Source organism: Thalia democratica, chromosome 1 (assembly GCF_965202585.1).
Source record: "Thalia democratica chromosome 1, ktThaDemo2.hap1.1, whole genome shotgun sequence".
Lineage (NCBI taxonomy): Eukaryota > Metazoa > Chordata > Thaliacea > Salpida > Salpidae > Thalia > Thalia democratica.
Window position 1 is genome coordinate 50,144,156 of NC_139165.1, and position 105,491 is coordinate 50,249,646.

General features: G+C 25.1%; 6 protein-coding genes across 6 annotated transcripts; 3 read left to right on the forward strand and 3 right to left on the reverse strand.

Annotated features, from left to right (window-relative positions):
- Positions 1-18,426: 18,426 nt before the first annotated feature.
- LOC145832544 (uncharacterized) lies at positions 18,427-35,165 on the forward strand. Its single transcript, XM_082939862.1, has 19 exons — positions 18,427-18,529; positions 19,682-19,769; positions 21,203-21,309; positions 21,375-21,456; positions 22,859-23,064; positions 23,535-23,691; positions 24,346-24,467; positions 25,137-25,274; positions 25,788-26,013; positions 26,855-27,003; positions 29,010-29,076; positions 29,199-29,333; positions 30,464-30,520; positions 30,799-30,902; positions 31,870-31,933; positions 32,744-32,840; positions 32,989-33,068; positions 33,430-33,605; positions 33,663-35,165. Exons 1-19 carry the CDS (start codon positions 18,462-18,464, stop codon positions 34,039-34,041), a joined length of 2,502 nt encoding a protein of 833 aa, XP_082795988.1. The 5' UTR covers positions 18,427-18,461; the 3' UTR covers positions 34,042-35,165.
- Positions 35,166-41,199: 6,034 nt separating this feature from the next.
- LOC145837173 (histone H2A-like) lies at positions 41,200-41,535 on the forward strand. Its single transcript, XM_082944943.1, has one exon. The coding sequence runs from the start codon at positions 41,200-41,202 to the stop codon at positions 41,533-41,535; it is 336 nt and encodes a 111-aa protein (XP_082801069.1).
- Positions 41,536-44,657: 3,122 nt separating this feature from the next.
- Positions 44,658-51,377, reverse strand: LOC145837183 (uncharacterized). The gene is made up of 7 exons (XM_082944954.1): positions 51,242-51,377; positions 50,857-50,971; positions 49,535-49,700; positions 47,629-47,728; positions 46,830-46,938; positions 45,211-45,362; positions 44,658-44,878 (listed from the first exon to the last, which is right to left on the reverse strand). The coding sequence occupies exons 1-7, from the start codon at positions 51,297-51,299 to the stop codon at positions 44,658-44,660; spliced, it is 921 nt and encodes a 306-aa protein (XP_082801080.1). The 5' UTR covers positions 51,300-51,377.
- A 4,967-nt stretch (positions 51,378-56,344) lies between these two features.
- Positions 56,345-58,179, forward strand: LOC145837193 (enteropeptidase-like). Its single transcript, XM_082944965.1, has 2 exons — positions 56,345-58,100; positions 58,172-58,179. Exons 1-2 carry the CDS (start codon positions 56,345-56,347, stop codon positions 58,177-58,179), a joined length of 1,764 nt encoding a protein of 587 aa, XP_082801091.1.
- A 7,355-nt stretch (positions 58,180-65,534) lies between these two features.
- On the reverse strand, positions 65,535-73,505 carry LOC145846191 (electron transfer flavoprotein subunit beta-like). Its single transcript, XM_082953126.1, has 7 exons — positions 73,436-73,505; positions 73,173-73,267; positions 72,147-72,210; positions 71,375-71,467; positions 68,357-68,485; positions 67,770-67,928; positions 65,535-66,305 (listed from the first exon to the last, which is right to left on the reverse strand). Exons 1-7 carry the CDS (start codon positions 73,484-73,486, stop codon positions 66,135-66,137), a joined length of 762 nt encoding a protein of 253 aa, XP_082809252.1. The 5' UTR covers positions 73,487-73,505; the 3' UTR covers positions 65,535-66,134.
- A 395-nt stretch (positions 73,506-73,900) lies between these two features.
- On the reverse strand, positions 73,901-75,654 carry LOC145837202 (cilium assembly protein DZIP1-like). The gene is made up of 3 exons (XM_082944977.1): positions 75,040-75,654; positions 74,650-74,835; positions 73,901-73,969 (listed from the first exon to the last, which is right to left on the reverse strand). Exons 1-3 carry the CDS (start codon positions 75,652-75,654, stop codon positions 73,901-73,903), a joined length of 870 nt encoding a protein of 289 aa, XP_082801103.1.
- Positions 75,655-105,491: the final 29,837 nt, after the last annotated feature.

The window sequence follows — 105,491 nt, forward strand, 5'->3', positions numbered from 1 at the left end:
ACAATAATAAAGTTTTTTTAATATTTAGTACACAAGTTCAACTAAATTACGTTTAAAATTTAAAATTCATAAACTTTCAACACTTTTTACATACTTGAAAAAATATTGTTAATTAAGTTTCCTGAAATTTAAAAAAGAAATTAAATTAGCTTAAATATAGAAATAGTTCTATTTAAAGTTTGATTTTCATAACTTTTAATTGATGACTTGTTTTTTTTTTTTTATTGTACTTCTCTAACAATTGTTGAAGTTTTAGATTAAAATATAGCTTGTTTTATTGATAGTCGCTAATATACTGGGCTATTAATTGTGTTTTTAACATGTTTTTTACAGTATAAATATACAGATTTAGTAACAACAAAATAAATTTTGGTAAAAAAATCATTGTTTGAGTTTTTTTATAAATAAAATTTTATTGTAGCACTTTTGTACTGTTATTGACTAAATTTTATTATATTATATATAAGTAGCATAACGCTTTAGTTAGTAAACATATTTTACACTTAAACTTTAAAATACTAAAACATATAACTAACACACTCAATACTAAGTTAGTGATAATTAAAAGGGATTTACACTGTAAATATAGTTTTGATCATTGTAAAACAGTGTAGTTGCTCATTAGGGAATGAAAAGATAATAAATAAATCTAGACGATTGATCGCTTGTCAACATCAGTAAAACATTGACATTGAAAATGTTATACACAATATTGCTTTTGCCTATTGCAGATGATCTAATTTTATAATACACTGTAAAGCTACTCTTCACAAAATTCGACTATAAACCTTTTAATCTAAAATGTACTTTGTTAAAAAGTTTTATTTACAATTAAAAATACCATATCACAAAGTTTTATAGAAGCTTCAGTATTTTTGTTTATTAAGTTATTAAATTATAAAAATAATTTTGAAATACTTTTAACAGTTATTTAGAGAATATATGGTTAGACACGCAATTTATAATTGTAAAGCTTTTAAACTTTAGCATTATGCAGTCCATCGTTTACTTCTAAAATAGCAAGAAGTATTTATAATCGTTTTTTTAGATTATTTTGTTAGCTAATAACGATAATGTTTAGCTGCTTAGGTCATAAAACAAAACTATTCTATAATTTAAAACACAGTTTATAATCTAGTACGCGACTTCAAAAATGTATACTGTATGCTAAAAACCGAAACAAATAAAAAGTTTTGTAAGAAAACTTTAACACAGAATACCGATTTCATACTTAAATCTATTTTTAAGACAAAACTAAATGCTAAAGTAGTTACAACACTAAAAAATAGATCTCTTATTTAACTCTAATTGAGTAAGATTTCTATGTTCATTAACACCAAATTTTTAATTTCCAAGTCTTCTTAATCTTTCTTTAAAAGCATTTTTGATAGTTACATTATCTATTATTTTAGTTAATGTATTTACTATCTTGATAATATATATAAGTAGTATAGTCTTAAAACATTGATAAAGAACGAAAATTTTATATGTGTATATCAGCCGTATATAAAATGTAGTTTAATGTAGAAATTTCTTTATTTAGTATAACGAGTATAAGTATAAAGTTTTAAAATTTTATTTTACATATGAGAAAATTTTATTTCACATAACAGCAAAGTTTCTATGTGTCAAACAAAATGGTACAATAAAAAGATTATACTGTTTTTTGTTAGAAAACGAGACCGCACGTCAACTTTTTTTGTGTTTGTTGCTCCAACGTGAAAAACTTCTCTATATGCGAAATCACTAAGCTCAGATACTATCTATAAAATATGCAATATTCTCTTTAACATATGTTGTTTGTTTCTGCTGTCAAAATTTTGCGTGGTTTTACGTCTTCATAATCTCATTAGGATTTTTTTTAATTTATAATTAAAAAATCATGTTCGAATTGCCTTTATTTCTAGTGTGACCTTGTTAAGTTTTTTTTTTATAAAACTTGCAAACTGTTTCTGTCTTATCTGGTGACCTAACCATAAAATAACTAAATTTACAAATATAAATAAACCAAAGGATTATTTCCTTTATAGTATCTCATGGTTAAAAAGAAACTTTTCTTTGTAGTACAAGTATAACAACTTTAATAAAATGTATTACATTAAGAGAAAGTTAAAAATATTGTAAATTGCCAAGTTACAGTGTTAATAGTATAGAAAAATACTAATACAAAATACTATGATCAAACGCAACTTTTTAGCGAACAATATCATTGTGTTTTTCGCTTTTTTTTGAAGTTTGAAAATGTAATAAAATTTTAACTTTTCAGTATTTTTGGAAAACTCGAAAAAAATTCAAAACATCAAAATTTATAAGTTTTTTTACAACTTTTGTATACACATTACAGTTTCTAATTTAATAAATGTTTAATTTGTGCACATTAATCTAAAATGAATTTTTAAGACTCATACAAAATTTACAAATCGTGTGGCTATCATCCTTTAACTCGGTTAAACCTTTTATAAACAACTTAAACTAACATGGAGTACTTTTTTATTTGAATGAACAAGAATAATAACTTATTATTAAACTTAGTAAGACACACGAAAACATACTCAACGAAAAGACTGACTTGTTTTACTTTAATAACTGCTGTTTTCATAAATAAATAAATTAATTATTATCATTTTACTGTAAATTTGTTTCCTTTTAAATTATTCACACTTTTAAAACTTATTATACTTCAGTTAGAATTAGTAATAACTTAACATCTGCATTAACTAAATTATCAATAAGTTTTAATAAATTTCAGCTACCATTAAATTGAATTACTTTTTCTAGTTAAATGTTGTAAAAAATAGTACTTTTAGCTTTTAACATTTTTTAAGTATTAAAAACTAATATTTAAATATAGTCCTTATTTTTTTTCTTACAAGATCTTTTTTTAAGTAATTTTTCTTTAGTTTTGTTTTTAATAAATGCATTATAAAACTTTTTGTAGTGTTCCTTAAGTTTCTAAATAAATATTTGCTCTCATATATTTGTAGTTAAGTATTTTTTAACAAGCTAAAACTATTATCACAATAATAAACCAGAGCAGAGTAGTAAAACACGACTGATGATTAGGTTTTTAAAGCAAATGAAAAAAGCTTACAAAATGTTATATCTGACTTCGAAAAAAAAACTTTAACAAAATATCTAGTTGCCAGATATCGTAATAAAGCAAAATAAACTTTTAATGATTAGAAATTTTTATTTTTTATTAATCTAAAGAAGACTATAACCCATTATTTAAGTAACATAAAAATTCAATTTCTTATTGAGAAACTATGAGGAAATGTGTCAGAAAATAACTTGAAGTTAAGAAAATGTACCAGAAGGTTCATTTAATGAAGACAATATTGATTAAATTAAATAAAAAATATTAATCAAGAGAGACATTCATAATTAATAAAAATATCCATATTTCAGTAAATTTTGAAAAATATTTTAGCTTAATCTCAAATAAATTACAAAATGTTTAGTTGTTTAAGATTATAAAAGTAACATAAAAGTCAGAGTAAAGAATTTTGAGAATGATAACTCTAGATAATAAAGACGTACCAGAGTATGAATGGTCGTTAATCCATAATTATGTAACTCTAACTATTTAGAACTTAGATATCAATATCTAAAAAAAAAATTTAACACTTAAGAATAATGTTGTACATAACTTTTAAAGTAATTGGCTATTCATTTGTAGAAATAATTTTTTGGTATGTTAATACTAGTTTTAAAATTATTTTAATATTTTAAATTCAAGTTATAAGCAAATGATTGTTATTGTTTTCTAAATTTTGTTATATCACAGTTTATCCTTTATTGAACGAAAACCTTTTTTTTAATTCATATAAATAAGTAAACATTTTAATTTGAAAACACAAGTAAATTTACATAGAAGTAAAGTATGGTTTTACCTAAGAATTACACATCACTTAATTTAAACTCTTAATTTAAATTTCTATATTAATCGAAAAAAAAGATTAAAACGGTCAACTAAAAAATATATAATCATAGTTAATATATATAAATTAAACTAGTTTAATGCTTTTAATTTAACATTAGGTTATTTATTTATTTAAAGAATAAAAGTTTGATTTATATATAATCATTTTCGAAATATTACAAAATATTAAATCCTTATCGCTGTGTTTAATATAAGTTTTAATTGAATATTTAGATATAAAACTAAACTTTTGCAAAAGTGTTTAACTTATGTCTTAAGCTGTATATATTTTGATTATGTTTATTGTTGTTTATAAAATAATGTTATTGGTTAGAAATAAAGCACTTCAAACTAAACCACTATTATTTTATCATTTTTAATTCATGTAAAAAATAAGGTGCTGTTGGTTGTATTTATTTCATTTATTTTTTTTTTAACTACAGTCTGTTTTAAAAGAGAATTGTACATATTTATAGTAATTAAGAACACAACAAGAAAAATAAATGCTTAAGATCAAACTAAGAGTTTAAAATGTTTAGTTAAAGCATTTTTATCGAAAAAAACTTTGTTGATGACTTAAAGTTTTGATTTAATTACATTTCAGTATAAGTACTAATAACTAAATTGCTATGTTTTATATACAATTACTGTGGGTTACTTTTGATTTGTATTACATAATTTTAGTGTATTTTGTAATATCATTTGATACGTTATATCTAACTTGAAAAAAAAAATATGTGATAGTGTTATTACAGACAACTTGTACAAATCTACTTATGGTTCAGCAAAGGCTTAACTAAAACAAACAGAAGTATTTTTTATTTGAGCAGTAAAATATTATCAAAGTATTTTTTTATTTGTTAAGAGTTTCTTTTATAAAGTTTATGAGATCCTAAAAAAGAGATATTTTAAAAGTAACAAAAATTATAATAAAGCTAAGTGATGTCTCACTTTTTATTGAAAGTAGACTACACTGCAAAAATAAATATTCAACCGGCCTGCCAAACCTACTCAAATGTAGCTTATGCTAAGTAATTGATCTTTAGAATATAATGACTTTACAAAAATGGTTGTAATTAATTTAACAGACAAAGTATCAAAATATCCAATGTATTTTTAAAATTTGATAAATAATCTAAAAAAATTAATTTAGTTAAAAAATCATGTCTTTATAAATTTGGTTGGTCAAAAGCGGGCCGCATTTTTTTTTTCTGAAAAAATATATTGAAACACGAACTGATCTTTTTTAGATGAAATAATTTTTTTTATACAATTTTTCCTTAATACTGTTGAATCATTGAAAATAAAGTTTCTAGTTTATTATTTTAGATTGAAGACTTAATAATGTTAAAAAATCTATGTTTTGTTATTTGAAAGTTATTTTTAATAAAAAAAATTATTATAACAAAATACCATTTTAAACAAGTAAATAGTTAATTTATACTGATTTTTTTTTGTTAAAAATATACTTTATTACATACTTTATTTATTAAAATATTTAAGTTTTACCTTCTAAGCATAACTGCCATATCTGTATGTATTATAAACTCTTTAACAAAATAAGTAACTCGACTTTTTTATTGTCTACCTTATGAATAAAGTAATCTTTGAACCTGTTTTGCTCAATGTTAATTAACTTTTAGTTTTTCATTTATTTTTTTAACATGGTAACTTACTGACAAATTTCTTACAGTCTATAACTTTAATAAGAATTCTTTTTTTTTCCTCATATAAATCACTTTTTTTTTTTGTGTTAATACTTTTGGTTTAGTTTCTTCGTAAAATAATTATACGTAATATATGTTACACCTTAAGAAATTTATTAATAGAATAATATTGAAATTTTATGTCATAAAAACAATCCCTGTAATCATTTCAATTAATTCTTCAGCTTTTAAAATATTCCGTGATCACTTGATATTTACTAGTTGAAGCACATAACTTCCTCCGAAAATATTTACTTTAAAAAAAACTATAACAAAATGTTTTTTACATTTTATAAATATCATTTTTATATGATTAAAATAAAATAAAATATTTTTTTTACCATGTTAGAATTTTTTAGTATAAGTTTATAATTAAATTAAAACTTAAATTTTATTACTGTTGAGTTGATTAAAAATGCATTGTTGTATATTAACCTTCGAATATTTTATCAAACTATTTTTGTACTTATTTACTTTTAAAGTTTCTAGTTTATAGATTTTTAACAAATTTGTAGTTAAAATATTGCAATAAAGAATTTGTCGTATAAAGTAAAGAAAAAGTTAAAACTTCTAGTTAGAAAGTAGAAATTATTAAAAAAATAGCTTAAACTTTTATTTATTTTATTTCCAAAAAATAATTATTTGTTGTTTGTATACATGAAAAACCTTTTTTAACGTTGTTGATTTACATTTTTGTAGGCAAATTGTTTTTACAGTTTTAAATAAACACATTGTTGGATGAAAATTAATATTCAATACTAAAAATAACTTAACTTGATTTAAATGCTTTTTTGTTAATAACATTAATGAGATAAATTGTAAATACGTTACAGGTTTAAATAAATTAACTTAAAATGGAGCTTCAGCAAATTTTCGACAGACTAAAAAGGTTTAATGTCAAACAAAAACAACAGACTGTATGTGATGAATGCCCTGAAAATTGCAACAACAAGTACTATTGGAAGGTTAGAAAACATTACGTTTTTTAATTAGGCAAAACTATTTCTGTTCATTCGTTGTTGCTAAATTTAATGTTATTTTTTAAATCAAACATAAGTTACAGCTTTATTAACTACTACCACAAGAAACTCTAATCGTTTTTTAGTACTATAGAAAAATACAACACACAACTTCAGTAAAACTAAATATATTTCGAGCAATTCTCATCAGTAGAGTACAAAGTTGTTAGCTTTGTACTCGACTAATTAGAATTGCTCGAAATATATTTAGTTTTACTGCAATTGTGTGTCTTGTATATCTTATTGTATAATTACTGGTCACTTATGTTCCAATTTTATAAAAATAATTTATAATGTACTAAGAAAAATTATAAAGTAGTAAAGGATTGCAGCTTAGAAGTTAAATTTTTTAAAATATCAAAGCCATTAAAAACATACAAAAACACACATTAAAAAATTTTAAAAGTGGATATATACGTTGTTTTTATCTAATTTGTTTGAAAGCTTTTATAGGTATTTGAATAGTTAAAAACTTCATAGTGCCTATTTTACGTTTTAAAAAGTTCGTAAAACTTTTCTTACTAAAAAATAAGAACCTATAAACTCTGATTGTCGTTTTAAGTCTTCTTTATATACATATAAAATCAACAGAGCCCACGTTTGTTTGTTCCAGATGAAACTCATATTTTTGAGGGAAAAAACAATTTGTATTTCTACGTTCCTAAAAGAGATTGGCGTGAAGTGAGAATTGTGTATTATCATTCCAAAGAACACTACAATGAACTGATCGGCATGTAAGTTTATAAGAAGTTAATCAGAAGTAAAAATTTTTTTCGTTTAATGATATTTATTTTATATACAGGTGTTTCTATTTATGCGATTATTGTTAAGATTTGCTGTTTAAGTAAAAAATAACTATTTTTATTTATATAGTATGTTTAAATTACATTGAAAAATACTTTTTATCAAAGCTATAATGAAAGCTTGACAATGAAGTGTTAGTTAAACAATCAATTTAAAATAATTTATAATGAAAATTTATAATATATTCATCATGAGTTTTACATCATTAAAAGCCTGTGAGAAAGTTCAAGTATTATCAATTTAAACTTTTTAATTTGAAGTTTCTTAAAAAAACGTATCACAACTACACGGTATTTTCTATTTATTTGATTCAAAAAACTTTTAAGTAGAAGAACTTTTTTCGTTTCACAAAAAGTTACTATACTAAACAGGCACTCTGAACCAGTTGACAAAATAGTCGTCGGAGGCCGACATGCAGTTGTGGTATCGAAATCAAAATTTTCTATGTATCAAATAGATCGTGCTCAGAAAATTTCTGTAACCATGTTGTCAGAGTTTTGCAACTTTCAACACTTGAAACCACGCATAATTTCTATAGGGCTAGCTGACAGTGGGTCATTGATAACAATGCCTCACGTGAACCAACTGAAAAACTGTTTCACAGTGTACAACATTGATACGAAAGAAGATGTTACGCAACTTAAGCCTTTTAAAAATGGCGTTGACTGCACCCAACTGAGCGGCGATGCTGATTTAGTGGCTACTGCTTCAGTAGATGGAATGCTGATTAAAGTTTTCAATGTATCAACCGGAATCGAAGTATACAAGTTGAGACGTGGTTATAAGTTTCTAAAGACAATTTCAATACACTTTAGCCCGAAAAGTAAATACGTCGTGGTTTTTAGCCGAGAAAAACGGATAAAAATTGGTAAAAAGGACAAAAACGAAATTGGTATGAAGTCACAAGTCGATATTGAACAGAAAGATGAAAATTTCAATGAGGCTTATGTTTTTTCTCTTAATCAAATACGGAAAAAACCGAGAAGAATGAGCATAATTGGAAAAAGAAATGCACTGGAAGAGGGTCGATTTAACGTTGTTAAAGAAAGACAAAAAGTCATAGATTTTAAAGCACCAAAAGCTTGGAAACAAGCTAAGTGTTTAGGTTTTTTGTCGGACAAGCCTGATTGTGTCTCTTTAATGATAACAGATGGTGAAAGCATTGGAAAAATAGTTCCCTTTTCTGAAATTTGTGATATTAGTACCACAAAGGTAATAGATATCCACTCAAGTGTAAAAGTTCCAAAAATGTGATATTTCAGTTTCTTATCATTTTTGTTTTCCAAATTAAACTTGTCATTATGTAGTTAGTAATATTTATTATTTAAAGATTTATGAGAGACTGATTAAGTTATTTATATTTAATTTAAAGTATTTAATAAAAGTTTAGTAATTATTTTTAGCTTACCCAGCTCGGACTTTCTCTAAGTTTGCAGAATCAACAAAAATTCTAGCTAGTAATTCTAAAGAACATTACCGTATAAAAAAACATAACCAACAGATTAAGAACCTTTTTAAATTTTTGATTTTTAAGTATGGCTAATTCAGAGAGATTAATCAAGATACACAACCAAAATTATTAAACGAAAATAATCAAATTCAAGTTCAATGCAATTGCGCTGGTGGCTGCAAATCTGAATTGAAAGGGGCAATTACCGTTCGTAGAACATCATTTACAAGGCAACAGCTGATTCTGACCTTTAAAAGAAGTTCTACATCGGCTTATGCTGCTCAACTCAGTTCAGAATCAGATATACTAACCATAAAAAAAGTTTAAAAGCTGGTGTGTAAGAAAACAAAATCAAAATTTCTAAATATTTTGCGACCTATAGGCTATAGCGCAAAAACATTGATTTTTGAATAACTTGGGAGGTAATGACCCTTTGTGTAAAAGATAATCAACTGCTGCTATGTATGCGTTGAAACAAGAGAAGCGAATTTATATCGTCTTGTTGATGTATGAAAAAGTTTCTCTTACAGCTTAATAGGGTTAAAAATTTTGTAGTCAACTATCTGTAGTGTTTGTAACTGAAGCTGTTTGTTTTGACAGAGTTGAACTTTTGCACTTTTATAGGTTTTGTACAAAATTTTATAATTACTTTTATGTATATTGTTTTTATGTGTAATTTATTTACCAATGTTATTCAATCCAAATATAAACAGCTGAAGATTATAGCATTAAGCTATATGAAACAATTGTAATGTTTATTTTTAAACCTACACTTTGTAATAAAGTGTTTAAGTATTTTAAGCGGGCTAAGTAAAAATTAACTTGGTTAATATAATTCCAATTGTTGATTTTTTTTGCTATATGTATATAAAAAAAAAGAGAGGCTCTCCACCAAAAATTGCAATTTAAAAATTAATAAATTAAAATATAATAAATATAGGTATTTTTAAAATAAAACTTTAGTGTTCTTTTAATACAATTGTTAACTAGATTGTTATAAAAGCTAGTTGATCAGTCAATTTATTAGTAGAAAAAAAAAATAAGCCAAAATACACATAATCCTAGATAAATTTATTACGTATTCTTACCTTATTAAATTTGTCACTTTGTAAGTAGACACGCTAGGTTTGTATAAAGGTTTATTGAACAACAAAAAAACGCCAAAAAAGTTTAGTCCAAGGAGGGCTGAATATTCTACACATGTGTCGCTGATTGGCTGATCTATTTTCATAGAGATAAAACTATCCAACCGTAAATTTTGATGCTACTTTTCATATTTTTGAGCCACAAGTTGTTACAAGTTAGCAAAAGACTTAGTTTAAAATTCAAAAGTCTCTTCTCAAATATTAAACCTTACTAATTTCAGAAATTTGTATACAATTTAACTGTAATACATCTGTAGGATGAGAAAAATTTATTAAACAATAATTTAACTTAAGATTATTTATTTTTACTGCTAATATAAGGTTATGAGTGGTGGGGTTTATTATTTTGGTTTAAAAATTCACAGTAATTACCTAGGATGAAGTTGCACCAATGTCAAGCTGAAATTATATTGAATTTAATGTCTTTCTAACCATTATTTTAGGCTAAAAATCAATGTTTTATTCTAACTATGTTTAGCCTGAAATATACTTTGTTTTAAACAAGATTTAAATACATAGTGAGAATTAAATTTATTTATGACAAACTAAAGTATTCAATTGATTATGTTTTACAATATCATAATCAATATAATAAATTGAAATGATTTAATTGCTTTATATTGATTAATAAAAGCGATTAAATATTTAAGTTTTATCAATTTATGATATATAACTCAATTTATGTACTTATAAACATAAATTTTTAGCCAAAAATTATAGTTAAGAATACATCAAATACAATGTAATTTCAGTTAGATATTGGTGCAACATTATACTAGATAATTATCAAATTCACATTGGCTTTTATGTAATAAAATCTATATAGGATTGCAACACACTAATGAGCTCAGAGAAATTTCAAAAAATAGAAAATCTCAGGGAAACTCACAAAATTTTTAATTTTTTTAAACTCTGGGAAACTCAAAGAAGTTTTAAGATTTTTAAAAAAACCTCAGGAAAATTTTTTAAATAGTTTATTAAAAGTATTTAAGGATTTGAAAAAAACTCCGGGAAGGTTAAGGTTACACACAGATTATTTTATGACTCAAAGAGTGACAAACAAGTATATATTAGGATTTAATTTATATTATTTCTTGAAGTATTAGCTTATAGTATTTACAGTTATAGTTAGTTTTAATTAAGTTCAGGTTAAATGTATAAAATAAAGTTCACTGGGTAACTTAGGCCTCTGATTGTTTTTATAACTTTGTTTTGGATCTAAAACATTGTTTGAACAACAGATATCTAATTTGCCACAAGAACTTTTTTTTTTAGGGTATAGGGGGTTAAAAGCTAATTACTTCCATGTTTTTGTTTATTTATATAACTATGACTCTTCCATTAAATGAGCAAAAGGAAATTACAGTTGAGGCCAGGGGGTTACATCCATGTAAGATACTCACTAAATTTTTAAAACATATATGTTTTATATTTAAAGGGTATCTTGTCCGCGTCCGTGTAAGGTACGCACAAATTTTTCAAAATATTTATCTATTACATTCAAAGAGTATCTTTAAGAAGTATGCATCCGTGTAAGGTAAGAAAGAATTTAGGGGCATAGGGATTAAAACACTTATTTTAGAAATAAATATTAATTAAAGATTAGTTAAAGGTCACTTATTCAATAAAAAAAAGTGTAACCCCCCTGTAAAAATAAATTTAGGGGCATAGGGGGGTTAAAACACTTTTTTCGCAATGTGATCTAGTTTTGTATAGTTTTTAATAAGCTACAAGTTGCTTTTTACAGACTTTAAAAATTCAAAATAACTTTTGAGATATAGCCGGTCAAATTCGGAGGCAACAATAGGTTCCATATGGGAGGCACAACTAAAACAGCAAATAACTAGAATTCACTAAAGATATATCTCCCAGCATTTTTAAAATTACTATCACAAATTTTTAGGAAATGTTCCTTGCAATATTTAAAAATACTGGTGCAAGGAATTATTAAAATTATTAAAAAAATATATACAAAAAATAAAACAATTTTTTTTTTTTTTTTTATATAATTTTTTTTTTTGCAAAAGACTTTTCTAACATTGCAAGGAACATTTCCAAAAAATTTGAGGTAGTTATCTCAAAAAACCTAGGAGAAGATATATTCTTAGTGATTTCTAGTTATTTGCTGTTTTAGTTGTGCCTCCCATAAAGAACCTATTGTTACCTCCGACTTTGACCGGCTATATCTCAAAGATTGTTTTGAGTTTTTAAAATCTGTAAATAGCATCTTGTAGCACAGTAAAAATTATATAAAATAAGATCACATTCTGAAAAAAGTGAATTAAACCTTCTATGCCCTTAAACTTATCCTTATCTTACACGTATGCGTACTTCTTAAAGATACTTTTTGAATGTAATAGATAAATAATAATTGGGTTTTTATTTATTTTTTTTAAATATATGTGATAATACATAATTATATAAATAAAAAAAATATGGAAGTGGTGGGCTTTGAACCCTAACACAGGTGTTTCTGAGCAAAAATACACTGCCGTAACCACTCGTCCATGTTGCCTGTGGTATAGCAGCACATTTTGCGTTTATTAATGTGAAAATTTTAACAATTTTTCAAAAGTTTTTGCATTGAAATTTATTCATAAATACTAATTCCATAAAAATATGATAACATAATTAATTATGTACCTATTTTGGTAACATAACATAACAACTAAATTAATATTTAAATTAATTTAATCATTATACTTGGTCAAGTATAATACTTGCTATTTAAAAAAATACAAAACAACAAAGCAAAAATTATACGTAATACACACAACAAGTTAATACATAAAACAAACAAGATAATTGACTTACTTAAACTAAATTAAAGTAATAGTTACTTTAATTTAAACTGTTATGCCTAAGTAAAAGCCTAATATTTTAACCTAAGATTAATAAACTTTTTTGAATCCTACGCCTACCCCTTAGACTCATTTTATTTCTAAACTATATTGATCTCATAAAATTTACTCATTTATTAAACTAACTCTTAATTATTTCTAGAGTTTTTTTTTTCAATAATTTTAAAACTTTTTCAACTATACTTTTATGTTTATTTTTGCCAAAAAATAAATATTTTGAGTTTATATTAAAAACTTGCTTAAATATTTTTTTACTATTGTTTGTTTATATGTGATAAAAATCTCGAATCAAGATGTTTCGTAAGCGTTTTGTGTTATTTTTTATTTAAAATTTTGTTTTCTCTGAGTTTTTTCAATGAAACAGCCTAAATACAAATGAAAAATATTGTTTTAAAGTACAAAGAATTAATAAAATTCATTACTAAACGGGTTATCAACCAATGAGAATTTAAAATAAAGTTTTTGATTGTTCGAACCTTGATTTAATTCCTTTGGTAAACCTATTTTGACCATATATTTAATATTCTGTCATTTATGTATCAAAGGGTTATAATTAGAATTCAAAATGTTTTTAAAGTGTATTCTCGTCTCTTAAAACGTGAAATTTTATTTATACTTAGTTTTTCTATAAACTTCTCATCAAACCATCTTTTAATATTATTTTGATATTTACATAAAAAAATTGATCTATATATGACGTTTAAACGACGTTTTTTTGTTTATTTTATATACAAAGTGTACTAAATACCATTGTTTTTATTAAAACTGATTAAGTTATAATGTTTTTAGGTTTTCTTATTTTTTTCTGAGTTTTAACATAAAAATTTAATCACTATTGATTATTTTATATTTTTTTACCCAAAAGTACGTTTCTTCTAATTGTTTATTTTAAAATTTACGCAAATTTGGTTTTTTATAGGTAACTATTAAAAAAATTATTAATACTTAGTGGCTTATAAAAACACTAATTTAATTATTAAAAACTAACTGTTTTATAACTTAAATTAGTTATTTTTAAAGTTAACTTAATACATCTAAATTTAAAACATTAGAGTTGTTTTAGATTTTTTATTAACAAAATGTTTGCATTTTTAATGTTATCTCATCATTTCGTCCCTGGTTTCGTAATAATTTAAAAAATTTCAAATTTTTTTATGCTCTTTAGCGCTACAAATTTTAAACAAATCAGCGACGCATTGGTGGAATATTCAGCAGGTCCAAGGACCTGGTGCACAAAGAACCTTTCGGTTATTGAGTCGCACACCACGGATACTTTTCAACGTCTTGTCGGAGACATGAAATTTAAATAACAGTTAGAAAAACTTTGACAATTACAAGTTTTTTTTATAATATTTAAAGCTAAGTTTTGGTTTAATTGTGAAATCTCTTAATTCTAATTATTACAAAGAGTACCAACTACCAATGTGTTGTAAGTTGTTTTTTTTTTTTCGTTATAAAATTTTGATGTTAGTATTGACGTCAACATTTTTACTATTTAAGTCGCAAATATATTCTACAAAGTAGACACACGGCATAAATGTTCATTTAATAACCAAAAAAAAAAACTTCAATTTATTCTTTTAGAAAATGTTGAGAAGATAATATTAATAACTGAAAGGGAAAAAATTCTTAAAAACTATTTATTATAATTTATAATTGAAAACTATTTGGTCAAAAAAGCATTGAGCAGTTTGTATATATATATATATATATGTATAAGTGAAAAAGTAATCTTAATCAATAAATTCAATAAAATTCATAAAACAAAGGCTTTGTATTTTTGTACATTTACAGTGTTTCAATATTAGTATTTTTATTTGTAAAATTTCTTGAGTTTAATTTCAAATCAATATCTTTAGTTTTTTTAATTACGAATCATCGAAAATATTGCATAAAACTTTCAGTTTATATTAGGTGTTCTTTAATATTTTTGATGGCGTTTTAAAAGCCTTAAAATCAGAATGATTTTTAAAATTACAAATTTTATTTTAAAAGATTATAAACTGTAAAGTTTACATTTTTGAATCATAAAATAAAAGTGTTTAAATGTTTTCATATACTACAATTATTGTTGTACAATAGTCATAAAAAGTCATATGCATATTAACATGCATAAGTATGTCCTGGACATGACGTTAAACTATTTTGGTGTGGGACTCGATAACCGAAAAGGTTTTATGAACACCAGGTTCTTGGACCAAAACTTTTTGAGCGTATTTTTTTGTCGTTCAATGAATAATGATAAATAATAAATCTAACAAACTTCTTTAAAATGACTCTATGAACCTACATAAAAAGAAAAAATAAAAGTTCATACTAAACATTTTATTCAACTTTAAAAAAAAAAAGTAGTTAATTGTATGTAAATGTTTTTAATGGTTTTAGTTATAGTATTTATTGTGTACTATAAATTTTGCAATTTTCCACAAACAATTGATGGCTAAAAAGCTGTTTAATGTTGTAAGATATCAGGGCGAAATGAATTTGAGTTTGTTTACTCTCATATATAGTGTTTAATTCAATAAAATAAGCTGCTTTTAAAAGTTTGTCTTTAAATTTTACATGTGTAAGTTTATATGGCAAAGAGTGAATCCCTATGTGTGGATAAAAGCTATTTGAAATAAAACATATTTTTATGAATTGTATAAGAATATGATAACTTTTTGTTTAATTCTTAAAGATAGTTATTTTTCCACACCACGTCCATTGACAAAAAATATAAAAGATGTAAAATTTTCTTTTTTCATCACTTACATTTTGTGCTAATTCATTTGCATGAAAAATCATTTTTTTTGAAATTCTGACAAGTTAAAAAAATGTTAACTTATTTCTTTTGTGTTTGCAAATAGAGTAGGCATCTAATTACTTTTCTCTTTCATAATATTAACCTTCTGCTCAAACGATGCTAACTTAACCAAGATAGGATTAAATACCTTCTTATTGTCTTCAGCCGCTCCACTTGGTTTTAAAATCTTCTAAATGAAACAACATCCTTTCTTTGAATGTGTGGGTCAACTACTTTCAAAGTGCTCATAACTAAGCTTTCTAAATTTTCATTGTTTACTACCTGTACCCCTTGAATTTCAACATTTGACCTTCTTAGAAAATTATCCAAATGGTTAACTTTCTGACACAGATCACCACCCTCCTCAAATTTGCAACAGTTTCTGATAATTTAATGTTATCAGCTTTCAATATTTCTATTTGATTTTTATAGTTTCATTTTTAACTTTTTCAAAATCACCACTAATAAATCTAACAGACTCTTCTAAAACATTGACTTTCTTTTTCTGAGGTGTAAGCTCCTCCTTCAGCTCCCTTATTTCATTAAAAAGATCCTTCTGACCTTTTCCATAGTCAGCCCTCAACTATTTCATTTCTCCATTCAATTACATCATCATTTTTTCCAAGCTCTTCAGAGTTGTTTTTAATTACTAGATATTTTAATTTATATTAAACACCTTATTCATATGTTTTATAAAAAAATAAATTAAGTTATATGTAATTCATAAACAATTTAAAACTTATATGCACTTACATGTAGAGTGGTTATTTTATCTGGAAAAAAATAAAACTTAAGTAAAAATAACAGAATTTGATACTATTTGAAAAAACCTGGAATTGCAAACAATTTCATAAATTAATGATATTTAGAATAATTTATAACTATTATCAGCGTTTCTACTTGTGAGGATAAGTTTTTTTTTTTTGTAAATACTGGCAAAATTTCATTTTTTGTAAGTTCAAGTTCTTAAATTCTAAAAAAAAAAATTAAGATTTTTTTTTAATAGTTAATATAATTGTTGATTTCTTTCTGAATAAACATTTGGTTTTTTATATACAGTAAGAAGAAATCTGTCTATTTTAAACTTTTCAATTGACTCACTTAGGAATTATTTTAAAGAGGTAAGTATATTTATCAGTCTATCATAAAATTGAGTGTATCAGAGTTGCTGAAGTTAAAACTGTTTAGAAAATTTGATATTGAGTGAGCTAACTGTGAAATCTTAAAGTCAATGTTAAATTCTTAGGAAGTCATTTTACCTGAAATTTAAAAATTTAGGGATAAACAAAGAACCTGGAGCTTGTTACTTTTAAAAAGACCTAAAAAGACTTATTTTAAACAAAAAATCATGGGAATACCTATAACTTTAAACAAATTTTGAATGTTAAATAATGAAATTTAGATTAGATAACAAGTAATATTTTTTTGTCTTATTCACAGTTTTATTTATTATATAATAAACTTAAATAAGTTGGAATAGCATTTATTGTTGAAGAGAGTTAGTGCTGATGTTTTATTAGGAGAGACAAGTACATATGTTTTTACACCTATGCTATTTTTGTAAGTACAGAGCTTCCTCACTTATCTTGTCAGTTTTAGTCAAGTAGTAGATTTGTTTAATTCATCTGAAATTAATGTTTTACTATTATATGTTTTGGTTTTAAGAAACCAAATAGATTTTTAAAACAAATGTAAATAGATTACAAATAATGTATTACTATAAATACATGTCTAATTTGATTTCATTAACTAAGCAAGCAGTTTATAGTAACGTCATAATTTGTCTAAAAATAAATTGGCTGGTTTTGATCATACAAGTATTACAGTTTGCAATGTTACAGTTACAACTCCTACACTACCAAGCCATATAACTTAAACCATAGTAAACAAGTTTTTTAAATTCAAGTCTTGTAAACACTATCGGTATAGTTTAACTTCAAGTCTCTATTTTGTTAAAGTTCTAGAAAAATATATTAACTATCAGTTGTAGTTTTACAAGTTTGAACTACTAAAGAATATGTACTTCTTAATAAGTTGGTAGCTAACTAAAGAACACTTGGTGAAATATATTAGGAACTCAATAGATTCTTTGTTAAATAAAATAACTAAATAAGCAACAGTTTTACCACACTTCAAGGATAACTCAGAATATTTAAAATTTTTTAAAAATCTCAGGATGAATCAGGACAACTCAGGATATTATGAATTAAGAAAACTCAGGATGACTAGGATAGTTTTGTTTATTTTTTATATAAAAACTCAGAATAGTTTTAAGATTTTTATTAATTTTATTTTTTTCCACCCATAAGGAACCTAGTGTACTCTTGTACTTTAACTGGCTATGTTTTAAAAAATATTTAATATTTTTAGATATTTAAAAAGCAACTTGTAGCTTAGATCAAGTTGTAAAAAAATATTTTCTCCTTAAAGATATGTACAAGTTTTACATTAATTTAACTTTAAGCCTTTAAATTAATTTTTTTTTTAACTTTAAGTTTTTCTATTTGCTTTTTCCCTTATACTTACTAAAGAAAAACTTATTAGTAACATATTTATTGTTTTTAGTTGAGATTTCAAATTTATTAAGAAAAAGTATATATATATAAAATAAAAATTCAAGTTTTATCCCTTAACTAATAATAAAACTTTTTTGTTGCTTAAAATTACAAATATATAAATTTAAATGTTTTTTTTTTTATATATTAACTAGTTCAATGATTTTTCTTTCAGAAACAAGCACAAGCCTACGTATGGTGCTTTAATTTTACTATGCTAAGTTGTTCTTTAAGTTCACAATTCCAAAAAAGTGCTCTAATAATGTTTAACCCATTTAGGAAGTAAGTGTGCTTGTATTCTTATGCTCCAAGAAGTTTATCACAAATTACTTAAGAAATTGATTACTTAAAATATTACGTTTTTATATAAGTTGAAATCTAACAAATGTTTTTTATATTTTTAATGTTATTTTAAACAATGTTGTTAAAATAAAGTATATATAAAACTATTTTGGTAAATAAAACATTTAAATCAGATTCTTTTCATATTTATAAAGTTTTTTGTTTTTTTTATTTATTTCTTTTGTTACTTGCTTATAACCTTAAAAAGCTTATATAAGATTTTTTTCTGAGTAAATACTAATATTTTTATTTATAATAATTTTTAACTACCCCTCTGTTACAATATGAAATTAAGTTGTTAAATTTTAATGTTTTATGTTACGTAAGAATATTTTTGTTCCGCATTAGTTAGCAAAGAGTTTACTGTAGACTAAGACTGTGCTTAGTTTGCATTTATAAAACTTATATAAATTCTTAAATTAATTTAAGTTTTTTGCTTGCTTTTAAATTTTTTTTATTACTTTTTCCTTAAATTCTTATGTTTTACAATTTTAATAAAAAGCTAATAAAGTTAGTATTCTTTTTGAGTAGTAAGTATTGTATTTTTTATAATTGACTAGTTTAGCTCTTCATCTTTTTCAATAAAAAAATAAGATAACATATTTTTTCGTATTAATCTACTATATTTAAAATCAAGATCTTTTTTCTGTATTATGCATTTACAAATAAGTACTTTAGTTTTTGAAATAAATTTGTAAAATCATTTTAAAAACTTATTTGACCTTTAAATCTTACATTTATTTAAATTTACTTTAGCTATTCAAATTTAATCTGTTGTATTGATGAAACTAGGTTTGTGTTATATAGTTATCGGAATTTTAAATTTATACAACATGTTCTTTTATGTATCAAATATATTCTTTTCTTTAAAAGAATCTTAATAAAATAATATGAAGAGAGTAATGACTATATTATTGTTTTGTTACTTTTATTTTTTATACTTAAAATAAATGATTAAGAAGTATATTATGTTAATCATTACATTCACTTAAAATTTTATTATAATTATTTAAACTACATAAAAGCTATAAGTTTTATTTTAAATTATATTATATTACTACTTCATTTTTAAAATTTTACTTAATTTTCTAGTATCACTGAAGCTCTAAATCATGAAAGCAGTCAAAAAGTTGTCATTGATAAAAAATACATTGACAAGTCTTCAAAACTTATGGATAAGGTAAGTGTTTTTGATGTCAAATAGTTGTGTATCAAATAACCTTAAAAGTTAATAACATATGTTAAAAACTTTAAAAAAAATTTCAACACTTTATAAATTAAATAATAATAAAGTTTTCAATATTTTTCTTTATACCATATATTTGAAAATTAAGCTACTTTCTATATGTAGGTGAAATAATTTTTCACATTTAACACTTCAGTTTATAACTTGATAAAAATACACTGAGCTAGAGGTTGGAAACTTCTCTACATTACTGGCCATATATAACAGTATTTTTACATAACAGGCATTTTTGATTTATTTGACATAAGTGTTCGCAGGTCGTAGAATTTTAGCATGTTTGTGCATTTTTTTTTGTCTTTTAAATCCTTGTGAAATAAGTACTACCTACATCCTACTAACAGTTAAATTTGAGATAATAAACTTTTAATAATATCTTTTTTTATATTTCTTATTTTCTTTTAGAGTTTTAGGCTGTATATTGACAACCTTTACAACACAAAAAATAAATTTTAACTACATACAGGGTTGCCACTTTACCTGGAAACCTTGAAAAACCTGGAATTTGAGAAATTTTGAAAAAACCTGGAATTTTGATCAAAAAACCTGGAATTAATAGTTTTAATATTTTCAATACTAAAATTTCAATTTGACACAAAAAATCTATCATATAAATAAGATTTTTTTGTCATCATCAAAAATTTTTTTTATTAAATATCACATTTAAAGTAACTTTACAGCATCTTTTCAATGCTTTTATTCTATTTAACACAGTTTTCTTTTATAGAAATTAACTTAAAACTAAAAATAGACCCAAAATGCTTGACTTTAAAAACCTGGAATAAATTTTAGAAAAAATGAGTGGCAACCCTGTACATAGTATATTTACAAAAATAGATGAGATTTTAAATGTTGTTGAAAAGACTTTATTGTTATTGTACTATATGACTATATAAAGTTTTTTATGCAAAATTTATTAAATGTAATTTGTATGAATTTCGTTCAAATATTTTTATAATGAGTTAAAGTTTATGAACTGAAAAAGAATCAAATTTTATGATAACCCACTTATTTTCCTAAAATTTAAATTTCCTTTGTATTCCCTGGTTTTCCATTAAAATTTCACTCTTAAATAAACTTGAAAATATTTTTTGTCAGTAATTTTGCAAAAATTTTGTAACTAGTTTTATTATATGTTTATATTACATTGATGTAAAATACTTAGAGGTGATTACTTGTGGTAGAATTTAAAATCTAAGCTGAAAATAAACTTGGTTGTGCACAAAATTTGAAGAATAAAAATAAAATATGCCTTAGGATAGTTAAAAAACAAAGATAAAGTATTTTAGATACTTTTTTTTTTTAATAGATTGACTGCTCCAGTGCACAGTTTTTGTACAAATTTTACATTTTACAATTTTTTATAACAGGTTGCCAAACTATGTCAGAACTCCAAAATGAATTTAAAAAATAGCCCTCCATACATACTAGATATTTTGCCAGATACATACAATCATTTACGAACTATAATAAGCAAGTTTGTGAAGAATTCTAATAAGTTTTTTAGTCTTTGAATGAAATTTTTTAAACTGTCTATTGCAGGTATGAAGACAACCTTCAATTTCTAAACAACTGTGATTATTTCCGAATTTTTCTTGACAACTTAATAAAAAAATGTAAAGAAGTATGTTTTTTTTTTTCATTTTAAGTAACAAAATAATTAGTCAAATATTGTAATATTTGTTAGATTTCAATATGCTTTACTTCAAAATGTCCCTTTTTATTGTTGGTTTTTACTTTTAGCGTTTTAAAAGTAGCATTAAATTATTCAGGTGTTCTTGTAGTGAAGATACATTTTACTTAAGCTTATGATATATGTATTTTTTGAAATAAAAGAAATCTTATACATTACATGACAGTATATTTCATGTTAGACAATTAGTGTTTTAAGGTTTTTTTATTTACTTCTGGTTTATTTTAATTGGTTTCTAAAATTTAATATCTTAATTTTGTACTTTTTTACAATATATTGAATCACCTGTAATTTTTAATTAATTAAATTTGTCAATAAAATGTACAGAATTTAGTGGTATTATTTTTTTCAATTAATTATTCACAAATTTGTTCTTGGTAACTACTGTTATTGTTTTTTTAGAATCTCCTTTACAAATTTTATTAAGCAATGAATATTAAGTTAATATAGTATAGTGAATTTTAAAACTAAGTAAATACTCTACATATAATTTTCTATTTATTAGTTTAACTAGATATGTTGAAATTTGATTTAAAAATTATTTATTGAAGATTATTTGAATTAATAATTGCTTACTAAGCCCACTAATTAATTGCTTTTTCTAAATAAAGAAATATATACATTAAGTCACATTATTAATAAAAAGTGATTGTTTTTTTGTACTATAGTAACTTTTTAGTTTTTTTTTTAGCGAGACGTGTTTGATTTTTAATCTTCAATTTTAATTTTTGCAGTTTTGAGTTATTGTTTTTTATATTTTCAAAATTTTTAAGTGAATTAAGTTAAAACATAAGTAAAGTATATGCTATTAACAGAAGTTATATTTGATTGTTTGTTGCTTTTGTAATATTTAATGTGAAATCATGATTTGTTATAACGGAAGTTGTTGGTTTGATGTATTTAAAGTTACAACACTTTTTTTTATTAAACTTTAAGTATTAGTAGTTAAGATAAAAATTTTCCAACACAAGTTTATTATCTTTAGAAATTTACAAAATATACCAAGTTGCACTTTAACTCAGAACATACTCCTTTAGATTAAGTAGAAAAAAATCTATTTTTATCTATTCAACAAAAATAGTATGTTATTTTTAGTTATAGTACAAGAATATTATTATAAGAATGCTATTTTCAAGAAAGTGTTGGTATTATAATTAGTATACATTGCTTATATTTGCAATGTCTATTTTTATTTTCTAAATCTAATTTGTAATTTTGATATTTTCAATCACTCGATACAAACAAAAACAAATTTAATAGATGTTAAAACTAACTTTAAATAAGTTTCGCAATTCGTATAAAAGTAAATAAATAATTTATAAAATTGTTTTAGGCAATAAAGCTTTTCAAGGATGGTAAAGAGCGGATATTCGATGAAAAGTCAACCCACAGAAGAAGTTTGACAAAATTGTCATTGGTCTTCAGTCACATGCTTGCCGAACTCAAGGCTGAATTTCCTAACGGTCACTTTATTGGTGAAAATTATCAAATAACTAAAAGCGATGCTGCAGCATTCTGGAATTCTACATTTGGAACGAAGTTAGTTTGTTTATTTTATTGAATATTTATGGTAAGGAAGTTTTTTTTTGTGAAAGTTGAAATATTATGTGTAGTAATTAAAAGTAAATCACAGACTTAAATATAAATAAAATACTATACTTATATTTTGTTTTTAAAAACTAGATTGGTTTTTCAATCAATCGATTACACAGGTTTAAGTATTTCATTTCGTTGTTAAGTTATAGTATTAATTTAATACTTAAAATACACTCTCTTAATTTTTTTGGCGCCAACTTAATTTAAAATTTTAATGTACATTTATTTTTTTATGGTTTTTAATGTTTCAAAAAAAAAAACTTAATACTGCTTGGATCACTTCAAACTTATTTGCTTAAGAGTAGTACATTTTATTTTAAAGTAAGCCAATGATAATTCTTTAATTTTGAAAAAAAAACCTTTGGATTATATCTACTCTACTTATTAATAATTAAAATTTCTTAACTAAACAGGACAATAGTGCATTGGAAAGTTTTCAGGCAGGAACTGCAAAAAGTTCACTCTTTATCACTTGGTATAGAAAGCATAGCTTTAAAGTCAACAATTGATCTCGTTTGTAATGACTACATCTCTAATTTTGAATTTGATGTTTTCACTCGCCTTTTTCAGGTTGGTGGTTTATAGACCTTTCAGTTTACATTTTAGCCAAAAACTTAATTTAAAGAGAAATAGTAACGATCTTAAGTTCGTGTTTAAAAGCAAAGTTTACTGAAGTTTATTCCTTTTGATTTATCAATTATTTTTATTTATCTTTCCTATAAATGTATACTTAAAGTAGTTAGTATTCAGTCTTATATGGTTGTACTTTATTGTACTATTTCTTTTGTGTTCTTTTTAAAATTAAGATAAAGAATTTATTTTTCTGTTTTTTTTACTTCAATTAATGTTATTAATTTAAAAAATATTCAAAATTACTAGCTAATAGTTTGTTAGTACAGATCCTAACGAAACAAGTTCGTTGGAATATACAATAATAAAAACAACTTGCACAGTATTTTTCCTTATTTAACTGACATACTGAGTAACATTTAACTTGCTCATTTTTTGAAACTTTTAGCAACTCCGTGGAACTGAGTTAATAGTTTAACACAGAAAATCATATGTCAGTTAAATAAAGAAAAGTACTGTGTAAACTGTTGTTATTATTGCTTTAAATTTATTATTCGTTTTATTTAGATAGAAGCTGTATTTAATAATTTTATTATAATTGTTCTGTATTTTAATCATTTTATGCAAACTTTGATTGAATTTTTAAAATGTTAGCCGTGGGCAACACTGTTAAGAAATTGGAACATGTTAGCTGTGACACATCCTGGTTATATGGCTTTTCTCACCTATGATGAAGTTAAAGCTAGGCTTCAAAAGTACATTAACAAACCTGGCAGGTAATTTCTTTCGTTAAAATTTTTATTTTTTAGTACCACTTTGTAAAGTATCAGAATATCAATTTCTTTAAACATTTAAGTATTAAGTATTGCTTAAAATGTTAAGTTTTAATAAGAATGACGAGTTTTGTTACCTAATGAGAGTGAGCAGTTTCATAAAGTTGTTTAGATGTCTCTCAATGTTTGATTGTTTGTCATAATAGATTTTGAAATACCATAAAGTTGTTAAATTTTTGTGACCTTTGCTCGTTTTAATTTTTTTAAATTTAATTTTTACTGCCTAATTGCCAGTATTAACATTTCAAAGTACATATCAAAAGTAATTTTGGTTGTTTTAAGTAGAGTAACAAAAGATATACATACACGAAAATTAGGCATCACCTAAAAGTTATAAATCTTCTAAAAATTTTAATTTTTCTTGAATAGAACTTATACTTGAAACTTAATTTATATAATTTAAACATAGTTAAGTCTTTTTGTTTAAGAAATGTTTAAAAATGTATATTAAAATTGTTAATCAAAGATTTGAGATTAAAAAGTGACTCTTAAACAACGCCCTACACTAAAGTTTTCCTAATAAATATATCGAACACTATTGTCGTGTTTAAATTTCATAACTAAATTTGTTCAACAAATTTATTATATAATTGCTACTATATGCTGTTTCAGTTTCATTTTTCGTCTGAGCTGTACTCGGTTGGGTCAATGGGCGGTCGGTTATGTGACTTTGGAACGGAATATATTGCAAACTATACCGCAAAATAAATCTCTTTGTCAGGCTCTAATTGACGGTTTCAAAGAACATTTGTTAGTTTTGCAAAATCTCGTAGTAAATTGTTTTTATACATTATCTGTTTTTACTTTACTAAAGTTTTACTTTGTTTTTAGTTTGTTTTCTGTGTTAGCTATAAACTTTTCCATCTCATATAAACTAAGTTAAAAGCTAGTTATAATATTAAAAACTTAAATACTAGTTTAAGCAGTGGCTTGGTTAATTTATGACTTTAGAAGTATTAAATAATTGATTTGTAGATTTCTAACAGTGCTATGATATTTAAAAAATGTTTATAGTCAGTCATGTTAAAACTTTTAAATCAATAATTCATTTTAATATTTAGTATTAGTTGAAAATAAGCTTTTTCACAATGAAGGTACAGTTATCAAGTTGTTATTAATTTCAATCATTTATTATAAAAAAATAAACTCATATAATTATCTCTAGTCCTAGACAGAATGTTAAGTTATTTTTATCTAAAGTTTATGTAGGATTTTTTCTACGTTAGTTTCTAGTAGTATATAATAGTTTTCAAACTGTAACAGTTACCTTTATCCCGACGGCAACTCGATCAACCCCGACTTGTCGTCGCTGCTCGAGTACAGTTCCGACGGTTGCAAGCGCATTGAGGTGTCCCAGGAGCAGTACGAGATATACTGCGAGATGGGCTCCACTTTCGAGCAGTGTAAAATTTGCAACACGCTCGACAAGAACATGAAGCTGGAGCCTTGCGGACATCTCATATGCAACGAGTGTCTTGAATCTTGGCAGGTACTCTATTGGCAGAAGTTGAATTTTTTATAAGAAAATAATGTTTTGAATACTATAAAAAACTGATTTTGAGTTAAACTTTTAATATTTTTTAAATTTAAAGTTAAGAAGCTTTGATAGTATTCAGCCTAATTTAATTCATAAAATTTCATGTGCTGTACAATTGGGGAGCAAAAAAAATTATCCATTTACCACAATACTTTGGCATATATTAGTTTTTATACAAAACAATTGTTTCAATTTGAAAAATAAATATAGTTATAATACTGTTGGTGGAGTATTTAAGATGAAAACATATCATAGGAAACTTTAAATATTTGTGAAAGCATATTTAAATATACGAACGTAAATATTTTTCACTTGTTTCTCATCAACTTTGTTTTGTTTTTCTTTTCAACTCTGAAGTAGTTTTTAATTTTTCTCTATACTTGAATAGTTTAAGCAACCTTTCAAAGGTTTTATATCGATTAAAGTTAACAAAAGATGACATAAATTAGTTAGCTAAAGGTATTTAAGTATATCATTTTATATTGTTGATTCGCTCTTTTTTTTACAAAATTAAAATATAGTATTGTTTAACAAACTAAGTGTTTCTTTGCTGTTAAATAATTGTATGGCTATAAACAGCTTAAATTTTCTAATGCTAACATAATAACAACGAAAATTAAATAATTTAAATGTTTTATTTAATTTTATTTAAACTAATTTACTTGTTTTGTTATCGATTTTTTGTGAAAACAACTTCGTATAAATTTTTCTTGTCTGTTTTATATTACTGCAAATATTTTAGCATAAATTTAAAAAACATTCCACTAATGTGTAACTCATGTAATCTCTAAAGGTGCAAGAGAACACATGTCCGTGGTGCAGAAGCGAGATTAAAGGAACGGAGCAAATTGTTATTGAACCGTACAATAAGCAGCCCGCTGATTCTAGCTCTTCGGAAAGTGGATCCGTTGATGATGTTTCCGAAAACACAAACAAACCCAGGTCAGAAGTTTGACCGTCACATATATTTTTGTCTATATTAAAATTTCTACTGAGTTTTAAATATTTTAAATAATTTTGTTTTTTTTTGTTTTACTTGTGGTAGCTTTTTATTTTCATCTCTTATTTTTCAAAGTGGATTACTGTTATTGGCTTCTATAAACAAAAATTAAGAATAATTTTCAATTTAAAATATTTAAGCTACACAGAAATGTGTATAGAGTATGTTTTAAGACAATAAATACTGCTTGTGTTTTTTACTATTAATAATTTTGTAAGAATTTTCCTGTTGCAGTGATTAATACGTTTTTTCTATAAATGCTTCTCACTGTAAAGATGTATATTGATTTTTATAGTTTTTCATCGTGATAAGAGTTGTATTTCTATTAAAAAAACATTAAATTTTTTATTTTATACTTTTTATTATAACATTTATAAGTATATACTTATCTATCAATACTCTACTCTTGACAAATAACTTACATTAAGTTATTTGTTAACTTTTTTCTTTGTTAAAAAGTTACTGCTATATCTTAATCACTAAAAACAAAAAACTCAAAAAAAATTGTGAAACATTTATTTTTAATTATATTTAATAAGAATCAACTGTGGTATAAATAATAAGTATAATGATCAAATAACAAGTTTTAGTAATAAAATTAATACTTTAGAATAAAAAAGTTAAATTGCTTCAATAAATTAACAAAAGCTTTTGAAACTAGCAAAAATGTACTTGTATAAAATTTTTTTTTTTTCACTTAAATAATTTTTATTAGAAATTAAATTATCAGTTGTATACTTTTAATTTAAACCTTGCATCATAGAGGTTATTTTAAATAGTGTTTTGTACTCTAACTAATCTTAGTATCTCTGTAAATACTTAAAAATAAGAAAAAGGGTTACCTAACATGTTTTCTGTTTAACAGATGAAACATAAAAAATAACTATTTGAAAACTTAAATTTTTTTTTTAAGATCAAGTTTTTTAAGGAAAAACTTTAAAGACTTTTTTTAATTATCGTAGTGCATCTATTTAAGTTTTTAAAAGGCAAACGTATGATACTTAAAAAAAATATTTAAAGTAGGGAAACAGTAAGGTATTAAGCTTGCATTTTAAATAAGTAGCTAACAATTTTTAGTTTATAAAATAGTTGAAAGCAAAAGTGGGTCATGTGTTTAAAAAAATGTAAAACTTTAACAAGCACTATGCATCATACTTCTACTTAACTTGAACTTATAAACTTAATAAGTTCATTTTTTTTAAAATATACTTTAACTAATTCTAAACAACGTTTTAAACTTCATAGTTGTTTAATACTAGTCTAATGTATTACTTTCTAAGAATTTTTATTATAACTATTTGTTTTTTATGTTGTAAAAATAACTCAATTATATTTCGAATAATTGCTATGATGTTTTACTTTACTTCTTATATCTAATTAACAGTATTAGTCTGTTTAATTATTTTTACTGTGAAGTTTTCATTGCTAAACACAAAACCATCAACCTTGTTGGGTTTTCTGTTATCAAAGAAAATATTTGATTTTCAATTGGAATTTTTTATCTGAAACTACTTTTTAAAATGTATACTGTATTAAGTTTTCTATAATAATTGTTTCTGAAAAATATTGAGTGTCAAATAATTTTAATTGAAATAACTTTACTTTTTTATGTGATACTTCCTTGTGTTACGTAGTTATGAGAAGGTATGTGATGATTAAGAAATATTTTAATATAGAACTTTTTCCGAAATTAAACTATCAATTGAAATATAAATTGATTAAGCATAGTCAAAACTACGATAACATTTGTTTACGGAATTTTGTTTGTTTTTTTTCACGGTTTTGTTTATTGATTTGAATTGGAACACTTTCTAAAAGCAAAAAAAAAACACGAAAGAATATTATAATTTTGCAGGCAATGTAAAAGAATTTTGGATAAATATCATTGCTCAACTCATAAAAGTTTGATTAGCTTTCTACAAACATACTTATTCAATTAATTTTGCAGTAAAAGTGAAACTTCCACAAGCAAGAAAGAAGACGATGCCGTTCAATTACCAACACAAACTTCCCACGTCAGTTGTTTGTAAAATATTAACAAGTATTCCATTTTGCTTTCCGCGTTTTTTTTTTCAAACAAAAGTCTTTTTAAATAACTTTTTGACGGTTTAAAAATCTGACTTTCAAATATTGACAGTCACCAGCCGACTTGTTAATGCCCGCAAAAGACCTGCCCACCCTGGTCTCCGCCAACAGCTCGCCCAAGCTGCCAGTCCGTAAAGTCCCACCTCCCCCCACCAGCCTACCACTAGTTCCGTCCACGTCAAAATCGGTAAATTATTATTTTTTAGCTTAGTGTGTATACTATTTCAGAGCAGATTAGTAAAAGTGTAAAATTTTTAAGTAAGATAATTGATTTAGTGTTTTAATTGATTAAAATGATTTTTTTAATTTAGTAAGTTAAACGTGTTTATTATACTGTATAGCAGAGCTTGTCATCAACAGTTTTTTTTTTATGAATATATTTATTGTATAATAAAAGTTTTATTTATGTGTATACTTTCATTGAATACATAAAAAGAGTTTAAGATCTTATATGAAAATATATTGACTTGTATATTATAAATTCTTACCTTTTTTTTAAATTAAGTTAAGAAAACTATTTCATTTAAAGTAATACAGGATTGCCACACACTTGGTAACTCAGGCTGGTTTATACTTTTGAAAATTTCAGGCCAACTCAGGCTTTAAAACTTTTATTTCTTGAAATTTGTGCTTTTTTTTTTGTTTTTTAAGGCATTTGAGCATATAGGTTTTTATCAGTTATTTGCTTGTAACTATTATATATTTTTGATTTTCTCATAAACTCAGGTTAGTTAACTCTGACTGACATTTATGCTTCAAAGAGTGGTAATCCTGGTATTAGGTTTTGGTTTATTTTCCAATGAAAAAATTAAGATAATATTTTAATAAATAAAACAAGTTGTACTTTTGACTAAAAAGTATTTTTTACTTTTTTAAATCCATTATTATTAAATTTAAAACGAAAGTGTTTTTTGTTTAAAACCAAAAAGTTGTTCGATAAACTTTTAATAACAATTAGATAAGTATAAACAGGTTTGCTAAGAAACTTGGAATCGTTGAAAAACCTGGAATTTGATCAAATGTAAAAAAACCTGGAACTCTAAACAATTTTTACTTGTAAAGTAACGAAATTTCGATTTGACACAAAAAATTTATTTATCATCAAAAAAATTATTAAAAACAAGTTTAAAGTAGCTTAAAAAGTATCTTTTCAACGTTGTTATACTACTTCAGAAAGTTTTTTACCTTTAAGCTTAATTTTATACTACAAAAAACCCAAAAACTTGTACTTTTGAAAACCTGGAAGAAATTTCTTAAAAACCTTTGGCAACCCTGTATATGATAAACAGTATTTCAATAATAAATTTTTTTGATCAGATATCAATAGTACCACCTGAACCCGTTGTTGAACCCGTTATTTGTCCTTCAAAATGTGTAAGTTTCAAGTTTCTATTCATCATCAATTATGTCTATGAAAAATAGTTTAATGAACAATTTTTTTTTCCTATTTATTCAAAGACTTAAAGATTTAATTTATAAACGATTTTTAGAGGCTGTTTTACTATAGATGTCAGCAAATTTAAAATGAATAGTTATATAGCTTACACTTAGCACTCAAAGATAGAAAATCTTTATCATTAAGTTTTTTGTTGAAATCGAATTATTAATTCAATTTTCTATATTTTCAGTTTCTAATTAGTCGTTAATTTTAGAATCCATTGAGATCAAGAAATGATGAAGAAACTCCCGAAATTCCACCGAGAATTCCCAATTCTTTAAGCTTCAACTCCAAGCATAATTCTCGACAAAGTTTTTGGTGAGATCTTTTAATTGGTTTTACATAATTGGTATTAGTTTATTATATATTTTTTTAATCTGAATTTATATCGTTATTTCATTCAACATATACCGTTGTATAACACATCGTACAAACAATTTATTATAGATATTAAGTAAAATCTAACAAAAAATAGTTTTTCAGTATGCCGATAGTTTTTATACTTAAAAATAATTTTAAGTTAACATTGCTTTTATATGCATTTTTATCTCAACTGAATGTTGTTATTATTTATCATTAAAAACTTCTATGGTGATTTTTACATTTTTATCTTATTGTTTATTATCAACACACACGACAAGACCGCATTCTTTTTTGATTATGACGTCATAATTTACTTTGCGTCGTCGCATTGACGTGCTCTTTCATCCATATCTTAAAAAACACTGTGAAACAATTAAACTATTTTTTCCTGTAAAAAAATACTTTTCAAAATCGCCCATTACTGTTCTTTTAAAACTTTTAAACTCAAACTTTCAAATAAAAACCAGTTGCGTATTTTTTTAGTGCAAAATTGTTTTAAAAGATATAAACTTTAATTTTTGCTATCCTTAGTTTAATTGATTTTATGATTTAAACCATGTATATAGACAAACTATTCCTATGTATGTTTTTAAGCTTTATAATAAAGTAGTTTTAGTTAAATGTCATTTCGTAAATATAGATGTAGTTTATTAAAAAAGATAGTGTACATACAGTTGTTTAATTAACCTTTTTTTAATATATTTTCTAAAATTTTTGATGAAAAATTTGAAGCATTGACGTTCTCAATTACAAACAACATAGCAATTTAGCTAAAGTTTGTTTGAGTCAAAGTTGAAGTGGTAAACTTACCATTACATCATGAAACAATATATTGTGTTCGCCTATTTTCCCACGGCTAGCGTTATTAGTTTACGAATTGTACTTCAGTTGTTTTAAGCAATTTGGTTTTATAACTTTGCAGGAGTTTTGATCCTCAGTTACAAGAATCATCGTCCAATTGGCAACAAAGACCTTTAACTAAATCGGTATGTTTGATTTTTTATACAATTTTTAAAATTACTGCAAATTTGGCTTTTTGCGCAGCGGTTTTTCCTATTTTAACCATTTATTCAGATTAGTTTTCCCACTTAGCTTATCTTAATTTCTTACACTTAAAATTTGTAATTGCACTTTTTCACTCCATCATCTTGTACAAAAGTATGTGTTTTGAATAGAAAATAAAAATTTGGTTTCAAGGGTTAAAACTAGAATGTTTTGTGCCTCGAGTTTTGATAAATTGTTTAAAACAATTATTAAGTGATGAGGTTAAGAATAAAAAATACCGGTAAAAATAAAATTTATTATATTGGCTTTGATAAAAGTTCTGAAATCTAACCAGATTAGTGAAATAATAACGTGCTACTTGAAAAATTGTAAGTCATTAGTAGTTTATTTTAGGCTGTATCTAAAACATGTGAAAAATAAGTTATAGTAAGTTAATTTAGTTGCTGTTTTTTAAGATTAATCCACTTTAAATAGACAATATTTTTATGTATTACTAAAATTAACGCGATTGAATTTTTAGAAATAAGAAAGCTTGTTTAAACTTAAAAAGACTGTTATAAAGCAATATTTTAGTTACTCATATTCTTTCTAGATTAATTTAGTTTATTATTATTTGCAGTGTTATTGATACTCTGTTAAACTACTCGGTTTTTATGAGAAGTTTACCTTTGCTTCTTTGCTATACATTTATAAATAATTAAGGTCTTTTTATATTGATCCCCGTTAGGAGATGAAATTTTACATTTTTAAAAGTTACTGGTTATTCTTAAACGCAGCATTAAATTTTTCAGCCGGAATTTTCTCAACAAGCGATAGGAAATTCTCCGAAACCACTCCCGAGGCATCACAGAAGACCACAGTCGAGCGTCTTGGAAAATAACAGCTCTTGTAAGTTAACATTTTGTTCGGCATATTATAAAATGTTAACAGTTGTAAGTTTTTTTTTCAATATTTTACTTGTACAACACATGTTTAAAGCTTATCAAAGTTGAGTTAGTATTATAATTGAGAAGTAAAATTGAAAACTGTTTTACAGACCTGAGAAACAAACTACCAAGCAATTTTAATTCAATGAATTTTTTCAATCCACCAGTTGCACCCAGGTCTGAGATAAATGTAAGTTTATAAACAGCTTTGCATTAACTTTATTACTTATTTTATGATAGTTTCTACTCATTTTTAAACTACTTATTAAAGTTTTTTTTATTTATAATGAAACTATTAAATACTTTTTTTCTAAACATGAAATTATTTAATAGATAGTTTAGAAAACCTTTAAAAAATTTATTTATTAACTAATATAAAAGCTTTATAAAATAGTTCTTTTTTTATATAATCAAAAACATTACTTGTACTAAGTTATTTACTATTGCTTTTGTTTGTAGTTGTAACGCTTTCTTAAAATTTTATTTCCAATACTTTTTGCTTTAGATCATAAGAAAATTAATAAAACAACTTTTACGAATTTTCATTTCAGGGCAACCAGGCGTCATCGTCAAGGCAAGCTCCCCCGCCGCCCCCCGCAAACTTGCTGGACAATAAGCAGCCGGGCGGTCTGTACTGCTTTGCAGCCGACGAAGCAGCAAACACTCCCAAGAGAAGAATTCCGGCCGAATACGACTGGATCGTTCCCAGCGCGGCAAACAAATCGAGGTTTCTACAATGTTTTGTTTTGATTTTTTCTTTAAATAACCTTTTTTTTGTAACCAGTGCGGAGTCATCCCAGCACGTTCTCCGCCCTCCGCCGACCGTTCCTCCGCGCAACAACGCGTCACGTGACCGCAAGTTCGGGGTTTCTTCCACCAAGGCGGCGCCCGGCGTTCCGCCCAGAAACTCCAAACCTTTCTCCGCCAACTTCCAGCAGCCGCCTCCGAGGCCTCCAAAAACCTCCTCCGCACCGCCCCCGGTTCCTTCACGCGACGCTAGCGTCGTCTCGCTTGGTAGTGTCGAGCAGGACGAAAAAATCGCCCGCCTGATGGCGCTAGGCTACTCGTTCGATCACGTGGGAAGGGCGCTGCAGGTGGCCAACAACAGCATGGAGAAGGCTATCAAGATACTCAACAATTTTGTCGTCAGCAACAAGCGATGACATTTCAACTGCTGCTGTTCCCGAAAGTTGTTGTGACTTCTGCTGCTACATGACACGAATCTTAAGATTTTTAAACTATTGCTAACAGTTGTTGTTCTTGAACTATTCTTTTAAGCGATATAAGCTTTGGGTTTTAATTTATTTACAATGTAATATGAAAACTTGTTTTAGAAAGGAGTTTGAAAATTTCTATTGGAGAGAAGGAACTTATTTCCAAAAAAATATATCATTTGTATTTTTTAATGATAACCACAGATCTTAATTACCCACCATTTATTGTCTAAAAATTAAAAATTTTAGGTAGCTCAAGTTGTTATTTTTAAATATTTGTAATAAGTTGTTCATACTTAAGGTTGTTTAAGTTAATTTTCTGATAATGATAAGTATTTAGACATTACTTTAATCTTAAGAATTTTATATATAGTCAATTAATTTAAAGTCTTTAGAAAAATAGTTCTCAAATACTTTAAACTATTTAAAAATATCAAAACTACAAAAACTTTCAAGATGTATCTCAATCCTAGATAGTAATAAGATATAGTTTTTATACTTATTTTGTGATACATTTAAATCCAACAAATTAAATTTTCATTTTTTTTGTTTGTTCACTATATTACATAAGGTTATAAAATAGTTTAGTTTCTTTATAAGTATTAGTTATTACAAACTAAAACTATTAATAAAGATTTAGCTAAAGTTTTTGTTCAAAAAGCTTTTACCAGACTTAACCTATCAAATTCTTCTATCAAGCAAATATAATCATGTTTAAACAAACAAAATAATGTACTAATTTTGATCACATCAGAACCAATTAGAGTTTAATTAAAAGTACAGTTAATTAGTGAACATAACAAAAGGAAAAATGTCTTTACATTCCCTTCTCTTACTGCCATTTGTTTTGTATGCTTCTGCATGACCAATTTGTTTAACTCCGGCCAAAAATAAATAAGTGTCTGTATATCTTCCTAAATTATTTGAAAAAAGATAAATTTTGTTGAATGCATATTGAAGGGAATTCTACCTTTTCTTTTCCGAAAATACTCCGAATTTTTAATGTGCTTTAAAATTTACGCTGTATTTTTATTGATCGCTCACTTTTTTCAGGTTTTGTGTATCTTAATAAAATATCCATATTTAACCAAGCTATGTTTGTCTTTTTATTTAATTTATTTTGTTTCAATATTTGTTCTAATATATATATATGTTTAGCAATAATATAAGCATTATTAAACATTTATTTTGTAATAAAACCTAAGCAGTCTATGGTAATATTTTAAATTTACAAGGTTTATAATTGATAACTCATAAGTATTATAATGAAACTTAACCGACTTAATTGTTTTGTAGCTAAAATACAGACTTAACTTTTTTAGTTGAAAAGATTGCAGATCTAAATTTTTTGAAAGTACTGTGTATAGTTTAAACTTTGTGTAAAGTATTTAGACCATATAACTAATTTTGCATTGTGTATGTTAACTAAACTTAAAAATGTCTTTAAAAAAATAGGTCTTTAAGAATTCTTAAACATATTAATGTAGTTGTAAGACAAATTATTATATTTAAAGTTTATCTTAGAATAAGTAAAATTGCACATCAAAACTAACATAATCCCTTTTTTTTTGCAACTAAATAAGATATTTTTATGTAATAACTGGTTAATATTCAAACTCGTAAAATAATATTTCAGTTATTAAAAAGCTAAGTTTAGTGTTAGTTATAAAGTGTATAATTAAGTACTTAGAAATTTAAACTTTTTGAAAGTATTGAAATAATTAATTATACAATTAACTTCTACTAAGCTTTCCACTACTTTAAATTAAAAAGTCCTTAAATGATTGGATGTTGTATTAGAATTTAACAAATATGTAACTTAGTAATTGCAACTGTATATAATTTTTGTTTATATTTATGCCTTCGATCTGTATTTGTAGGCTCTTTGATAATCAAATACTTGATTGACCAAAGATATAAGATTAAACTATTTGTTTTAATGTAAAAAAGTTAAAAGAACATAGCTTAGAGTCAAAGTAAAGGCTGACAACTCACGCGCGTATAAATGTAACATCAAACAGATACACATGTCCTAATCTGACAGAGAAAAATGTCAAATCAATAGTTTTTAACCAAATTTGATAGTGGAGAATTTTTAAAATACGACAAATTATAAAGTTTCGTGCGATAAAACTTATTATGTAGATATAGACAATGAACTTTTTTTCAGGCATCTGTCTTTGAGCTTTAAAGAGAAAAAAAAATCATTATATGCCATTAAACTTATTAAAAAAAAAACTTTAAGTTAAACTAATACTTTTATATCCTTCTAATTGAGGTAGTATTTGAGTTTAATTGCTGCACTTATGTTTAATATTTTTGTACGATAACTCCATATTGATTTATCTAGTTACTCTCAAATGTCTAGCAAGTTTTATATTTTAAGAAAAAACTCAAGAAAAGTTATTAATCAAAACATTAATACTAAGACACACTTAATACCTCAGATGGCTTGTAAAGATATAACAGATTAAATAAGATGTTTCATTAAAACTTTTTGTCAACTGTCTTTTTTTTAATTAATTTTTTAAATCTTTTTATTATTAAACAACCAATACAATAGTTAAATGCTAAAAGTTTTATCGTGAATGCTCAAAGTTTTTGCTCAACAAACATTAAGCAAACAATCTTAAACTTTGAAATGCAACAGAGTGAAAAGCTTTAAGTTTAATAAATTAAGTTTTTATAAAATTATAAATACTTTAGTATTTTTCAAAGCAAACCTTTTATATCAAGCATTAAATATTTTTTCAAAAAAGTTAGTTTTAAATATTTACTTTTTTCTATAATAAATATAGGATAATACCATTTTCTAAATCTACACAACTTACCAGCATCAAAACTAGTGATCTACCGAATCCTAAATTTCAAAATAAGATTCGGGTTCGGTAGACCACTTTGAACTTTTTGAATTTTACTCAATTGTTTGTCAAAAGTTAAATGGAGTGTAAAAATAATTGATGATTTCACGCTTGTGTTGATAAAGCAGTGTTTTTTCACACTTATAAAAACCGTTTCAATTTTGATTTAGAGTTTTGCACACAGTATAAAAACTATGATAAGTTATTTTTGTTAGACTCTCAAATAAAATTAAGTACATACTTAAGGCGTTTTATCTCAGCTTTTTAGATAACCGCTTTTTTTTATTCATCATGTGTTTAGTTTTTTATGTTAGCTCGTGAACTTATTTTAATTTTTTATAATATAGCTTTTCTCTTATGAGAATATTGAAAAAATACACTTGTACGTAATTTATTTTGTTTTATTAACGTTTTCCTCAGGTAAATTCAGTGAAATCTTATCTGCATAGCTCAGGCCTTACATGGATTTTTTTTCTAAACATCTTTACTAAGGTTATCTTGAAAACTTATGACATATATTTTATGGATGAATTAATGCATTTTACTAGGGAGGTCTAGTTTACAAAGACCACGTAATTATTTAAAGTACCTTTTGTTTGGTTGACAAAAATTTCAGTCTCCATTTAGATCTTAATGACTTTTTATTTAATTGAGTCATAAATGACTTGTGACAAGGATTGTTAGACTTCTATACTTTATTTTACTTTTTTACTAATATTTAAAAAAAAACATTTTATTAGATCTTTTTTGGATAGCCTGTTAGTTAAAATAAAAATCTTAGTTGTAGTAAGGTTGTTTTTTTATAGATTTTTCATGTAATAGTCAATTATTTATATAAAGAAAAATGTCTAAATTTAATATGTAACATTAAAGCAGATTCTTGCATACTTTTAGCTATATACTTTTATTTTAACATATTTTTACATATTTAATTGATTATTTTAATTTATGAAATGTATGTTATAACTTCAAACATTTCAATACTTTATTTTCAAAACAATGTTCTAAAGAAAAATAATCTGTTAATAATAAAATATTAACTAACTTTTAATAAATTTTTATTTTATTTAAGGTTTTTATTTTGGAGCGAAAGATTGTTATGAAAACAAAATCTTAAAACAATTGAAATTATATTATTCTCTTTAGCAATAACAGGAGAACCATGAACTGTTATTATTTTTCAGATTCATATATTTCTTTAAACGTGCATTTAGTTGAATAAAAATTTTGAGTTCAAACACCGTGTTTGGCATTGCCGGGAAATGGAGGGTGAGCACACTGGCCAAAACATTTGTAATTACAATCAGGATATGCTTCGTAATTTGAATATTACCTTGGATCATGTTCACGTATTTTTGAGACAATGCAAGAAAAATTTAAAAGCACAAACAAAACAAAAAGCCTTCCTTCTTGTTAAAGATGTGGATACAAGGTGGAACTCAACATATTTTATGCTAGAAATACTGAAAGCGTAAAGTCACTTGTCCGGTACTATGTGGCTAACTATAAAAACGATCAAGATTCGACTATCACAGCTAAAGAATGGCAATTGATTAATCACAATCTTCTACTGCTTGAACCTTTTTTTTGTAACAAAGGTGTGTAGTAAAAACAATGCATTGCACTCAAGCGTGATGTCGCATGCAAGATCACTGACGAGTTTACTAAAATTAATGAAAATTCAGAAAAACTATCAAATGCTTGTAAAACTTCAGCTAAAAATATAGGAGAGGCTTGCAAAAGAAAGTTCTATACTAGGGGTGGGCAACCTTTTTAATCTGGCCGGATACGAAAAATTTTTGTTTATGGCAGGCCTAGCATTATGAGTTAGTGATTTACCAGATCATCATCCGCAAAATGCTTTTTTTAATCCGGATCCGGCCGGTTCCTAGTTTTTAAAATATTATCCGGATCTGATTGGGTACTAATTTTAAATTCTGGTTGGATTCTAACTTAAATAAAAGTTTCGGACTTGGCCGGAATCTAATTGTATAGATACGGTTGATCACTTTTCTGAATCCTTCTAATTCAAAAAGTTTCTCAAACGTGACAACTTAAGATGTAGATTGAGACATGTCAGATGTTTATGTAATTTCTACAAATAGAATTTGCATGGTAGTTGACAAAGGTTGGTATGCAAATTATCAGATTTTAAAAAACAATTTGCTTTGGGTAACTTAACAAAAATATATTCTAACTAAGTTAGAACAACACAAAGTATTAGGACAAAATGGTTTTTTATCAGTAGCCATGAATTTGAAAAGCCATTTTTAAACATGTTTTTATGTCAAAATCTCACAGTTTTGTTTTGTATAAATATGATACAAAGTTTTATAAAATTTTTGAAATAATTAAATTTGCAAACCGGACGCTTCTATCGCACTGGTCATTTTCATCTGCGGGCCAAATTCCATTGTAATTCAAAAAACGGTCGGGGCCGATCATTTTAACTTCGCAGGCGGGGTTCGGCCCGCGGACCGTACATTGCCCACCCCTATTCTAAACCAATAACAACAACTTAAACATGAATGACAATAAATTACAACTAGTCAAAACACTTGCTAAGGTTAGTTTATATTTCTTTTTTTAATAATAAAACTGTAATCATAATTGGAATCTAAAAAATTTTTATTACAACTGTAATTCCTATTCTTTCTTTGGGATTTACTATGGTTGGTAATACTTTTCATTTTATTACGGACCCTTGTTGTTTTCAGTTTCACTTTGTTTTATAAATATGAACACTTGCAAAAGTATATGTTCTAGTTCGTTTATGGTCACAATAAAAACTAACTCTTAAGTTAAACTTAAAATGTTTTAACTTTGTTTGTGATTTGTTTTCTGCTTTGAGCGATGATTAAAGTTGATGATTTATTTATTTTGCATAAGAAAATACAAGTTTATTGTTTATGTTGCTAGCATGAACATCAAAATGTTTAATCTAATTTCTTGTGTATGTAGCTTGATTATTTTTTCAGCAAGACATTTTATTTTTTGTTTGCTTTCAAAATTAATTATTCTTAAATCGAAATGTGTTTATTTATTAACACGTTAAAAATATTGTTCAAACTTAATTTATTAAATAATTAATAGTATAACATATATTTATTGTTTATAAACTTGTATTGTATTTACATTAAAAGCAGCTTAAATCTTTAGGATTTAAATTATTAAAATAATCGGATTCGGCCGAATCCTAATTTAAAAATAAGACTCGGATTCGGCCAAATCCAAAACTTTTGGACTCGAAAGATCACTAATTAAAACAGTAAGTTAAATTTAAAGGTAGAAAAACACTGTTCTTTATTTTTTAAGTGTAAAATTAGTTATTATTTTTTAAACATAAATGATCGCTAAAATCTATACTGAAAAATATTTCACCTAGATTTTGTATATATACAACAAAAATATATAAAACTTAAGTTCTAAATATATCATCTAGGACAAATTAGAGGGGTTTGTACAAGTTATAAAGCAATCATTGTCTAAATATTTTTGTTTTTAAGAACAAGTTATTCAAAACTTTAAATAAATTTATTTCCGTTTACAACTGATTTATCGAGGATTTTTTCAATATTATACTAGCTTTTAAACATTTAATTTAGTTCAATGAAGTATTATTTCAAATAGTTTTATACTCCTTAAAAGACTAGTTAGTTCCTGATTAAAAATAAAAGTAGGAAGTTTAAGTTATGAATACCGTAATAGTTGTTTTTTCTCTAAGACAAGTGTCGGCAAACTGCTGCCCGCAAAGCAGAAATTTTTGGTTTACGACGTGCTTTTTGACTGCTAAAACAATCAATGCAGTAGTAAAAGCAAGTACAAGTTTTTTTATAATGAATGTTTACAGTATTCTTTTTTTACTCGTACTAATACTTATAAATTACACATCTGTTCTTATTTATAAACATATTGTTTTCCAAAGTACTGTTATTCAAAAGTTTTGTGAATCGCGAAGTACTTTTTATTTTCAATGTGTGCTATAAAGATTTTTTTTAAAAAACATGACCTGTTTCTCATAAAAGACTGGGACAGTTTCTAAAACTTATTTCAAATAATTTTCATAAACTTTTTATTATATAGAAAAAATTTGTGACGTAATTATTGTATATTTTTGTAATAGAAGCTAACCAGTTTAAAAAATAGAATAAAAAAATTTGTCTATTATAAAAAATTGTTTTGTCTTGTTTTGTTCGACTTTTTTTCAAATACATAAGTAGCAATTTTGCTTATTTTATTAAAAAAAATGGAAGAAGAGAACAGACCAGGACCTTCAAACGAAGTAAAATCAAGATCTTCCAGGGCTGGTCTTCAATTTTCGGTCGGTCGGATCCATCACATGCTGCAGAGAAGTACTAAAGCCGAAAAAATTAGCGCAGGAGCTCCAGTATATTTGGCATCTGTTCTGGAGTATCTTACTGCAGAAGTCATTGAGTTAGCAGGAAATGTTGCAAGAGATGTAAAGCGAAGTCGAATTGTTCCTAGACACGTGGTTTTAGCAATAAGAAACGACGAAGAGCTTTGTAAACTACTCCTCGATATTGCTTTAGAACAAGAAAGTCTTCTTCCTAACAGTTCATGAGCTATTATGGCTGGTTATAATGAGATGATTGACACATTGTTATACATGTAAATGTTTTGTCCCAAAATAAATTGTTCCAATAAAATCATGTAAGGCAATTTTGTGTTAAGTTATTTTGTGTTAAGTTAATATGTTTGAAAACCTTTAAATTTCTAAAAGTTTAAAACAAAATAGTATTTTCAAGCTAGTTTAACTTGTTATTGTTATAACTTGCTAACTTAAACTGGATGTGAATTACATTCTTTTGAAGATAATTCCAACCAAAACAGTTTTAATAAGTTTTTGAACGACAAAAAAAACAGCGCACAAAAAAAAATGATCCAAAGACCTGGAGTACGAAAAATCTTTCGCTTATCGAGTTCTTCACTACTTGGAAACAGTTCAATGTAGGACACAGTTTATTTTAAAATGTGCCTACAGGTTTTGTTGACGTTTAAATTAGAATATATTTCCAACAAAGTTGCAATTGAAAACTAAGACTGTATAATTCTAACTTATAGTTTTTTTTTGTAGACAAAGCTAGAATTTTTTTAATAAATAAAGAAAAATAATTAACTACCTCGTTACTTTTAATTTACTTTCAAAAACATTTTGCAAATCGAATAAGTTAGATAAAGTAGTATATGTTAAACCTGGTTAGTTGCTGTGATTCTTAAGTTCTAAAATGAAGCGTTTTTAACACAGTGAAAGTTTTTCAGAATTATTTTTCAAAATTTATTAAATTTTAAACACGTAGTTCATCTACTTCATAATTGATTTAGAAGTTTAGTATGAAGGTATTTATAATAAATGTATTGCTTATAAACTAAAATAAAAGTACAAAACTGAAATATATTTGTTTATAATTTTTAGCAAAATTTTTAAGTAAACAAAACCTAGTAATCATAATTTAAAAAAATTTTAAATAAGTTATGTCGGTGGGATGTAAAATAAGTATAAAAGAGTTTAGTTTGTTCTGTTGAAATAGATTTAATTAAAATAGAATATTGTTTTTTTTTAGTTACTGGTAGATCTGTGTTAGCTGACTTTTTACAAAAAATAAGTGGAGTAATTTTGTTTATGATCAGCGAATTTAACTCGTTTTGAAACAATAAGTTATTTTCGTACTTTTATTTAATAACAAGAGCTTTATTTAATAAAAATAGTGAGACTTTCATTGAATTTTTTAAGGTAAAAATATATGATTAATATTTTTTTAAATATTATTTTGGAAAACATTTTATAAAACTTAATAGTTTTCAAGTATAATTCAGCTTTAATCAAAAAACAAATAATACTATATAAAAAAGTTACATCAGTCAGTTATACAACTTAACAATGTTTTCTTTTCAGTAAGTTTACTTATACGCAGCACTAATTTTAACTGCAATCCCTTAATTAATACACTGTAATTAAGCATTTAAGAACTATACATTAAGAGTTTATTTTAATAAATAATTTGTACAATTTTAACCACTTATTTAAACATCAGAATAAGATCATAGTTACTTTATTTTAGTTTAAATGGTATATTATTTAATAATTTATTATAGTTGTAACTGACAAATTACCCAACTTTATTAATTAGTTACTATTTAGGTTGGAATATTTTTATATTCCAAATCAGTCTAAGTAATAAGTTTTAGAAAAAATCAATTTAAGCTGAATGAAAATTAATAATTAGTTTTTTATTAACTTAAGTCAGTAATAAGTTGCTCTAGAATTTCAACATCATATTTTTTCTCTTAAAAATTGTAAAATTTACTTTCACTTTAATACTTAACCTTTAAAATACTATATTTAAAATTTTCGATTTTATTCTAAAATTGAAGAAAGTCATTTTATAAAAAAAACTTGTTGAAATGTATAAATAATACCACTCTCTACTAACCTAATCAGCTAAAACTTTGTCTGTTTGACAGTTTAGAAAAAAAATTTTAATATTTTTTTACACTTAATTTTTTTCTATACAATGTTTAATTTTCATCTAAGAACATATTTTGTGTAACATACAATTTTAACCTAATTGAAATACAGTAGTGCATTTTGTATAAGATTCTAAAACTGACTTTAGGAATTTAAGGCTTTAAAAAACTTGCACTTTTAGGGTTTTTATTTAAAATTTTCGTTAAATAGATTTTTTAAGTTGTAATTTCTTTTTTGTGTTGAGTTAATGTTTAGTTAACACAGATATTTATGCTTCTACTTGTTAAAAATTCAGCAACGATATGTCCCTTAACAAATTCAACCGACTAGAATATAAGTTTTCATAAGCAACCTGTCGTTTTGTTATTTCAGTTTGTGTAAAATTTTGAAAACAGTAAAATATTCCTTTAGCTTTGTGCACAAAATATTATTCTTTAAATGAATTTTGAAGAAATAAAAACACTTTTTCATCATGAAAACTACAAATATGTTAATGTTATTAAATTTATTACAATATCACTACAAAAGTATATTTTAAGTTTCATATTTTTTTCTATAGCATTTAAAATTCTAACTTTAGTAATAAAACTAATGAGTTTAATTTCATACTTTTTGTATTGTATTTTTTTTTATCTCATTAAGTTTTACAAACTACAAACAATAAGAAAACGATTGAACAAATTTGTAAGCACAACATTTACTACTTATAGCAATAGTTTGTTTAGTCTTTTGTGATTTTTTTTAAACTTTTTGTATATTTCCAACATATTGTTAACTTCAATTCCCAATTTTCTGGCTTTTAGCTCAGTTTAAATATATAAACATGTATATAAACAATAGTTGTTTATTTCTTAATGATTAAAATAAAAAATAGATTCTATTTAAAACGATAACAAGTGTTACCCATGAAAGTAAAAACAAAATAGGAATAAAACTGTCGTTTTTGTACAAATTTAAGGCTAATCAAACTAAGATTACTACAAATACTGTAAAGTAACAAATATAAAACAGTGCATAACTAATTTGAGAAATAGACTAAAAACAATTATTACTCAAGTTCCTTATCAAAAACAAAAAGACGATCGACCTTGATAAATATAGCTGGAAAATTAAAATTGTTAGGTCAATGGTTCAAAAAACAAAATGTTCGCAGTTAGGAAATAGTTATAGTTTTTTTTGCTTAATAATAGAATACATTTTAAAGTAACAATATAAATTTAATTAATTGTTGTTTCTGTGCCCCCGCTAATACTTCCGTTTAGATAAATGTTTCCTGGACTGTCGTTTAAGTTTGTAGCCGTAGAATTGTTTGAAAACTTCTTGCTACTAGAAACTTCGTTTTCTTGTGCTTCTTTCGTGTGTTCCTTGACATGCTTGCTCAAATTATCACTTCTTTGAAAACGTTTGTTACATACTGGACAAGCAAAACGTTTTTCCCCTAAAACGGAAGAAAAATATGTTAAAAATTTTTAATTAATAATTTTTTTTTTTCCAGTTTACGTAATTGTCAGTCAATCGCTTTTTTTAACATATATACCAGAGTTTTAAAATGTACTAGTCTAGATTAAGTCAACTTGAAACGCTTAAGTTTGTCTTTTTTTTTATTCTTAGCAATATTTAAAGCAATACGAATTTTAATATATAGTTATGAAATTTATCATTATGTTTTTTATATCGTTTATATTCAAATTTCAATTCAAAAGTAGTTAACTAAATGCCTTTAAAAAGGATACTTTTTATTATTTTCAATCTAATTAAAAGTCAATTAACTTGTGTGCCAGCGCAAGTGCGCCTTCAAGTGAGATGTTTTAGTATAAACTTTTCCGCATCCGGGAATGTGACAGTTGTGTAGCTTCGGTTTAAAACTGGGTATACTCCCGAACATGAGTGCTTGCTGGCAGTTTGGACAGTTGCATGTAGATCTAAGTTTGTTCAAAGATAAGAGTCTGTATTTACTAACCGCCATAAAAATAAAATAAAACATTATTAGTTTTTTTGATAATTATGGAAAAGTTATTTGATCGATCATCATTATACAAAATCCTAGTTTTAAAAGTAAGTTTTTTTCTACTAAGTTGCTTAGTTAAACAATATTTAATACTTAAATACTTTTTTTTTGTATAATATTTGCCTATGCTTCAAAGATTCTATCAAATACATTATAAACGTTAAAAATACATTTAAAAATGTTTCATTGGAAAGAATTTTTGACTTTGAATAGTAAACTGCGTCATAATTTTTCATAACTTTGTATTAGACTATACAATTTTTAAAAATAACTTTAAAAAATAATTTTAATTTTATACAATAAATCAACTTATGTTCAGTATCAATTAGGGTGGCTCTAGAATTAGCGTAGTAGAAATTTTCTAACAATAAAAAATGTTACCAAAATATTATCACACACTAGAATGATGCCATGAAAATATTACTTTATCATTATAAAACCTTAAATAATCGGTCGTATATGAATGCTTTAGTCTTCAAGTCTTAACTTTAGAATTGTAGCAAAATGACTTTATGTAAAAATATATACTATAATATAACAAAAAACTCTATCGTTTTACTTTTTAGGTAATTAAAAAAAAAAAGTATTTATTGAAAAAAAATTGCTATGATTAAGACTTAGGTTAAGATCTTGTTAGGGATTTTTGTCATACTAAAAGTCATTAACTTAAAGGTTTGAATTTTGTTTAAAGTACATTTCTAAGTTTTTCTAAATTATAAATATTGATAGTCATCTAACAAATAGACTCTAAAGATTGTTGAAGTGCGGCTTACCTTTTACAAAAGTAATTTTAAACTTTATTCGAACTTTACTTCACCGATTTTCTATATATAAATAGAACACTCTTAAACTGAAGCTTTAGATCATAAAATTATGTTGTATCTGCAGCATTAAATACATACAGAATATAAACATTTAGTTTCAAAGTTATAAAAAAAAAATATATACACTAATGGTTACATGACAATTCAAATTCCGAATATTCTAAATCTTAAAGAAATATTTAAGAGATCATAAAAACATATATCTTGAAAATTAATGTATATTAGAATAAGTAAATAAAACCCATGTATAATTTATTGTTATCTACAGCCTTTTGTTTTGTAAAATTTTGAATATTTTTTGTTATAATATTTAGTATATTGTAAAGCTTATTTTAACCTTATGTCGAAAAGTATAAAAAAGTTTGCAAAAAAACATAGCTTGTAAATACTAATAAGACCTTCATACTTATATTTTATCATTTTGAAATCTAAATAATTTTTTGAGTTGTTGCCCTTTAAATATTTTGTTAAGAACTTTTACAATCGGAATTTGAATTGCTCGAATTTGAATAGTCGTGCACCAACACTAATAAACACTATAAGTAATTATTATTTACCTTCCTAAATATCTTTTTGTTGATTTAGAAGATGTTTTCATACCGGTGCTTGTTGTCGAATTTAAAGAATATGTAGTTGGAGACTTCATTAAGTTTGTTTGTAGATCATCTATATGTAACATACATTGTTTATGTAAAAAAGCTTCACATTTTTGTATAAAACCTTTTAAAAGCTTTCGTCCAACTTAGAGCAATAAAAGAAACTAAAACTATGTTTCGTTTTCTTTTAGTAATATAAAAAATTAAACATCCTTATTTAATTTTTTATATTATGAGCAAAAAGTTTATAAAATTTGTAACTGTTATTATTTATTTAAGTTACAAACTAAAAGAAGTTCCCTCAAAGTGTCGAGTTTTTCAAACATACAAACTTGTACACAAGTTATTCAAAACAAACTTTAGGCTATGCTTAAAGTTATCAAAAAATATCAATATGTACATACACAAAAATCGAAAACATAAAATATCGATATTTAGTCACAATTTTAGATTTGTAAAAAAAGTTTCATAACTTTTCAAACTGTCCGTGTTTTTAAAACTTTTTAGATAAACTATTAATTTGCTTTTTAAATTTTTAAGCTTGCATATATAAACTAGACAATCTGACGTCTGAAGATAGTTAATTTAGTCGAACAAAAATTGTAAGTTATTATCTAGTACATCGGTATATGATGAAATAAATTTTTAAAAAATTTCAAGTACGTCTATACATGTTGTTTAGAAGAAGTAAGTTGTTAAAAAAATATAAATTTCACTAAAGTTTAACATCGCCATTTTGTACAAAAAAGCTTAAACGTACACTGCGGTATAAAAACAGCTTCAGGCAGGTGCGAAAGTGATGAAGATGCTTGAATGGATGAAGAAGCTCCACTGTAGTCAATATGGTGTCCGTATGCTAACTGTTGTGAATGTAGTGAAATATTTTATACTTTTGATAAAATTAAATGTGATAAATGACAATGTTCGAATTTTTAAAATGTTGTTTTGTATTTAAAGCCCGTTAAATGGTATAAGTTAAAATAGCTAGATAATATTTAAAATCTACAGATTAAAAATGTTTGGCACTTTAAGTTTTATAACTAGAATAAAAACATTTCTGTAGAAGGTTTAAATAGTATGTGTAAACAGTTCTCAAATTTTATTAGCTTTTCATTAAGTAAAAAAGGTTTAAAGATTATATTAGATAAAAGTAACACAAATTAATTTGATACTTTACTACAATTGAAATATCAAAATAGCTTAAATTTTATTTTTTGTAAAAAATATAATCAAAAGTGCAATTTATTGTTCGTGTTTTGACACTTGATGTATTTACTTGGTTTAAACAAACTTATAAATCATTAAAAATAGGATTTTTTTAACTAGAAATTGTATAAAAATCATTTATATGCGTAAATATTTTAAAGAAAATAAACTTTCGAAGTTTCTATTTTTCATACATTACTTAATTGTTAGATGTAAACGACTTAAAATAAAAATAGATTTACTAAGTTTTATAAATATTTATTTATTTCTATAAAATATACACAGAGCATAAATAGTTGTTAATGAAATAAACCTAAACAAGCTTTTTATTTCATTAGTAAAATAATCCTTAATAGTTTCTTCACACAAAGTATATTTTGTTATAACATATTTAAAAAAGAATAGTTTATGATAACTGATTATGCCTACAAATGAATACCTTATTTTAATGTTTTAAATTTCTAATAATGTTTTTAATGTAAAGTGTTATAATTCTATCTAAAAGCTTTTTCTTAGTATGAAAACGAAAAAAGTGTATTTTTAAGAATATAAATCTTTAATTATTTTTACAATATAAAAGTTTTATATTTACATTGACATGACCAGTTATATCTGTTTTAATGTGTTTTCTAGGCAGTACATCTTTTTTAAACTTTATTATTAAACATATAGTTTATTTAATTAGCAATAAAAGTTTTTTTTTTTAGGTTTTATTCTATGCTTAACTTTTTAAATGAAGGCTAACTGTTTTAAAATAAAACTCATTAGTTCCCTTTAATTTTTTAGTTTAGACATTTTTTGTTTTACTTAATAATAGTTTTTTGCAGTTTAACAAAATACTTTACTTTATTTATTCTATTTTCTTAATCGTAACTATTAGTAAAAAAATCATTTTAAAAATCAAACGATCTGTAATTTATTAAAATCTTTATAATAAGATCTCAAATGTATATAGTTGTAAATAGTTTAAAAGCATAAAAATTTATATTATAAATATTATAACAAACTGAATAATAATTAGTTAACTAATTTTTATTTTCAAATCTGATAAAGTTATTTTCATTATAATATTTTGACAAGGCGAATCGAATAGATCGAAATTGGTTTTTGTAGTACATAGTTTGTGTTTGTTGTATGTTTAAAACTTGTTACTTAACTCTTATCGATACTCATAAATATCAAGAAAATATTTTGTACCTTATGTAAAATTTTAATTATATGAAAATATTTAGTATTTAATAAAAACTATAAAACAATATCAAAACACATCTCTAAGTTTTGTCCATTTTATTGTATGTAGGTTTAGTTTTTTTTTTTTTTTTTTACAATTTACTACACTTTGTTACAATAATTACTATAAAATATATTCAAAGCCTTTTTTAAAGAAATAAAATTCCCTTTTTTGTTTAAAATAGATTTTTGACTTCTTAAAGTTTCCTTACGATGTTTAACAATCTAACCGGTTGTCTCGGAAGCCAATTGGTAATATTGTTGTGACTGTAAGACCCGTACTGTGTTGTTGATGCTCCTACACTAACTTGCGGGTAACTAGATGATGTTGCTATTATTTCACTAGGATGTTCTTCGGAAAAAAGAAAATTTCCCCATTGACTTTCATTTTTCCAACTGTTTGAGTACTTATTTATATTTATCAATATTAACAATTTATTTTCATTACGAAAAATAAAAACAGTTAGTCTTCTGGATTTTAATATTTAAAACCACACTCTATAAGAAAGTTTAAGTAAAATTCTGGCTTTTATATAAGTTGCAGTCAAAGTTGAACATTCTAAAATCATTTTATTCGGATATATACGATTATGCTTAAAAATTTTAAATATTAAATAAAAACTATATCATATTTAAGTATTTATATATACTTAGTATTTGTTTTTAACTATTATTTAACTTTATGTTCTAATTGTTTTAGCATCTAGTAAGTAACTTAGTTTTCAAAGCTTTTTAAAGTGTTAAATTAAGTCTAAGTGGTTTCGCAAAAGTTTTCTAAAGAAATAATTGTTGCTTAATCTTTGATTTAATTTTTTAAATTTCGTATGAATAGTCTTTTATTTGGTAGACTTTAATTTAAAAGTTGTTTAAGACTTTCAAACAAGCTTTACTTCGTTCTTGAAAGTTACATACTTTTATTCAAATTTTACTTTTAATATTTATACAAGCTCCTTTTTGGTCTACAGTTTTACATTTTAAAATACTGAAACTATTCAAAATAAACAAGACTTTAAAACAGAATATTTATTTGTTATTGTTTCTAAACAGTTGGTTAATTGCATGATGAAAATAATTTGATTCAATTATTTTAAAACAGTATAAATTTTATTTTAAAAGTTGTTTATCGTTATAATTTATTTTTGAAGTTATCTCAATATTCTTGAGTTTTTTGATATTTTTCATATAAAAAAGAAAATAATTAATTCTTCTACAAATGGTTTAAATTATAGTAACAGAACAGCTATAATAAAACTAGTACATATTAATTTTTTAAGTTTAATATTTACCGTTAAGTTTTAAAAAAATATTAGAAAGTATAAATGTACGTGACATATTTTAATGCGTTGTTTTATTCGTAAAAAAGTGTGTTTTCATTGAATTATTAGTTAGTTAAAAGGTTGATGTTAGTTTTATTTTGTTATAAAAATGTTCATATTTTGATATAAAAAAGAAAACAAAATTAAATTGTTGTTATTCGCTAATATTTAGATGAAAAAAAACTAGTGACTTGTACAATTTTTTTATATAGTTTATATCAAAAACAAATGTTTACTTATTTGCTGAAATGTAAGGGTTGGTCTGTTGTTTCGGAAAACTAAAAGAAGAACTTGGTAGTTTCTCTAAAAGTTTTTCTTCGTACGAAGTTGTTAAGTATTTGTATTGCTCACCTGTATAATTAAACTTCAGAAACACGCAGTTACAATTTATTCATACGTACTAGAAAACTAGATTTATTTGATGATAACATTTGAAAAACTTTGAAGACTCGAATAAAAAAAATATTTGTACTTAAATTTAAGTAACATATTTTACTCAGTATCGAAAACAAAATAGTTAAAATCAATTAAACTCTTTTAAATTTGAACTTTTCATTTAAACTTTAACCAAAGCTTTTTCTACTTAAAGTTTATATAAAAATTAATAAACCCAAAACAAACTTGTAGGGAGGTTTCCATTATCCACAGGCTGTGCAAACTCAATTTTTGTAGGTAGCATAACTTCAAGTTTCACAATTAAACAAATCTAAGTACTAAATAAACACAAAATTGATAAAATTAAACGCACTGAACTAATGTCAAATTACGCCTGAAGCGATGCCAGATAAATGATCACTTGCGCTTAGCTGCAGGCTTTATATGTTACCCATGACCGCAGGCAAACACAATGCAAGAGGAGAAAGAGAGCTCAGACCAGGTCATGTGACACGAAAACGATTACCGAGGCCAATGGGTCGCCATGGCAGCAACCATCTTTGGATTGGCCTCTTTCCTGTGTAACTAAGCACAAATTGGTGTTATTACATTTCGTCGCCGCCGCGATTCGCTTCTTTCTCAATAACATCCGCTAAAGTGGTTACGTTTGCAAACATATATTTAAACACTTCCTATAGTCAAATTCACACCAATAATTTATTTTTCTGTTTAAACGTTGCTGAAGTTTCGTTGAACGAACTATTGCTTTTATTTTTGTTAGAAGCAAAAAAAATTGTTATACAAAAGTCTTCGAAACCAAAATTCATCTATACCACCTTAAACCGTAAAAAACAACAAAAGTACAGGGAAAAAAATATAGGTTTATAATAGTCTAATTTACTGTATATTTAGTTTTTAAGTAAATAAATTTATGCTAAAAGACTCTTTCCAGTTAGTTTAGTTGTTAAGTTTTTTATTCAACAATTTATTTATTTAAACGTAATGTTTTTGTACTACTTAATAATTGAAAATTATAACTTGTTTTTACTTTACTTTTATCTATTTGTTCTTGCTTATTCTTGTTAAATAAATAGAGAATAGTCAACTTAAGTTAGATCGTAAAAATATTAAATTAGTTTAATGTTAATAGAACTTTAGCAGTTATTATTGCTTTCAAACTTATTTTAAGCCTTATTTTGCTGTCTTAATTAAAATTAGTTTTATGTAGAATTGGTTTAAAATGATTAAACTTAAAGTGTTGTTTTTGTTTAGGAGTATATATAGTTCTTATTTTTTGTTCATTTAAATTAAAACAAATATTAGAACAATTTTCAACTACCTGTGAGAAAATAAATGACTAAAAAATTTTTTGGAAGATTTTTTAAAACTATAATACTAAAAAATGTTACGACCACATTTTTACTAAGTTTACAGTGAAATAATTTTTACTTTATGGTATATATTCTTAGTTTTAAAGAGAAAGTTAACAGTTTTTTTTTTATTTCCAGTTAAAAACAATTAAGTGACTACTTTTTATATTTAAAGAAGTAAAGTAGTTCAAAAAAGCTCATAAAAAATAATATGAAATTTAAGTATTATAAAGAAACCATAAAAAATCTAGATAGTTTTTAAACAACTAAAACATCTTTAAAATTTAGACAAAGTCCACTCATTTTCTATAGTGTTTCTAGCTAATTTTGTGTTTAATATGAAGTACATTAAACAGAGATTACTGAAGTTTATGAAACTTAAACCTAAACCGTGAACATTTCTCACGGACTTGAACACTCGAACGTTTTATTTCATATGTATTTCGATTTAAAAGGTAAATAGGTTAGATTTTCATGCTTAGATAATTTTAAAGTGTGCATGTAATAAAACTTTGTGCATGTAGAAAATGAATACTCAAGCTTTAATTAGTTTTACTGAAAACAAACTTTTAGTTATTTATTCAAAAAGAAAATTTTATTACTAAATCCATGTTTTGTGATTAATATTAAGATTTTTCAATAATTATTTAAAAAAGCCTTTACATCATTAAAAAGTAACTCTTAAATTATCTGTCCAACTTTTATTCTTTATAAACATAGAAATTGACTAATGTTGTAATTGGTTATTCTGAAAAAGAAACATAAATTTGTAAACTTTTTCAAGAATAAGTCACATATTCAATTGTTCACAATAATACTCCATCATGTAACATTAATATCTTTATGATGAACAAGTAGCAGTGTTAAAGTTTGTGGGCAACCTAATTATGATGTCACAATAATCATAAATGACAAGAATTACAGACAATCAATCATGTGTAACGCTAATGACTTCTAAAAATTGAATAACTGCCTAAAAATGTTAATTTTTGTCTAAAATGAATTACTTTAAATAAGAAATATTCCTAACTAAGAGTTAGTAATTTTTAAAAACTAAACTTTTTTTTTTTAATTACGACTAGTTATTCATAAAACTTGTAAATCTTATAATTACAAATGTAAATTGTTGAATTAAAGTGGTTTTTATTTAAAATAAATTTAAAAAAATAAATTTTTTATTAAAATCCATGAAAATAATTAACAAATAATTATCAAATAACTGTTTTTTACAAAAATGTTTTATAATGCTATTTTGAGTTAGTTTTTAAAACATTTAACTTTTTTACATGACTTTTTTTTTTTGAACACTAAAAATACGATTGTTAACAGATAAAAAGAGTTTTAACAGAAATGGAAATTTTTAAAAACGATGAATTAGAACGATATATATACTGCTTAACTTATTTTCGTTGTGAGTATAAAATACTAATTTTAAAACCAAATTATAATTTAAATAGAAACTTGGGACTATTTTTTGTTTTTAAACTTTATGACGTTTCTATATTTGCAAAGACATTTTTTATTTAACTTTTTGTGTCTAATCTAGGACACCTACTTTTTAAACTTCGTATCCTGAAAGCGAAAAGTTCAATGTCAAAGAGTCACAAAAATAAAGCCGCGCAGTGACCTCTGTAGCTCATGCGTGACGGTTTGGCTGACTTCGTGCTCTAAAAAAGTTTGTATTTCACTTAAGTGCCATGACAACTACATAAAGCTCAAAGAGACAATGAGTGCAGGAAATGCCCCTCGCTTCAATTATAAGCAAATTTATGTTTTTTTAATTTTATTTTACTTTTTCTGTTCCTTAACGTATCAGCGGCAAAAGTCTTCTTGCTTCCCGTGTCGAAATCGGCTATTATTGCATCACATGGCTGCATATTAGATATCAATTATACTTAATTCAGCCAAGTACTCTGTGCTCAATTTGTACCGCACACCTTGAAAGCAGTTAGTTTTAATATTGTAATGCTGAAGTTAAAACAAGTTCTTATGTAAAAATGCGTTATTGTTAACTTTGAAGTAAGCATCAAAAGTATGTAATATACAAATTTTGCCTTGCGGTTTATCCAATTTTTGGTTTTAAATGAATAAATTTTAAACTTAATATGATTATCGCATTTTATGAAAATATTTAAGCTAAAAGTATTTCAATAAAACAACGCGAGATAATTTGCAACAAAGACCTCTTTTTAAACAACTGTTTAAATTTTATTACTTTATTAAAGTAATTTACTAATAATTTTTTTAAGCTCGAATTTTAAATAAGCTGCGCTTTAATCAGATTTATAAAAATGTCATAATAGTTAAAAAGATTTTCATCTAATTTATATCATTCATTTAGAGAATTAAGATAATTACAGATAAAATCAAATTGTTATTAACTTTTAACAAAGTTTTTTTTAAACTTTATTAGTAATTAAAAATGCTTTTAGTAGCTTGAATTTTTGTAAAGCATAGCAACTGAATACATTTTAAATGATATTGTAAGATTTATTGACTTTTAATTTTCCCACGGTTAAAATAGCATAAAGCTTTGCACGAAATTCTGTTCGAAAACTGTAAGAGTAAAACACCCTTTGCCTATTATTGGCCAATTAGAGTTTTATGAATAAAAGCTTTTAATGTATTTTAGGACGCACCTTTTTTATTAAATCCATTTTTTGTACTTATATCTATTTGTAAGAGACCTAACTGTCTTGTTGATAAAAGCAAGAACTTGGAAAAAAATATCTATCGCGTGAAGTAAAAGATACTTACGTGCATGATTATATGACTATTTGTACAATACAATACTTATTGTGTAAATTCTATTGAATTTATTTTAATAAAACATTTACATTCATTACACATACGTCGCCCAATAAAAAAGGGTAGTCCAAATAAGTCTTAATCAAAAAGTTCACATTGGCTTAGTCGAATGTAATTTCTAAGCTCACAAAAATTGATTAGTAATAAAAAATTATTAGTAAGGTATATACTCAATTTTTAATTTGTTTTAAATTGATTCAATTAGTACTTTCCACAAGTACCAATATAGCTTTTGTTGAAAAATGTATTAAAACATAACAGCAATAACTCTCGTATAAGAAACTTTGTTTTATAATCTAGGTTGCAAATAATTTTATCTTTAGTTAAGCACAGTTTTTTTAAAATTACAAACTATTAATAAAATTAGCTGTTTTCTACGGTTTTTTTTTTTTCCAAAAAAGTACCTAGCCTTAAGTGACATCATATAAGTCTATTCAAAATTGTTAACATGTTAGCTGCAGTTAAAATTACTGACATAAATTATTGGTATAGTTAACGAATATTTCTAGTGAAAATCGATGGTTATGTTGTAAAAAGTATCAAACCAAAAATAGGTTAGTTTTGTTAATTTGTATCCTATTACCAGTTTGTTATGGATTATTTATACTTAATTGTGAATATACTGCTATGTACATACACTTTTGGCACAAGTATAGTTACAGAAAACCTAAGTGCTTCTACAGTTGATGTCAACAGCTTTATAAATGTTGACGATCTTATAACAGTTGAACTTAAAGCTATTAAAAAAGACAACAAAATCAAAAGTTATAGTTGTTTTTTATCAAATTCACAAGAAATAGATACAATAAATAGCTTACCTCTTGTAAGTTATGGTTGTTCAGCTGACATCCAAGTGAGAGTAGAGAAATCTAATAGGTTTACTTTCAATTCAAGCTTGTTGCATAGATCTTATATTGACTTTTACTGTGTTTGCACTGCTTGGTTATGCGATTCAAGTAAAGCAGATGATTGTAGTTCTGATAACAACTGTTCAGTGGTTTTTCCTTTTTTAGAAAACAATGTAAAACTAGAGAAATTTAATGTAGCTGTTGAGCTTCCTAAAATAGTTTGTAAAGAAGAAAACAATTGCGGTAGGTTTGAAGTATGTGAAGTTTGGAACTCGCTTGAAACTTGTCAAAACTATACAGAAGACTTTAGTCGAGACCGTGCAATGGAAACTATAACTGACGATGTTTGCTGGCGTGACAATAGACCAAAAGAAAGCTCTGAAGGCTTTATTCGTTCTCCAAATTATCCGCAAAATTATCCGTCTGAGATTCAATGTACAAAAACAATAACTGTTTCTGAGAATGAAGTTATTAGCTTAAATGTTCAAGACTTTAACCTAGAAAACCCAGGGTCAACTAAGGCAGAATGTAATGATTATGTAGAAATATTTGATTCTGAAAACAAAGTCGGTAACACCACTTACTGTGGTAGCAATAGCACAGCCATTAATTTCGTATCGAAAACAAATGAAATAAAAGTTACGTTTAGATCAAACAGAGGACTGCAAAGCAGAGGGTTCGAGTTTAAATGGGAGACTAAGCCTTTATGTACCAATGATTCTTTCAGATGCTGGAACGGAGACTGCATCAATAGCAATTTAAAATGCAACGGAAAGAAAGACTGCTCAGATGACAGTGATGAGATCGAATGTAGCAAGACCTGGACGACTAGCTCACAATGTGGAAAAACAGCAGTTGCTCCGGAATTTATATTCAACACAAAACGTATTGTCGGTGGAGACGAATCAGTTGAAGGTTCTTGGCCTTGGTTCGTTTTGTTGCAAATTTATGATTCAGGCAGACAATTTCTCTGTGGAGGCAGCATAATTTCTTCTAGGTGGATAGTCACGGCTGGTCACTGCAAGATAAGCGTTAAAAATGTTGATGCCATCATTGCAGGTTTGCAAAGACTGTATGACATAAACGGAAAAAACACAAAGAAATACTTTCCGTTGGAAACTCACACTCATGAAAGTTATGCGGGCTCACCGTACTATTACGATTTAGCCGTAATAAAAACAACAAAGGAGATTGAGTTCACAGACTTTATCAGGCCTGTTTGCCTGGCGACCCCAAAAATGACTGAGATCGATACTGTTGCGGCTAACGGTGATGAAGTAACTTGCATTGCAACAGGTTTCGGCAGGCTGTCTTACAACGGGCCTGTTTCGAACACTCTCCAGCAAGTCAGAGTTCCGCTCTTAAATTTTGAGGAATGCGCAAGTGGTGAGTACAAGAGGTACAACTTGAGAAAACCCGTACAAATGTGTGCCGGAGATCTGCAAAGAGGAGGGGTGGACGCTTGCCAGGGTGACTCCGGCGGGCCGCTGGTTTGTTTGTACAAGCAGTCGACGTGGTTCCAGGTTGGCGTGGTTTCTTTCGGAAGAGGTTGCGCTTGGAAAGGAAACCCGGGAGTTTACACCCGAATGAGCGGGGTTTACGACTGGATAAGCTCGAAGACGGGTGTTGACTCTTACCAAAAAGTGGACCTGTGCAGTGATGAAGAAGCAACAGGTCTGTTTGGTGAGCTTACATTCACACCTAGTTCAAGTTCAAGCAACTCGAGTAAATGCAAAAAAGAGCTTATTCTTAAAGAAGCTAAAACAATTACTTTAACAATGAGAGCATCATCTTATTTTCAAAACTATCTAAAGTCTAATGCGAAGTGTGACTACAATATAACAATACTTGAAAAAAATAATGAAGTTTCATATAGTTTGTGCGCCTCTGAAGTTCAAACCCACGTTACAAAACTTAGTCAGGTCAGCTTGTCGCTTAACACTTCTCCGACAGATTCAAATGCAGAGTTTTCGGTTACTTGGGAAGCTTACCTAGATAGGTCACGGAAAGTGATCGAAAATAACATTCCAGCAGCACCAACAGACATTGTTTCAACCGACTCTGGTTCTTTAGAAAAAAGTAATTTTATAGTTCAAACGCAGAACAAAATGTTTCTCATTTTTTTCTTAACTTTAACTTTCTATTTTTAGATCTGTAAACAAATAGCTTTACATATATTTGTTAAATAAAATTCAACTGTTTTTTCAATTTCCACTAAAAGTATATTCTTTTTATGTACTATTCAGAAAGTTTTTTATAAATATAAGTTTAATACTACTCAAACTGTTTTATCAACGTCATCTTACAAACACTCAATTTTTATAAAGTAATATTAGTTCTACGACACTACATATATTAAGGTTTTTTTACTATTCAATATTTTATATGTTTATTTTAGAATTGCTTTTTATAAGTTAAATGAGTTTTTTTATGAAAAATTATGCTTTATTTAGCACCACATGTTATATAGCCATTGATCAACTCATATACATTAGAATTAAATGTGATGTTGGTTAGTATATATTTTTTTTTTGTACATAAATTGTTTTTATAATAACTAGAGGTTGATCACTATACTTAAAAAAAAAACTTTTTTTAACCTAGAAATTAAATGTTTAGTTTATATTTAGACACATATTTAACAAACATTGAATTAATGATTATGGAGTACTGGTTTTGAAACTTATAAAAAACAATAAATTTTCAAGCACTATAACTAGTTGCACTAAAGTTGTATTGGTATGCTAACTAATAAAGCATTTGTAAATATAAATATTTTGATTAACTGATATCCACTAATTTATATACTTATTAATTTAATACCTTGTACAACTGTTATATCAAGTTGGAAAAAATAGATGGTTTTAGTTAAATGTACTGAAACTTTTTTTTCCAACTAGCTTACCTTGTTCGGATCTTTTTCTATAACTTTGCTTATATCTAAAGTTATAAACATTGAGTTTTAACCATATTTTAAAATCATAACTTTAACTTAAAAAAAAACATATTCTATCACTTAATACTAAACAATATGTCTTGAACAACAACTTGTAAATAAATTATCTAAGGTCTACAATTCTTATCAAATACATTTTAATGTACTTTATTACTTAATAAACAATGTTAAAACGGAAGGACTATGGCAATTGCATGATTCAAATTACTTTGTACTGTGTTTGTTTCATTAGTAAAACTTGCTTGTAACGAACAGCTATACTTAAATTTAAAATAAAAGCAATTGACTTTTTTCTTAGGCACGCTGCTGCGCATAGAAGTATGTATTTAAATAGAACATTTAGCACAACACATTGCATTACTAATAAAATTTATTTTCCAGTACTTTCGACTAAGCCTCGTCAGTATAATATCTTGGTAAAATAAATTTAAACTTAAGTACAATTTAAAAAAGCATTTAAACTTTAATACTACCAAATGAAGTTATACTTGTAGAAATCTTGCTCGTTCAGCTTGAATTTTAGTTTCTAGTTTAACTAAGAATTTGATTAACATATCTTTCTAACGTTTAATATACTAAACTTTTAAGATTTTCAATCACACTAAATGTAATTTACGATATACCATATAAATCAATTTAAGTTATATAAAAAAACAACTAATATAGAAGCAAATATTATAAAAACTATTTATTAGAAGGATTTAAAAAAACATTTAAACAGTCTAGTCTGATGAACAAATTGTTTTTTAAGTTAGGCTTTAACAACTGTAGAAATAAAGCTACAAAAATGTTTAGCTGAAAAGAGTATGCAGCTCACATTAAACTAAAAAATTTTTATTGTTAAAAATACTAGCACACTCATGGTTTTCAAATAAGTTTTGGCCAATTGCAAAAAAAAAAAATTTTTGTTACGTTTTTCAAATAAATCCTAAAGGTAAATCTTAGTATTCTTGACACATGATTATCATTCAGTAGGTGAATCTTTGCGACCTTTTCCCATTACAAGAGCTACAGCTAGCCTTTTTATCAAGTACACTTTTCTTGGTTAAAGAAAAGTCCTTTTAGTTTCCACTTAAAAATTCTATTAGTGTACAGCATCGTTTTTAAATGTACAAAGTTAAAAACTTGGCAAACTTCTTCATAAATAATCTTTAAAAATCTCTCAAAAAATTTTTATTTGAAATATACTTTAGTTGACCAAGGTATTGAACTTAAGAGGCTTAATCGAAAGTAGTATAAAACAAAATTTATTATTTACGCAATGTGTTGTATTAAATGTTTTGTAAAAATATTTTTATAATATATAAAAAAAAGAAATTGTAGTTTATATATATGTAACTATTCAAAATATAGTTTTAATTGTTTGCTAATAAAAGATCCTAGTAAAGTAACTTCACTGGAATATAAATAAAAACAAATTATACAGTAATCTTCCTTTATTCTACCAACATATGTTTCTGTGTGTCAACGAATCAACACACTTCAACTGGGTTCTGTAAAAAAATAATTACTGTAATGAGAGAATAGAAGCATAGAATAAAGTAGGTGTATATATGTTTTCATTAAAATAAGATATATTCTACAGATAATAGTTATTAATAGGTGAAATACTTAACATTAAATCCGACTGTTATAAAATTATATGATATTTGTAATTATTAAGTCCAAAATAAATAAGTAAGCTAAATTACACAACAAAATATAATATAAACAAACAACTTACGTTAATAGGAAAGATAACTAAATCAAAATTCACGGTTGTTAACTAACGAAAAAAATACATTTTTACAACCGGTTGTAAAAATGTATTTTTTTCGTTAGTTAACAACCGTGAATTTTGATTTAGTTATCTTTCCTATTAACGTAAGTTGTTTGTTTATATTATATTTTGTTGTGTAATTTAGCTTACTTATTTATTTTGGACTTAATAATTACAAATATCATATAATTTTATAACAGTCGGATTTAATGTTAAGTATTTCACCTATTAATAACTATTATCTGTAGAATATATCTTATTTTAATGAAAACATATATACACCTACTTTATTCTATGCTTCTATTCTCTCATTACAGTAATTATTTTTTTACAGAACCCAGTTGAAGTGTGTTGATTCGTTGACACACAGAAACATATGTTGGTAGAATAAAGGAAGATTACTGTATAATTTGTTTTTATATATGTAACTACGTATTTAACTTATGCTTAAAAAAAGTCTATAAATTATTAGAAACACTAATCTAACTATAATAAGTTAAGTTCTTTTTACATAATTTAAAATTTGTGTACCACAACTTTTTACAAGTATAGACTGTATAACAAGATTTCCCAAAAAATATACATTCTTCTTGTTGACGATTTTATTAAGTCAGTAAGCAAAAAATATTCATTAAAAAAAGGGCTTTTTTAGAATAATAGGGAGTTTTGAATTTTTATTATTTACATTACCGAATTGTAAATCTTGCTGTAAAACATCCTTTTCCTTACTTAAGATTTAAAATATGAAAATAACTTTAGAAATTTTTAGTTGTTAGACCAACTACTATAACTTAAAAGCACAGTAGTACTTAAACTTTTGCTTAAGCAAAAACTACTTTATAGATGGTATTTACACCGTGAAAAATATATTAGCCTTTTCGAATTATTAACGGAATTAAAATTAACTTGTTCTTGTCTTCTGTTATAATTTTAGCTATTTATGTTGTATTTAGATGTTATAATTAAATTTAAAAAATAAATAGTTAAATCCCTGTAAAATGCTATAATAGTCTCATAAGTGCTAAATCATCAGTTTAGTTATTAGTTTTATCTATCTAGTTATAAATTTAAAAAAACATCTCTTTTTTTTATTAAACAGTTTTTGCCTTACCGGTTTTAGAAATTAAACAAATATGTATTAAATTTGAGTATACTTTAAAATAGATAAAGCTACTTTTATAGTTTAAATTTCTTAGTAATATATTTAAATTTGCTATCTAAAATATGTTATACTGTAAACTAAGCAAGTAATAACAAACATGTGAAAGTTTAAAAAATTGATATTATTCTTTAAATTACCTTAACCTCTTTTCACAGAATTAGCTATGTATTTTTATATCCTACTAAAACAATATATGTAAAAAATTAAATCGTTTTTCTAGTCAGTTTTATTATTATAGAGTAATGACTCAGTAAGTTCAACGTAATTTTTATATTATACATATTTGAAACTTCTTTTAATTTCAAAAAAAAAAGCTCAATCGCAAAACTCACATCCGGTATTTTGAAAACATAGAAATGAATAACATTACAATTTTCAGGGTTGCCACTGATTTTTGGAAAACTTCCTCCAGATTTTCAAAACTTCCTCCAGGTTTTTAAAAGTACACGTTTTTTGGTCTATTCTTATTTAGAAATTAAGTTAAAGGTTTTAAACTGTGTTAAATAGTAAAAAAACATTAAAAAGAATTTGTGAAGGTATTTTAATCATGTTTTTTAAAAATTTCTAAAATTTTTACAAAAGAAATTTCTGATGATGACAAAAAATGTTATCTTTACGGTAGATTTTTTGTACCAAACCGAAATTTTACTACTTAACGTATAAAAATTGTGTTAAATCCCAGGTTTTTTTTTAATTTTCTCAAATTCCAGGTTTTTTTAGAATTTCAGGTTTTGTAAAACTTTATTGGGAGAAAGATAACAAAGATATTCCACGTAGTTAGGTAATTAGATTAGGTCCACGACGAAATGAAAATAAATATTAGTTCCATCCTTAAAACGAGTTTTTTTAATACTGGTTTACGTATTAATTAAATCAACAATTTTGTTGCGGTTTCTTTTTAACTTTTTTTTCAAAGAGTAGTTTTGTGGCTATAAACTTTCTTTTTTCAAAGAGTAGTTTTGTGGCTATAAACTGTATTAAATTTAGTGGTTCAAATTAAGTAAACTAGTAAAATTAGCTAATTGGCATACACTTAAATGGCAAAAGACTAAAAAATAGTCATAATAATTAATTAAAAAAAAATTGCAGTTTATTTATCTGTGTATTCGATAGATTAAAGCAAATTAACATTACTTAACAAATAGATAAGATGTTGTTTTTATAATCTGGTTTTATATGTTTTATTCTTTATATACAAAGTAGAGCAAGATATATATGAAATAAAACAAGCACCAGTTTTTGTACTTTTTTCGTATATATTTCTAAACTTATCAAACATTCTGTATACGTTTTTACCATTTTAGCGAAAAAAAACTTTTAATCTTAGGAAGCCTTGATGCATAAGTCAACAAATGTAATACAAAATTATATCTAAGCTTATTTTATATTAGGTATAAATTTATAAACACATAAATATATAACTGTAATCTATAATATGTTACATATACAAATAATGATTTGGTCAAACTTGAAATATTTAGCAAACCGTACGTACAGTCAACCTCAAAAGGAGTTAAAGTCCATATGGACAATTTTAGAGTTAAGTTTTTAAAAGCCTGCTGTAAAAAGCAGGTCCATTTGTTAATTTGGTCTGATGCGAGACTTATTTTTAGTTATAAAAGCTTATATCAAAAAGTAGCTCACAGAAAATAATATTGATAGAAAATTAAAAATGTGATATATAATTAACTATGAATAAGCTGCGGACCTTAAACTATTTCAAAACTCTTATTAGTAAAAGTTTACAAAAGCAAAAAAGTGTATGTCTAACTCTAATAAATCGTTTTGTAATGAACAAAAGACTGACATATCTGGCCAGTTGACCAGAAAAATTGTTCAGCACTAGTTAAAATAATCACTAAAGCTTATTTTTAGAACTGATAAGAAGTGTATTTAGTACTAAATTTGTATTCATGCTTCAAAAAATATTAATAAATGCAACTAAATAAGAAATATTATACAGTAATCTTCCTTTATTGTACCAACATATGTTTCTGTGTGTTAACGAATCAACACACTTCAACTGGGTTCTGTAAAAAATAAATACTGTAAAGAAAGAATAGAAGCTAAAGTAGGTGTGTATTTTAGTTTACTTTACTAAATTTAGACTTAATAATTACAAATATTATATAGTTTTATAACAGTCGGATTTTACATTAATATTTTACCTATTAACCTCTAAAAATATGTAGAAATCATTTTAATGAACATATGTATATAACTACTTTAGCTTCTATTCTTTCTTTACAGTATTTATTTTTTACAGAGCTCAGTTGAAATGTGTTGATTCGTTAACACACAGAAACATATGTTGGTACAATAAAGGAAGATTACTGTATAATTTGTTTTTATTTATATTCCAGTGAGTTTGTTTTACTAGGATCTTTTGTTAGCAAACACTTAAATCTATATTTTTGAGTAGTTAAATGCAACTAACAAATATATGTTTGACTAAATAAATAACCTATCTATTATGTAAAAAATTTAAATTTGATTTACAGAAATGTAAGCTGTGTTAAGTAACACTTTAAAGAAGTTTTCGATAGAAATATAACATATTATAAAAATGTTTTTACTAATAAGTTACTCTAAACCGGTATTCTATTATTCTCAAGTACTTTTAATCGCAACTTAGTATAATTTGGTCACAAATGCACAAAAAGTATAACTTTCGAAATATTAATACCATCAACTTGTTTATATATTTTTTAATTTTAGCAAAGGGCTTTCAGGTAATTATAAATAAAAACTTTTTTTCCTTCAATAAAATACCCTGAAAAACAACTTATTTGTATAATAATAAACCGATATAATATATCAAGTACCTATAAATACAGGTTTTAACAAATATAATTTATAAATTTATACAATAAACGATTTGAACAAATACTAGAGTATTAGAAAATAAAACTTTTTAATTAAAACTATACCAAATAAGAGTATATATAAAATTTAGTTGGTATTTAGCTCACCACTTTCTTAAACTTAACCATCCATATAAGTTTACATGAAAAAATCGCACTAAATCATTTACCTTTAAAATTATTTTTTATCAAAATTCATCTCCTACTCAAAAATTATAAAAATACTTAGTAGAATAGTAAAAAAAATATAAAAACGACTCAGTATAAGATTACATATACAACAACCCTTTTAGCAGTTTGGCGAAACATTTTTGATGATTTAAGTTTTTAAATAACTAATGCGATTTGTTAAGTTAAAGTTGATAATTTTAAGTTATTTATTTTTATTCCACTGAAAAGGATCGGCGAAAGGCGCACTTTTACTTGCTCTTTTGATTATTTGTTAAGCTATGTGCTTTTTCAACCAAGTTTAGCACTATGTTGTTAGTAATAAAAACTTAATTACTTTAAGTAAAATAAAATTCAAGTACATAGAAAAGAGCTGTTCTTTTTCTGCTCATGTAATTTATATTATTCAACTCTTTTATTTAAAATCTATTATAGTTTTTTTGTTTTTTTTTTTGATAACGCAGAACTTTAAAAGTTATATCGATTTACTAGTACATTACAAATAAGGATGTGCTAGAAAATATAAAGCCATAAGCCATAAAATAAAGCAAAATTCAAAAAATAAAAATTTCTATGACGAATATGCTGCAATCTAAAAGCCATTAGTATAAACTAGTAAGTAATTACTACATTAAATGAACTAAAAACTAATGCATATAAAGTTTCTTTTAAGATAATTACAGAAACAGCCACTTAATATTTAAATATCTAAAAAGAGTTTCATACAAACGTATAGAAGGCAACTATCTAGTTTTCAATGTTCATCAATAATCTCAAAAATTTAAAATTAACATAAAACTTACTTTCTCCTGATTATTTAATGTAGGCCTTAGTTTTTCTAAATAGGATAGTTTAATTATTTCTACTCACAAGAAAAACTTTTTTAGTAATACAAAGTTTTTCATCATTATTTTCCATACTTAAATTATAAACTAAGTTCAAACTATAAGTCAAAATAGACTACTTAAAAACCCAAAGTAGTAAACATTTTTGTGATTAGTCAAAATTTTATTCAATTGTATACCTAAGACAGTTACAGTCACAATAAAACATACATTTAGGCTAAAATTAACATAAAATTTGCCTACAGAAACTTTTCTTTGTTTAATATTTAAGTGATGAATATATTAAATCTTTTAAAGAATTAAATTGGTGGAATTTTATAATAAATATATAATAATTATTTTGATTGTTTTAGAATTATTTAAACAACACCAGAATCTTTCAGCTTAGTAACTAGCTCCTCTACGCTTTCAACTTTGATTCCAGCTTCTCTAACAGGAGGATCTGACACGTTGAGAACTTCTATGTTAGATTTCAATTCGACTCCGAGATCTGCTGGCTTCAACTTTGCCATCTTCTTTTTCTTTGCTTTCTAGAAAAAATATATTAATGTATAAGATAAAACTTAACTCGTAATTATTTATTTAAAACATAATAGTTCTTTGTTCATGTACATTATATTATTAGGCAAAATTTTCACGATTAGGTTTTTTTCAAACTAAAATAAACTTATAGTATTAAATACTTAAAGAAAAATTATTTTGTTTTATTATTTTTGCTGAAAATGTAGTTTTTTCGTGCATCAGGTCCTAGGACTAAATAATTTGAGTGCCCTTTTTTTGTCGTTCAATAAAGTATAGTCTTATTTAATGTGAAAACATGGCCGCACCTGTACCCAGTTTGACGACCCTAACTTTTACAATAAATTACTATTTGGTTTTATGATTATTTATTCAGATAGAGAAAAAGTATTTTTCTCAAAATTCATTTCAATTCTATTATAACTTTCTGATTTTTTCCTGAAAGTTTTAAATATAAATTTTGTGTCTTTTTTCAGTACAAATTTTAAATAAATATAAAAAATAGATAGTTTCTGAAGTTTTATAATTAATAAAAATTATTGTACTACTTTTTTAATTTACTTTATTTCAACTTTTTTTATCAAGGCCTTACAAAGAAATGTCAAGAGACTTTTTATAATAGTAATATAATCATAATTTTTTTGGTTTCTAGATCTTAAAATCTTGTGATTGACAATGCAAGTTTTTTCATTAGTTAACAGTAGTAGTCTATTTTATAAATCAAAAATAAATGTAAATAAATAAAATACATTGTTGCATATAATTTTTTTCTTTCAAACAATATAAATAAGACTAAATTTTTCAGAACAATATATATTTCATGCATATTTCGTCAGTTGCACACTAAGCAATAAAAATAAAATTCTTAATCTAGCTTATATAGTGAAAATGCAATCAACGCAAAAGTAATAATAATAATAAAGCAAAGGGTAATTAAGAATGCATAAGTATTTCTAATTACAATGCAACTAAAAAAATTAATAAAACAGAGTAACAACTTATAATAAAAAATTAGAAAACAACGAAACAGTATAATCAAAATCTTTATGTTTACACAACTTAGGTTTTTTTAACAAAATACAAACAGCCTCAAGTTTCATTAAATCAGAAATGTGAAAACAATCTTTTAATAATTTTAAATCTTTTTGAAATAAAAATTACTTGCACAATCAAGGTTATTTTTTACAAAAAGTAAATATTCTATCATTTTTTATTGAATCTTTAAAGAAAACTTGTTCAAAATTACACGATTTTTTCAAAAAATATCGAATTTCATGATTTTTGGCCACCTTTTTTATTTTTAAAAACTTTAAATCATTTGATACACTTTTTGCAACTTTTGAAATGTAGTTTTTAAAATATTTATAAATAGTTAGTTTTTTATACAAAATAGTTCTATGTTAAAAATTATTATCATTTCACTGAAATTTCGTATTCCTTCTAAAATTTTTCCTAAATTATAAACAAAAACAAACCATGATATTAGGTAGAGTGGCATATCTAGGTTCATTTAAACGAAGGTCAGCTGAGATAACGCAGGGCATTTTCAACTCAACAGTTTCCAAGCCACCGTCAACTTCCCTGACTACTTGCGCCTTGTCTCCATCTATTTTTAACTCAGATGCAAATGTTCCCTGATTATATTATTTATTTTAATTTGCACGAGGATTGATACTAATGATATTCTGGCTCTTATAAAGCATAAACTTTTTTTTTAAAAGCTCACAGCTTAATCTCTTTTAAACTATGTTAGTTATTTTTTGCATATAATTTGTAAGTAAGTTTTTCTTTCAAACAAAAAAAACTTTTTATTAATTTTTATTTAAAGTATACCTTTTTAACAGGGTTGTACCATTATACTTATAAAAAACTAATTGAGTTTACAAGTTTAAAATCTAGCTGATCCAATGTATTAAAAAACATTGCTACCTTAAACCGGCTTTTAATGTTACTCATCTTTAATTAAATAAAAAATATAAATACAAAGTTAACTTGCAATGACACATTTTACTCCAGACTAAACACATAAAAAGAAAAAATTATTTCAGTTCAAAAGACAAACTTGAGGCCAGTCGAGAAGAGCAGCAGTCATTTGTGCGGTTTGATTGTTGTCACCATCAATTGCTTGCTTACCAAGAATGACCAAATCAATTTTTTCTTGTTCTACTAGCTTAACGATCATTTTGCTTATCTAAAAATTTAAATTGGCATTATTAGGATTATCAATTTCATTGAATTTTTATTTCAAATTAAAGTTCTCTTTAAAAGGTATTTTATTTTGCCTTATTGATATTAGAATTTAGTTTTTATAGTATATTTTTCTGAGAACTACGAGTTTTGAAAATTTATGTTCTAAAAATAACTTATAGTTGTTAACATAAATGTTACTTTTTAAACATAGTAAAAAACAATTTTAGTTTTTGTTTAATTGTTAATATTTTTTCGTGAGTAAGCTGCTGCCTATTTTATGTTAAAACATTTGTTTTTGTATAATTTTTTTATTACAAAGGAAAATTTTTCAAGAATACTATGGCATTAGAAAGACTTTTATCTGTTAATGTAGCTATTTAAGAACTTTTTTAATAAATTGGTCGCATTTTTCATAAAATACTTCCAACTCCTGAGATAAAGCATGGCATATAAATTTGTCGCAAGTTATTTTCAATACTTTTATTAAAAATAAGGTCATATAAATAGTAAATCCTTTTTTTTATTTTAGTCATCTTTTCTTAGTAAAACTAAGCTACTAGCTGCTTTTTACTGTTTTTAAATTCAAAGTTACTGTAATGTAAAACTAAAAGCAATCAAGTTTAGATAATAGGTATCTTGTATATGTAACTTTGATCGGTCATCTTTAAACTTTTATTAGTCTAACCTTTTTCAAACTTTTAAAAGATATTTAAGATATTTTAAGTTTTTAAGTAAACGTACCTATTTCTTCAGAAAGCAGAAAATAAAGATTGTTTTCGCTTTATTATGAAAAATCATTTTTTCCGAAGAAAATTTATTTTTACAAAAAAATGTTATTTTGTTCTCATTCTTTAGTTATTTACTCAAAAAAAAAATTGTGATTTATTACTTAGATTTATAATAAAAATGTGCAAATTAAATATTTCATTTAAAACTAAGTTTTGGTGACAAAAAATTTCTACCTCTTGAAGTAAAATAAAGTAAACTATTTTATTTTACTTGAAGAGGTTGCAATTTTTGTCACCGAAACTTAGTTGTTAACAAAATATCTAATTTGCACATCTTTATTTAAATAAGCTCTTTACATTTCAGTAAATTGAGCAGTATTTTATAGTTAAGACAAATAACTATATTAGATTTATAATATAAAATGAAGTGGATAGCCCAAGTGTCGTCTAGTACTATTTTGTACGGAACATTTTTTTATGACAATTAAACTTACAAAATGATTGCACAAGCAACTAAAAAAATTAAATACAGTTTTCAATAATATTTTGAGAAAAAAATCTAAAATATCATACAAATACATAAAACAATAAGAAAATACAAATATAGTCTCTAATATTAATGATAATTAATTGAATTTATTAATACAACTTTTATATACTAAATAAATGAAAATTTAGTGCAACTCAAAAAAACTAATTGAATAAATACTTGAAACTGGATGTTTTTATTAAATATTTTTAAACTGTAAAACAATTACATATCCCAAGTCTTATTCTAAGTATTTAACACAAAATTTACTAAGAGAAAGTGCTTTGTTTTGTTTTACATTAATTACTCATTAACAAGGTACATTATATTGTTGAAATATAATATTACGACAGACTAAAATATTACTTATCATTATATACAAAACATAAGCTGTTAAATGGAAGTAATTGTATAAATAAATGACACAATCATACAATTTTATAAACTTTAAATAATTTAATCAATATGTCATTACTAATCAAATTAAAACTTTTACTTTCAATCATTTTTGCTCCAGGTTCAACTACCTTCCTTTAAACATGTATTCTATTAAACAGTTGTTAAAGCTTCTGTTGGTATATTTCACTTTTTCAATAGTAAATCTAAAGAAACGGGTTACCAGTTTTAAACTTTTTTGAGAAACTTTCTCCAGGTTTCATGATTTTTTTAGGTTTTATAACTTATAAAACCTTAATATAAGTACAAGTTTTAGAGTCTATTTTTGGTATAAAATTAATTTCAAGGTAAAAAATATGTGTTAAATAGTAAAACAACATCGATAAAAAAATTTAAAGCTACTTTAAAATGGTTTTATTACAAAAAATTAATGATAACAAAAAAATGTTATCTATATGATAGATTTTTGTGTCAAATCGAAATTTTTAATATGTTAAAATTCCAGGTTTTTCGTGTTTTTTTTTTGTGATTTTTGTTCAAAATCCCATGTTTAATTTTAAACTTCTTAAATTCAAGATTTTTGGCAACCCTGGAACAGTAAGCAACAGTTTTAATCTTAAAAGCCTTCGACTTATATAATTGAATACTTTAGACTTTTACTTTTTTATTCTATAGTAGTCTGATTTTAGTTACTGGTTGTATGGCGAGTTAAAACAGTTATAAGTATCAATTATCTCTGATTTGACCTTAACTCATATTTATTTGATGATGTGCTTACATATAAACATTAAACAGTTTTAACTCGTTGATTACTCAAATAGGTTGTTCTTATTTAGTTTTTATCACAACTGCATAAACGCTTTTTCAACATGCTTTTAGCCTTTATAAGTAAATAACAAAGTTCCTAATACAATTGCTAAGTTTTAAGAATATTGGAAATAGTTAAGGAAACTAATTTCTCTTTAAATAAATAATTTTAATTATATTTTATGAGAAGTTGAAGAACTAAGGTGCTTAGCACAACTTTTGTTGACAAAATATATATTAAGTTTACTGATGGGAAACTAATTTCTACACAACTACATACTGTAAAATTTTTTAAAATTTCGTACAGAGACAACTTGAATTACTGACTTTTAAACTTTCTTAAGTTTAACTTTGATATTTTTTATTCGACAGACTGTATGACAAAAATTAAACATAATTTCAGTTAGTTTAAAATTAAAATATAATTTACTTGTAATGGAGTAATTTTTTCAACTTTATCTGCAGGGACATTAATATGAATACCTCTATCAGCTCCCATTGCAAGAGCAGTTCTGATTGTTTCCTGAATAAAAGTTGATTTGTTAAAATACTTATGTAAATCAAAAATTTTGAGAAGAACGAACTGATCACAATTTTATTAACCAAACATTTAATACACAATCCTAAAAAAATGTTCTATATAAATGTGCATATTTATGCGTAGTAATTACATAATACAAGTAAATTTATAACTGCAACAAAAAAAATTACAATGAAGTCAGATTACAATACAAATTTTAGGATTTAAAAATCCTTAACTAATGTACGGTCTCCAAAAACTTTTAATAAATAAAAAAAAAATGATATTGTTTATTCCGTTTTTTGTTCAGAAACTGTTTGTGAAGTATACTTTATGTGGACATTTATTAAACACTAAACATTCAGTACTAATTTATAGAAAGTATAATGCTAAAAATATAAATCATAGGATACTTACTTAGTACTATGGTACAACTTTTTGTCTAAATCCTGTTTAAACTTTTTTTATCACTTTGGATTCATCAAGTTTAAATAGACTTTTATTGTATTACAAAAACAGTTTTAACAACAAAATATACTTTGAGTAAAACACTTTTTTTTATTGTAAAAGTACTTCTAGAATAAAAAATACACTATATTATTAAGTATTCTAGAAAAGAAAAAGAAAATAAGCTCAAAAATATGATGTTCTACTTTAAATTACTAATGCAAATACAAGTTACCTGACTTTGTGTAGGTCCGCAGCTAAAAGCTATAACTTCTTTTGCAACTTTTTTTTCTTTCAACCTAATTAAGAAACATAAGTCAATTTGTAAACAAAATTTTTTAAACTTAAATCTAATCAAAAGCAAAAAAAAAATGTATAGTGTATAAAAATTATTTCTGCTCAAAAAGTTTTGGTTAAAGAAAACTTAGATTAAAACAACTTAATTGTGCAATACTTATTAAAAAAATTTTAATTGTAAAAAAATGCAAAAGATTTAATTACGAACTAAATAAAATACAGTTTAAAGTGTGATATTTAGGCCATAATAACTTTTTACTTAATAAATATTTTAATTACTTTACTTGTTCAATACTTTATAATTTTATAACAGTAGAAGGTTTTAGGTTATTTGTGAATATATCAAATAAAACTTTTATTTTAATAAACTTGTACTTTAACTAAAGATAAACATTTTTGTTGGGTACAAGTTCAACAAAAACTATAAGAATAACTTAAAGTTTGTGTGACAAGCCTTTTAGAGTAAATTGTTTTAAAATATATTAATCAATATATTTAGGAAGTTTTGGTCAACAGCTATAATTACTAGTATAAGATATTCTTTATACTATAGCTTAGGGTCTGCAAAATTTTTAGTTAGCAGGCCAGATTTACAAGGTAAGATTTATATATAAAAAATTGGTGGCTTTTTAATGAAGAAAAAGTGTAGTATAAAAATATATAAAAACTTGTTAATTGCTTGCAATGATATGTCTGCAAATAATCATATAATATGCACTATTATTTACAATTAGCAGCTTCTTTATATTGTTTGTTATTAATAAACTCAATGTTATCAAATTTGCTTAAAATTTTTTCAAGCTAAAGTATGTTGCTGGCCAAAGATTTTCGTTTTAGGAATGTGCATTGCCCAACTCTCTAATATAACTAATCAATTTTTTTTCACTTACAACTAACTATATTTACAATATGTTTATGTAATCTAAACTTTTCTTAATAAACAATTATTGAAAAATAAACATACTTGATTGCTTCTTCTACAGCAATTTCATCAAAAGGATTCATTGAATGCTTGACTCCAGCAGTTACAACTCCTGATTTGTCTGGCTTGACCCTGATCTGTTATTAATTTTGCTATAACTTTTTATTTTGCTTTTATTTACTGAATTTTTAATGTATACCTATATAAATGCGCTAGAATGTAACTTATTTAACATTTATACTTAAAATAAATTATCAAAAATTGCATATTTTTAATTTACTTATTAAAAGTAAAATTTCACTTACTTTGACCGCATAATCAATAACTCTCTTTACTCCAACTAAAACCCTTGACATTTTAAGTATTTACAAGTCTGAAAATTAAATTGAATAAACAAAGTTATTTATACTTTAGGAGAACAAAAACTTTAAAAATATTAAAAACTAAAAGAGTCTTGATCCCAATTGTCACAGTTTGATGTAACATGTATTGTTTTGTTGATAGATACACCATTTTTTGGACTATTTTCTAATAAAACTGCACTACTCTCACTGCAACTCCAATTCACTTGAGTAAGTCCTTCAGAGGGAGAAACTGTTAACCCTTCACAATTTAATTTTTTGTCATCATTAATAGTTTTATTTTTTGCTTTACTGTTATTTTGCAAATCATTTTCCAGACTATTTTTTGAGCAACTAGAATTGTTATTAGAAGAAATATTATTGTTACAAGTTTTCTTAAGAAGTTTACTTTTTAATTTGTTTTTTAATTCATTTTTTATAGCAGATCGAGTGGATTTTATACTCTGAGTTCCAGTTTTCTTTAAGCTTGTACAGACACTATTAAAATAAAACATTTTATTTTTGTCTTCTTTTTTTAAATTAGTGATAGAATCACTACTTATACAGCCTTTCACTGAAGAATGGAAAGCAACTTTTTTAACTTTCTTTTCACAGGAAGCAATACTACATGATAGCTCATTTTTAAATACTTTTTCACAAGCTTTATCATTTACATGTAGAATAATGTTGTTTTTAAGGTGCAAGAAATCTTCTTCAGTTAAAAGACTGTTATTAAGTTTCGACTGTAGAGTAAGCCACTTTTTTTCTTTAATAAAAAAAGGATCAGAACTGCATTTTTTTACGAACTCTTCTAATAAAGAATTTATACCACTTTTCACTTTACTTTTACTGTACTGTTGTGAAGGTCTATGAATTTTTAGAGAAGAAATATCTGTAACACTTAATGAACTTTCATTAGTTAAGTTATTTTGTTCAACTAGCTTTTTATTAAAAACATTTTCACAACATTCTTCATCTTTACTCCTTGAGATATCATTTTGTGTATCTTTTTTTAGCTCAATAACTGAACCATGTTTAGAAGATAAATTATTCTTCTGAATATTATCTGTATAAAAGAACATTTTTTCTAAAGATTTATTTATTGACTCAATGCGGTTTAAAAACTCTTCTTGACGCATCTCTAAATCATGCATTTTATTATTTTTGATAAAATTTACATCTTCACATAATGCAGAAATTTCTATTTTTTTGTCAGAGTTGTCTTTTTCTATCATATCTACTTTGTTTTTGCAGTCATTTATGCTTTTTTTATCATCCCTGCAATCATCTATTAACTCTCCCAAGTTTGTTGAGCTAGTTTCAAAGCACTTTTGCAAGTTTTGAAGCTGCTTTTCATAACATAGCTCACGTTTTTTAAATATATCAAGTTCATCATTGTATTTTTTCTTAAAACACTCAAACATACTTTGCCATTTTGAGGTTTCATTATTTTTCCATTTATCAAGTTCACAGTAAATCTTATCTTCCCATTTTAACTTTTCACTTTTCAAATGAGCTACTTTTTGATTAAACAAGTCTTTTTCTGTCTCAAGATCATTTTTTAAAACCATAACTTCTTCTTTGGTTTTTTTATGCTCCATTTCTGCATGAACAATAGCATCACCAACATACATAGCATTTCCAGGATGCCTCCTACTAATATGAGATTGTAAAAAAGAAGCATTAACAAATGCTTTAGAACAATGAGGGCATTGGAAGTAGCTTGTAGCTCCACTTTCAATTAAAATTTGCTGCTGCTTTATAATTTGTTTTCTGTTTTTATTTTCATGTTTTAACTTGTTTATTTCATTGTTAAGTTTAGTAATCTGCTTATCATAATCAATGTTTTTGTTATACATTGATGCGATTTCATTTTTACCATCTTCAATTAAACCTTGAAGATATTCTTGTGAATGTAAAAGGTATTCAATTGTGTACTGTGCTAGTTGAAAAATTTTCAAAACTAAAGGGTCTAAGTTTGAGACTGAGGCCATGTTACAAAAAGCTACAAAAGTTAAATGTTCTTGTAAAACTGAAAAATCCTGCTCTAATATCATTTTGTCTAAATTAATACAGCTAATTCTTCTCCAGTCAACATTTTCAGTTCTTTGTTGAAAAGAGAAAGATGGAAAAAACAAATGACTGTCAATATTTTCTAGTTCTTTACTATGATCAAATAACATGTCTAGCTTCTAAAATTCTAAGAAAAAATAATTTCTTATTTAACTATGTTTCGAAGATAAACTAAAATATAAATTTTATCACCAAGCTACAACTATGTAAAATTAATATATATGTCTGATATGTAGAATTATATATTCTAACAACAAATACTATTAACAAAATTTAAATTTAAGTAATAAGATTAAAAAAGTATAAAAAATAGCTGATCAAGCTTGAAAACATAAAAAAAATAGTGATAACAAAAAGGCTTAACACTCAGATGATTTTATTTTTGCTTAAAAGTAATACTTTATAGCAATTAAACAATCCTGAGTTCTAGAATAAAAGCAGCATGAGTTTTGCAAAATAAAACTTCTAACTAGTTGGAGTCAGCTTGAGTTTTTTAATTACCTGAAAAGGTTTCAAGCTATCCAGAATAAGCAGGGTTGTCACATACTAAGGCTATTGAAAACTTAAAATAAATGTTTTTTTTACTGGACAAAATGAGACTAGAAAATATATGTGTTTTTTAAGGTTAAGTTCAGATGGTCATGAAAAATTTAGTACATTTGTTAGAACAATAATTATGAATTGATGGCTCCTTAGAAAGCACCAGGCAATGACGGCATAGCAGTGGACTTGCTACTTGCTCCTAAATTGTAAGTCATGCTTATTACATCATCTACATGACATTTTAGTCAAGTGTTGGAAGGAAGGTATGGTGCCACAAGACAACCCTGATGCTAAGATCATAACCTTATATAACAACAAAGGTTCAAGATCACACTGCAACAATTACAAGGGAATTTCTCTTCTTTGTGGTAAAACTTTTGCAAAATTAATTCTTCCTTGACTCCAGAAGCTGCCTGAAAGAGTATACACTGAGTCTCAATGTGGATTTAGGTCTAAACAATCTACCACTGACATGATACTCTATGTACGCTAGTTACAAGAGAAATGTAAAGAACAGAATATATTTATATACATCACTTTTATTGACCTTACTAAGGTATTTGACTAAGTGAGTAGAGAAGGACTATTTGCAATACTGCTGAAGATTGGATGTCCTCCAAATTTATTTAACGTTGTGAAGTATTTTAACACAAACACAAGGGCAACCATCTAATATGATGGTGGTGTTTTTGATTCATTTGAAACCAAAAGTGGGGTAAAGCAAGGCTGCATACTTGCTCCAACTCTGTTTAGAATCTTTTTTCAATTATATTAGAGCATGCTTTAGGTTCCTCAACAACTAGTATAAAGTTCAATATGAGAACTGATGGACAACTTTTCAATTTTGCAAGTTTAAGAGCAAAGCGAAATCTGAAGGTTGTCACACTTTTGATCTTCTCTTTGCTGATGATGCTGCACTTGTTGCTTACTCTGCCCAAGACCTGCAGACACTACTGAGTCAATTTTCATTGGCATGCTCCAATTTTGACCTTAAAATAAGTTTTAAGAAGACTAAAGTTCTAAGTCAGGGAACAGATATTTAATCAAAATTAAGGGCATAGGGGGGGGGTAAACACCCTTTTTTGGTTTTTGATCTTATTTTATATAGTTTTTACTAAGCTAAAAAATGCTTTTAGCAGATCTAAAAATTTCAAAACAGTTTTTGAGATATAGCCGGTCAAAGTCAGAGCCAACAATAGGTTCCTTATGGGAGGCACAAACTAAAACGTGCACAGTACAAAAATTAATACCTTTCACCTTATGCCTTTGTTGCATCCTTAGAATTGAATGGCAACAAAAGATCTCCAACAAGGAAGTGTTGAGACATATTAGTCATATCACCATGTACTTTACCCTCAGTCAGCGCAGGCTTTGCTGGCTGGGTCATGTTCTGAGGATGAGTGTTGAGCAAATCCCAAAGTCTGTTATAAGGGAGTTGGTTCTTGGTAAATCCAATCAAGGTTGTTCGAAACTATCCATTACGGATGTATGCAAGCACGACCTGAAAAGCTTGAATATAAGATATGATGAGTTAGAGTTGATTTCAAATGACTGCGCCAAATGGAGATCTACTGTACACAAAAGACTGAAAGAAAGGGAAAAAGAACATTTTAAGAAACCAAAAAAGATAAGAAATGAGAACCAGAATAAATTTGATTTGTTTTATGTATTTGTATTTTTATCTATTATATGTTTGTTTTATTTATTGCATCACTGTGCTTTTTAGTTTATTATTATAATTTATTTTTATTTTCTATGCACAATTACAGATCCCAGAGTTGATAGCAGGCCTTTTATTATTATTTAGAAGAATAAAAAACAAAAGAATTCTTAACTGTACATTTAACAACATGCCTTGAAAGGTTTTTTTTTTGTTTATAAAGAGTTGTTGGTGTTAGAGTGCTTTAAGTAATGGCCTATACTTTGAAAAAGCAAGTAGGTGTTTTTAAAATAAAGTTCAGACAATTAATAAATTTTATAAAACAAATTATATAAGTGGGTTAATGACTATAAATTTAACAAAATTTTTGAAAAGTTTGGTAATCAAGTACAAAAGGTTGCACACAATTTATTTTTTTTATTTTTGACTCTTAATTTTTCATTTTGAAATTTAATATTTATTACCAGGGCAAAATAAACAGACTTTGTTACTACCTATAAAGGTTCATGTCTTCACTACTATAAAACATGATGTCATCTCAACTTAAAGTGACAATTTAACTGTGAAAGTTAACATTATTAATATAATTTTCATTAAACCGGCCAAACTTTAACTGTTTCAATAACAAAATAAGCGAGTAAAAATAAAAACAATTATTTATTACAATTGTTTTTGCTTGTTTTTCTTTATATATTTGTATTTCAAACTAGTAGAATTTTGTTTTAATGGTACAGCTTAACAGGTAAGTTTTTATTACAGAACAGATCACTATTTAAGGGCATAGGGGGGGTAAACACCCTTTTTTGGTTTTTGATCTTATTTTATATAGTTTTTACTAAGCTACAAGATGCTTTTTACAGATTTTAAAAATTCAAAATAATTTTTGAGATATAGCTGTTCAAAGTCAGAGCCAACAATAGGTTTCTTATGGGAGGCGCAAACTAAAACGGCAAAAATAGACTATTTTACTAAAAATCTATCTTCTCCTACGTTTTTTGAGATAACTACCTCAAACTTTTAGGAAATGTTCCTTGATATATTTAGAAAATTCTGTCAGAAGGAATTTTGAAAAAAATGAAAAATAAAAATTTTATACAAAAAATAAACAAAAAAAACAGTTCTTTCTTTGTTTTTTTGTTATAAAATTTTTATTTTTTAAAATTCTGTTCCGACAGAATTTTCTAAATACTGCAAGGAACATTTCCTGAAAATTTGAGTTAGTTATCTCAAAAAACGTAGGAGGAGAGATTTTTAGTGATTTCTAGTTATTTGCTGTTTTAGTTTGCGCCTCCCATAAGGATCCTATTGTTGCCTCCGACTTTGACCGGCTATATCTCAAAAAATATTTTGAACTTTTTAAATCTGTAAAAAGCATCTTGTAGCTTAGTAAAAACTATATAAAATAAGATCAAAAACCAAAAAAGGGTGTTTACCCCCCCTGTGCCCTTAACAGTTAAAAAAAATTAAGTAAGCAGTTAAATGTCATTAGAAATTGAAACTACATTTTGTTCTTTTGTATTAAAGACACTAAGACTAATATAGTAGTAAAGTCTATTTATTTGATCCTGGTAATAAGCAAATAATGAAATAAAGAATATCAATACAAAAAATAATGAATATTAAAATAAAATGCGTGCAGACGTATTGTACTAAATAACTAAACATTTTAATTTCATTTATAAACAGTTGTTGATGTTAGAACCCTTTGCCTGATTTTGTCCAGTCTAATTTTGATCAGTGAAATAGTAATTATATAACTTAGTATAGTTTGAACTATTGGTATATATTAATCCTTTTTTTATGAACTCAGACCAATTTAGGATAGTTTGAAATTTTTGGCACATATTAACTTTTTATATTTATCTTCTTTTGGTTATTGAATAATCCTCCATACTACAGTTTAATGTATTTTTTTACTAAAGCTTACTAAACTATCTTAAGTTTTTTAAAGAATTTTTTTTTAAATAAACTTCTGAATAATAATGACTTAATACACATTATTTATGTAATTAACAATTATTAAGCAATTGTAAATTTTTGTCACAGTTTCAAAAGTTTTTGTAAGCAACCTTAGCTTAGCTGTTGTAAAGCAAACAAAGTATGCGTAGTGTTCAACATTCTTTAACTTTTTTTGTTTAAAGTTTTGTTTAGGCCAACTTTTGTTGCTAACAAAAATAGTCAATAGTAAAATAATCTTAAATGCATTTTTGTTTACAATTTACAACTTTTTAAAGTTATGTTAAAAATATTATGACTAAAATTTCTAATTATTCATTAATAATTTAAATCGACTATAAAAACATATATAAAATCGACAAGTTTATATTAACAATAAGAATCAATATAACCCACTTTTAAAGATTATAAGAAAATAGTTAATCTCATAATAACTGTACACAACACACAATTTAAGTATAGTTTTTAAATAAATTGTATCTGATAGTATAAAAACATACATTTTTTGTAATCGTTTTTAGTCAATTCTAGTACATTTTTTCAGATCAACAAACTTTTATTAAAGAATAATTTACAATCACATCAGACAAAGCTTTGTAAACATTTTTGCGCGCGTATAGTTACTCAATTTAAAATATTTTAATTAGTCATAAATTGACAAACTTCAACTAAGCTTTACTACATGCATAAAAACTACTTTTAGGAAAACAGAATGAAAAATCTATAGCAACTAAAATTAACTTTTAAAGCTTTATTAAGTTTAAAGTTATCTATGACTAATATGAATAATAATGGTTTAATTAATTGTTTTATTATTAATGATGTAAATATTTAGAACTTAGATGATCAAAAAATTATGTGTAATAGCTCGTAATAAATTGTATAAGCATGTGGTAAACGACTCGATAAACGAAAGGTCCCGTTGTACACCAGGTCCTTAGACCAAACTTTTTGACCGCTTTTTTTATCGATCAATAAACAATAATTAAAAAATGCTCTAAGATTAACATTTAAAAATGAAGTAACCAAGTAAAACTTTTTTATACTACCTGTCAATAAAACACTTTTCAAAATGATGTAACTATCTACTAAAACTTTAAAGAATTTATCTACTATTATGCAATTTAGCATTTATAAAACTAATATAAAATAGTTGACAATTTCATTTAATTATCTATAGTTTTTTTTTTATGTTTGATAAATAGTGTCTCTTTATTTAAAATCTTATAAAATTAAAAAAACTTGAAACACTTTTACTTTATTCAGTTTAAATAAAATTGATAGTATTTACAAGATATTTGCCAGAATTTGAATATAAGACGAAAAAGAAAACAAAAATACAAGTTTAATCACGATAAAAAAGTGCACACTTAAAGTTATAGTTAAAGGAACTGGTATTATTAAAAAATAAACCAAATTATCTTTGAAGTCTAGAAAGTCTGTTAAAATCATCATACTTAAACACTTTATTTAAATATCTTTTGACATGCTTTAATTTTATATTTATAGAAGATTTCTTGAACTTTTGCTTAGAAAGTCCCATTTATTATTACTTATACCTTAGTTAAGCAAAGTATCTAAAGGAAGAGTAAATAAAATATTTTTAGTAATTAACAAAAATTTAGTAACTGGTTTAGCAAAGAACCTGTGTGATTTTTATGTAACGAATTATGATAGTAAATAATATTGTTGTTATATTTGCTATCAACTACTATTGTTTTAAAAAGTATTATAACTTAGTCCTTATCAACTAAGGGAAAAAAATTAAATACTGAATACTTTTGTTATAAGACAGCTTCCTAGTTTGATAATAATTAGAAGTTAAAAATAATTGCATTGTAAATGGTGATTTTTTTTTTTTAGTTTAGTAGGTTATTATTTTATGTATTTTTAAGAAAGAATAAAAAATTTGTACGGTGAATTGTAAAAGACAAATCTAATAATTAGTTTAATATTAATAAAGTTACTGTTTACAGTAAATTACTATACTTTTTGAAACTATTATAAATATAAGTAAAATAGTATTATTTTAATGAAGGAATGAAACAGAAAACCAAACAAGCCTGGTAAATATTACTTGATAAGTTGTTTGTTGTGTTTACCATCAAAATTGATAAGAATTTGATACAAATTTAAATCAAAAAGTATATATATATTAGAAATATAATACAAATCATTATTATATGTTATTCTGAATAACAAAAAAACTAAAATACTTATAGTAAAATGGGTTGATTTTAATTTACTTTAAAGTCAAAACTTATTACACTTACTGCTAAATAAAATTTAAATTACTTTTATTGTACTTATATTAGACTAATTGTACTTATATTAGACTTTAAGTAATATATTATGTAATTGTAACGGCGTAATAGCTTTTTAGTTTAATATAATAATATATATTCTTATAATCAAAAATTTTGACTACAAAAACAATTTCAGAAATCTTAAAAACGTTTATGTTTACTAAAAAATTAAGTTTGAATTAGTTTATAATCAAAAAAATTTATAATGATTACAAAGTACATTTTTTATTATTTTAATATTCTAAAATACAAAAATAAGATCTGTCTTGTTTCTAAGTTATGCTCAATAATACTGTAAAACTATATTTCGATTGTTTTGTTGGTTTAAATGTTTTAGTTTAACATTTTTTATTATAACTTATAGTTTTTGTAAACTTTAAGTTAGATATTTTATTTTTTTGAAAGCTTTCTAATTTTTTACATTGATTGCCTGTTTCCGTCAATATAATATTTATATAAACTATTTTTTGTTTAAACAATTTTCTAAGTAACCCTTAAATTTTTATTTAAAATTAAATAAAAGTTTCATCCTTTCAGTTAAAAGTTTAGTAATTTGTTGTTCTATATTGATTATTAGTTTGTTATAATACTGGTTTTTAATATAAGCCTGCTAAAACAATAGAAGCAAAAAACACTTTTGATGAAAACTATAGTTTTTTTTGCATAGAATAAATCTGTGATATTTTGTTATAAATGTTGTTCTGTCTTAAGCATCATATTAAACCTAATTATTTTGTGGTAAAATAATTTTTCTACAGTGTAAAAGTACTTTCTAGTTATTACAAAACTGAATATAAAAACTAACAAGACAACTTTGTAAAATTAGAAATAAATAACTTCATTAATCACTGAATATTGTACTTAAAATCATACAAAATGTGTTTTTTACAGGTTATAATAAAAGCTTAAATCTGCCAAACAATTTATAAATGTACAATTGTATGATTATATCTTATTTGTTTTTATCCCATTTTATTACATCTATTTATTTTTTTATACTGGCTTTCTCTAATACTTCTTTAAATTTTAGTTTTTTTATTTTACACAGTTGCTTATAACATAAGCATACTTATCATCATATAAGAATGATTTTTTTATAAAAACACTCCTTTAAAAAACTAGTGACCATTTCATATACTTTAAAACGACTCTAAAACTATATAAAAGTTTAATCTACACTACTATTTTATTGAACTGATTTAAAAATAATTACTCAAAAAATAATTTTTACTTATAATAACTATTTAATTTAACTATCAATAAAAAAAGTTAATTACTTTCAACTAGAAATGTACAATGTACAGTAGAGTGCATCTGTTGCCCCGACCTTGGAATTTTGCAAAGTTAATTTTTTGTAAGTGGGAATTCACATAAAAAGACAGCACAAAAAAAATTAGCTTCCTAGCTATATATCTGTTAAAGCTAAATACTTTTAAAAATTTGCTTTATATTGATAAATTAAAAAAGGAAAAAAAGACTATTTCACTAAAAATTTTTTTTTTTCTACGTGATTTGAAATAATTATCTCAAACTTTTAGTAAATGTTTCTTGTCATATTTAAAAAATCTGTAGTAACAAATTCTTAAAAATATGAATGATAAAAAACTATAAAAAAATTGAAAATAAAACTGATTTTTTTTTTGCATAAAATTTTCATTTTTAACTGTAATTAATTTTGTTAATACAGAATTTTCTGAATATAATAAGAAATATTCTCTAAAAGTTTGAGGTAATTTTCTCAAAAAACGTAGCAGAAGACAGAAATTTAATGAAATAGTCTTTTTTTGCTTTTTTAAATATACCAATATAAAGCAAATGTTTCAAAAGTGTTTAGCTCTAACAGGCTTATAGCTAGGAAGCTTTTTTTTCTGTCTATTTATGTGATTTACCACCACAAAAAAATTAACTTTTCGAAATTCCAAAGTTTTCATTTTTCAGGAGCAACAGATGCAACCTAATGTACAGTACATGTTAAAAAATCAAGTAATTTGAATTTTTCTGTAACATACAAAACATTTAGGGAACAAAATAGTTTTTTTGTTTGGTAATGTCTCCGTAATTATATATTCAAAACTCAACTTTTTTTTTTATTAACACCTTTCAACTTGTAGCAGTTTAGATAGTTAAGATGGCATGTATTTGAAAGTAATAAATGACAGACAAGTTTTTTTCTTTCATTTTGCATTGTAGAAAATGTAGTGCTTTGAAGGTTTTAATTTGTTATATAAAACTAAAAAACCATCAAATAAATTTGCAAATTTTTTTGTTTTGTTCAAAGTCGTATAATGTACTTAAGAATTAAAAAACTTTACAGATTAAAGAGCATTTATAAACTACAAAGATTTTTGCTTAGAAAAAATTTAGCTCGGAAAATAAAATAAGTGTCATAACTAACTACATAATAAATTAACAATTTTAAAAAGCTTCAGCTTATTTTGTCTAGAAGTAAATTAATAGTTTTAATTGCTTAATTTCCACACTGCTTGATTTTAAAAAATAACTTGATAATATTGTTTTTTTAAATGCAAAAACCTTTTAAACTCACCTAAAATTTTTTCAGCACCTTAGCAGTGAACTAAGCACAACACTCTCCCAGCACCATGGGTAACGCAATACGTCGATCGCGGATTGGAAGCAGCATGACTGCATACAGTTTCGTGCAAGGTAAGGAATCTCAAAACTGTGGCATGGTTGCCTCGATGGCGGCCGTGGCAAAAAACAAAGGCCTGTACGACAAAATCGTGCCGAGCGGGCAGCACTTTGAAGCTCACGACTCGTCAAAGGTCGTTTTTAATCTCTTCAAACTCGGAAAACCGCACGCGGTTGAGGTCGGCAAGAAACTGCCGACCGACGGAAACAGACTGAAGTACTGCAGAAGCTCAAACGGCAACTTGGTGGGGCCGTTGCTGGAAAAAGCTCTTGTCCAGCTGATGTTCAAGAGAAACTACGAGTCGGCAAGGGGAATTCACGCCTACTTTGTAATGTCGAGTTTGACGAACAACTTTTACGACGATTTCAATTCTTTTGAGTCGAAGGATTCGCGCTTTGAGTTCGAAGAACTCGTTAACCACGGTTTGAAAACTAAGTCTCCGATGGTCGTGGGTTTCAGAGAGCCAGTGTCAAAGCATAGTTTGCTACTTTTTCATTACTACAGTTTGGTTGAAATGAAAACCGCTAGAAAAAACTCGGTGGTACTTTACAATCCTCACGGTAAGTTTGTATCAATTCCTAAAGAAGCTTTTCTTGACGCCAATTTTAAGTTTGAAATATCTTATTCCGAAAACAGTATTTTTCGAATACCAAAAATAAAAACTTGCATAGATATCACTGGTTATTGGGCACCATTGAAAAGTAACGAAAAACTACACTTTGTCGATTACGACTTATCAATTAAAGAAGTTGGCACGGAAGTCCTAATAAATATAATTACAAACTATTATCATCAAATAGAGACAGGAATTTTTATTATTGCCAATGACGATAGCATGGGTGTAATAAAAAGTTCGGTTTTTAGAGGTAAAGATAAACTTGTTCATAAAAATTCCTTGAGAGAAAATTTAAAAAATGGAAAGTACAAGATAGTGGTTGTGCTGTCAAAATGGAACAAACTAGAAAGCTATGCAGATTGTGAGGAGTATTTAGAAAAGTTTGGGAATGAGTTTCTTTTCCGACTTGCTGCTTCAGAACAGTGCTTAGTCAAAAAATCGGCGAAAAAAGAAACGGATAGAATTACCAAGGCTCTGTTCAACTTTTTAAAATCTAATAAAGTGTTTTAAATTTATATAAGGAAATTAACGAAAAACATAATAGTTTACTTATACTAGCGTGAATCTGTTGCCCCTCAAAATAAAATTTAGTATTAGAGGTTTGTATAACTTTTTGTGCGTGGCAAATCACATAAATAAACAACACACAAAAAAAAAGCTTCTTAGCTTTTACCACCGTCACACTATTTACAATTTTCTGAAAACAATACCTATGTAAATTGTATGGGACCTTAAAACTTCGACTTTCGAGTTTTTAGCTAAAATTTTTGTTACAAGTAGCAATCATCCCAAAAACACGTTATACGCGTTATCAGACCATTTGAAGAATGTTTCATTGAGGTATTTTTGAATTTTCTGTGTTTTTTTTATTTTTTTTGTTGTTTTTAAGCTTTTTTTGAAGAAAACAAGAAATTTCCTAAAGCAACTTTCTTAAAACGCGTAAAATGTGTTTTTGTGATGATTGCTACGTGTAAAAAAAAATTAAACCAAAAACTCAAAGGTCAAAATTTTAAGGTCCCATACAATTTACATAGGAGTTGTTTTTAGAAAAATGTAAATAGCGTGACGGTGGCAAAAGCTAGGAAGCTTTTTTTTTTGTATAGTTTTTCAAATGATTTGCCACACACAAATAGTTAGACTAAGCTTAACTCTAAGTTTGGGCCTACAGATGCATCCTAATGTATACAAAACTTTTAATGGTTTATTGTGGTAATTGTAACGTTAATAATAAATAAAACGTTTTTTAGGTGAAGTCGCTTGAATTGTTAAACTTTTTATATTTTATGTAGTTTAGATAGCTAAAATGATGATATTTATAAACTATTATTTATTTTTACAGTTTATTATTATCGAAACAATGTTTCGCTCCTATGTTGGCATAAAGCTATTTAAGTCGAGAACTTTGAGTTGTTTGGTTTAAAAAAAAAATTGCAATACTATATTTATAAACTAGTAAAAAGCAGATTTTTTTACTTTATTTTGCCTGGTAAAAAGTGTAGTGGAGTTCAAAAACTTAGAAATTGTTTAATATAAATTTTTAATACTAATTTTACATTTCATGTCGTAAAAGTGACTATAGAGTTGAAAGAAAACTTACGGCTTAAAGGGCTTTATTTAGAAAATAAAAAGTTACTTTATTTAAAAAGTAATTTAATTTGTTACTTAAAATAATGTCTTCATAAAATTAAATATAAATTCATAAATATAAAAAGAGTTAACATATTTTGCATAGAAGTATCTTCGAATTAAGAAAATAACTTTTAACATTTTCAGCTGTTCACATAAAGCAGTTTAAATTAAACTAATTTGAATTAGACATGATTTTTTATAGTGATTTTAATAAATTAAAGTGCGTTTCACAGAATTTAAAGCAATGTTTTGAAGTTAGTATGTATACAAATGTTTTACTAAAAATCTATATTAAACTTTGACTATAAACCACTACGAAAATGTGTAGATTTATAAAATTTCAGCAATGCTTACTAAGTTTGAATACAAATCATTTGTTCATACTTGTAAATCATAAATTTTGTATTAAATTCACTAACTGGTCTCATATTTTAGTACTGTCAAAGTATAAAAATTACATTTGGTCTGCGACGTGCGTTTTAGCTAAAAAAAATAATACTGTGAAATCAATTTTTTTCAAAAAGCCTCTTTTACAGGAATAAAACAAGCTATGGCCCCCTCCGACAAAATGTTTAAAAAAATTTCCATTAAATACACTCAAGACCTTTTTTTTTTGCTCTTCATTATCAACTCCAGAATATCTACTGTAAAACTCAAATTATGGCCCTGTGGCTTCCCCTTTTACAGTTTATGGGCCTCTAAATTTCTGAAATTTTCTCAATCAAGTCGAGAATATCTCGTGTAGATTTCAAGTTGTGGCCTCATAGCCCCCTTTACTACTTACGGCCCCTCCTTTGGCGCATTTGCTGTTTATGGCCCACATTTCGAAGCCCTACCGTAGTAGGAAACTTAAGCTTTTGTAACAATAATTTACAAATATACTGTTTTTTGCTTTAAGAAAACTGCGCTGTCTACTATTTGTTTATTCTATTAACCAGTTGATTTTTTTGGTTATTTTGTGTTAAAAAAAAGTTTTCCGAAATTACTGATACCCACAAACTTTGTTTTTCTTTTAATGTGAACTAGGAAGACTTTTTCCTTTCATTGTTGCCAAATTTAAATAAATCGGGCCTTTTCCTCACAAAATTATTGATACTTTGCTAGCGTTTATAATTTTAATTAGTAATTAGATTCAAGAAAATATATTTCATTTGTATTCTTTTTGCTTTTAAAACTTTAAGCAAAACTACAAAAAGTAACTAAAACTATAAAATACAAATTATCTTAATACCTAAAATTAAAAAAAATTTATTTATATCGTGAAAACAATACTTCAGTAGTTAATTTTGTAATGAGTCGGAAAGAGATACGTTACTATCTTTACATTTTACAACTGTTTTTCATTAAATTAAAAGAAAAAAGTTTTTTCTACAATTTAAGTTTTTCTTGTAATTTTATCTTGAACAAATTAAACGTTAATTTTAGTTTTCATATTAACTTTTTTTAATTTTTATAACTTATAAATATTTAATAATGTTCGTTAAAATATGTTAAAGACTAATAATAAAGTCGCTCCAAATTTTAGTGTACAAATTTCTAAAAGTTTAATCTAACACACACAAAGACGTTAAACTAATTGGTGTGCAACTCGATAACCGAAAGGTTTTGTACATCAGGTTCCAAGGCCAATTATTTTGAGCGCTCTTTTTTGTTTAATAAACAATATAACTATAACTAAGTTGTTTTTACATATTTGGAAATTTTTTTTTGCCAAAACTAAGCAAAATTGTTTAGTAGGTTTGTTGTAATATTGCATAATAAAAATAGTCTGACTAACTTGTATTTATTTTAAAACTGTTACTACCAATTAGTTTTATGGGTGATGTAGATCAGGGTTTCCCAAACTTTTTTTTTTTAAATAGCCCTATTTAAAGAAATTAAAAAGGCTATGGCCTCCCTCCAACAAGACTACTCAAAAAAATATCTTTTAAAAACACCTAAGACCTTCTTTTTTGCTTTTCGTCTGCAACTTAAAAATATCTAATGTAAGTTAAGTTTTAAAACTATTTGACTGCCCAAAATTTTAAAAACGTCCCCCTTCCGCCTCTTTACAAGTTATTGCCCCCTGACTTACTAAAATCACCCCCAGAAGGCCGGTACCGCCCATTTTCAGAAACCCTAAAGAATATTTTATAAAAATATTATACCAAACTAAATTGTATGTAGGATTTTATACGGAAAATACAATTAAACCTATATTTTGCCAATATTAAACAACTTAGTTATTATAAGAAAGTTTTAAATATACTGTTAGCATTAGTCGAAAACAAATTGTTAAATAACAACGCAGGGGCGTGTCTAGTCTTTTTTCAAAGAGGGTTCAAAATTATTTTTTGTTCTAATTTTGCCGCTTAAGTACGCATTTCTTAGGTATGTACTGCCAGAATTTTGATATACAATTTGTAAGTTCATAACATTTAAATAAAGTTTAAAGAGAATTTCAATTTTTATTTAAATGTTAGTACAGATGGAGTTTTTACAATTTTTTTTTTTTAAATTTAAGCTCTTTACATTTAAATATCTATTTATAATTATTATAAATTTTTCAAGTAATTCAATTTATAAAAATTTAAATTTCACTAAAAATATGCTTAGACTTATACAATTAAATTAAAATTTCTTTAAATTTAATAAATGTTTGCCTGATGGTGCATGGATTCTAATGATGGTTTTGAAATCTCTTAGAGTTGAAAATTTTAAGTTTGAAAATTTCAAACCTACTGAACTAACTGAAATCTCTTTGAGTTGAAAATTTAAAAAATTAAGAGTCAACTTTGTGGCCAACAGATATACAAAAATAAAACAACTAAAATAAAAATATTAAAATACCATTAAATGACGAAAGAATAAATTGCCAGGTGGTGTAGTTGTCTAAAGAAGATTTTGAAAACTCTCTGAATTTAACTTTTCAAGGTTTAAACCCAGTTGGTTGACACATAAACAAAAAAAAAAAAAGAATAAGTACAAACACATCATTATTATATAAAAACATTACACAAAAGCTATATATTATTATATACACAACATTATTATAAACATTAAACTAAGTAAAATAAAACTTTAGTGATTACATTGGACATTTTTTAGTAAAATTGTAGTTACTAGTTCAAAAACAATACTTAATTCATTTTTAGCTTCATTTTTAGCTCATTATAATATTGATTAAGTTTGGGTATGCAACTCGATGACCGAGAGGTCTTTTTGCTATCCAGGTCATTGAACCAAAACATTTTTGAGCAAAATTTTTGTTTTTTTTTCGCTTTTTGTTCAATAAACTATTATTATTATTAATCTAAAGTTATTTACACTAAGTAACAATCTATAATGAGAACCAAGAGCATCTTAGTAAAAAAAATTCCTAGAAAAAAATGCTACTTTAAAACTTTTACCTATTATGGCGTTAAAATTAAAACTTTATTTGAAATCTATTTCAGCTGGGCAAAAACGAGCATTTTTTGTTACTGGAACTTTTTAATCTTTCAGTGTTATAAGTTCAACATTCATTATTCAAAGTTAATCAAATAACCAAAACAAAGTCAATAAACAACGTTTTTAGTAATATTCTAAGAATCTTTTTCCTTTTTTTTCAGGGGGTTCACAGGAAACAGAATACCAGTCAAAACACGCCCCTGCAACAACGACTATAACATAATTTTGAAGTTTAATTCTTAAATGTTTGCGAAAACAATGGAAGTGAAATCAAATAAAACTATTTTTGCAATATTACACATTTGATATTTTATAAGGATGTTTTAAAGTAAGAATTTTTTGGCACAACTTATCAATACTTTCATTTCAATATTTAATTTGAGCATCATTGGCTGAGTGAATGTTAACAATACAGATTAACTGTTAAAGTTAACAAAAACTAAATGAAGTATTTACATAGCATACTAAAGATTAATGAAAAAACAATCTGAGCTAATCAACTAAATGTGCATTTAGAGTTTAGAGTATTACAAATTTGAACAACATTAGATATATAATACTCCGCTAATGTTTATAAAGCATCTAGTACGTAAAACCAAAATTTAAACAAAACATCTTATTTTCTAATATTTAATACACATTAGTTTTGGAAAAAAAAATTATTTGTCGGTGTCGATCGTACCGATTTTATATTATGTTTGTTGTTCACATTATACTTTAGATTGTTCCTTAAGTACTTAAAATAAACGAAAATGAAGTATTTTTGTGTTAGTTTGAGTTTTTGTTAAAAAAATATGTTTATGGGTATTTCTGTCTCCAAGCTATATGTTCATCATGTTAAAGTTATTACTAATTTTTTTTTTGTTTTATTCATGTAATTTTCTTCATTTAAAGATTTTTTTAACTTTAACAAAATAATTTTCAAATAAGTTAGAAAAGTTTATGTAACTAAGAAATGTATAGCTTGATAACTGAGAGTTCTTATTTGTGCACCAAGTCTTAAAACCATATTACTGAGCGTCGATTTATTTCCGTATTCAATAAACACACCCTTTTACTTTGAGTAAAAATGTAAAAAAAGAGTAATAATATTAATTAGCAAAGCAAGCCGATAACTATATGCTTTTGATGAGAATTTTATCTAATGTGTTTATATTAGATAAAAGGTTCTAAAAATTTTTCTGTTTTTTTAAGATTTATTTAAAAAAATTATAATATTTCATTAGTATTTAAATAGTATACTTTATATTAGTCAAGTACATTTCGTTAAAATTAAGTAAAGATCTTTAATACCAACCTAAAAATCAGATAAATCATATTGTATTTAAAATAAAAAAGAGCTTTTATACAGATGAAGTACTCAAAATACATTACAATAATTAAAAATAAAACTAAATACAAAAATAATAAATAACTCAATAACCCAATAGTAATAAATGCATTACTTAAACTAAAAAGACAATTTTTAAGACTCAGTAAGCTTAGTTACCTATATGTTAGCATTGTTAAAAAATTACTTAAAATTTTATTGAAAAATAATGATAAGTGATTCTTATTGTAAAAGTAAGTTTAAATAGATATGTTTTGCTACTCTATGATATAAAAAAATTAAGAAACATAGTTTTCAGATTTATATTTTTAAATATTAAGGTGATAAAAAAACAAAAGAAACTATTTGTATTCAACATATTTAAAAGTTTTTTGATGATAAAGTTATTAGATAATGAATTTATTTCTATCGTTTTAAATGTTAAACAAATACTGTTTAATTTTTAAATCTTATTAAAATAAAAGTAAAATTATCATTACGGTTTTTGTGAGACGAAATACTTTTATTAAACTAGAAAACAATGATCTAGACTGCCATATGTCAAATATAACTTTATCACTTAATAGAACATACTTTAAAAAAAAAGTTAAAGTGTTCATTGAAATGTTTTTATCTTGATCATTTCCATATAATGCCATAAAATTACCAACTTAACTAAATATGATTATAAAGCTACAACTTAACTAATTGTAATCAAAATTTTGTTTGTTATATACCCAAATTTTAAGTGTGCTAGCATTAATTAAAAATTCAAACAGCTAGGAATATAAAGTAAAAAATCATTATTAGTTGGGTAATGCTAAAACTATATAAAAACTAGAGAGCTTAGTTAATATAAGTTATTCAACAAATTTTTTCTAAGCTTACAATGTTTCACCTATAAAGATCATTAGTAAGCAAGTATTTACAAGTAACTTGCTCTTACAAGTTATTTGTGTGCTTCATTTATTTGTTGTTACTTTTAAGCTCTGATGATCCTTATAGCTGGAACATAGTTAGCTTGGAAAGAGTTTACTAAAGAAGCTAATGACACTTAAATTTACAAAAAACTATCAATTCTAACTAAGATTATATAAAACATACATTTGTCTTAAAGTTTTAAGAGTATTAATTTGATTTTATACTTGTTTGCTTACCTAAGTATTTTTTTGTTAAATGCATCTTCAACAAGATTTTACATAGCCTCTTTTTAATATGGCTGTTTCTTACAAAAAGGTCAAAAGTTAAATACCTTTTTTATTATATATAATGTTCATCTAATCATTTTGATAGATCACAAAACCTAATCTAGTCTAACTATAGTAACTAATTATTACAGTCTATGAAATTTGCTATGATTAGGAAAACTTAAATTTTAAATTAAATTATGTAGATGACTTAATAAAAGTTAAGAATATTAATTTTACAGGAAGTTTGCAAGATTGTAAGCACAGTTCAAAAATCAACAATAAGTTTTGTTTAAAACAATAAAATACTTTTTTTTTGTATTAAAGCAGGAATTTCAATATTCTAATAAATTATAGTATAGTTAAAATTAAAATTAAATTTAATGCTAAGATTAAGTACTCAAAATACTTTATAGCGGATCAAAAAAAAAATCAAATAAGATAAAAATGTTAAAAAAACTCAACACTTTTCGTTTTCTAGACTAAAAAAGTAATTTAGCAACAATTTGCTTCTACAGCATAAACATTTAGATGTTTTTATTGCTATTGAGTTTTTAAAACATTTTCATATTTATTTGCTTTTTTTTGAATCAATTTGAAGTATAACATCTATACTTTTTGTAACATAAAATTATTTCAGGAAAATGTAAGCATTTTACTAAACTTTCATCTTTGCACTTGTACCGTATTACTAACCATAATACTTGTTAATAAACAAATGTTTGACTTTTAATTTTTCAGCATATATCCAGTATGAGCAAATGTGTAAGAAAAATTCTTTCTAAAGTTTTACCGATAAAAAACAAGTTTAATCCAAGGAACTTTTGCGGCTCATTTTCTAAAGAAGGAATATTGAAATCTGCCGATTCAAACAGCACCAACAAAAAAAATTATGAGAATAATTTTAACTTCTCCCTGATAAGCTTAAACGTCAAAATAGATGTCAACACTGGTGATCAACCACCTTCAAATTCAATTGGTGTAAGTTGGGGAGGAGCGAAGGCTAGAGTTGAAGTCAATGATAAGGATAATAAAGGTGAACCTAAAAGTACTAATTGGGATGAAACTGATTATGAGAGTTCTGAACAAAAATCTACAGTTAGTCATGGAAATGAGAGTTTTTACAGTAGCGAAGGCACGCAGTCGGGTACTGTTAATTCGAATGGTGTTATAGGTAAACAGATGAAATGTGAGACCGTTACTGATGGCGAAGGCAAGCAGTCGGGTACTGTAAATTCGAATGGTGTTATAGGTAAACAGATGAAATGTGAGACAGTTACTGATGGCGAAAGCGAGCACTCGGAAAGTTATATTTTTAGTTTTTTTGTTAAAATAGGCAGTCATGTTGAAAAATTTTTTGATGAAATCTAATTTTAATTTGTTTTGGTTCATGATGAACAGATTGTTTTCCTTGATATTGTAACGCCTTGGTTTCATATTTGCATTATTATGTTTACCTTTTGTAGAAATTTAAAAGTGTTTGTTAAGTTTTGCTTGTAAGTACAATGACTTTCCGCACTTTTCACCAAATGTAAAATAAATTCACAACAAAAAAAAATGCTATTGCTTATCTATAATTCTAATATATCACTGTGATAACTTTAATTGTAAAAGTTAATATAACAATTTGACAAAGTTGTTTCAGAAAATTTTGCTTAAACTTGCATAAGTGTTTTAAGCAAGTATGTTTTTGATAGTTTAAGACTTTTTTATAAGCTTTAAAAGAGCTGGGTGGCGAATTTTCATACTTAGTATATAACTTTTTTTTTATTAGTATGATAAAAAAAAAATTGTTAAAAAAAGATAAAAGTAAATTAAGTTTCTAAAATTAATAAAACTTTATGCTCTTAATAACACAAATTTGCATAGTTGTAACAATATATACAATAGAATTACTTATTTACTAAGATAAGCGTAAGTTTACGTTTTTCTAAATTTTATAAGTTCTCAAATTTTCTAGAGAGTAAAATAGTTTTTTTTATTGAAAACAGATACTAAAGCACTTTTTAATGTTCCAACTTTCTTTTAGGCAATGAGTTGTACTGAGCTTAAAACACTCGTAAATGTAAATATATTTGTTATTAAGATGACTAAACTTAAGACAAATTTAACAAAATCAAAATAAAATGTTGCTTTTAAAAGTCTCTAACGCTCTAGATCTAGACAATATCAAAAGACTCAAAATTACTCCAAACATTTACAAATTAGTAAAACTTCGACGTAATTAAAACTACTTATATCGAAAATCTGAAGCAGATCAAAATTTTAACGCTTCATTAAATTAAACTAAAAAATATCTTTTTGTATATTAGTGTGCATATAGATTTTTTTTGCTATTTGTACAGTTTAAATTTTGTTGAAAGACAAAAAAGAAACGCTTAAAATAATTGGCTTTAGGATTAGGTGCATGAAGAAACTTTTAGCTATTGAGTCGCACACCTCTTGGATAACTTTTAATGTCTTGTCCAGGACAACTGTACAAAGTACATATATAAAAACATAAGTTGTAAGAAATGTTCAATATTGGCATAAATAGTACTTTTGTTTACTTAGTTTACTATTTTTATTAGCTTTTCTATTTAAAACAATAATAATGAAGATTAAATGTATTGGTGTAATTTTTTATTCTTAAAATTTTTGTTAGTCACAGACTTAAATATAAAACTGTTAGCGTAAAAGCATTTACAAAGTATAAATTTATCTATAATCTACTTGTTTTACTTTACTGTAATTAGTACTTTTTTTTGTTTATAGACATATGCAAAACAATCAGGATTTGAAAATATTTAAAGTGTGAACCTTTTAACTTTAACTCAATTTAGTTAGCTACATTTTTTGTAAAGCAATTATAATTTAAAAAGAGTTTCAATCTACCAGGAATGTACTTAATGTTTGTTTTGATTGCACAAGAATATAAAAAAGTACCTAAAATTTTGACTTAAAATTTCACGAATTATTATATAAAAAACAAACTTATTGATAAATTGAGTACTTTATAAGAAAATATATTTAAAACTATATAATTTTAAATTACCTTAATATTTTTAAACATGTTTATACTTTTTGTTTTATTTTGTGACGTTTTTATAAACTGTTGGATAAAAACATCAAATGTATTTTACTTGTAAGTAAAAACGAAAATTAGTTTTAAATTTCTAAAACTGAAGTACATTGGTTTATAAAAGACTTAAAATTTATAAAAAAACTTATAATAAAACTTAAAATATGTTTATTAAACGTTATCATTGTTAGAAAACTGTTGACTTAAAATAACTTAGTTATATATATATATATATATATATATATCTTAACCTTATATAGTTTAGCTAAGCTAGAAAAAGGAAGTACCCCGTAATATAGTATTATTAATTTTTTCTATAAAAAAGTAAGAAGCTCCTTTGAAGAAATAGAATTTTATAATTTTAGTTTTTATAAAAGCATCATTTAAAACAATAACATAGACAGATTTTACAAAATTGATATAAGTATATGCTTTTGAAATAAAATGGAAGAAACATAATAGAAAAATGTTAAAACTTTAAATTTTATAATACTATAAATATAGTTTAAACCTTTAAAAATTTCAAAGCTAAATATCCGTTATAAAAGGAATAGAATTATGTTATAAAATAAGTATTATACGTTTTTAAGACTAAGTTAAAAAAAAATCAAATAGTTCATTTATAATTTAGTTTTTAAGATGCACTATTATTCTTATTAATTATCATTTGTCATATTTAAGTTTTGTTGAGATTAGTTTTAACCTTTTAGAGTATTTTTTGTAAATACAGCTCTTTTTTTTTAATTTCTGTAAACACAGAAAATTTTTAGTTAAATGAATGGGTATCCTTAGCACAAAAGGTTTTTTTTTCAGTCTGAATAGGGTAAAATTATATAATTAATATTTTTTTTAATTAGCTCAAGAAATTAAAAAAAAAATAAAATAAAACTTTTATAACAAACAGCTTAAATTTTCTTTTAAATTCTAACTTATTAAAAAGAAATACCAAAACCTTTGCAAAATGTTCGTTAAAAAATATGGATTAGGATTGATAAAAATAAAATATGTAAAATTCTATTATCTTTCGCACGTTGCTTGTGGTTGGTCTGATGGACCAGGTTGGCTACGGCGCGAAGAGTGTGGGTCAACACCCCTTTTGTTGATTCCTCTGTCAATGTTTCGCTGGCTACAGCGAGTTTCGGGGTTGTTGACCTTGTCTAAAGTGTGATGTATGTTCTCTTTAGAGAACATACTATCCTTTTTGGTGTGCTTGGATCTATTACTCATTATGATATACCAAGAGTTAGGTATGGCCCACTAGTTATTTAATTAAATTTAGATATTTTAGATATTTTAGATATTTAGATATTTAGATATTTAGATATTTAAATTAATTAAATTTGATTTGTAAATTTCAGAGATTATTAAGAGCACCAACAGCAGCCTGCTTCTTAATTAATTATCCACAACAAAGCTTATTTATTCAATTTTATATAACCAGTTTACAGATAATTTCAATATAATGATCTATTAACACCAAAGTTTAGTTATTTAAATTTATGCAAAATCAAAAGTACAATCAACTTCAATTTAATTTTATCAACAGCAGAGTTTAGTTATTCAAATTTATGCAAACCACAGTAAAATTAAATTCAATTTAACTTTATTAGAGATTTCAATTTAAGAGACAGAACTAGAAAATAAGAGATTAATGACAATACTCACAATTTAGCACATAGGAAGTTCAGCTTGAGCTTTTTCAAATCTAATCATTTAAAACTAAAGGCGGCAAAGTTAACAAATTAATAAAAAAACCCCTAATTAGAGAAAACTCTTTTGCTAAATTTAATTTTTAGCCAGAGGCGTTACACTATAAATTTACAGTAATGCACTGTAGATAAAAAAAAACTAGACCTACAACTTTACTTGTAGATAAAAATTTAATTTATTGAAAATAAAGTTTATGCAGTACATTTTTGTTTAGTTATCTTTTAGTTATCAATTTTTTAACAAAAAAAAATCAGTTACAATTAAAAAGATTAGGATCATGTAAATTTAAAGATAAACTTGAATTTTTTTAGAAATATCATGTAATGCTATTTGCATTTTCTCCTTCTTTTTGAGAGAGCATATTTTGTATATAAGCTCAAGCTACGGTTGAGCTTGGTTTTTGAGTTTTTGCTTTGCAGTTAACTTTAAACAGTTGGCCTTTTAGTTTTTACTTTTTTGCAGTTTTCACTATAAGCCATTTTTGTTGGCGGCTTTTTGCTGCATTTAGTTTGTGAATGGTTTCGATCTCGTAAAAGCGAACGATTAATTCGCTTTTGCTTTGTTTCATAAGTTTTGTTTAAACAAACACTTAGTTTCCAGCTTCTTTGATTCATTTATTTTAGTCTTTTGAAAGAATTGATAATTTGATCAATTGGTATTTCATTTTGAATAGTATTTTATCACCTTTTCGTTTCGCAATTTTATTGTAAATACATTTTATCACTACAGACTCGTATTACGTTAAACATTAGTATAAATAATTTATTTATTAAACTTTCAGTAAATAGAAAGTAAGTTTTATTAGTCTTATTATCAAATATAGTTTAAGCGTTAGCTTGGGGACATCTTTTTGGAACGGGTCTAAATTGCGCGAAGACAAAATTGAATGAGGTTACTAAATTGCACATGGGGACTAAATTGCACGAGTAAAAAATTGCACGAGTGTACAAAAATGCACGAAGCTATTTTTGCACGAAGACTAGTTTGCACGCGGGCACAAAATTGCACGAGGAGACAAATTGCACTAAGACTATTTTGCACGGAAGGTCAATTTTGCACGACACACAGTTTTGCACGGAGAGTCAATTTTGCACAAAAAAATACTAACTTAAAATAAATAAAAAAATATATATTAAAACCTTCATATTTTATTTAAAAAAATAAGCATGTATAAGTGTATTTAATTTTAATTAAATTAGGTTTATATTAGTTATATTTTTTTTATTTTTTTTTTTTTTATTGAAAATAAATTATTGTGTTTAAAAACTAATATAAATTTAAAATTTTTTCAATAAAAATAAAACTAGAAATTTAATTTATAAAAATATCCCTTATCATAGAATAAACATGTATTGATGTAAATTTAAATTAAAAAAAAAACATACTAAACTTCAATATGAAATAAAAAAAGATTAAAAATAAAAATAAAAAATATTTACATGGGTAGGTGTTAAAATTGCACGAGCGTACAAAATTTCACGAGGGGACAAAATTGCACGAAGATACTTTTGCACAGAAAAATACGAGCATGCGAAATAGTGAGACAATTAAATAAATTTAGAAAAAAGAAAATCTGTCTGATGGAATTTTTATTGTGCATTGTACAGAAAGTTCTGTTACGGCTGTGTACTTCCATAAATTTTACTTAATTTTTTTTTTGTTTTATATAAAAGTTTTAAACATAATTTATACATCATTATTTTTTATTTGTCTAAACTTTATCTTAGTTACATCACTATTTGCACACGTTTTACTCTTAATTAGATCTTAAGTTTCTCCTGCTCAGTTTTTTCTCTTTATCTAACCCAGACTTGCAAAAAAGCACTGTCAGAAGCACTTTTCTTCTTACGTTTTTAGAAGAAAAAGGAGATACAAGCTTTTAACAAAAACGAAACAAACAAAATAATACAACAGATACAATAAGTTAATTTCTATTTAAAAAAAAAGTATTAATATAAACAAAACTCTTTTTGATAATTATATTTTAATAACGGTTAGAATCTAATTTTATAATCTAGTCTTTATTTTTATTTATACATTTTTTTTAAATTAATTTTTGTTTATTATTTAGTTTGTTCATTTTGAATTTTTTAAGTATTATTATTTCTTTTAAGTTTATTAAATTATTTATTTCATTTATTTTGACTTTTTTTTATTAATTTTGGAGATTTTTTTAAGGTATTTATTATTTAATTTATTAATTTTTAAATTCTATTTTTAATTTTATTTTAAAAATTTATTTAATGTTTAGTTTTTTGATTTTTTAAATTCTGAAATTTTTAGTTTTTTATTTTAATCTAATTAACATTTATTCTTTATTTTTTACTTGAAAGTATTTTTTTTCTTAAAAATATTATATATACAATATTTTTATTTAGTTGTTATTATTTTTTTTTTATTATTTTATTTGTTATTTTTTACTTAATATTTTTTTTTGTTATTAATTGATTTGTTTTTTTTTTACTTAAAGTTTTTTACCTATTTTTTTAATTTTAATTTTTTATTATTTAGTTATTAATTTTTTTAATTCAAATTTTTATTACATTTTAATATGATATAAATTTTTTTCGTATTTTTCTATTATCTAGTTATTAAATTTTTTTATTCTGATTCTTTTAGTTTTTTTAACTTATTCGTGCAAAAGAGTCTTCTCGTGCAATTTTGTCCCCTCGTGCAATTTTGTACGCTCGCGCAATTTAGACAGCTACCCACATCTTTTATATAAGTCAAAGCGTACGTTGCGTTATAAACCAGACCCCTAACATTGTATAAGTAGAACACCCCGTTAGCTATAATCAAAACTAAAATTTAACCGTTTTTAAAGTAGTTTTCTCAAGTAAAATGTACTGTAGTTTAAAAGTCATATTTGTTAGTGGATGGGTATAATATTTGTTTAGAATACTTATTTACTAGTAGTCTTATAAGCTGTAAGGTACTGAGTATCTAACATTGTTAAGTTGTAATTGTTAAAAAGATGTCGTCTAAGAATAATTTCTACAGAAATTAAGACTTAGTAATAGCTAAAAACTACATTTTTAGGGATTTAATTTTTGTTTTAGAATTTTCCTTTATAAAATGTATACGATTTTTCCTGCAATTTCTTCTGTATAGTTTTTTCCAAGTTAAAACTTTAATCGAAGTTGGTTTAGATTTTAGAACCTATTTTTTTGTTAAAAAAATATGCAACTTCTTTTTAAAAGCATATTAAATTCCTACTTTAGATATTCTACCAAAGGATTTTACAAGTAGCAAGAACTTTAAAAAGCTCAAATTAATATTGCGCGAACAATGTTTATGTTATCATTGTTTCAGTTAAAGTACTTATTGATCTTTTTTACAGCATATATTTCAAGAAGAACATTAAGTAAAAGAAGGTGATACTAAAAGAAATTATTCATTTTACTACATTTTTTAAGTTCATTTCTTTAAAACAAAAACAAAACGTGCTCTCAAGTAGCTAAATATCATCAAAATAAAAAGTACTTTATAATGTTACTTTTTATTTTAGTCTTTTGTTTTGACTTTAATTAAGTCGTTCTCAATTTGTTCCAACAATTTTAGAGGTTTTGATATACTTTCTATAGTTTTAATGAAATTTAAACTGCAATTCAGAAAAAAAAGAGTGCTAAAAAAAATTTTGAATTTTAGTTGTGATTTTTGTTCGTCAAATCAGCATAACGTTTAAAAGTTTATCGTCTCTTATACTTTTTGTACAAATTTATTGGGGACACGAAACCAAAATTTAAATAGTTCTGACATATTCTAAAACATATCTTAGATAATTATGAAAAGTCTTTTATGATCATTATTTTATTAGTTAGAACTACATAAACTTTATTTTGTCGAATTTGAAATGTATTTTAGATATAGCTATAATAAGTATTACTACTTTCTGAAAAAAAGTTACTTTTAGTAATTATCAAACATTTTTCTTATATAGTATTTAATCAATCTCTTTAAAATCAATATATTTAATAGTTATATCTACATGAGTTTTTTTTTAAATTCTGATCATATTTTGTAATGTGGCTGATAAAAAGTTTCATAAAAACTTAAACTGACATAATTTAAGTTTTTGTATGTTAATAGCAATATAACTATTTCTATGACTACATGGGGCTTAATAGAGGGTTCTCGAGGGCATTGACTTTTTTGTTGACTAGACTAGATAATCATGTTAAGTGTTTGCGAAGCTCAACAGGACTGAATTTATTGTATTCAAAACTAGTTTAGTTTCTTTTAATTTTTAAAAAACAGCTGCTATTATGCTAATGTTGATTTACAAAACTTTGATTTGTTTTAAAATTATTTAGCTTTTAATCAATTAATTTCTAAAAAATATGCTTTAAGGATTTAGAAGTTATGTTAGTTTAAGTGCAAAGCTTTTCGCTATTTCTATCAAAAAACTGATCAAATTTTTATAAAATTTTCCTTAAAATACTTGCAACAGCTCTATAAAATATCTGAAATATTAATTTGAAAGTTGACTTAAATTGCTTAAAATATTACTTTGTTTTGCTCATTTAATTGCATAAAATTACTATCTTGTAAAGCTGGAAAATAAAACACAGAAACACACTGTTTTTCATACGGTATAAAAATTAATATCAGTTTTTATTTTTGATAGAATAGATACAGAAAGACTGTTAAAATGTCTCAAATAGTGCTTTATTAGCATTAGAGATTGTTACTAATCTTGAGCTTCAAAAAATATAATAAGTCACCTCAAAAAGTAAAAATGTTTTATAACTTAAAAAAAATACAAAGAAGGCTTTAACAAAAATCCAAAGGTTTAAAAATAGACAAAATCATTAACAGTAAATGGAAAACAAACAGACTAATAAATCGTAAAAAAAGTTTGCAATAAGTAAATAAGTTTAATAAAAAAATAAAAGCACTAATGAAAACTTTTAATTTTAATATAAAAGACTTTTATTCGTTTCACGATAGGCGGAAAAACAAAAATATACAAGCTAATAAATCTTTATATTTTCAAGGACTAAAAAGCATTTTATTCAAATTGATAAGAGAATTATACAGAGACGACGGATTAATAGCTTAGGAAAAAATTAAATAACGTAAAAACAGAAAAAAATAAAGAAGAGATGCAGATTCAAAAGCGTTAAGCACAAAATTTGTAATTAATAACCCTTTAAAACAAAATAAATATTTTTAACTCAAATTTCAACCTCTACAAAAGCTTATTCTACCAATGCCAAAAAGATAACAATAAGACTAAGTAAACAAATCAAGGTAAAAACACCAACCAACTATAATACTTTACTTTGAAACATTTCAAAAAAGGATAAATAAACTTTCTAAGAGTTCAAGTAAAAAAACAATTTTCTATCAATATTAAAATTTATTAATTTGCTACAACTACGATTTAAACTACACAAATGAATGTAAAACAAAACAAAAAGGCAAGACAATAATAATATTTGTTTAATTCTCGGCACTGTAGATCTATTAAAACAAACATAAGGAAAAAAAGCAAACTCAGAATTAAAAAAAAAAATTGTTTACAGTTATTTGCCAAATAATGAAACAGTTATAAAAATCATAAACATACGCTAATAAATAATAATAAAGCAGCTTTAGAAAATATAACTATTGAATTATACACAAATTTGATAGAGAAATCTATCGAAGAAGGTGAAAGGAATTTAAAATTTTACTGTTTTATGAAACAAAGTCACACTGTTTCATCGCAAAGCAAATTTTCAAATTGTAAACCTGTAATAAAATATTAACTATAATAATGACAAATGATGTATCATTATATTATTTTTTATTTTATTAATTTATTACAGATTTATCATTAGAAAACCTGCTTTATGGTGACACAGTGTAAATGTGTTTTTTCAGATAATAAAGTTTTACCTTTAGAAAGATACAAACATGTCCCCTCTAAAAAAAAGTAGGGCATAAAACGTATATTACCAAGTAACATTTAAGTTAGAAAATAAAGCAAAAATACACATGGGACTACGCACCAACCAGCTAAAGAAACGAATAGCAAAACTAAGAACAGAAAAATGCTTATTAAAAAAAAAGCCTTACTAAAACCAATAGTGATATAAACAGCATTAAAAAAAGTTATTTTTTGAAATCATTAAGGATCAGAATCAAATTTCTACTAATAAACGATGTAATAAATTAAATAGCATCTAAAACTTGTTGGTCGCCCAAAAAAATAGTGGTTAATACTGATTAAAAAAGCGTAGAATAAACCTCACAATAAGCTGACAATGTCTTAGAAATTGAGCTGTGAATTATTTTGCTGCGTAAACTTTTCGGACTTTAACCATAAACGATCGCTTTATATGGGGTCCGATTTTAAAGCAAAGGTATTTCCCTAAATATTTGCTGAATCATCAATTGAATTTTTTTTATTTTTTTTTTAAATATTTTTACGCTCAACCCTAACCCACCTTACCCATAATATTTTTTTTTCTTATAACCTTAACCCTAACCCATCTTACCCCAACATATTAAAAACTAATTAAAACACATAATTTTTATAATTTTTTAAAGGTGACTCAGCAAATATTGGGGGATTTCCGTCACATCAACTAAAGGACTCCTTCATATGAAGTATGCTTTTAAGCCCGCTTAGTGAGATCTCAACAGCGGTTTTTTAACGACCATGCCTGCCTGATGAGTCTTAATAAGGACGAAACCGATCGTAAGTTGTTTCGGATGCTGTTCTTGATAGTCTTGTGGTTAAGTTTATTATTTTATATTGATGGCGTGAAACATATTAAACTTGTATGATGGTGGCCGAAATAATAACTAATTATTACTAAGAAGCTAAAAAGTAAAAAAAAAGAAGCCTAGTTATGTGCTACTGGTATAAGTTATTGACCTTTTTCCTGTGATTTTCAAATATTTCGTTTGTATTGTTGTGTTTTTCAATTTATTTTATTTTTATCTTTGTTTTCCTCGTTTTACTATACCACTTTCATATTTATTTACTGTAAATGTTTCGAACAGGCAATGTCTAAAAATATTTTCGTTTTCATGCATGATTATTTTTGAAATAGATACATACATATAACAAAATAAATTATTATAAAACATCAGTCTTGTGATTATAAATGTTTTACCAACGAGCATAAAGTTAATTTTATTGGCAAATTTATTAATTTTTCAAAAAACTTAAAATTTTAATGTCAATTATTTTCCTTATCTTAAAAGCTATCTAAAAATTTTATTTTTATTTTAGAGAATGCACCTTTGTCTTTAATTTAAAAAAAATATTTGGTTAGGGGTTGGAAATATTTTATGGGTTCCCTCCAAAAATAAAGGTATTTTTTTGTTTTTTTTCATCATATAGTATTAAAACAAAAAATATTTTTTTTTATATTTTATTTTTTTTTTCCATTAATTTGTAAGTTATTTAAACTCTTAAATGTTTATTTTATAAATAATGTTAATATCTTTTACGATTTGGCCCCAAATCAAAATGTAGTATATTACACTATCATTTGCCTTGGCCATTTCCTAGATAAAAAATTGATATAAGGAAAAAAAAAGTTAATAAGAATGTGAATTACATCAAATTTAATTAAAATAAAATAATTTAATTAAATTTGTTGTAATTCACATTCTTATTAATCATTTTTTTCTTTTATCAATTTTTTATCTAGGAAATGGCCAAGGCAAATGATAGCGTAGTATACATCATTTTTATTTGGTGCTAAATCGTAAAAAATATTAACATTATTTATAAAATAAACATTTAAGAGTTTAAATAACATGCAAACTAAGGGAAAAAGAAAATAAAATAAAAAATAAAAAAATTATTTTTGGTTTTAATACCATATGATGAAAAAAAAACCTTTATTTTTGGAGGGACCTCATGAAATAATTCCAACCCCAAACCAAA

Bases quoted from the DNA above. Each gene is read 5' to 3' on its own strand.
- LOC145837202 (XM_082944977.1), bottom strand. From the start codon at position 75,654: ATGTTATTTGATCATAGTAAAGAACTAGAAAATATTGACAGTCATTTG. The intron at 74,836-75,039 runs GTTTTAAAAAAT...AAAAAACGTGAG, and splicing joins AAACCAAAGAAGAAGTTATG to CTATGTTATGAAAAGCAGCT. The intron at 73,970-74,649 runs GTAAATTTTATC...TTATTTTAATAG, and splicing joins TTTCTGCATTATGTGAAGAT to TGTCTGTACAAGCTTAAAGA.
- LOC145837183 (XM_082944954.1), bottom strand. From the start codon at position 51,299: ATGCTACCTACAAAAATTGAGTTTGCACAGCCTGTGGATAATGGAAAC. The intron at 47,729-49,534 runs GTTAGATTGTTA...CATTCACAACAG, and splicing joins ATTGGCTTCCGAGACAACCG to TTAGCATACGGACACCATAT. The intron at 46,939-47,628 runs GTACGTTTAAGC...TGTTACATATAG, and splicing joins AGCTGTTTTTATACCGCAGT to ATGATCTACAAACAAACTTA.
- LOC145837173 (XM_082944943.1), top strand. From the start codon at position 41,200: ATGGAAGAAGAGAACAGACCAGGACCTTCAAACGAAGTAAAATCAAGA.
- LOC145832544 (XM_082939862.1), top strand. From the start codon at position 18,462: ATGCTAAGTTGTTCTTTAAGTTCACAATTCCAAAAAAGTGCTCTAATA. The intron at 21,310-21,374 runs GTTTGTGAAGAA...TGTCTATTGCAG, and splicing joins TTACGAACTATAATAAGCAA to GTATGAAGACAACCTTCAAT. The intron at 33,606-33,662 runs GTTTCTACAATG...TTTTGTAACCAG, and splicing joins AGCGCGGCAAACAAATCGAG to TGCGGAGTCATCCCAGCACG.
- LOC145846191 (XM_082953126.1), bottom strand. From the start codon at position 73,486: ATGTCAAGGGTTTTAGTTGGAGTAAAGAGAGTTATTGATTATGCGGTC. The intron at 73,268-73,435 runs GTAAGTGAAATT...AATTAATAACAG, and splicing joins TTATTGATTATGCGGTCAAA to ATCAGGGTCAAGCCAGACAA. The intron at 67,929-68,356 runs GTTTGTCTTTTG...TAATATAATCAG, and splicing joins CTCTTCTCGACTGGCCTCAA to GGAACATTTGCATCTGAGTT.
- LOC145837193 (XM_082944965.1), top strand. From the start codon at position 56,345: ATGGAAACTATAACTGACGATGTTTGCTGGCGTGACAATAGACCAAAA.